The sequence below is a fragment of the Stigmatopora argus genome, chromosome 14 (assembly GCF_051989625.1).
Source record: "Stigmatopora argus isolate UIUO_Sarg chromosome 14, RoL_Sarg_1.0, whole genome shotgun sequence".
NCBI classification, from domain to species: Eukaryota; Metazoa; Chordata; class Actinopteri; order Syngnathiformes; family Syngnathidae; genus Stigmatopora; species Stigmatopora argus.
The window spans coordinates 5,357,290-5,486,827 of record NC_135400.1 but is presented as its reverse complement, the minus strand read 5'-3'; the positions used below and the strand labels follow the sequence as shown (position 1 = coordinate 5,486,827).

The 129,538-nt window shown below is 39.0% G+C and overlaps 9 protein-coding genes across 9 annotated transcripts; 3 read left to right on the top strand and 6 right to left on the bottom strand.

The window, feature by feature from the left end:
* Window positions 1-9,774: 9,774 nt before the first annotated feature.
* Window positions 9,775-14,982, bottom strand: drg2 (developmentally regulated GTP binding protein 2). The gene is made up of 14 exons (XM_077618827.1): window positions 14,793-14,982; window positions 14,571-14,663; window positions 13,559-13,719; window positions 12,932-13,021; window positions 12,789-12,849; window positions 12,615-12,705; window positions 12,453-12,525; window positions 11,843-11,933; window positions 11,669-11,766; window positions 11,519-11,595; window positions 11,364-11,452; window positions 11,206-11,264; window positions 11,060-11,113; window positions 9,775-10,314 (listed from the first exon to the last, which is right to left on the bottom strand). Exons 2-14 carry the CDS (start codon window positions 14,632-14,634, stop codon window positions 10,228-10,230), a joined length of 1,095 nt encoding a protein of 364 aa, XP_077474953.1. The 5' UTR covers window positions 14,635-14,663; window positions 14,793-14,982; the 3' UTR covers window positions 9,775-10,227.
* Window positions 14,983-16,090: 1,108 nt separating this feature from the next.
* On the top strand, window positions 16,091-20,353 carry gfer (growth factor, augmenter of liver regeneration (ERV1 homolog, S. cerevisiae)). Its single transcript, XM_077619083.1, has 3 exons — window positions 16,091-16,464; window positions 17,126-17,325; window positions 19,160-20,353. Exons 1-3 carry the CDS (start codon window positions 16,249-16,251, stop codon window positions 19,320-19,322), a joined length of 579 nt encoding a protein of 192 aa, XP_077475209.1. The 5' UTR covers window positions 16,091-16,248; the 3' UTR covers window positions 19,323-20,353.
* Window positions 20,354-21,304: 951 nt separating this feature from the next.
* syngr3a (synaptogyrin 3a) lies at window positions 21,305-31,226 on the top strand. Its single transcript, XM_077619493.1, has 4 exons — window positions 21,305-21,575; window positions 27,517-27,751; window positions 27,957-28,102; window positions 29,964-31,226. The coding sequence occupies exons 1-4, from the start codon at window positions 21,471-21,473 to the stop codon at window positions 30,174-30,176; spliced, it is 699 nt and encodes a 232-aa protein (XP_077475619.1). The 5' UTR covers window positions 21,305-21,470; the 3' UTR covers window positions 30,177-31,226.
* Window positions 31,227-38,450: 7,224 nt separating this feature from the next.
* znf598 (zinc finger protein 598) lies at window positions 38,451-47,854 on the bottom strand. Its single transcript, XM_077619536.1, has 12 exons — window positions 47,456-47,854; window positions 46,428-46,540; window positions 46,184-46,313; window positions 45,466-45,677; window positions 45,158-45,375; window positions 44,376-44,469; window positions 44,110-44,297; window positions 43,401-43,476; window positions 42,240-43,321; window positions 41,326-41,491; window positions 40,434-40,581; window positions 38,451-39,251 (listed from the first exon to the last, which is right to left on the bottom strand). Exons 1-12 carry the CDS (start codon window positions 47,627-47,629, stop codon window positions 38,871-38,873), a joined length of 2,982 nt encoding a protein of 993 aa, XP_077475662.1. The 5' UTR covers window positions 47,630-47,854; the 3' UTR covers window positions 38,451-38,870.
* A 656-nt stretch (window positions 47,855-48,510) lies between these two features.
* slc25a17 (solute carrier family 25 member 17) lies at window positions 48,511-55,257 on the bottom strand. Its single transcript, XM_077618952.1, has 9 exons — window positions 55,056-55,257; window positions 54,474-54,534; window positions 54,318-54,384; window positions 52,936-53,087; window positions 51,469-51,585; window positions 51,254-51,402; window positions 50,613-50,708; window positions 49,903-49,988; window positions 48,511-48,758 (listed from the first exon to the last, which is right to left on the bottom strand). Exons 1-9 carry the CDS (start codon window positions 55,110-55,112, stop codon window positions 48,620-48,622), a joined length of 924 nt encoding a protein of 307 aa, XP_077475078.1. The 5' UTR covers window positions 55,113-55,257; the 3' UTR covers window positions 48,511-48,619.
* A 160-nt stretch (window positions 55,258-55,417) lies between these two features.
* On the bottom strand, window positions 55,418-59,339 carry rpusd1 (RNA pseudouridine synthase domain containing 1). The gene is made up of 6 exons (XM_077619102.1): window positions 59,156-59,339; window positions 57,689-57,887; window positions 57,455-57,578; window positions 57,275-57,377; window positions 56,271-56,372; window positions 55,418-56,207 (listed from the first exon to the last, which is right to left on the bottom strand). Exons 2-6 carry the CDS (start codon window positions 57,868-57,870, stop codon window positions 55,801-55,803), a joined length of 918 nt encoding a protein of 305 aa, XP_077475228.1. The 5' UTR covers window positions 57,871-57,887; window positions 59,156-59,339; the 3' UTR covers window positions 55,418-55,800.
* Window positions 59,340-62,739: 3,400 nt separating this feature from the next.
* Window positions 62,740-85,700, bottom strand: arhgdig (Rho GDP dissociation inhibitor (GDI) gamma). The gene is made up of 6 exons (XM_077619811.1): window positions 85,375-85,700; window positions 75,471-75,644; window positions 74,743-74,826; window positions 68,292-68,368; window positions 67,419-67,482; window positions 62,740-65,403 (listed from the first exon to the last, which is right to left on the bottom strand). The coding sequence occupies exons 1-6, from the start codon at window positions 85,445-85,447 to the stop codon at window positions 65,210-65,212; spliced, it is 666 nt and encodes a 221-aa protein (XP_077475937.1). The 5' UTR covers window positions 85,448-85,700; the 3' UTR covers window positions 62,740-65,209.
* A 5,974-nt stretch (window positions 85,701-91,674) lies between these two features.
* clcn7 (chloride channel 7) lies at window positions 91,675-115,433 on the bottom strand. The gene is made up of 25 exons (XM_077619645.1): window positions 115,136-115,433; window positions 112,886-112,963; window positions 111,275-111,340; window positions 111,064-111,129; window positions 109,149-109,281; window positions 108,937-109,046; window positions 108,787-108,867; window positions 108,641-108,703; window positions 107,136-107,219; window positions 106,963-107,056; window positions 106,477-106,541; window positions 105,892-106,008; window positions 105,745-105,799; window positions 105,577-105,637; window positions 103,219-103,360; window positions 101,922-102,015; window positions 101,646-101,818; window positions 99,077-99,128; window positions 98,842-98,969; window positions 97,758-97,843; window positions 97,544-97,679; window positions 97,169-97,228; window positions 94,541-94,717; window positions 94,371-94,451; window positions 91,675-92,775 (listed from the first exon to the last, which is right to left on the bottom strand). The coding sequence occupies exons 1-25, from the start codon at window positions 115,247-115,249 to the stop codon at window positions 92,689-92,691; spliced, it is 2,403 nt and encodes an 800-aa protein (XP_077475771.1). The 5' UTR covers window positions 115,250-115,433; the 3' UTR covers window positions 91,675-92,688.
* Window positions 115,434-116,548: 1,115 nt separating this feature from the next.
* On the top strand, window positions 116,549-124,997 carry slc2a6 (solute carrier family 2 member 6). The gene is made up of 8 exons (XM_077619521.1): window positions 116,549-116,709; window positions 118,073-118,344; window positions 119,964-120,060; window positions 120,874-120,973; window positions 121,217-121,410; window positions 122,756-122,931; window positions 123,049-123,149; window positions 124,194-124,997. Exons 1-8 carry the CDS (start codon window positions 116,656-116,658, stop codon window positions 124,499-124,501), a joined length of 1,302 nt encoding a protein of 433 aa, XP_077475647.1. The 5' UTR covers window positions 116,549-116,655; the 3' UTR covers window positions 124,502-124,997.
* The last annotated feature ends 4,541 nt before the right edge of the window (window positions 124,998-129,538 follow it).

The following is a 129,538-nucleotide window of genomic DNA, read 5'->3' as shown; positions in this document are numbered from 1 at the left end:
TTCATGGTGAGAATACTTCCTGGTGGCGCCGGAGGGGAGCTTTTTACAAAGAGCTTTTGCAAGAGGTTTTCGGCACACAAGGAAGATATGTTGGGGAGTTGCGACCGCTGTTTCTTTTTTGGTACAAATATGCTTTTGTACAAGGACATGAGACTATCAAGATGATTTCCAAATTCAATGGCTCTGACCATGTTGTCATCAATCTCCAGGACCAGTTGTTGCAAACTGCATGCCATTTAGAAAATTTCTTGTGATTTCTGAGAGTACTAAGACCACGTTCTTCATCTTTATTGGCGTCATTGTTTTGGGGGAAATTAAACCTCTACTTCGCTCCTCCACACAGTCCAGCCGTCAATTACCCGTCCAGAGAGCTCTATTTTCAGATGAGAGCAATGGCTTCAGCTCGCTGCCCAGACTTAAATGGAAACTCAACCTCCACTTTGCTCCTCCGCGGCGTCCAGCTATCTCAGTCGCCCACAGGACTCTATTTTCAGACAAGGGCGATGGCTTCTGCCGTAACATTGCCCGGAGCTTAGACGTTTAAACATTTCTGGGAAATTCCAACATCAGCTCCGCGACCCCAAGGCTCCCGGCCGTACAGGCCACTGAGCGAGCTCTATTTTCAGTTTAGGGCAACGGTGTCCACCGTAAGGTCACCCAGAGCTCACATTTCTAAAAAAAATATACCCTCAGAGTCTCCCAGCCATCCAGTCCGCTCAGAAAGGTCTATTTCGGGATAAAAATAACGGCCACCGCCTGCTACCCGCCGTTTTACTTTTTCGGTGCCGGTTTCAAGTGTCTTCCGCTTGTGAGTTTCAGCATATATTTTGACATTTTTATGAACTTTTTTTTATACTATTAAAAAAAAACATGGACTGTAGCCGCGAATGTTGAAGCCGCGAAGTGGTGAAAAATGACAGTATTATGCTCTACAACCACCTCAAACCTCTACAACAATTTTAGAATAATTTGATACAATAACATTAACACCTTTCTCTGGACAACAGGTCTTCCATATGTAAATGCTGTGCTTACGCTGTAATAATTTTTTGTTTACATATTGACTTATCAGAATGTGCACAATAAACATAAAAATTTGACTTGGTAACAAAAACAAATGCTTAACCAAAATGTTTTGGTTCTTTTTAACTGCAAGGTTTAATTGAAAAATGCATGATGTCAATTCACTCATGATGGGCTGATATTCAAGGAGGTCATCTCAGTGGCAGGGATGAATTTTTGATGACTGGGAATGTGTTCTATCTACACAGTGTAGATAAAACATTAATCGCAGGCTGCTCTAAATATATCACAAAGCATTACCTACCACCCTGGCACACTCCCCGACTGACATACTATATATGCGGGCATGTGTCAGGGGTTAACTGCCAGATAACACAGAGCAGATGAAGGTTAAATAGTTAGTGGATAAAACCAAAGGGCTATTTTCTGTATGGATGACGGTCAAATAATACATTAATTCATCGTGTATCATGCTAATTCTTCTCAAAGGAAATCAGTAATAATAACAAAGGAAATATTTTGATATTCTTTTACAATAGAGTATTGCCAACAATAGAAGTGGTAGAAATCCGACATTGTATGTGAATCATCACGAGAGACTGGAATATATAACGCAAAATATAAATATCAAGAAATGCCTAGGTGTTCTTATAAAACTGTATAAGGCAAGTTGGGATATTCTGTCTATTAAAACACTTTGGACCAACGATACACACATACACACAGTAAAGGCCACAAGCCAGCCAGGTAAAATAAAGAGATCTAGCTGCTAACAGGTGTATGATCATTTGCTAAGGTTGACCTAACAAGCTAATGACAGACAATGAGCAGCAGGTAAGTTTGATTTAAAGGAAACAGGAAAAAAAGAACCAAAAAACTAACACTGAGATATAAACATTTAGAAAACAAAAACAACAAAACTGGTGTGTTTTTAACCAATGATTAGTATGTTTCTCTCGTTCATTGACCCCAAAGAAATACTATATTAGTTGTATGATGTTTGGATGAAACCCTGTAATACATTTTAAGAAATATTTTATACTGTGAACCTAAACACACACTCAATCAATCAATCAATCAAAAGCCTTTATTGTCATCATACACAGCTGCGTATAACGAAATTGGTGGTGCTACTCCGCAAAGTGCGTTTTCCCAGTAAAAACACAAGTAATATAAAAATATAAAAAGCCACGTCCTACACTCCTTGCAAACACACAACAAAAAGTCAAATTACAATATATTCATTAATTTCATATGCCATAATAATCCTTCATAAACGTATTTTTGTTAAAATCCATTTTGCTGTTCAGATACTGACATTTCTAATCTAATTTCTAATCCTTTAATCTCTTTGGCGGCATGGTGGTGTAGGGGTTAGCATGTCCGCCTCACAGTTTTGTAATCAAGAGTTTCGACCTTCCAGTGTGGATTTTGCATGTTATCCGCGGTACTCCCACACCCAAAAATATGCATAGTTGGCTGATTGGACACCCTAAATTCCCCCTAGGTATGAGTGCGCCTCTTGTGAGGATAAGCGGTTTGGAAAATGGAACAAATTAATTGAATCTACTTCAGTATTTACCCTTACTCACAAAACCAATCGTTGGTCTGTCCAAAAAAGTAAGGAACAAACAAACACACATAAGCACATGCACACCTTCATAAATAATTGCTAAAAAGCAACAGTCTGAGTCATCAATTCGCCCTTGAAACAATCCATTTTTTGCACATTTACAGATAGCACAAGAAAAACTAGTAGTTTAGTTTGAGAATTAATAACTACATTCTGTAGAAGAGGAATAGAGAACATAAACGATGATGTGGGAAAAGAAGGGAAGGGATCTTCACAGACAGAGCAAGGGTGTTTCAGCATGAGGGGATCGGTCTCGGGTTTCTAATAAGCCTTTATACTCCATTCAAGTGTTAAAATTTACTGCCAGTGTATTTTGCTGACGGTCAATAAAGGACACATGGTCCTGTTAATAAGACATGGGCTCTACTGGTATACAGTTGTACTACTAATACCTCAAAATTTTAACATAAAAATCTTGAACTATTTGCCTCAGTTCTTGTTATTATGGTTATATTCTCAATCATACATTTACACTGCCACCTAATGGACTCTGAACTAATCTTGTCAGGACCTTACACAGGCGATTGGAGAAGGATCGGTTTGTGACTCACAAGATGGGGTAACGTCTGGAAATTATACATTTATATATTGTATACAATGTTCCCTCTAATTTTTTGTTTGTCTGGGCAGAAAGACAACCTCCCTGAGCACACTGAGTACCGGTGTGAGCAACATCATCATTGCTCGCTATGGGCACACACCAGTATCACACCTGCCATAAGCAGGTGCATGTCTACTACACATAAATTATTTAGTAATAATAAAATGTAATGATTAATATCTATGAATGGGCGACCCACCCGGTGGATGAGTGGTTCGCGCGTCGGCCTCACATCTAAAAAATAAAATAAAAAAATAAAAATGGGATTTCCTTTTGTGCGCTCCATATGATTTGCTGTGCGCAGAGAAGACGAGAGTAGTGCGCAATTGCGCACGCGCGCAGCTTAGAGGGAACATTGATTGTATATAAGCACAAGGATTTAAAATTGGGGAAAGTGCTAATCTGGGAAATGTTTAAGAAAATGTATACATAATAAAATTAATAATACCGCTTTGTTGTGCCGTAAAGCTAGACAGGACCCCATTTCCAGACGTGGGGACGTCTCGCGTGTGGCAGATGGGTAAAATTGAGGCAATTCAGCCTGCGTTAGCTTTTATCTAGTGAAATGTATTAGCTAATATTTTTTTATTTTGTTCTTCACTAGTATTCAAAGTATTCTACTTTTCTAAGTATGGTATTATTTTTGTTTTAGACATGTTTGAAATAAAGTACCCTTCATAAATATGAAGGAGAAGAGAAACTATTAAGTTTTGTTCTCTAAGATTTTTTCCTTGCATGTTGAATAATGGGAGCTGCCTAAAAGTGTAGGGGTTCACTTGCCTGACTTTGGGGTGAGCAGACGTGTGCTCGATTCCAGCTGCTGGCAGTATGATTGTGAGTGCGAATGGTCGTCTGTCTCTTTGTGTGCCCTCGAGCTGACTGGCGACCAGTCTAGGGCATAGTCTGCCTTTCACTCGAAGTAAGCTGGGATAGGCTACAGCAACCCCCGTAACCCTTATGAGGATGCACAGTACAGAAGATGAATGAAAGAATGTTGAATAATGGATTTAACCTGTAATTTTAAAAGAAATAGCCCATGAATGAAAAAGAATGTGTACATAGTGAAATTACCACTAATTAAACTTAGTTAAAAAATAGATAGTCGACTGATGTGCACATTTAAAGTGAGATTGTATTTATTTTCATTTCACTGGAAATTACAAAAAAAAATTCCATTGTCATTTAGAAGCAAAATGACTTTAATTGCCATTATAGTTTTAGGTCAAGTTTATTTATAAAGCTATATGTCAAAGCAAGGTTCATAAATACTTCACAAACAATAATGTGTAATATTTTCTATTACCAATGAAAATCATCCCAAAATTAGTTGTTTTTTTTCATCCTTCTGCTGTGATTCTAAATGAGTTGATCACTAGTAAATGTTCTATCCATTTGAAGTGGGAGGATGGCAGTACATGAACAACCATTCTCTGCCACTGCCTACTTCAAATGTATTTGGACATATTGTTCCGTCAATGGCAGCCAAAGAGTTAAAAAAAATCTTTACATTCCTTGTCACTTCCTTTTTTCATTTCTGACCAGAACAAAATTTCACCTAATTCACAATTCATTAAATTTAAAAAATATGTTTCCTCTCAAGTCACAATTTTCAAATCAATGTGTTATCAGGTTTTGGGGTCATTGTATGCAGCATACTGATAAACCAAATATGTGACCCATATATGCATTTCTTATTCCTGCATGCAATAATTTTAAATAAAAAGATGAATTTAGAAAAGAAGACTTAAAATATTCTTGACTTACCTTCTCTTGATGCAGAAACACAGTCAATCTGCACCACAACCCGTTGAAGCATTTGATCTGTGCCCACAGTGTCTGTGTTTTTCTGTCCGCCTGGATCCCAGAGATCTTCCGTGGTACATCTGCTCACATTTTATAGCTTACTAAACACATGTACACAAACACACAATGTGTACCCACAGATTAATTTTGAACATTCATAAGAAGTGTCATACAACTCCCATAATACATTCAGTACATTAGTGGTGCAATATTACATTTCTGAGTAAACAAATCTCTCTTATACATGTGTCTCCTGGGTAAACAAATGGACAAACCTATTGTGTGTTGATCAGTGAGATAACACTCACACACAAGCTATTATCCCACATTGGTTGCCAACACCAAAGCCTGAACCCCACCAGCCCACTACCCCCATCAGCAGGTTGTAAGGCGCTTGTGTGTGCACTTATCAGTGCACCACACATACACTTACCACCAAAAGACATCTCTCTCCCAGATGCATGGTCAAAATGTCACAATAAAAGTGTCATGTCAAGTATTGTGTCACACAAACAGAGGAAAGCAATAAACACACTAAAACAACAACAGACTGATGATATAAAGATAAATTGGTCACATAATCTGAGCATCACATTTTATTGGGCACACCATGTGAACATTTACATATAGTAAGGGTGTGACAATACATTGATATGGTTCATTCATTCATCTTTTATACCACCCATCCTTGAAAGAGTTGCAGGGGTTGCTGAAGTCTAACCCAACTGTCTCCGGGTGAAAGGCAGACTACACCCTAGACTGGTCTCCAGTCAGTCATAGGGCACACAAAGAGACAGACAAACCCTCACACTCCCACCGAGTGGGAATGGAACCAAGACTGCCCGAACCAAGGTCAGGCGGAAGAACCACTGCACCATCGGGTGGCCCATTGATATGGTAATATATCAAAATACTTTTTATCCCAATTGGTTATTGATAAGAGAGTAGTTAGCGTGTTGGCCTAACAGTTCTGAGATCGCAGATTCAAACCCTAGCACTCCCCGCGACACTTATGAGTATAAGCAGTACGGAAAATTAATGAATGGTTATCGATATAAGGTAACGTGGGGAGTGGTTAGCATGTCCGCCTCACAGTTATGAGATTGAGGGTTCCATCCTTTCCCATCTATTCCTATCCCCAAAACATGACATAGGCCAGGGGTGGGCAAACTATTCCACAAAGGGCCACAGTGGGTGCAGGTTTTCATTCCAACCCACAAAGAGGCCACCTTTTCACCAATCCGGTGTCCTGCAAGTGCAATCAGAGGATTGCAGTCAGGTGATTCTTGTTTTCTGCAGAAATCTCATTGGTCAAAGCGCCTTTGCTGGATCGGTTGCAACAAAAACCTGCACCCACAGCAGCTCTCGAGGACCGGTTTGCCTACCCCTGACATAGGCAGATTCCAAATTGTCCGTAAGTGTGAGTGTATGCGTGAATGGTCCTTAGTCTATATATGTGCCTTGTTATTGCCTGGTGACCAGTTCAGGGTGTACCCCACCTCCTGCTCGTTGTTAGCTGGGATAGGCTCTAGCACCTCCCCCACCCTCTTGAGGATGAGCAGTTCACAGCATGAATGGATTGTTATCGATAGGATTGCCCAATAATCGATATACCATTCTAAAAAGGTGCTTCATACTGAAAATTTCCATTACAAAAGAATTGAAAAAATAAGTTTGTTTAAAAAAGTACCAATTATATTGTGCTGTATTTATTAAAACTTAGTGTTGTACTGAAGTCTGTGAAAAAACAATTGTTTTTGAAGGATTGTCTACGAGGTGCAAAAAGAGTATTTTTTTCCATTTAGAAATAGCTTGTTTTCCCCTTAAATTCACTGCCACTGACAGTGATAGACATTATAAATCTACTTGAACTGTGATAGCTAGCATTGAATGATTCCTGTTTTTTTACCGACAGAGGACTGGCAGCAATCGAACAATCACATTCAGCCCCTCCAATCAAAATGGATTGGACATATAGCATCATCAATGGCACCCAATGAGTTAATAGTTAATTCATTCATCTATCGAGCTGCTCATCCTTACGAGGGAGTCAGTAATTGCATAGTAAAATAGCGTGGATGGATTTTCTAAGCGATGTATCAATAATTCGTGTACCGCCAAATCCTGCGATAACTATTACCGTGAGGTAGCCCTAATTGACAGTGTCGAATAGGAAAGGTACAGGTACTGCATGTCCATGATGATTACTTTTATAAGATCTAATCTAAATCAGCAGACAGCCAACTAAGAGTGTAGCAATACTTTACCAATATTGAAGATGTTTGGTAAAGATCAGGGGTCTGTAAAAAAAAAGTTGATTTAACAATGGCATGCGCAGACCACATTCAAGCCTTGTTTCTCGATTGCAAACCTATTATAGTTTGTGATGAAAGGTGAGTAAACAAAGACTATTAATGAGTTTATTTAGAGTTCTCGAAATGCCAGCTGAAGCAGAAGCACAACACCACTGTGCCACATTTGCACTATGTCAACAGTTATGTCATAAAAGTGTGCTCTCCTCGCATGTTGCACAAACAATGACTCAATGGCATTGTATGAAACTTTGGAATGTAATTTCTGGAGCACTCAGCATTAAATAGCATCTTTCATCATATGTTTTGTTGTCAACATAATCAAATTTTCAACTGGATATACCATATTTTCTCGCATATACGCCATATTTGTCGCTAAAAAAAATTATGACTGAATCGAGGGTACGGCTTATACGCGCACAAATTAGACTTGACATGCACAAAATTGCAAAGTGACAAGAACGAAACGCCATAACGCAAGACAAATTTATTTTGAGGTCTATGAATGAAATTCAAGAAAAAAATAAAACATATCTTGCATAAAACATTAAAAAAAACTCACTTGTGCCTGCCATTGCTCGCTCAGGGCGCCGCCATCATACCCAGGGATGACAAACCAGACCGCTACGGACACACTTCCTGGTTGTACTGTTCACGTGACTTCCTTTTTGAATTTGTCTACATGCAGGCAACAACCTTTAGGAATGTGCAATCCAGCAATTGATTTATACAGTATCTCAGAAATACCACGTGCGATGATTTTTCTTAAGATTTTCCCTTCAGAGTAATACATTTGTACTCCCTATTAAAACCATGAATATGGAGGTGAAAATTGTGAATCGGGGGCGTCTTATACGAGAGGTTTGTAAAATTAAACGATTTTAAGGCAATTTTAAGGGTACGGCTTATATGCGAGAAAAAATGATATTTTCGATACTATACTAATAAAAAAAATCCAGAAATGTTTTTTTTAATATTAGTATTAGTGCTCAGTGTTTCCCATTATGTATTTAAAAACACTCATCAAATAGCCCCAAAATGTACATCAAATTACCTAAAAATGCCTAAAATCATCAGAAAATTACCCCAAATCAACAGGTCAGCACTCCCCGCGTCCCTTTTGAGGATAAGTGGTACAAAAATTGAATGAAAGAGTAACTAAGACGAAACATGAAAGAAATGTCAACATGCAGATACGAGCAGAAGCCCTAAATATATAAAGGACTGCCCTCTTCTGGCTAAATCTTACTCTTTTTAACTCTGATAAGCTGTTTCCAACAGAATCACGCATGAACCAGAATATAATTCAGAAGACAGCATTAATTAAAGAATGGCATGGGCAGTATGTTGCTCATGTCTCTACTTTGTTTTTTCCTGTACAACAGACTTCATTACTTTAATTGCTTATATAGTAGACTAGAAAAGTCTGAAAACATCAAACGATTGCGTTAGAACATTCCTTGAAATTACATTTTCTGCTCTTAACAGTGGAACAGAACTAAATGTGATTAGATAATCAATGAAAGAGTGCAATAATAGCCTGTGTTCACTGCCACCAGACGGGCGCACAGTGATCAAGAGGCATCAAGTGTCTGCTCTACTCACACAATGCACACTGTCCTCCATAACTGTTTGTCTTCTTGCCCCCGACAGTTAGGCCTCCATCATTCCGCTCTTCCCCGTCGGGTTATTCCAAGGCTTTCAGTCCATGGTTCGGGACCAGAACACATGAAGAGAACATCTTGAAGTAGTAAACATCTTGAAAGAAAACAGAGGGGACTCCAGAAGCCCCCGTCTGTTTGGATAAGTGTATCCCACTTCTCTTCCTCTTCATCCATGACATGCTTCTCAATTTTTAATGCTGCCATTGTGCTTGTGTACACGTGCATTGGCCCGGAGTTAAGAAAAAAGGACAGCCAGTTTAGTGGTCATGGTAGAGGGTGAGGAGATAAGGGAGGAAGCATTTCAAGATGAGAAGCTCTAACTTGATGCTTAGTGAGATGAAATCAAGTAAGTTTGATTCTGCACTACTACTGATTGTAATAAGTGATATTTTTGAATTTTCCCAGGAAACCATTGGCTGTCTTTAAGGGCGTTAAACATCAAATCCATTTTTTCACCATTGGGGTGAATAGTCACTCACCCCTCGCAGTCAAAATTATTTAACGTGTAGTTGTTCAAATGGCAAGCAATGAGTTAATTAGGTCACTTTCTTGTTAATTTTAGAGTGCTTATGGCTCACCTCCTATGGATTTGGGGTATTGATTTTGCACTACTCTTGATAATAATGGATGATATTGTTGCATTTTCCTTCTTAACTCACTTGACTGCGATCGAATCCATTTTAAGTGTGCGTGCGTTTGTGTGTTCAATTCAAATAGATAGGACATCTACAGATTAACTCATTTTATGAGCTTTAATATAGTTTTTTAAGAGCCACTTGATTCAACATATCTCAACATTAATGGCACTGGAAGTGCTCATTAGAAATAAAATAAAAAATCTATGTAATATCAGAATGATATTGCGTTATAGATTATCTTGGGGGGGCAGATTGAGAATGAGTTGCACAATTTAGTATCACAACAACAGTACACAGGGAAAAATTAATAAATGTGTAAATGATAAAAGAAAATGTTTGGTGTTAAAGTTATGTGAACTTTATTCAATGCATGTTTTTGTTGAATAATTAAAATGTAAATGAATTGACTACGGCATAACTCAAATCTGTTTGTAATAATATGAAGAGATTTGTTGGCGCACTTATACTGCAAACATGTCTAAGTATACCTTTGCTGTTCATATTAATGCCAGTGACAGCTCTCGCAGACTGTCCAAAATGAGTGAGAATCATTTTACTTCTTGACGACCTGGATGACGTCCTCGTGTTCCATGATGTGTGTCAGGCCCACCCTCTGAGGACTGTACTTTGTGCTGGTTCCCTGCAAACGAGTACCACAGATTATTCATGCAAACCAGCCTTCCCAGTTGAAAAGGAATAGAGGTCTAGAACTGTCAATAGCAAGTAATGATTTAAGGCAAGCAACAAAATAATCCAGAGGTATAAGAATATTGCAAAAAAATACATATTCTATTTTGTAAAACTGAATATTTAAGTGTAAGTTATTTGCAAATTGATTTTGCAGGGCACAATTAATTTGCAAAAAAAAGATAAAAAACTTACTGCTTTGTTGAAACTAAAGCTGTAATAGTAACCCTTACATAAAATTTGGGGATACTTTTGTTAAAATCGAGCCAAAAAGTTTAACATAGAACATTTATAAGAAAAAATACAAATGAAAATTAGAAAATTCTATTTTAAAAATAGTTTTTAAACAGGAATAGAAGAAAATATCAAAAATGTATTAATAAAAATTTTAAAAAACTGAATAGTAATTTTCATAAAGTATAAAAAATACAAAATGACAGTGACATTTAAAGTATCAACAAAAATACATTAAAAAATCATAGGGAGAATGTATAAGTAAAGGGAAAAAAAATTATCCGAGGTGGATGGTTAACATATGTAGGAATTCAATTAACCAACATGTAGATGGCCTCAATAATTAATTGCAATGGTAGATATACAGAGCCACGGGTGGGACACATCACCAGTAATTAAGAAAATTTTGTCAAAAGCTTGTCCCCAGAGTCTAACACAATAATAAATGTATTACAAGTACATACCCAAACCAGCGCGTACTTGAACTGGCTCGCTAAGGTTCTGTGGATGCTATGGCACTGTAAGAAGACAAACACAACGTAATGTTGACCTACATGCAACCAAAAGTATGATATGGTTCCTTGCAGTAGTTTCGGAAGAGCTGACTGACCACATGTTCTACACTTGCTCCTCTTCTCATGATGATGGCGTCATTGAAGTCTGGGCGCTCTAACGGGACCAGAATTGAAAGATAAATAGGTAAATAAACAAATGTTGACAAAAATGAGAGCAGATAGGATTTGGAAGAGATATGTAATATAACAGTACCCCCTCTTTTCTTCGTAAAAATGCAAATCAAAGACAGGTATTCCCACAACGTCTCTAGAAGATAATCCAGATTGAGCTTCATCCCACAACTAGTAAAATAAGAGCAGTCAGTTATCAGCTAACTTGTCATACAACAGTGGAGTAAGATGGCTGACCTGATGACAACGCTGTTAGGTCTGTGAGCAAGACGATCCACCTCCTCAATTGAGATTTGATCCACCTTGTTGTACACCTGGTTGAAATACATAGGGTCAAATATGTAGATGAGAAGTGTGAACTTTGAAAGGGAACTCAAGACAACTTACATATAGACAGGGCATGTAAACTCTGTTCGCGGCGATGACATCGATGAACTCGTCGGGCGTGCTATCTTCCCTAAAGAGGACTTCAGCGTTAAAGATTTCTGAAGTAGTCGCTCAAAGAAAACAATGACATTGGACAGGCATTTGTTTTACTTCTTTGTTGTTTATGAAGGATACTATACTCATGGAGAATGAGCTGAACAAGCTTTTCCGAGCATTGGGTAAGAGGTACCGTGGAGTTGTAGGAAAGGCCTCCGCCTTTCTTTTGCTGTAAAGGCATGAGGAAAGACAAATGATATGGAATATTCCATTTGTCCATTTTGGAGCAGAAAAGTGGAATATGTTAAGCCACATTTTACTGACCTCTAGTATAGCTCCAATACAGTTTTTTTTTTAGCTCTCGGTACATATCCAAAAATACAGCTGTGTGGTATCGGCCAGGTCGGAGTATTTTTTTGTTTGTTTTTAATAATAAATGACTGCATACTTATACTTTAATGTAAAGTAATTGCTATCATAGCTTGATTAAATCCTGCTTAACTTAATGTTTTCCATTGATGGCTTAAGACATCAATCCATTTGAAGTGGGAGATTTAGCATCAAATAAAAGCACATTCATCGCTGCCACCCTTCCACTTCAAATTGATTGGACATCTATTACCTTTAAATTCACAGCAAAAGATTGATGGTAAGCCACATGATTGGACATCTATCATTATTTTGGTTAACGGACAGTGTTTACTTCACTTGCATCAATATGCTGTAATAAGAGAGCAAAACATCTTACCTTGAAATATATATTGGGTTTTTCACTGTTCAGTCTGATGCCCACCGACTCCAACTCTTTTTCTAAAAGCGTTCTAAAAAGAAAAGATATTAATTGTGATGGCCTTTGTCTGGACGCTTAATGCTGTACAAATACACGCAGGAACGAGAGGGCACCACCCACCTCTGGACATCCCCTTTGGTAGCATCCAGCATCATGATGACAACATCTGCTGTCCTTGCCACAGCGATGACCTGACGACCCCTACCCTTACCTGTCAGAATGTTACAATTACACAGTAGTCATGCATGCTTGTAGGTCTGTGGCACTCTAATAATAGGGATTAGAGTCAAGTACCTTGAGAAGCACCCTCAATGATTCCTGGCAAATCCAGCAACTGGATGTTGGCCCCTTTGTACTAAAAGAAGAAAATGTCACTGTGTGGCTGAATAACAACAATTAATAACATTGAAGATGTGTCACAGTGGAAATTATTGTACCTCAATGACACCTGGTATGCAAGTGAGGGTAGTGAATTCATAGGAAGCGGCTTCACTGGCAGTTGATGTCATCAAGCTGAGGAAAGTGGACTGCAGGAAACAGAAATGTGTCACTTTCCCAAAATATTACTTATAATATAATCTCTTGCTAATTTTATAAGTAAGATCCTTAGCACAAAAAGCTATCAAAAATCGGGCTGCACCAAAATCTATACTTACTATTTCACTTTTGGGAAACACTGAAATCAAGTATACTATTGAAAATGCCATTGATGAAGAACTTTTTCTACATGTTAATTATTGTTTTGTAAATAGTTTTCCACAACTAAATCTTTTTATGAACTTCACACACATTTCACTTCAACATAACACATTTTGGAATGACTAGTTAGTTAGTTGCTCATAATCAACATTTGTAATTGAGTGTGTTTTAAGAGAAAATAAAAATAAGAGAAACATGAAACGAAGCAAAGAGCCGCATTAATTTTGGCCAGGAGCCGCATGTGGCTCGAGAGCTGCGTGTTCACCACCCCTGTTATAGTAGTATGTCAACAAAGCTGTCATTGGTCTTCCCAGAAAATGAATTGTTGGGTACTACAATTTTATCAACTAAATATGAGCACATACCTTACCCACTGAGGGGAAACCAATAAGAGCAACACGCGCATCTCCAGATTTCATAACATCGAAGCCTTCGCCTTTACCACCCGCCGATTTGGAGGGCTCCAGCAGCTGAGACCTGTATTTGGCTAATTTGGCCTTCAGCAAGCCCAAATGGTACTCAGTGGCTGTGGAAGAAAGAAGGAAAATACAGTAATCCCTCAAATATGACAGTTATTTAGACCAGACATGGCCACGATAATTGAAAAATTGGGATATAGGGTCACCTCTATTTTAACTTTATTTTTCAGTGCTGAGTCCTAGTATCAAGAGTAGCTTCCGCTAACGAGTTTCAGTGTGGATTTTCACATTTTTCTCATCTCATCTCATTTTCTGAACCACTTTATCCTCACTAGGGTTGCGAGGGTGCTGGAGCCTATCCCAGCTGACTTCGGGCCAGAGGTGGGGGACAGCCAATCGCAGGGCACAAGGAGACAAATATTTATGCTCACATACATAGCTGGGGTAATTTAGTGTCCAATCAGCCTACCATGCATGTCTTTGGAATGTGGGAGGAAACCGGAATACCCGGAGGAAACCCACACAGAACATGCAAACTCCACACAGGTGGACCGACCAGGATTTGAACCTTGGTCTCCTACTGTGAGGCCGAGCGCTAACCACTCGCTCCACTGGGACGTCACGGATTTTCACAATTTTATGAGAAAAAAAAATACTTCTCAACTTTAAAAAATGAATAACATTTTTTTTAAATAATTAATAGCGGGGAAGTGAAGACGCGATAATCGAGGAATTAATGTACCACAGACCAATGTTATTCTGCAAGTGTCATTCTCCATTGTTGGAATGGAAAATGGCAACACTAAGTGCCAAGGTTATCACTTTAATAAATTAACATTTGTAATTTGGTTGTTCTCCAGGCATGTTATAACTCTGATGACACTGCCATTGGACACAAAGTTATTCCACTGAGCTCATTGCTAGCAATAATCTCGCACCATGCCCACTCCCACATTACCTTTGTTTTTCTGGGTCCGAGAAATTTCTCTCTCTATTTCGGAGATTTTCTCCAAAATCCCCATCGCGTCAATTCAGATGGACTGCAATTAAACTGTAAAATGAAGAAAAAACATACAGAAACGTGTCACTTTAGCTTGGGTTAGCAAAAACGCTAAATAGCTAAACAACTTGATTATGACAGTCAGAAAACCATTTTTAAAAGGACGAGATTCAAACTCACAGTTGTTTAATCTGCATTCAAAGCGTGGGGCGCCTACAAATTTAAACGGCTGCAACAATGCAAGTTTACAATTTAACATAAACTCCTCTATACTCAGCAGTCAGCATGCTCCCGATGCCCAAACCCGAGCAGCCCAGTGCAAGTCGGGGCAAAGCTTCTTCTTCGTTTACATTCACCAACTGAGGATGCAACACTGCCATCTTCTGTAAGGGGTCTTAACAACTGGACAGGAAAAATACTGTAGTAGTATAAATATGCATAGTAGTAAATTGTTAACAGGGATGTTCTCTCTTTTTTCAGAAATATCAAAGGATGCAAGAGCTAAGTTGAAACACTACTGCTTTCATTTATTAAACAGAGGATTAGAAACAGATTTTTTTTAAATGTATTTATTTTTAAGTATTAATGTAGTATTGGGCTGAGGGCGCCCTGGTGGCGCAAGTGGTTAACACGTTGGCCTCACAGCTCTGGGGTCTTGGGTTCAAATCCAGGTCGGTCCACCCATGTGGAGTTTGCATGCTCTCCTCGGGGCTGTGTGGGTTTTCTCCAGGTACTCCGGTTTTCTCCCACATTTCAAAAACATGCATGGTAGGGTAATTGGACACTAGATTGCCCTAGGTATGAGTGTATTCATGATTGTCTGTCTCCTCGTGCACTGCGATCGGGTGTCCCCCCTGCCTCTGGCCCGAAGTCAGCTGGGATGGGCTCCAGCACCCCCCGCGACCCTAATGAGGATGAAGCGGTTTAGAAAATGAATGAATGAATGAATGAATGAACGCATTGGGCTGAGTGAATGGTTGTCAGTCTCCTTGTGCACTGCGATTGACTTGCCATCAATTCATCAATGCCCGTAGTTAGCTGGGATAGACTCCAGCACCCCCTGCGACCCTTGTTCGGAAAATGAATGAACAGCCAGATTTTGGAACTAATGTTTTAAATGTTGTTTGGATTGGATTGGATAACTTTATTCATCCCGTATTCGGGAAATTTCATTGTGACAGTAGCAAGAAAAGGCATAGTTATAAGTTAGACAGTACAGTGGTGATTGTGATAATGATTAGTTTTGCAATTGATGGACAAACAGACGCTGATCTCTCCACCACCTATGCCGTAACACGGTCCACGTTTTGGCGTTTTAATTTTACTGAACGCTCACGACTTGACCCTTAGTGTTCCATTTTTTAACACTAGAGGGTAGTATTTATCGGTTTTTAGCAGGCTCCACCCAGTTTTGTCGTCATACCCGGAAACGCGTACCACTCCTACCCTATCGTTTCCGCCCAAGACACGACGACTTACATGATCACCTGGGTATCATGCCGATAAATCGTGCTCATCTGCTACTAATAATATAGTATTTGTACAATGAGTCGCTTTGTAGATTTATAACCATACGATGAATACGTATTTTTACTAAGCAGGTCCGACATATTTATTAAAAATAAAAAATAAAAATATGTCTGCGTCCTCATCCCAGAAAGACTCACCAACAACCTCCAACTCATCTACTTTGGACTCGTTATTTTTAGCAATGGGCGACCGATCTTCTAATGACATTTCCAGCAGAGAGCAGCAGCCAAATGGGGGCTTGAAAAAGAAACCTTGTCGTGCTTGTACGGACTTTAAATCTTGGATGAAGACACAGAAGCAGCAGACGACAGCTGTAATGCAGGTGACACGAGGTCAATGCATATTGACAGGTCTCGAAAGGTTGAGTGGTCCGTCTATGGCCGTCAATGGCAGACAATGACTATAAAATGTATACATTGAGTTTTCTACTAACTGAACGAGGTGTTCCGAGCTTGTTTCTCCTTTTCAAACTGGTCTTATGTTACCTCGTTTAGTTCAATTGACGATGATGGAGTCCAATGTGTCTCTTTTGGTGTTGTCAAAATCATCATTAGCACATTTATTTATAAATTTGACCACCGAAGCTTTCTGAAAAATGTGTTGACATGAAGTAAATGTGATTTTAATGTTTTGGCATTTTCCTTATTAACTCAATGGCTGCCAGCGGCAACACCACTAATCCAAACAATTGAAGTGGAAAGGATGAACAAATGTTCATTTGCTGTCTGTCATCCTCCCACTTTAAACCAATTTGACCCCTGGGATTGGAAAAACTCATTTCAAGACTTAATTCGCCCCACCCAGTCAAAATGAATTGGATGTTAATTGTTGTCACGGCAGGCAATTAATTTTGGGTTAATTCCTCGTTCATTTTGGGGGACTTACCGCTCACTTTTTTTGTTGATTTGAGGGCATTTTTAGGTCTCTTACTGCTCTATATGAACTTTCAACATGTCAATTAACTTCCATTTCTACCACATCAGGGGTCCCAAGCGGAGCAAGAGCCTGAGTGCCCGCTGGACAGGCAAGAGTTGGGACGAAACACTTGGTCCTTTCTGCACACCATGGCTGCGTATTACCCTGATGAGCCATCTATCGGACAGCAGCAAGAGATGGGCCAGTTTATCAACCTTTTCTCCAAATTCTTCCCTTGCGATGAATGTGCAGAAGATCTCAGATATAGGTCAGACCACAGAACTTTTGATGTTTAATAACAAAGGTTAGCTTTACTTGGTGGCTGTTGAACCCATTCCTGCACATATTAACTGTTTTTAACCTTTACAGGACATCCATTTAACACATTGACTGTCAGACATCCAATCCATTTTGAGTGGTGGGGGCAATTCAACTTTGCCCCTCCAAGTCCAAATGGATTGGAGGTCTCATGGCATCCATGGCAGTAAAATCCTCCCAGTTTAAATGACTTGGGCGCCTATTACCGTCAATGGCATGTGTTAATTCCTATGAAAAAAAATCTAATTTAGTGTTACTTAGGGCCATAACTAGAGTTTATTTGTTTTTGTTCATTTCATTTTTGTTAATTCACCTTTCATTGACACTGTATTCAGTTATATTGAATATAGATTATTTATAAGTATATAAAAAAATAACACAAAAATGCAATAAGCATTTATAATTAAATTACTGTGGTACCTCGACATACGATCGTAATCCGTTCCGAGACTGAGATCATATGTCGAGCTTTTCGTAACTCGAGCGAACGCTTCCCATTGAAATGAACTGAAAACAAATTAATTCGTTTCAACCCTCTGAAAAAACACTAAAAACAGGATATTGGATAGGAAAAAATGTTTTATTTCTTCTAATTCGCCATATATTGACAAAGTAATAAATAATGAGTGGTTTAATAGTAATAAAATGTGTTTAATAGAAGTACAATTAGATGCATTTCGCGGAGGGTAGAGACAGCAGCATACACGGAGGCGGAGGGGGGGTGTTCAGGGGGACTTTATCCACGGCACTCGTAAACGAACAAACAAATTTAAATTAACTTGGATAAATATATACAGATACTCAACGTTTAATGTAACTTCACACAAAACTGAATTCTAATTTTGTTTTAATCTTTTATTACCTTTGTTCTGGCCGGGTTAGTTGTTTGCTACGCCTCCACCCTCACGTTCGCTATCGGTGGGCTGTTTGCTCTTGTATTCCCTTCAAAATATTCCGAAAATGATGCACACAGATGTCCTCACAATAGGATAACACACCACCACTTGCCAACGAGAAGTAGTCTTGAATTAGCGATCGCTCCGCCAACGGGAGCTAACATGCTAAGGGGGGAAAACAGGAAATGCAACCTCCTACCCACATATTGATTGTGGGTAATGAAGTTTTATTCTGAGAAAGGGTGCCATTGGCAATCAGTGTTGTGTGCACGAGTATATTTCATTACCCAGAAAGCCCTCTTTTTGCCCGCGCATGCGCGTTGTGCGTTTCCTGGTCCATGTGTAGGCGAAAGAAACCGTTCAGTGCTCATAGATATCTGTAATACACGAAAGAGATGCAGCAAAAAAAGACAATGCGCTACAATGATAAACAGCCTCTTATGTCATGGCCACCTGGCTTGGTCGCATCTCGAAATTTTGATCGTATCGCGGGCGAATTATACGATCGAAATTTTCGTCGTGCCACGAGCATGTCGTACCATGAGCTGATCATAGGTCGAGGTACCACTGTATAAGGATAGTCACTTGCCATATAAAGGATTAAAGGTCTTAAGTGCCAACGTTTGAATAGGTATCAACTTTGGTTTTGGGGGGTTAATTCAATAATTTACTTGGTTGTAATTTCACACTTTATGGGTAAACAGAGACTATAAATTTTTCCGATCCAATAAAAAAAAAATCGATTATATGTCTCCTTCAAGACCCTAAATTCAAATCTCTTGTCTCAGAAGAAGAAAATGGTAATTGTAATTAAGACAGTTTGAAATGACATCTTTGGTCTTTTTTGTCAGAGGCAGTTGTTCAGATGACATCATTTCCTCCCCACAGATTAAAAACCAATCAGCCAGACACAAGAAGCCGTCACGCTCTTTCCCAGTGGTTCTGTCGACTCCATAACAACATCAATGTGCGTCTGGGCAAGCCTGAGTTCGATTGCTCCCGAGTTGATGAGAGGTGGAAGGATGGATGGAAAGACGGTTCCTGTGACTGAAAGAAACCCTCTTTGAACTTTGAGTGTCGACACTTTGGCTTTCGGAACAACATCATGTGAAAGGAAATTATTGAATATTTGATGGATATTCCTGTTTTGCGTGGGGTATTTAAGCCAAACACTTATGTACATACAGACTGATTTGCCGATTGCAACAATATACAACAATAATTCTATGAATTTTTGGGGAGACACTTCAATGTTGTTCTACACAAGTAATATCCCCAACATTTTTCTAGGGAAATAATTAAGCCTAACCAGATTATATTTTTAAAAAACACTGATCCATTATGTTAGATAATGTGTTTTGTGCAAGGTATAGCATTTATGAGGTAAAATTTTATCTGTGTGTGTGTGTATGCATGTTTGGGTTTTAGTTTATGATTCTGGGATCTAGGGAATTAAAAGTGGGCTACATATAGTGGTGTAGTCCTACCCTTGATTGAAAATTACTTGATTCACAGAGATGTTTCATTTTATTTATATTGGCTTGCTTACATACCGGCCTAAATTGAGACAATAGGCTTTAAGTGCATAGATAATAAATGGGTACATGCACAATGTATTAGGGTTGGGCCAATATATTACATGCATATATACCGGGATACTTTGTATCGCAATTGTGTATTTGCTCCTGCTAAGAATCAATGTATCATTTTAAAAATAAGAACACTATTTAATTTAAAAAAAAACATAAGTTTTCCATTTAGCAGAGTGTTTATGTAAACTCGTTGGTTGACATTGACAATGGTAGACGTCCAGTTCATTTTGACTAGGAAAGGCGAATAAATTAGTCCTCTAGTGCCATTATTGGCACTGAAAGATGAGCATTCACAGTCAGTCTTCCCAGTTTAAATGAATTGGACGTTTATCGTTGTCCATAACAGATAATGGGTTAAGAAAGGCTCATGTGAATGCTTTAATCATAAAGTCTTTATAGAAATGCTGAACTGAATTATTGTGAGGAAGACAAATGTTCTTGACTGTTCCACAGCAGTGCAGAAAATAAACATTATTTTTCCATTTAGAAATATTTTTTTCATTAATAGTCGTATCGTAGAATATGATATAGTTTCATTTCATTTTCTATGCATCAATATAATTGTTGTATGCCACGCTGTGAACTGTTATAGTGAGCCCTGTAATGCAAATTGTAGCAGAGGTACTCAGGTTTTACACCACGATAATGTACATTTTGTCTACTACTTATAATCACAAGGGTCGCTGGGGGTGCTGGAGCCTATCTCAGCCAAATATGGGCACCGTGAATTGGGTGAACCAGTGGCCAGCCAATCGCGGGGCACCAAGAGACAACAATTCACACTCACACTCATACCTAGGGGCAATTTAAAGTATTCAACCAGACTAGTATGTATGCTCTTGGGCAGGGGTGTCAGACTCGGGTTGGTTTGCGGGCCGCTTTAACGTCAACTTGATTTCACGTGGGCCGGACCATTTTAGATATAATATTTAGATTTTTTTAATACATTGATTAAAAGCCCTGAATATTCAGTTTTTTATAGATCTAAAACAATGTTTATTTTAGCTTTTTTTAAATATATTTTTAGATTTTACAAAATATTTTTTGAACTAAAAACACAGAAAAAAATGATTAAAAAATTACAATTATTGATTTAAAAGGGGAAAAATCTGGAAATTTAATATACATCTATACTCTTCATTTTAATTTGATCCTAAAACAGAAAGTCGGCACTCATTATTTACTTTCCCGGGCCACACAAAATGATGCAGCGGGCCAGATTTGGCCCCCGAGCCGCCAGTTTTACACATGTGCTCCTGGGGATGTGGGAGGAACCTGGAGAAAACCCACGCAAGCCCGGGGAGACCATGTATATTTTTCGATCATTTTTCACGAAAAATCTATGTTCAGGTCTCAGTCGGGGCCATGAAGCACCTATTAAAATATTCCACATTCCTAATTTGGCAGTGCAGTATTGATCTCAATGCGCTCTCGGGGAAAGCAGCCCTCGTGCTCGCCGCGCGCGCACGTCGCATGAGGCGTGAGCGCGCACGCAGGAGCGTCCCTGCAGCAGAGACCGACTGACAAACCAGCAGAGCTGGGCAGCGCGTGCCCCGGAGCCGCGAGGAGAGAGCAGCGAGCGTCGAGGAGTGTTCACGGAACCAGCGATGATGGACGGAGTGGGATCTTTCGGGGCGGGCCGCACCGGGACCACTATCGACCCTATTAGTTTCGCCAAACAGCCACAGACGATCCTCAGAGCCTTGGCGTGGGTGAGAAAGATATATTTTTTTAATTATTTTTATTTTATTTATTTATTTTATTGTGAAATGATCATTTACGCTTCTGCTGCTACTGATTTGCGCGTGGGTTATCTCCCTCATCATAGCAGTGTGAGCCTCGTGACGTTTTTTTTTATGTCGTTGTTATTAACGGTTTAAAAAACGCACAGAGGATGAATTAAGGGAATGTGTCTGAAAATAGTGCTACATGTTCTGTTCTGGGAAATATTAATGCAGAGGATGAAACCAAGGCCCGGCTATTCTCTCGTGTTTTCGTTATTACAGGATGTTCAAGGGACGCAAACGCAACATAACCTTTCCATTTTTATTATTGTTTTTTCTGCCGGGGATCTTTGAACTGCGTTGCAACATCCATGTTCACTTAGGCCTTTTTATTTGTGCTCAGTAAACGATTATGTGGCCGTATTCAACACGCTAAGGCATATTGTTCGGGGAAAATTAGCTGGCTTTAACGTCGTCGTTTTTCATCCCAACTCTGATTGGTCCGTGAACGTCACGGCGCACGAACGCACGAACTCGCGTTGGAGCGTCACCTCAGGGTGACACGCAGAAGGTCTTCTCAATCCCACCAGCACGACCGCTGTGGGAATGTCCGTGATATAACAGGGTGAATGTGGTGTAAATATTAGACCCAAAAAATAATTGTTGCGCTATTTTAAAAAAAACATGTCTTTTGAAAAATGGGTGTTTAACAAATAAAAGATTGAGTTTACACACTTAGAGAAGGTGAAGAAATTCAATCACTCGTCTACTAGGATCCGACAGCCATTTCTGGCCACCATAAAAAAATTCAACTCTCTACATAGCACGGTTTGGACAAATGTAGCGAGAGAATCTTAAATACACACACACACATCCATAAATTGCGCTTTATAAGGTTTATAGATGAAAACATACCTGCCAACCTCGGCCAATTTCCTCCCTTAATAATGATTGCAATTCTCCTTATTAAGCGATAATAAACCGTACAAATGCAACCTGGCACACATTAACTCACAAAGGGCGTACTTGAAAGCGTAAAAAAATCCCCAAAGTGGACCTAGTGCCCAATCTGTAGCTGTTCCTGTTTGACGCTGGCAACTTGACAGTCTGGGTACATTGCTTGGTGACGCGCTATATTCATTCAGGGAAAAGGCGGACGGGGGAAATCATGCTTAAATCATGCCAATATTATCAGTCGACGATGACCATTTCGTCTGCTACCAGTGACCGAGACGATCCGGATTAGAGCCGAAATGGGTACAACAAGATCGGTTTGACAAAAACACATATTAAAAAAAAGTCCCATACAAAAGTTGTTATACGACGTACATAATTTGAAATGATCAAAAATTAATAAAATACGGGAAAAACGTAAAAGTTGACAGCTATGTGAAAACATTTGTCTCTGGCAGGAAAATTTGTATTGGTAGTGCCGAAATTCTTCTTAATGAATCAGAATATGAAGTGGGCATTGTCAGATTGTGGCAGGCAATGAGTTAAGTCTTATCTGCCATCAATCCATCCATCCTTCCATCCTTCCATCCTTCCAACCTTCCATCCTTCCATCCTTCCATCTTCCATCTTCCATCTTCCATCTTCCATCCTTCCATCCTTCCATCCATCCATCCATCCATCCATCCATCCATCCATCCATCCATCCATCCATCCATCCATCCATCCATCCATCCATCCATCCTTCCATCCATCCATCCATCCATCCATCCATCCATCCATCCATCCATCCATCCATCCATCCATCCTTCCATCAATTCATTTCTCCATTCATCTTGTTTTCCATTGATCCATTCCTTCATTGAACCATTCGCCCATCCACCCACCCATTCATCCATCCTTTGGAGCTAGTAATGATTCTCTCTGTTCATCCATCCATTCATCCATCCAACCCCCCTGCTTCCCTCATCCATCAATCATCGTTTTGGTCCAACATTCGTGCTATTAGTTAATTATTCAAAATATTTAAGTGGATATCACATTGCATATTCCTGAACATTCATTCATTCATCTTCCATACTGCTTGTCCTCACAATGGTCATGGGAGGTGCTGGAGGCTATCCCAACCAACAACGGGCAGCAGGCGGTAGACACCCTGAATTGTTTGCCAGCCAATCGCAAGACATTTCTGAACATCTTATCTTTCATTTTGTGAACTGCTTTATGCTCATTAGGATCGCGGGGGGTGCTGGAGCCTATCCCAGCTGACTCCAGGCCAGAGGCAGGGGACACCCTGAATCGGTGGCCAGCCGATCGCAGGGCACAAGGAGGCGGACAACCATGCACACTCACACCCATACTAATGGGCAATTTAGAGTGTCCAATTAGCCTACCATGCATGTTTTTGGAATGTGGGAGGAAACCAGAGTACCTGGAGGAAACCCACGCAGGCCCGGGTGAACATGCAAACTCCACACAGGTGGACGTGACCTGGATTTGAACCCAGGACCCCAAAGCTTTGAGGCCGACGTGCTAAACACTCGCTTCACCGGGCCGCATTTCTGAACATGACTGCAAATTATAAGACTATAAATAGCCCTCAAAAGTCTTATTCTAAGATATATGGTAAAGAGCTGAATACATACGTGTATTTTTCATACATAACCAGAATTTTGCAGTACTTTTTTTTTTACAATGACATCAATTCGACTTTTGCAGGTGCATTAGTTTGCTGCATAAGCACCAAGCCACTAGAACCACCTGTGTATCCAAGCAGATTACAAACACACGTGATTGTAGCTCCGACATTCTTCCTTTGTGTCCTTCCACCATCATATGACCCACAACCCCCATGTGGGTGTGCGTGCATGTCACATGGCCCTATTCTGCCATCCACTTTTACTCAACTCATCAGTATGTGAGTGAGTGTGCAAAGAGAAGAAAGATTGATATAAAAAAGAGTGCTGCTTTTAATCATGAGGAAAAATATGATTACAATTATAGCATTTATGTTTGCAACTTGTCATGCTTTTTCAAACGCGTGCCCACACGCATGATCCCTCAGGACCGTTTGATTCTGAAAAGGAAGTAAAGCATCAAGCTCTCGGGTCAGTCATAACAGAAAGGATGAAAATTAGGTTAGTGCGTTTAGTTTGAATGTGCTTGAAAAAATGTACACTTGCAATGATGGCTGGTATGTTTATTAACTCATTGACTGCCATTGACACTGATAGATGTCAAATCCATTTCAACTGGCATGGTTAGTGCGGAATAATCATATGAGAGGCTGGCAGTGATTGTTTAATTGCTGCCAACTCCTACCAAACAAAATGGATCGGACGTCTATCGTCGTCAAAGACTACAAATATTAAAACATAAGATAAATTGAAAGCTGTTTGGCAGTAGGAATATTATTGATGTGTTTCCTAGTTTCTTTGTCTAATGGGTGGTAATTTGAAAAGGTTACGGTGTGGTCAATTTAAAAAAGAAATGAGTTAAGGAGGGCGGCCCGCCGGATGAGTGGTTAGCGCCTCGGCCTCACAGTGGGAGTCCTGGGTTCAAATCCAGGTTGGTCCACCTGTGTGGAGTCGTGTGCGGTCGATTGGTCCACCTGTGTGGAGTCGTCTGCGGTCGATTGGTCGCCGGTCTTTTGGTCGCCGGTCTTTTGGTCGCCGGTCTTTTGGTCGCCGGTCTTTTGGTCGCCGGTCTTTTGGTCGCCGGTCTTTTGGTCGCCGGTCTTTTGGTCGCCCGTCTTTTGGTCGCCGGTCTTTTGGTCGCCCGTCTTTTGGTCGCCCGTCTTTTGGTCGCCCGTCTTTTGGTCGCCCGTCTTTTGGTCGCCCGTCTTTTGGTCGCCCGTCTTTTGGTCGCCCGTCTTTTGGTCGGCCGTCTTTTGGTCGCCCGTCTTTTGGTCGCCCGTCTTTTGGTCGCCCGTCTTTTGGTCGCCCGTCTTTTGGTCGCCCGTCTTTTGGTCGCCCGTCTTTTGGTCGCCCGTCTTTTGGTCACCCGTCTTTTGGTCGCCCGTCTTTTGGTCACCCGTCTTTTGGTCGCCAGTCTTTTGGTCGCCTGTCTTTTGGTCGCCCCGACCGCGACAACGGGCGACCAAAAGACCGACGACAAAACAAGGTAAAACAACACGGTCTACGCATCAATAAAAGCCAACAATGGCCATGAGCAGTTTCACTGAGCCGACATGTGAGTGTATAAGAGTTTGTATGTACATGCGTTGTCCCTTTAAGAATCTACGTCAGTCAGGGTCTTAACAAGTTCTCCAACAAAAAACAATAAAAGTTCAGGAAATTTGGAGCTTTTCTTTAGCCTAATAATTACTAGGGCATTAAGTATGACTAAATAGTAATTCGCAGTTTGTATTTAGGGAATTTGAGCAACTATTTAAATGGTAATTATCACTTACCTTCCGGGCGACCAAAAGACCGGCGACCAATCGACCGTGTACCGCTGGGATAGGCTCCAGCACCACCCGCAACCCTAGCGAGGAAATGAATGAATGAGCAATATGAGAAACATTATTGAGTGTCGAAAAATGTGAAAAAGGTTTTGCTTTTGAAATGGGTTTCACTGTAGTGACATTGTCTATTTAGTTTCTGATTAAGGGGTAAAAACAATGTTGGCTAAATATGTACTTGCAATAATTCGGTCTCAGATCATCAGTTGTTTGTGGGTGCAGTTTTTTGTTCCAACCGATCCAGCACAGACCTTTAGCCAATGAGATTTCTGCAGCAAACAAGAAGCACCTGACTGCAATCCACTGATTGCACTTGTAGGACACCAGATTGGTGAAAAGTTGTCCTCTTGATGGGTTGGAATGAAAACCCGCACCCACTGTGGCCCTTTGTGGAATAGTTTGGGCACCCCTGTTCTAAAGACATGGATGGTAGGCTGATTGAACACTCTAAAATTGCCTCTAGGTGTAAGTGTGGATGTAAATGGTTGTCTGTCTCCTTGTGCCCTGTGATTGGCTGGCCACCAATTCGGGGTTTCCCCCGCCTATGGCCCGATGTCAGCTGGGATAGGCTCCAGCACCCCCCGCGACCCTAATGAGCATAAATCAGTTCAGAAAAAGAAAAAAAGAGTTAAGGAAAGGTGTGTCTTCTAAAAGTAATAAACAAATAATCTGTTTACAAGAAGAATTTTTAGATCAAATGAAATAGTTGGTAGGGTTCAAAATTGGCAAAATCACTCCAATAACAACATTTGCTTATGTAAGTATTAATATATTTACTTAAAAGAAATTTCCAGATAAAAGAATGAGTTCATTCATTCACAACAGTGCTTAACTTGGTCAGGGTCATGGGGTGCTGGACCCCATTCCAGCTGCTTAGGGTGAAAGGCTAACTATACCCTAGAATGGTCACCAGTCAGTCATAGGGCACACACTGAGACAGACAATCACACCGCCACTGAGCAGGGATCCATCACACATTGCCCGCACCGAAGTCAGGCCAATGAACCACTACACCAGGGGTGTCAGATTCGGGTTGGTTCGCGGGCCGCGTTAACGTTAACTCGATTTCATGTGGGCCGGACCATTTTAGATATAATATTTCGATTTTTTTATAAATTGATTAAAACAACTGGATTAAAATCCCTGAATATTCATTTTTTCATAGATCTAAAACAATGTTTATTTTAGCTTTTTTTAAATATATTTTTAGATTTTACAAAATGATTTTTGAACTAAAAACACAGAAAAAAATGATTTAAAAAATTACAATTATTGATTTAAAAGGGGGAAAATCATGAAATTTAATATACATCTATACTCTTCATTTTAATTTGATCCTAAAACAGAAAGTCGGCACTCAGGATTTACTTTCCCCGGCCACACAAAATGATGCGGCGGGCCAGATTAGGCCCCCGGGCCACCACTTTGACACATGTGCACTACACCATCAAGTGGCAGTACAAGTGTTAATTCACTCATAAAGTAAACTTTGAATTTCTACTCCCTGTTCTACAGATTTTCTCGCTGGTGGTTTTTGCATCCATTGTGAACGAGGGCTACGTGAACATAGGCAGCGAGCGTCTCTACTGCATCTTCAACAAAAACGCAGATGCGTGCAACTACGGCGTGTTCGTTGGCCTGGTGGGCTTGTTGGCCTGCTCCTTCTTCATGTTGCTCGATTACAAGTTCTCTTCCATTAGTTCCGTCAAAGACCGCAAAAAGGCCGTCATGCTTGAGATCGGCTTCTCAGGTGAGGACGCCAGTCGTTCCAAGCATCAGGGGTTGGAATACCGTGGGATTCCCCCTTTGAAATGCCCTCAAAACTGTGCTATTTTTATGTATCCGATGAATGAATTTCACACCGCGAGATATAAAAAGAAGTTAAAGCTTTCAAGTTACAACAGTCGACTTTGTGTTTCTCTCATTACAAAGAAGCTGTGTCATTATTCATTCAGGTTTCTGGGCCTTCTTGTACTTTGTAAGTTTCTGCTTCCTGGCCAACCAGTGGTCACGGACAACATCCGATGAGCTGCCCCTCAATCAGGGCGCAGATGCAGCTCGTGCCGCAATCGCCTTCTCTTTCTTCTCCATCATCACCTGGGTAAGAAATAGGATTGTCAAAATGATCCAAAAGCATGCTATTCTTTGTGGTAATGCAGGATATTTTTGAATTTTATTTTTTTACTCTTTGGCTGCCGTTTTCGGTGCTAGACGTCCAATTCATTTTTACTAGATGGGGGAAAACCAAACTACATTAAGTAAATTGGACATCTAGTGCCGAAAAATCTGCCTCCGTACCCTCCCATTTTAAATGCTGTCAATGGAGGCAATAAGTTAGTCATTTTAAGTTGGTGCCTTGTTCATTTTGACAGGTTACGAGTTATTTCTGATACATTTTGGGGTGTTCCGTGGTTCACATCTTGTACATTTTGGATCATTTTCTGTTTATTTCAAGACATTTCCGGGTCCCTTCCTGTTCATTCCTGACTTTGTGTTGATTTTTGGCCAATGCAGTTCACTTTCTGTTGATTTCAGATCACTTTTTGTTGGTTCTGGGGCTATTCCCGGTCACTTTCTGATGATTTGGGGGGTCACCTCTTGTACATTTGGAATTTTTTCATATTGATTTAAAAGCATTCCCGGGTCACTTCCTCTCCATTGTTCAGATCCTGTTGATTTTGAGCCACTTTCTTTTGGTCTTGTGGTATTTACAGGTCACTATCTGATAAATTTGGGGTATTCTGGTCACTCTTTGTACATATTTGGGTACTCCCTATTAATTTTTAGATGCAGCTAAAAGGAACCTATCGAGGGTTGTTTGCTTTTGTATTCCCTTCAAAATATTCCGAAAATTATGCACACAAATGTCCTCGCAATAGGATAACGCGGGACCACTTGCCAACGAGAAGTAGTATACAGACGCTCCCCTACTTACGAACGAGTTACGTTCCGAGAAATTGTTCGTAGGTGAATTTGTTCGTAAGTTGCTTCAGTGCTATATTTTGTATTATAATTTATGTTTAAGGCCTATATAAGTATATTGAAGGTTTATATAGGTGCATTTGTATGTTTAAGGCTTGTATAAGTAACTTGCATTGGTTTGTACTGAAAAAAACATTTAATAAAATGGAGAGAATACGTACAGTACTGTATACATACTACTGACGGTCGAACGATTCAAGTTGTATGCCCGTGCAACGCTCACCATTTTCTCACCCGCATCAAGCTTCTTTATTATTGCCACTTTCGTTTCAAATGAAATGGCTTGCCTCTTCCTTGCACTACCACCCTCACTAGAATCCTTTCGCTTTTCACCAACCATATAGAATAATGGATGCACAAGATATTTAATGATAAAAATGAAAAAAGTTCTTTGCGCACTGGAGATACGTTCACGCACTTACCACTGCAACGAACTGGGTGGGCAGCGGAAGGTGGATGCTGGGTGAGCTCTCACAGCGCCAGGCGTCGGTATTAGCGGCGGAAAGAAGCACTACTCGGAAAAAGGCGCGCAATCCAAAATCTAACTTACAGCATCTCTTTCCGAACATTTTTCGACATATGCCATATGCGCAGACATGTTCGTATGTACCGTTGTTCGTAACTCGAATGTTCGTAAGTAGGGGAGCATCTGTATACGCCATTCGCACTGACTAACGGTAAATAAAAAACATTAAAAAAATGCAACACTCCGCCCAGTTCTCGCAGAGACATTACACGAGGGAGTTGCGACCAGAAAGACAGTGCCCATGATGTTCTTATGAGCAGCCTCTCGGGTCCGCTGTCTGCTCGTATATCAAAATTTGTCTCGTATCTCAAGATAAACATTTGCTCAAAATTTTAGTCGTATCTCAAATTGCTCGTATGTCGGGGCACTCGTATGTCGAGGTACCACTGTACTGTGTGTCAGGTGTTTTGAGTCCACTCCTTCTAAGCGCGTGTCAATCTGACTGTATTTTCAGGCTGGTCTTACAGTGCGTGCAGTGCAGAAGTACCTCCTAGGCACTGACATGACTCTGTTCACCTCAGAGCACCTAGATGGGGCAGCCCCCACCCAGCCCTGCCCCTCCAACTCACCAGGAGGAGGGGGCACCACCGAGTCCACAGAAACGTACCAAAACCCTCCGTTCACAGAGAACAACGCGGCACCTACATATCAAGTTCCTATTTACTAGAGAGGATACTGGGCAAGAGGTGAGGCCAAGGGGGATGCTTAACACAATTGCTCTCTGTCGTGGGCCACTCACAATCAACGTGGGCTGAATTTCAGTAATGTGACAAAGAAATCTGCTGTTTTGTTTCCTCCTCTTGTGGTTTATGTAAACATTCCAGCTTTATCTGCACTTTTCTAGACCCACTTTCATGCAGATTAGGATGTATAATTAAAAAAAATGAAAACAAGAGGAGGAACCATAGAACATAAGACCATTTGTCAGTCAATATACACGCAAAATAGGCTTTTAAATCGTAAGCAGTATGACAAAAAGCACCTTCACTTGAAATGTAAGTGATTCCCTCTCATGCCAAACTTTTCTTTTTTATGGGTTCAATTTTAGTTTGTTTTCTTGCTGCAGTTAAACCGTGCTAATGTGTATTGAATCTGCATGTTTCCAAATGTAGAGATAGCAACTCAAGTGCCATATTTTACTGACAGTGACTTAACTGAGTAGATTTTCACATGCTGAACATCATCCCCACGACAATGTTTTGTGACAAAGTGCAATATCTCACATTCTCATGCAGATTTGTTGTGTACTATAGTACAACACTGTAGCATAAGTAGACTCATTTAGGGTGAATATAGAAAGTGAAACCACAATATCACTAACATTTAAGAAAAAAAATGTTATGTGATGTGTACAAATACAAAAAAATGTGTTCTGTGTGTAGTTTTCCGACCAATTTTAATATATCTATTGTTATTAGTAATATTTTTATTACATTTTATCAAGCACTTATAAAATGTTTACACACCCCTGTTCAAATGCCACATTTTTTATTTCAAAAAATGAACCAAGATACGTCATTTTATCTATCCTGGTGTCATTTGTTTTTCACAAAAAGCTTACATTTGAATAAGGTTTGAATATTTTACAACCACGAAGCGAAGTAAATTATAAGCATAATAATGTATAAGTTCACTCTCTCACTTCAAATGAATTGGATTTGTTGGATAACTTTATTTATCCCGTATTCGGGAATATTTGTTGTCACAGTAGCAAGAGGGTGAGGATGCAGAAATAGGAAAGGCATTTTAGACATAAATAGATAGGTAATAAGTAAGTTAATAAATAAATACATGAATAAATAAATAAATAAATAATAAATAAAGAAATAAATAAAGAAATAAATAAAAAAGTAAATAAATAAAGAATCACAGTTGATTGGACGCTACATCCTCATTAATGGCTCTGAAAAAGTTAAAAATTGAAATTGTAAAATATGCCTTCCAATACTTGTTCTATATTTATTGAGATGATATCTTTGTAAATGTGATGCACTGTTCGTTTGCCACATTATCAAAAATTAATGAATTTTAATGTGTGTGTTCACTTTCTATATATCCACTGTCGACCATTCGTAGGCTCCGTCTCAAATGTCACGCTATTCAACTTTGAATTGTTCTTACAAACCTCAGGCTAGTTTGACTTCTAGAATTTGAATCCAATTCAAGCTTGAATATTAATTTTGGTCATGGAGGTAATGCAAATTATTCCTCCCTGATTGAGGTAAACTCGACTCAATTCTACACGTGCAAAATTCCATACTAGGGAATGTAGGGAGTTTTTTTTTCTATATCAAGTGTTTCCGTTTACTTTTTAGAAGCTGCCAAACTGCCCTATGTTCTTAAGAATCTTTTCTTCCTTTTGAACACATTACCGCGGCTTGTTTACGGGGGACTATGTTTTGGGGTGACATGCCAAACTACAATGCTCATTGGTTGTTTGGGAAGAGGAAGCTGATAGGCTCAGATTTGTGTGTGCTTGAGTGCGTGAATGCGTCAAAATGTTGGGTTACACTTATTTTTAGAACTAACAAAGGACATAGACTAATCTTGTTTGCCGAAATACATTTTTAGTGCTCTATGATATAACAATATATATCGCACAATACAATTTAAAACATTTTATCAACATTTTACATGCCTTTTGTCTTGATCGCCAAAAGGACCACTTTTTGCCATTTAAATTTTAGCCAGCAGATGGCACCCAATTTGCTAACTTGCTACAAGGATAGGATTCCAATAGTCATAATACGTAGTACTACCAACTGGCCTCAAGATGTCCCTATATAGTTAGCAAATTGGCTTCTCCTGCCAACTGTACGTGAGTAATGGATGTAGAACAATTGAAAATAACAACACAAAATCCAATCAAAAAACAATTCGTTCCAAATTCGATATAGAAACGTTTATTGGTTTAATCCATTCTTTAATAATATTATGCTATCTTAATATATGGCAGTCTCATCTCACTTTCTGGACCGCTTTATCCTCATTAGGGTCGCGGGGGGTGCTGGAGCCTATCCCAGCTGACACCCTGGATCAGTGGCCAGCCGATTGCAATATATGGCAGTTTTAAAAGTTAAAACCACTCTCTGGTATTAGGAGAACATTAGATTTTTTTTTTTACATCCGAGCAAAAATTTGTGTTAATGTGTGCTGAATGGTTTTAGGTTGCAGCATTACTTGATGCATTTAACTCTGTGGCAGGTCCAATTCAAAAATAAAGTTAGTTAGAGGAAAAGCAGTAATAATTGTTGCGCATTTTTTCACCAAATAAATAAAATTGTATTGTATTGCAGCATAGTGATATGCTACGAGATTGCAATGCAAATGTACACTAAAAAGTAACTATAATGGGAAGTGCATGATACTATTGTATGAAACTAACATTTTACATTGAAATTCAATCTGATGGAGTTGCCATGGTTTTGCTCATTTTAATAATGTTTACAAGTTAGGATGAGTATGAATGCCCTCCATCCAGAAGCAATGCTAAGAATGACATAAAAAAAAATGCTCAAGAGGGCAGTTATTTAGGTAAGCATTTGTGACAATTTTACCCCAAAAAATCACTGGCTTTTGTTCATCCAATTAACTAAATGTTTTTTTTTCAAACTATATTATAGTTTGAAGTATACAAATTGTTGATTTCTCTTATAGTATAAGAGAAATTAACAATTTATTTCATGTTATTGATTAAAAATGATACTACACCGGTGAGGTTTTCAGAGTATTTTAGACTCATTTCCATCAATATTTTGTAGTGAATGTGAGGGAACAGAGTGAAGGTTTTTCATGTTGAAACTGTGTACAGCGAACATAAACTGCTAACTAAATGATGATGATAATGCATATTTTACTGGAATTTCTCAAATGATGGCTTCATTGTTTCTCAAACTGGATTCAAAACATAAACCCCTTGGTGCCTGAATTCACATTTAAAATCAAAATAATTAATAATATAGATTTTAAAATTTTAAAAATCTGAATTTTTCAAAACAATCTAATATACTCTGTGAACACTACATATATTCACGAGCTGGTGGTGAATGCCTGAACAATTATACCTAAAATACCCATTAGGCAATTATGTAAATATATCACAATAAAAGGAATAAATACAAATTTTAAAAATACATATATCCTAAATTTGAAAATAAATAAATAGAAAAAATATAGAAAATAATTTATAATATAGATTTTAAAATTTTAAAAATCATAATTAAAAAAAATATCTAATATTTACTACTGATGGTGTAGAGCACATGTGTCAAAGTGGCGGCCCGTGGGCCAAATCTGGCCCGCCGCATCATTTTGTGTGGCCCGGGAAAGTAAATCATGAGTGCCGATTTCCTGTTTTAGGATCAAATTAAAATGAAGAGTATAGATGTATATTAAATTTCTTGATTTTCCCCCTTTTAAATCAATAATTATATTTTTTAAATCCATTTTGTCTGTGTTTTTAGTTCAAAAATCATTTTGTAAAATCTAATAATATATATTAAAAAAGCTAAAATAAACATTGTTCCAGATCTATAAAAAACTGAATATTCAGGGCTTTTAATCCAGTTCTTTTAATCAATTTATTAAAAAAATCTAAATATTATATCTAAAATGGCCCGGCCCACGTGAAATCAAGTTGACGTTAAAGCGGCCCGCGAAACAACCGGAGTCTGACACCCCTGGTGTAGAGGTTCACTCGCCTGACTTCGTTGCAGGCTTTGGTTTCAATCTTTTTCTGATTTTTTAATTAATTTTAGGATTTCCTTATTTTTCGCTTTATTTTTCAATGTACTTTTCTATATTGCTTTTTTTTCTAATATGTATAATGTTTTTATGTTGTACTTTTGTATTCCTCCCACACTTCCTTTGTTAAATGTACATTCAGGCAACAAGGGGTTAAAAAATGACTTCCAAACTTTTCTCTGTTTGGCTTTTGTTTTTCTTGAAAATTTGCTGTCAAATTTTTCTGTCAAAATGCCTTCATCCAAATGGATGCCACAGCCACTGTTTATGTAAATTCAGTCAATTGATTTCCTAACGGTTGAAACAGCAACAAATATGAAGTTTTCACTGATAACATATTAACGTGAAAAGGCGTGACACTTAAATTTATTCCTCATATGAGTCTTTGCTGTTTCATTTTGTTCTCACGTAACATAACGGGGGGATCAATTCGGGCGCCAATGTTGAAGTAGTAGAGCAAAGTGTGACTGGGTGTGACTCATTGTGAGGTCAGATTGTATTGATGTTCTTTCTCAGTCAGTTGTTGTGGTAGATTTAAAAAAATTCAATGAAATAAATACTAAATCCAACATTCTCTGTGATTTGTGCTCTGGCCCATGTACACTGCTCTAGTGTTGGTTGATTGTACAATTCAATATGTTATTTAAGTAAATGGAACATGTATGTAATGATGTCCAGAGTCTGGTTTGTCCTGTACTCCTTTTGAAGGAAAAAAAAATCTATATATACGTATATGAAAAATGATTATGAACTAGAATGCACTCTTACTCGGAAATATTTTCAGCACTCTTTAAAGGGCCATGGACACAAAAATGACTAGTCTGTGATCATACTGTACTTTTGTTGGATTGAGATATAATAAAAGTTATATGTAGTAATGCTGGTGCTGTTAATTGTGAGGGTTCCAGTATACTTCTTTGCATGGATGTTCAATTTTTCCAGAAATTGATGATAAAAATCAAATGTCCAACTAATAAGTGAGTTTTCATTTTAGCGTGCTGCCCTTCCTTTTAATGGTTCTTCCCCTTTTTGACAGTGTTTGACATCTGTGTAAAAAAGAGAAAAAGAAAATTGCTGTGTACAGCATATTGTCTGTTACCTGAATGTCTCTGGACTCAAGTCTCAGCATCACTCCCAATAAAAATAAGATAAGAAAAGACATGGGTTTGGATTGATTTATTCTTTTTCGGAGTTAAATTGGGTGGGTGAATACCCTACATAGTATGAGAATTGATTGACCAAGCATGAGATTGAAAAAATGAGAAAAAAACGTAACTTCCTTAAAGAGTTTGTTCAGATTTTGAATTGAATTGAATGCTTTTATTGTCATTATACAAGTATAATGAGATTTAAAGTTCCATCTGAAGTCCAGGATGAGTTCCATGGTTTTGGAGACATTCAGCACCAAGTTGTTGAGAGCGCACCACTTGCTGAGGCTATGGACTCAACAACAAACAAACAAATAATCAATATATTGTAATGATAAATACTCAATAAATAGGTTCAATCATACGAGGTAATTGCTTCTTATGACAGTATCATAAGATTTAATCATATGACACATATAGAACACAAATAAGTCATTAAGTTGAGATATAATAAATATAATATAAATATAATATATAAATATAACCTAAAGGTCCCCACCTTGTGGACTTCCTGTGTGTGGCTCCAGTTTGTTACCTAGGTCTACAATGCCTTGTGTCTGTCTTGCTACTGCAACCAAGAAATTTCCCGAATACGGGATGAAATAAAGTTCTAACCTAAGTACTACCATTTAGTTAATGATGTCACTTATGATACAAACGGGATGGTGTTTCAAAATATTTGGGTTAGGACCAATGTTCCCTCTAATTTTTAGTTTGTCTGGGCAGAAAGACAACCTCCCTGAGCACACTGAGTACCGGTGTGTGCAACATCATCATTGCTCGCTATGGGCACACACCAGTATCACACCTGCCATAAGCAAGTGTATGTCTACTACACATACCGTAATTACTCGAATATAACACGCAGGTTTTTGCAAAATAATTAATTCCAATAGTTGGGGGTGCGTGTTATAATCAAAAACTAATTATTATTATTTTTTTTTTTTTTTTTTAATTTTTTTTTTTTTTTTTGTGTCTTGTTACATGGCCCTTAGCCTGGTGCTTTTTCTTGCCAAATAAATTGAATTGAAATTGAATTGAATAAAATAAATTACAAATTTTCGATCGAAAAAAGCATTGTCAAACTCACTTTGACGCACGGATTTTACGTCATCTCGTAAAGCCAATCGGATGATGTGTTGTGGGAGGAAGAGGAAGTGGATGAAGGAAGCGTGGACGTTGATAGGATTCTCAACGAAGAGATGTATGAGAGGACAGACAAAGAGAGAGAGGAACTTTTCATTTGAAGGATTCTAATGAATAAATTTGTTTGAACAAAACAATCGTGAAACGAAGAAAAAAAGGTAAGATTTCTGATTTTCGTCAGCGGGAAATTTTAGGTGCGCACTATATTCGAGTACTGCGTTTTTCCAGATTTTTTTGACCCAAAGTTATACCTGCGTGTTATTTTCGAGTGCGCGTTATATTCGAGTAATTACGGTAAATGATTTAGTAATAATAAAATGTAATGATTAATATCTATGAATGGGTGGCCCGGCGGATGAGTGGTTCGCGCGTCGGCCTCACAGTTAAAAAAAAAAAAAGGGATTTTATTTTGTGCGCTCCATATGATTCGCGTTGCGCAGAAAAGACGAGAGTAGTGCGCAATTACGCACGCGCGCAGCTTAGAGGGAACATTGGTTAGGACACTTAATGACGCATGCCATAAAAATTCATTTATGTGGATGACAAAGCAACACTGTCATAAAAAGAATTCAAATAATTGTTGTGTTTAAGCAGGCGGTTAGCGAGTCCGCCTCACTGGGTTCAAATCCAGGTCTGTCCACCTGGCCTCCACGGGCCTGCGAGGGTTTTCCCCGGGTACTCCGGTTTCCTGCCACACTCCAAAAACATGCATGGTAGGCTGACACTCTAAATTGCCCTTAAGTATGGGTGTGAGTGGGTCTCCCACCTCTGGCCTGGAGTCAGCTGGAATAGGCTCCAGCACCCCCTGCAACCCTAATGAGGATATAGCAGTCCAGAAAATGAATGTGTTTATGTGCGAATATGTTTAAAAAGGAAAGGGGCTCATCTCTAAATGTTTGAACTAAATTAATCTTAATCTTAATTCATATTAACAGAACTTTTGAATTGAGGTGTACAAACTTTTTCAAGCTACTCAAGCAGCATGAACAAAATGGCAATCAAATGTAGTCGAAAGAATAAATGAACTCAACTTCATAAGTCTAGGTTGACACTGGTTCTGAACAAATACAGAGGGAGAGACTGTAAATGAGAGTAGGGGCTTTATTGGAGCCAGACAGAAAATAGAAAGAGCAGTAGCTGTATGATGTACAGACTACATAGTTTAGTCATTACGTTATTCAATTTAACACATAGCTCTGCAAGCTGAAGGTCCTGAGAAGGGAAGAACACACAGCCCACCAGCACAGTGCTAAGGTGGGAGTGTGTGTCATGACCCCAAGTGCCAGTCAAGTATCAAGTACACAAGACTATTCATTTAAAGATAGGTGGAAAGAAAAATATGCTCGTTAGCCAGGGTGAGATGTATTAAATATAAATAATCAGAACTGTGTATTAACTTAATGGCCGCCATTGACAATAACAAACATCCAATTCAGTTAAACTGCGAGGATTGGCTGTGATTGTTCATTTAATGCCATTTATGGTGCTAGAAGTCAAATCCATTTTCAATGAGGGTGAGCAGCAATAATTCAAATGCTGTGAGCATGGCAGTCGAATTGAGACATGAAAGCGCAGTCAATGGCAGTGGAGGAGTAAATAAAAAAAGGAGAGTAGTTAATTTGAAATTAAATATTACACATTTGGTCCAATCTGAACCAATTTTGTCTCCAGGAGAGGTGAAAGCCGAGTTTGCTCCTACAATAAAGCATGTCCCCCTGAATTAAATTGGCACAATACGACAATTGATTGGGACCAACCAAAGATCACATCTTTTTTTCCTCTCCGTGTTTTGTTGTATACCAAATTAGAGGGGCAAAACGGGGCCAAATAAGTTTGATTTTATTTTTTTTGCATGTCCCATTTTCTCGTCATGATGAATGTTCCATCAAATGTGAAAAAGTATATGAAGAGAATTCAAGAATATTTAATTTGTTCTAATTAATTCTGCATAGTCACTACACAAGGCAGCTCAACGGCCCGTATTACTGGTGGTGAGCTGAATCATTACCACTGAAAGATGTTAAACAACATTTGCTTTCAATTTCACACGGGCGTAAAGTTAATCAACTTTTTGTGATAATACATTTTTTTCCCATCCTTAACAAAACTGATTCAAGTATTTCATCAGGTTATGTCTCCCCCTCCCACTGAAATCAAGCATTAGTCGTGGTTGCACAACCAGCTTGGAACGCGAGTTGACACTACATCATTGAACGTAACGTCCATCAGGATGCACGTTGTCCCTCCACCATTGCTGTCGTCGCCCACGCCGGCCGGCGATGACCGACTGAGTCGTCAAGATAGCCATTAATGGCTCCATTGGGCTAGCTGATAATTCGGCTAATAGACTGCAAGGAAGGGAACTCGTCATTCTCTGTCATGTGCAGCGTCTTGTGGGAGTTGAAATCCTTGGGGGCGACCACCTGTCTGCACGTGGGGCACACTTGGCAGTCCAAGTCGGCGGCAGCATTGGCGTTACCCGGCATGCTGGCCACCTGCCAGGCGTTTTTCTTGTTCTTGCTCTTCTTCCCTCCTCCACCCCCAGACTGCTTCTCCTTAGCCTTGCAGTCGCCGTGCGCCGTCAGGAGTTCCTGCTGCTTGACTGTGTCCGGCAGCAACACCAGCAGCTCGTTGAAGATGCGGTTGAAGTCGTCGCCTAGCAAGTCCTTACAGCTGTGGTGATACTGGGCAGCAGAGAGAAGGCCCTGGAACGACATGTCAATTCTCAGTGGATGCAGAGGTGTGAAAATACATTATTAGAAAATTGCGAGGTGAATTAAACATGAGTTCCCAGAAGAGGGCCCTGAAGGTCAAATGGTTAGCGTGTTGGCCTCACAATTCTGAGATGGCAAATTTGAGCCCAAGAGTCCCCTGTGTGGAGTATGGATCAATGTTTCCTCTAATTTTTTGTTTGTCTGGGCAGAAAGACAACCTTCCTGAGCACACTGAGTACCGGTGTGAGCAACATCATCATTGCTCGCTATGGGCACACACCAGTATCACACCTGCCATAAGCAGGTGCATGTCTACTAAACATAAATGATTTAGTAATAATAAAATGTAATGATTAGTATCTATGAATGGGCGGCCCGGCGGATGAGTGGTTCGCGCGTCGGCCTCACAGCAAAAAAAAAAAAAAAAAAAGAGATTTTATTTTGTGCGCTCCATATGATTTGCTGTGCGCAGAGAAGACGAGAGTAGTGCGCAATTGCGCACGCGCGCAGCTTAGAGGGAACATTGGTATGGATGTTCTCCCCGGGCTTGCGTGGGTTTACTCCAGGTACTCGAGTTTCCTCCACACCCCAAAAATATGCATGGTAGGCTGGTTGAACACTCTAAATTGCCACTAGGTATGAGTGTGTATGGTTGTCCTTTCTCACTTTTGTGCCCTGCCATTGGCTGCCCACCAATTTAGGGTCCCCCCGCCTGGTCCCCATTAGTGGGCAGCAACTGGGACAAAATTACAGGAACTACGCTAATATACGGACTGCAGACTGCACCATATTATAAAACGAAATGCTTAAATTTCACAACATTTAAGAATCAATCCCATATTTTATCAACTGAAGGCGTCCTTGACTGTTAAGACAACAATGGTAATTGTGATAAATGAGAAAAATTAAACCCTCAACATTAACTTGTTTCATTGTTCAGAGGCAAAGTCAGTTGGCAATTATAAAAATCCAAAATTTTAACAATACACACAAAAATAGGTTAGAGGACATGCATCATTTTGCTGCTTTCACTCAGGTGCTAGTTTTGTGGACAACTTGACTTATTTTCCTGGATAATTGTGGGCCAATTCAAATAGTTTGACCAACATAAGTTTTTTCAAAGTAAACATTTCACTTAATAAGGTTAAATAGACACACATTAATTTGAAGTACCTGTCTAAATTGTGCAGAGTAGTTCTTGAACTGATTGAACTTGGACTCATCATCATTGAGGTACTTCCTAATGGATTGAATTAGTTCTAGGTTCCTTTGGTTGAAGTCGTCTGGAACCAGGTAACCGCAGTCCGACGTTTTAGGAAGGCTGTATTCAAGTAAAGGACAATATTGGAAAGCAGACAAAAAAGATTTCACAAAGTAGTGCTGTACAATATGAAAAAAAATCTTCAATAATCGGGCAAAAATGGATGGATCGAATTACGACTGCCTCCCCCCGGTCTATTTTTTGAAATGACCTTAAACAGACCTCCAACAAATGTTAAATGTTAAACAAATACAATCCAATGTAAACTGAAGCAGCACAGTAGCATAATGTGTGAGCTGTGAGCTTACACTTTTGTTAAAATGTAAAGAGATCTAATTAACCAATAATTCTTGTGACTTTTAAGATTGCTGTAGAGTTAGCATAATATCACAAATAATATATTAATATTGAATTCCAGAATGACTCGTGTTTCAATTGTCTTGCATGCTTTACCCACTTACGGTTGGCAGGAGCCAATTTGCTAACTGCGAACATCTTGAGGCTGTTTAAACAGCCTCATGTCTTGGCCACCTGGCTTTCATGCATCTCGAAATTTTTCTCGTATCTAGAGATGATTATTTGCTCGGAATTTTCCTCGTATCTCGAAATGCTCGTATGTAGAGGTACCACTGTAGCAAGTCAGTGTAAATTGGGCACCATACGCAGGCCTAAATGTGTATTGCAGCAACAGGCTTACTAATGGGGATGACGATTCACATGTAAAATATCATTAGATAGATTTATATCGCTTTGGCGATGCATATCGTACAGCACTATCTAAAATGGAGAAGAAGATTGACTTACAGGTTTACTGCCAGAGGAGGGGTCTCCACCACATTACTGTTGAGGGGAATGCCTGTGAAGCCTGGAGGGGGCTTAGTGGCCAAGAGTCCCAGGCCAGGTGGGGGTGGCGGCATAGGGGAGGATGGAGCAGGAGTTGACGACTTTAATGGGAAGGAGGACTTGAACCCTGCAAAAGACATTTTGTTAATAAAGGCTCTCAGATATTGCAAACAAACCATTCACCTTTCCTAATGTTCGGTCGTCCAACCCTAAAACAGCCACTAAGGCAAATCCATAACTCCATTTGATTTAAGAGAGAATCAGAGAATTTTCAATTAAGTCCTGGTGTTGGCTTCTGATGGTTGAAGGCCATATTTTTCTTCATAAAAATACTAGGACTTTAGCTCAATTATTGCGTACAATGAACTATTGTGAATTATTGTGTACGATAAACTATTGTGAATAATTGTGTACGATAAACTATTGTGAATAATTGTGTATGATAAACTATTGTGAATAATTGTGTATGATAAACTACAGTAATCCCTCGAATATCGCGGTTAATGTAGACCAGACATGGCCACGATAATCAAAAAATCGCGAAGTAGATTATAACTTTTTTTTCTTCAGTGCTAAGTCCTAGTAGCAAGAGTGGCTTCCGCTTCCGAGTTTCTGCGTGGATTTTCACATTTTTATGAAGCTTAAAAAAAATACAACAACATTTTTTTTGGTAATAATTAGGGGGGGGGGGGGAATAGCGAACAAAAACATTCACTCTAATATCTCATCTCTGTCCAATTGTACATTTTAAGGAAATTCTCAATGGGAATGAGCTGGATTATTTGATTCTGTTAAAGCACATTGCACAGCTATACTGCTGCTTAAGCAAACATTGAACCTCACTTCATCAATTAGAAATCATGCATATATCATACCTGGGGGTGGCTTCTTAGTCTTAAGGGCCGGGAAATCCTCTTCCGGTTCTACAAGGGCATCTGTGTTGGACTGCGGCTGTGCTATAACTGCCTCTTTACTGATGACTGCGTTCTCATTGAAGCCATTAACCAATCGGCTCGGTGCCATCACCTGCGCAGAACTCAAGGGGTTATTCCTTGTTTTTTCAGGGACGTTCTCCTTTTGAGCCACCGTTTCTACTGAAAGCATCTTTGCAAAAGGAGGTGTCGATGAAGTTGAGGAGTTCGAAGGAGCGATCATGTTCTTTTGTTTTTTCTTTTTGCAGGCTTTAGTTTCATTTAGTGTAGCACTTGGGGTCGCCGTTGGAGGTTTGCTGGCTGCCGTTGAAGGTTTGCTAGCCGCCGTTGGAGGTTTGCTGGCCGCCGTTGGAGGTTTGCTAGCCGCCGTTGGAGGTTTGCTAGCCGCCGTTGGAGGTTTGCTGGCCACCGTTGGAGGTTTGCTGGCCGCCGTTGGAGGTTTGCTGGCCGCCGTTGGAGATTTGCTAGCCGCCGTTGGAGGTTTGCTAGCCGCCGTTGGAGGTTTGCTGGCCGCCATTGAGGTTTTGCTATCTCTTCCTTTAACCGTGAGCAGAGATGAGATGTCGAGCATGGTGGGCACTGAGCGAAACTCCTGCTGCGTCACTCCATTGCTCTCGTCGTCGTCGGAGGAAGTAGGCAAGCGTGGGGGAGTTTTTTTTCTGCTTTCCCCTACCTCCTTTTTTCTCCTTGATAACAAGGATGTTGAAGATGTCAGAATTTGGGGGCCTGAGAATTCTGCAGACTGTGGAGGTGGCGGTCTGCTGGAAGGAGGGGGTTGAGACTTAGACTGGGCTGGAGCAGTGTGAGTGGTCCATGCCGAGTTGTTGCCCGTTGCAGATTTGAGGGGCCTGATTTTGGACACAAGAGCAGGGAAATCCTCCTCTTGAAAAGAAGACGACTTCTTGGGTTGAACTGGGTAAGACGGTGTCATAGGTGTTGCGACTTTGACTACTGAGAGACTAGGAAAGTCATCTTCCTTCAGAGACCCGGGATCCGGGGGAACCACCGGTGGACACGACTTGATGCTGTGAACAGAACAATAAAAACATTTAACCCGATATCAGTTCATGAGGGTTTAGTTTGTGCTGAGTTGTGTTATATTACATGGCAGGTGGTGCAGCAGCTCCCAATGCTGGAAAGTCGTTGTCCTCAGTTGGATTTAAAGTCCGCATTGTTCTTACTGCAAAAATGTGATAAAATAATTACAGCTTCTGCTGGTGAAGATCTGTCCAAGTAGTTCTAGCTGCCCCATGCTAGCCTAGGCACTCATCATAAATTATAATGCAAAAACGGTTTAATGGTGCAGTCAGCTAAATTATGTTGTAATTGTTTGCTTTGTATTAGAGGTAGAATTCAGAGGAGTGATATGTTTGTAAGGCACTTTTAGTTTGTCACTTCTTCACTGTGAATTTCTGTTTGGGAACAATTTTACGGCTGCACAATGGCCAGACAGAGGTTTTGCAATTCATTTTTGTTCAAAATTTCTAGTTCACTTTTAACAAATGTATCGCCTACATTTATGGTTTGGTAAGATACCCCGAGGCCCTAAAAAACACTTCTTTTAAATGTCATACTATTTAACTCTTTACCCGCCACTGACGAGGATATACCTATGTCCAATTCTTTGAAACTGGGAGAACTGAATGTGAATATTCGTGTTTAAATGCCATTGACCGGCCAATGAATAGCCTAGAAGGATTAAAATGTTTTGAACCCTGCTTCTTTTGTCTTTTTAGAAACAAAACAATGTGTAAATAAAATTTAAATTTTGGGTGAAAAGCAGAAATAAGAAAATTGTTTTTTTTATTTTTACCTGGAGGTTTAATTGTTGGTTTGATTGGTCCGGCCCTGGGACTTTGCTCATCTAAATCTGTTCTGGCAGTCCTGTCTTCTCTATAGTGTTTAGGAGGGTTCCTCTCCAGCATTGCCATTCGGTCCTCTTGTCGACGCATCATCATTGAAGCCCGCATTGCAGCGGCTACCTCTCTGTCCTCATCGTCACTGCACAAAGCATACCAAAATGATAAATCCTCAAATGAATGGAATTCATCACACATGTAACGCCTAGTGAAGGCTTACCGAGAGTAGCGCCAGCTCTTCTGTCCTGCCTGAGGTCTTCCTCTTAGGCCTCGTTGATGACGAGCTTCTTCATAATCTTCCCCTGTCACCGTGCCTGATGGAAAACAAAGACTCGTTTTGACTTTGCACTATCGACAACATCTACCAGAACATGGGGCCTATTAAACCATGATATTGATATGCCACAATATAGTACATGTATTGTCATTGACTATTCACAACAATTGCAAAAGCTACTTTATTTTTTAACTGAAATCAAACTGGGTGGCCACAGATGTTAAATGTACCAAGCAGTTCTGCAATCTAAAGCGAGTGTAATGTGTTGCTATTTTCAATCGTCTACCACAAATTCCTCACATAGGGTTGGTAGGGGGAGCCAATTTGATAACTATTGAATGGCGACACAAACATCTCAGAACCGATTGATAGTACTCGTACGGAGTTCCAAAATGTATCAAATATCCAAATGTATCCAAATGTATCATTTATCACTTATTTGGGTCTTTTGCCGAGAAAACGCACCTTATGGAGAAGCACTACCAATTTCGTCATACGCAGTTCTGGGTATGATGACAATTAGGCTTGTGTTGTTGATGATGACGACAAAGCCCATGTCCGATTATTATTATCAAGTCAGCACAATTTGTTTGCCATTTGCTGGCCAAAATGTGCAGTAGTAATAACGGGAATAAACATGTAAAACGTCAATAGAAAGTTTCATCTCATTTTGATGATATGTATAGTCAAGAGATCTGTTGCATCACAATAATGCCGAGTCATGCCTTCATTTCTTCTCTGCTGTCTCGGAGCCAAGCTGAACTGTAGGTCTATGTGGCGGTTTTGTCGTGCCTCTGCCCGGCTCTTGCTGTGCTCGGATGCCTTGTGTGCCTTGTAGTCGATCTCAGTGCGGAATGCATGAGTGAACTGCTCGTTGGCGCAGAGGCCCTCTTCGCACAAATAGTGACTTTCTCGGAAGTGCTCACTCAAGTACTGGTAATCACTGTTGACACATGTTTGAAGAAACTAAGACAACAGTCGTCAGGATTTCAGACATGAAAAATACAATTGACAAAAAATTTGGAAAGGTCACCTGTAATATTCCTGGGAACCGTCAGCATCACAGAAGTGACAGAAGTAGTGATCTTTTCTCAAGTGTTTGAGCAGCTCATCGTTGTCGAGGTAACGGTCGTCACAGAATTTGCAGAGCGGGTGTCCTCGGTGACTAGTGTCGTCTGGGTCACCGTGTGCTCGGTGGCGCGCAAGTTCTTTGCGGTTGTACCATTTACGCTCGTGGGAGAAAATCTGATTGAGGGAAAAAAAGTTTAGGATTAGGACTGGGTGAAAATTGTGCTTTCTTGATTTACATGTAAATTGAGTCTGCATAAATATTGTTGTTTTTTGTTATTGTTATTTAATAGCTAGTGCGTATGTGTGGTCTTAAGCGCTATTCCTGATAAACAAAAGTTGAACATCTAATTAGAAATGTAAAAATTTCCATGTTTCTAACTGAATTAGTAGATTGTGTATTGTGCCTAAGGGTTTTGTGAAAAAAATACACACTAAAAACCCCTAAGTTGTAAAACAAAAAGTTGGTTTCTGCTTTTTTGTTTATGTGGAATATGGAATGTTGCGACGGTCGTGGAAAGCAGCCTGCCCTCACCACTCCGAGAAGGCCGACGGAGTCTAAAACTATTACATGCTTGGTGCCTCCTCTGCTTGAAGAGGCAGATTATTTTGATGTTTTGCGATTTAGCCCTCAGTTTATTTTAACAAAAGCTACTAGTATAAGATAGCATGAATCACAATACCTTCAAGTGCTTTGTGCAGAGCTTGCAACAAAAGAGTTCATGCTGCTTCCTCATGTGCTGCTCCAGCTCGACAAACTTGGAGAAGACCTTAGCTTCAGAACAGCAAGGGCATTGCGCCAACAGTAGATGTCTGAGGAAAAAAAACGATCATGAAAAAAAAAAGTGATATCTGAAGTGATATCTAACGAAAGGAAGGACACCAGATAGGCCATTGTAATTAGTATGACAAAGCAACACATCTGACCTGTACTGAGCATAGATCTTCTCATCACCAAAATAGATGTCATGTATCTTCTCACAGGGGAACTGATGATGTGGTAGAGAAGAAAAAGCCTGGGCGGACTTTACAAAGACCACCTGAGAACAACATTATTGCAATAAGAACCCTTTACATTTACCAGTTATGTGAAAGAAACGCAACAAGTTGAGGGATCCGTTCATTACAAACTCCGTTGCTTATGGTGCTTTCACCTTTATTCACTTTGATTGATGATAATAATAGTTCAATCTAGTATAATTGTGAGGGCTGGTTTGGGGGCACATTTTAATGGCGTTGTCCAGGCAACGACTGGATCTTGACCAGCAGTTCAAATCCTTAACGGATTGATGGTTATTGTACCAAATTAGGCACATATCCGATCAATGACAGAACAGATTTGTACTTCTTTTTTTTAATTATAGCACCAAGGGTTTAATATTGGCTGAGGAGTAATAACGCTTTTATATAATAGCCTTCGCGCGTAATGTGTGGATTTAAAATCATCGTAAAGTTGAATTTTAAACCAGTCTTGATAGCACTTTCTCTTGTAAATATAAAAGGCCATTTGGAATTGAATTGTCCAACTCAGCTGACACGCAAGCTTAAGAGTCTATTGAATTGATTGAATAACTGGAAAGGGACGAACCATTTCACATGTTAGACAAATTCGGCCGTCAGGTATATTTGTTTAGAGAGAAAACACCATTTATGTACATAAGAGATAAATATACACAAGCAGAGATTAGATTGTCATTTCCAGCCACGCTATAAGAAAAGCAGCTAGTTTGTCTGGTTGCTTCCTTCACTACACCACACCGAGTAGATTAGCGAGCAGACTAATAACATATGTACTGTCTTTTCTACCTACGCAAGTGATATGTTACTGTTCTGTCAGTGTGTGTTTTTAAATCGATTTTTCAGCAGACACCTTGAAATAGTCACTATTAGGATACCGGGGCCTAGCTAGCGTGGCAACGCGGCATCCGCGAACCACCGTAGTTTTGAAACCCCACCTTGTCAAGCTCCTCCCGGCAGACGGCGCAGTACTTCTGCTCGCATAACACCCTCATTTTGGTGGAGCAGCGATAACACACGGGGTGGTCGCATTTTCCGAAAGCAAAAATGTCGATATCTTGGCAGCATAGAACGCAGTGCTTTTCGGTTTCCTTGATATTTGTTGAATCCATGATCAGAGGAAAAAAGAAACAATTGCCTAATGGGCCCTGGTCCGAACGCTGACTCTGTAGTGGTTACGTAATTATGAAAGTCTACTATACTGACGTGCCACGCAACTCAGAGTATGATCTGTATGTTAAGTGGATGAACATTTAACAGCTCACCCTGGCGGTGCGCTTCAACACATTATTTGTGAGTCTGCGCACGCTAGTCCACGTGGGACGTCACATGCTGGATGCACTTTCATCCGGGTTACGGAAGTATGCTTTTTTACACCTGTCAAAAATGTGACGTCACAACTGTAAATTGGTCTAAGGTTACGTCGATAATTTATATGTCAAGCAAAAAACAATGAAACAAAAATCTAAAGCTGAAATTAAAAAAAAGAACTTATATAAAATATTTTATAACACAAATAATTTAATGTGGGCGGACCAGTGAAGGGAGTGGTTAGCGGTGCGTCGGCCTCACAGCTCTGCAGTCCTGGGTTCAAGTCCAGGTCGGTGCACCTGTGTGGAGTTTGCATGTTCTCCCCGGGCCTACGTGGGTTACCTCCGGGTACCCCGGTTTCCTCCCACTATCCAAAATCATGCATGGTAGGCTAATTGGACACTTTAAATTGCCCCTAGGTATGGGTGAGTGTGCATGGTTGTCCATTTCCTTGTGCCCTGCAATCGGCTGGCCACCGATTCAGTGTCCCCCGCTTCTGCCCCGGAGACAGCTGGGATAGGCTCCAGCACCCCCCACAACCCTCATGAGGATAAAGCGGTCCAGAAAATGAGATGAAATGGACTAAACTAAGAAGTCTACAATGGAAGCCATATGTTGTTCAAACATAAAACGTGTCTACTTTAATGCTGACTGAGGTTTCATAAATAAGAAAAAGATAATATTTACTGGGAGAGTACCTTTATTCATTTGATTTTGAATTTCAGTAGGCTAAAGCTCTCCATGCGATTTATAACATGGGTTTACAATAGTATAACACTGAACAAGTACAGTTAAGTGGGTGTCAGTCCCATGACTCTGAAGGTACAGCTGGCAATCTTCTCATAGAGAAGGAACATGAGGGCCGCAGTCATGACCGTCTGAAGTAACTTGGCCTCCAGTCCTTTAAACAGACCTAATATACCAAACTTCCTATGGGAGGGAATAGTAATTCAATGTAAAATATCGTACTGTATGACCCCTGTAAAAGCACAGGGAGATAAATGAAGTGTATGCATACAAAAATAATGAGCTATCATTAAAATAGAGCAATATTTTTATCTAGTTATTGTAGGCCTGGGCAATATGACAAAAATTGGTGTCACAATATAAAAGAAAAATCAGTCAATATCAATTTTTTCTTTCGAATTTGAAACTTCTGTGAAAAAGTAAATAAATTACTCTCCTCATTGACTTATGAAAGTAAGTGTTACCTTAATTTAACAGAAAAGACCATATAAAATGTGATGATTTTAAAAAGTAATTTTGCTGTTGTGCAATAAAGCTAAAACAACTCCCTCATTACACTATGAAAAGTAATAACTTTAAAAAAGTAAAAACTTTAACAAATTTTGATAGGCGTCTTTATTCTTATAAATTTGCCTTCAAACCTTCAAAAGTTGCTGTGCAATATCAAATAAATAAAACAATCAACTGAAGACATCACCATTTGCAAACACTTACAAAAAGAAACAATGTAAATTTACCTCATGTAGCCATTTAAAAAATGTATTTCAAAAATTTGGATGAACTTAACCCATTTTAATCCAATTTAACAAGTTTAAGATTTTTGCAACGTTTTCATAATAATAACATAAAATTTGTAAACTCCTTGATGAAGTAAGAAAAGAATGTTCTCAAATGAGTAGAGTAGGTTAAAATGGGTTAAAGAACCTTTCAACAAGGCTCCCTTTTGTGCACATGTATGTAAGAGGCATTAAAAATAAATAAATAGATAAATAAATAAAAACGACAGGGAGATTTCACTTGGATCTTTTAGTGGGTCGGCTCACTGTTGTCCTGCATTATTAGCTGCTCTATTGCTAACCATGCTAAAAAAAATTCCTAACCATATTCTTCAACTAAATGTTGTTCTGGAAATCGCATCAACGCCCCGTTCTTTCCGGTGTTCGAGTGGTCTAATTACAGGTTAAATTCATCGAGTTTTTATTATTATTGTGGACAAAAATTATTTGACAGTAATTATCGTGATCTTTTTATCGCCCAGGTCTAAGTTATTGTCACAAAAACCTTCTTATTATAAAACATAGGAAAGTAAAGTCAGTAATGCACCCACCTCACTCTGTTGACTAGCAGACACTTGACTGCCATGAAACTGGACAACATTTTTGACTTGTTTGCTGACTTGTTGAACTGACCGAACTGAGGAAATTAAAAAGAAGAATCAAGAGCACCGCCCTCCTCCAACAATATTGGTCACATTAATTATATTCTAACTTGAACCTAGGCTCATACAAATCAATCCTAAATGTGATCAAATCCTAATACACAAATTGGATTAAACTTGATTTGATATACTTGGTTGGACCAAGCATCGACACTCCAAACGATATTCAAATTCCGAGGTAAAAAAGACAGACATGGTAAAAAATATTTATGTATTTTGTTCATTTACTATGTATTGGTTATAGAGGCCAGCTAGGACTGAAAATTTGTAAAACGTCAATTTAAAACATCAATTTAAACCTCAAAAAGGGAGATATGTACCGTATTTCCCGCACTATAAAGGTACATCAGATTATAAGGAGGACCTTCAATAGATAGCTTATTTTAAAAAAGTTTTCATATATAGGGCACGTTGTATTATAAGGCACATAAGACGTAGTAGTAGTAGTTGCGTTATGTAACCGCTAGATTGGAATGTCATACCATAATTAACCGATATTGATACATACTATATAAGGCGCATCAGATTTTAAGGCTCACAGTTGGAGTTTAAAGCCAAATATCTTTTGGGTGTGTCGTAAAATACGGTAGAAAACCTACCCTAAGAATCGACTGTATGGTTTGCAGTGGATAAGTCACAGTAGTGGCAACGGCTTTGGACACTGCACCAATCATGAAAACTTCAACAGATGCGAGCTGAGGAGAGACAGAAAGAAATATAGTCAATATATAGTACATAGATTGGATGTAATAAACCTCTTTTGTACACTTGTCAGGGCTGCCAAATTGAACAAATAAACTTTATTATGGCCTATCCAAAGCACAATGAATGTTGCCAGGTGTGAAGACTTCCAGATAACATGAAACTGGCTTTAGAACATGTGTGTAGATTTCTTCAATATCCACAATCTATGTTAGGATGACAGTAAAGCATGGGGTTGGTTATAAAGATTAGTTCTTAGTTTGTTTAAGAGTCACTAGACCAAAAGAGATTTCCACTCTAGTTTTGATCAGAATTACTCCTGACACCCCCTTTGACATCTGCCTAATTCTGGAAAGAGTCGTTGGGCGAAATTATCAAGGCTGATTTGATGCACACCCATAAAGTCTCTTTTTACGTACACATATTTCACAGAAATGCTTCAATGCAGGATTAGTAATGAAGAAAATCACATACAGAAGCAAGCATTTTTCAAAATGGCCACCATAGGAAAGTGTGTTGGGGGCATATTGTTCCTTACCTCCCTGGGAACCCCTTTCCTCAGTTGCCTCTTTAGACCTTCGTAAATCATGAATTGGATGGCAGGGTTGAGGACCAGCAGCAGTGAGGGAAAGGTGCCATTCCAAAGAGCCCCCACACCCTCATTGCCAATGATCTGCACAAATGCATCTGTCAAAACAATAGGAAAAATTAATTCCAAGCAAAAAATATTTATCAGAACGGGATGTATTTTACCAATAATGCCTTGGTAGTTGGTGGGATGAATATCTGTATTGTGAAACTTGGAGCCTTGAAGTTTCAGACGGGTGTTGACCACCCACAAAGGAGTGGTAACTAGAACATTTATAACACCTGAAGGGTACAAATATAGAATTGAATAGTGGCTAAATTAGTCAAGTTTACAAGGCCTTTATTTGGACAGAAATATCAATTGAAAGATGTTAAAATAATGTATTTTACAATACAAGTCTTTTGGTCGCCGATCTTTTGGTCGCCGGTCTTTTGGTTGCCCGGAAGGTAAGTGATAATTACCATTTAAATCGTTGCTCAAATTCCCTAAATACAAACTGAGAATTACTATTTAGTCATACTTTATGCCCTAGTAATTATTAGGCGAAAGAAAAGCTCCAAATTTCCCGGACTTTCATTGTTTTTTGTTGGACAACTTGTTAAGACCCTGACTGACGTAGCTTCTTAAAAGGGACAACGCATGTACATACAAACTCTTATACATTCACACGTCGCCTCAGTGAAACTGCTATTGGCCATTGTTGGCTTTTATTGATGCGTAGACCGTGTTGTTTTACCTTGTTTTGTCGCCGGTCTTTTGGTCGTCGGTCTTTTGGTCGGCCGTTGTTGCGGTCGGGGCGACCAAAAGACCGCCACCAAAAGCCCGGCGACCAAAAGACGGCGACCAAAAGACCGGCGACCAATCGACCGCACACGAGCATCGTAGATCAGTTTGTTCCCTGCCCATAGGTATGACTATTAATGTGTAATTAACTAATTATTTAATAGTTGTTTATATGAACCTGAATATGTATGAAAATAGTCATAGTTGACTTGAGAGTCAACACTTTTGTAAGAATTTGAATTAGCACTTATGATGTCAATAGAGACAGGACTGAGGCCACATTCTTAGTAGGGTTGAAAACTTCCGTAAGAATGATTATCTGATAATAAGACAGGTATTGCTGCACTGGTCGGCAAATCAGTTTGAGCTATTCAATGGTGCAATTAAAGAGAAAAACAAGCTGTTTTGAAATGGGAAAACAACAAGGTGGACAGTATAGTCTTCTTCACAGACTGTGAAAACATTCTATATTATTGCAACATTGACGCATAGCATGCTATTAACAACGATAGACATCCAAATCCTTTAAACTGGTCTGGTATTGAATGATTATTTGAGAGCCATTCATTCAATTGTTCCTCCCAGTCAAAATGAATTGGACGCCTACCGCCCTCAACGGCAGCTAAATAATTCTCGTGGAAATTTTTGGAAGCAAGCAGTTGGTTTCTTTATTTAAAAAGTGACACAATCATAGATTTTTAGTGGGACCATATCAATACCCTTTTGGGAAACAAGGTATGGCGATATATCACCATATCAATACGTTGTTACACCCCTAATGCTGAGTGATCTATAACAAGTCGTACCTTAACGATGACAATACACCCTTTAAAAATAAGCCTTCTCACCTGCAATGATGCCAAGCTGCAAGTCAGTGTTAGGTGCTGACCTTTGTCCCTTTAGCCAGCTGGATTTCAGGCTGTGGAAGCAGTAGAAGTACACAAAGTTGGAGCAGCACAGGCTGCAGATGACTGGGAACCAGCCTCTGTATGGTGCTAGTCTACAGAGAGGGGCACAAAATTGACTCTTCATTTGGTATGTGGAGACTGAAAATTTCTCAAGAGATAGAACAACAATGCTCATATTACTACCACATTTTTCGCACCATAAGGCAAACCTTCAATGAATATAAAGCTGATTATAAAACACAGTAGTAGTGGTTTTGGTGGTACTACTAGTAGTAGAGGATTGTCTTATACATCCACTAGATGGAGTTGAAGTAGTAATATGTAGTACTAGTGGTTAGGACAGGTCGGAAATGTTCTTGAACAGGGGTGGGCAAACCGGTCCTCGAGGGCCGCAGGTTTTTGTTCCAAGGATAGGACAGACAGTTTAACCAATGACATTTCTGCAGAAAACAAGAAGCACCTGACTGCAATCCACTGATTGCAATTGTAGGACACCAGATTGGTGACAGAGCGAGCCATAAACAATTCATATTTTTACATGTTATTCCTTTAGAGCCATACTCAAAATTGGGGTGCTGGAGCCTGTCCCAGCTAACGACGGGAACCAGGTGGCGGAAACCCTGAATCGGTGGCCAGCTAATCGCAGGGCACAATGAGACGGACAACAATTCACGCTCACACTCATACCAGCGCCGGCCCGGTGGGGCGAGTGGTTAGCGCAGCAGCTTCACAGCTCTGGGGTACTAGGTTCAAATCCAGGTCACATCCAGGTCAGTTTGCATTTTCTTCCCGGGCCTGTGTGGGTTTCCTCCGGGTACCCCGGTTTCCTCCCACATTCCAAAAACATGCATGGTAGGCGGATTGGACTCTCTAAATTGTCCATAGGTATGGGTGTGAGTGTGCATGGTTGTCCGTCTCCTGCATGGGTGTCCCCCACCTCTAGCCCGGAGACAGCTGGGATTGGCTCCAGCACCCCGCGCGACCCTAATGAGGATAAAGCAGTTCAGAAAATGAGATCAGATGAGATATAATGGTGCACTGTCATACAATGATTAAACCATATTGATTCATAGATAAAGGTGCACTGTCATACAATGATTAAACAATATTGATTCATATATAAAGGCGCACTGCTGGCTTTTCAGAAAATTGAAAGCTTTTAATTGTGTTTTATAGGGTGGAAAACACAGTATATTACTTATTAGCCACAACAGTTGAGGCACCTGCACAATCATATGCAAGAGTTCTCGTAAAATTTTAGGACAGGCACTCCATAAAATGAATTGATAAATGGATTGTTGTCCTTCCATTGTGGTACTTACAATCCTTCCTCCTTGATTATTTCTGCTAGAATGGCTGGAGTTGAAGCCACCCTTCTCTTCTCGTCCACTTTAAAACAAACATAGAATATAGAAATCAGCATACAAACAGATTACAATGCACACACAAGACATTGATTAAATGATACTTGTTGTTACCTTGAAGCCTTAATCTGGCAGTATCCAGAGGGAAGAATACTGTCATGGCTGTTACACTTCCCTAAAAAAAAATACTGTAAAATATCATCTTGCTCCTGTTGGGACATTTTTTTGCTATACAGATTTAAAAATTTCCACATCAGAAGAAATTCTGTAGAAATTCTATGGGTGAGCAATGGCACAACACTTGCGCAATACGATGATTGAACTTGCGTATGAATGTGAAATTACTTAATAAAAATCCAAATTATGAATGTGAAATTACTTAGTAAAAATCCAAATTATATTAAGTAAATAAATGTTAATAAATATAACCTTCCCAGCATATAATTAAAACTATTAAACATTTGCAATCAAGTAATACTAAGAGACATTTTCAATATTATTTTTTCTTCTGAAAATGCGGAGCACAAAACCTCCCTAAAAAATACTGTAAAATATCATCTTGCTCCAGTTGGGACATTTTTTTGCTATACAGTTTGAAAAATTTCCACATCAGTAGAAATTCTGTAGAAATTCTACGGGTGAGCAAAAGCACAACACTTGCGAAATACGACGGCAAGTGTGTTCAAGCTAACTTACCATAGCTCCGGATACAGCGTGCACCAAACCTTCATATGACAAAACCTGAAAACTCATGTTGACCGAAATATTAAGTTTTTTTTAACCCCACAAAAATAAGAAATTTGCCTGACGTCCAGTGGGATATTAGTTTATATTCATTGCAGCCCAACATTAAATTCACTTCACTTCACTTCCTGTGGCTTGTCGGTTGTCCCGCCTCTCTCCCGAATTTTGGCAAGGCATTGTGGGTAATGTAGTGAACAGGAGAAACGTCGCAAGAAAATGGAGTGACGGCGATAGACGTCGATCCATCCAGTTCAAAAGAACTGGACGTCTATCAATGTCAATGACACTCAATAAGTAAATTATACGTTGAAATAAACGTTTACAATGGGTCTGACTTTTATTCCAAATTCAAAAAAATTCATGACATTTAGATTATCCATATATGATGATAAACTAACCATACTATCATTACATTTAAACCGAGACATGAGTTAGGTTTAAAAAAAACGTTCAAAAAGTTTATTCATATTGTTAACTTACAGAAATCACGGAAAATGAGGAATATTTGGTTATTTGAATGGGTGGATTTAAAATGCACAATAATATATGGAGGAGAAAATAGCTCTAAACCAGCCCAACTGTTAAATATTTCATTACGTCTTGCAGGTAAGTGTTCCCAGATTTCCTGTAATTTGTTTTTAGAATTGCATATATATATTTCTTCTTTTTTTATATGAATATCAAATAATAAACAACACTAAGGGTCACCAGCCCATTCTGTTAGCCAGTCCTCACACTGCCTCTTCATCTCTTCACTGTCAACTTTCCTGCATTTCTTCCTCCTTTTCTCCTCCTCCTGTCTTTCTCGGTCTCTCGCCATCTCCTTCGCTCGTCTCTGCTCGTGCACTCTTTGCTCAAGCATAGCGTCCACAGTGGATTTTAGGGGCCGTAAGGTGCGCTGTGGGAGCCACTTCAGGTCCACCGATGGCAGAAAGGGATCTCCCGCGTACACGAGTATGGGCTCAGGGTCAAGGGGGATGTGGAGGAGATGAGAATGCAGCATCATGCGGAAGGGTCCATTGTCAGCTCCTGAGCTGTAGGTGACGTCCCCGACGATGGGATGGCCCACTGCGCTGCAGTGGACCCTTAATTGGTGGGTTCTCCCTGTTGCGCAGGTATATTGATACATTACGTGTCATCAGGCGAACAAGGAGCCTTGTGTTTTACCTGTGAGAGGCTGCAGCATCACCTTGGTGACAGGGTCGCCATCATACAAGCCATACTCCAACACTGTCAGCAAAGTCTGGCATGGTTTGGGGTTTTCACAACCTGACAAGAAAAAAATGTGTCAAGCCCAATTCCTCTATATTTGATTGCACTTCTCTAAGACCTACCGAGAGGAAGTAGTGACATCTAATGGAGAAGACAAAGTGGTAGTAATAAAATGTGCTTCTCAATTAGATCGTTACCGTATTTTATTGCATATAAGCCGCATTTGCAACCCAAAAAATGATGATTGAATCAAGGGTACGGCTTGTATGCGCATAAGACTAACAACGTTGCTAAACTCTTTTTCACCATTATTTTCTGTTTTGCAGTAGGAAAACATCAATTACTGGATGAATTACTAACTTCCTTATGATATTGACCCTAATAATGTACTTTTGATTCATATAGTATCTCAGAAATACCACATGCAATGATTTTTCTTAAGATTTTCCCTTCAAAGTAACACATTTGTACACCCTTTTAAAACCATGAATATGTAGGTGAAAATTGTGAATCAGGGGGCGGCTTATACGCGAGAAATTGTAAAATTCAACGGTGTTAAGGCAATTTTAAGGGTGCGGCTTATATGCGAGAAAATGCGGTACTTGTACTTGTCCTGAGTATACAAGCCCACACACTATATGGTATATATTATGTATGTATACCAAGGGTGCCCATGCCTTTTGCTTTTCGATTTCTTTTTCAACCCATCTCATCTCATTTTTGCCGTAGGGAAGATGAATGAATTAGTATATTAATAGGGAGTAACCTAAAAATGGCTGAAACCCTGGACATGCCCCAAAATCCATAGGAAATCACTGAAAATCGACCTGAAGTGATCCATGGGAGATAATACAATTTTCATGCAATTTTTTCCAGAAATTGCATTTTTTTGTTTTAAGATATATGAATAATATAAATTGACACATTTTTATAAACTTTTATGTAGCTCACAAACATACCGTTTGTTCCGTCAATACACATCATATGTGTTTTTCCCTCTGAAGTGTTCTTTCCAATTGACAAGTCGAGTGTTTGTATCTCTTCTTCCACCAATCCACGAAGCTGGAAAAATCCAAACATATTTACAGACATGCATAAAATAAAGTGTGGGGTGCAAGTGTGTTTCACTGCATACCTACCAGAGCAAGGTAGGCCTTGGTGACTGTGCGCTCCTTAAAACAACGATATGCCTGTCCAGCAGCAGCCTTATTGAGAGCTACGCATAAAGCTCCGCTAGTTGAGAAATCCAACTGATGACAGAACCTTTTATATAAAGGACATGAGTAGTAATCATTAATCAACCATGTTTGTTGCAGTTTGATTGCAGACCTTTTACGTTACAATGATACTAGTATTTTAGGATTATACTTTACCTGAATCCATAGTATGTGCTTGGGTCTGCAAGTTGAGGGAAGCGGTGGCGAAGTTGGGCCTGCACAGTGTTATTTTCATACCACATCTTGCTATCAATACGGATGTCCCAGTGCTTGTCCACCACGATGTAATCATCACTCTGAAAGAGCACACGAAGACTCTCCACGCTGGCCGGCTCCATGGGGCCTCACAAAACACCTTAAAAACAATCCCTCATGTTATAAATGTGTATAAACTGTATTTGTTTTTGGATTCTTGCTATAATTTTTCATTAGAATGTCAGCAAGAGCTGGGGCTCCTCTATATGAAATTTGCATGTTCTCACCAAGCTTGTATGTTTTTTCAGGGTACTCGAACATCCACCCACATTCCATAAGCATGCATTGAGGAGTAAATAATGGCTAAATCGCCCACGAGTACTATTCCACGACATTGGCTATGTATACCATATAAACCCTTGCCATACCCTCAACAGAAGTATAATGACAATAAAAGAATTCAATTTAATTTCAATCACAATAGGCTGTCCATATGCTCCAGATATATCCTATATATATCTGATTTGGTGATTCTTAATGATCCCATTTATACTTTGATTTGCTTTGTACTTTGTGCTTTTGCTTTGTTGTTCTGTCTAATCACCCTCCTATTGTCACAATGAAATTTCCCGAATACAGGATGAAAAGTTATCCAATCCAATATATCATTTTAAAAGGCATGACACTGTTTAATAAAGGAACCAAAAGTTTGATACCATTTTTTCCATTAAAACAACATTTCCACTAGAATAGCATCTGTTATATTTGTTATATAAGAGCATAGCTGCACTCCTCCAGTTGTATTTGTTATTTAATTCAGACCAATTATCTTTTTTCCTGAGTGTAGGCTCCAGCACCCCCACAGCCTTTGTGAGGGTAAGCAGTACGGAAAATGAATGAATGAATTAACTCTTTGGCTGCCATTGACAGGTGATAAATGAATTCCCCCACTCTCTATCAAAAAGAATTAGACGTCTAGCACTGTCAATGCCACTCATAAGCATTTAAAGCAAGTTCTCCCACGTCAAATGGATTTGGATATATATCGTTGTCAATTAGATAATAAAAAATACCCTAATTTCTTGAAAATAATATGGTATGTATGTACAAAATCTTTTCACAGATTGCCCAAGACAGTGCAAAAAATAAACAGTTTATTTTTTACATTTAGAAATATCTTATTTTTAATATTAATGGTGTTATCGTTCAATATCTGGGCTTTATTTCCTGACCCATTTATTATGTACGTATTATAAAATGAGAGGTGAGAGATGAGAATTAAATATAGGTAGAAAAGGTAAGGTAATTCCTTTTCCTAAAATAACACTGGGTATGTTATCTAGTCATACGTCAATATGCATATGATCTCATATGCACAAGCGCGACTATTTATATCGGCTACATAGTGAATCATATTAGTAAACATACCAAACTTCAAATGCTCATGTCATGCTGTTGGCAGTGGAGACGGTCTTACTTCCGTTTCATGGCTCCCGTGAACGTAAATGAGAACTAGACTGCCATCTACCGTACTGGAGTGTAAATACTAATTTACTAAACGGAGCATATAAGAGATTTGAGTAGACCAGAGGTGGCCAATCCGGTCCCCGAGAACCCCTATCCAGTCTGTTTTTCATATCTCACTCCTCTACCACACCTGAATCAAATGATCAACTCATCAGCAAGCTGTCCAGAAGCTTCTTACTGATCCCAATTATTTGATTCAGGTGTGTTGGTTGAGGGAGATGTGGAAAACAGACTGGATAGGGGCTCTCGAGGACTGGACTTGGCCACCCCTGAACGACTATCAAAAATTCCACTTTTCATTGATATTGTCATCATCCATGGATATATATTTATTGTAATTTTATTAATATTTTGTTTAACATATCTAATACATATATGTTGGGTCAATGGCAAAATTAAAATGCATGGCCGCTAAGTGAGTGTTAAAATTTCACTTTCAGGTTTTTTTTCATTCATTTTATGAACCACTTTATCCTCACTAGGTTCAGAGGCAGGGACATCCTGAGTTCCACACAGATGGACTGATCTAGATTTGAACCCAGGTCTCCCACTGTGAGGCCGAAGCGCTAACCACTCCCTCACCGGGCCACCCCAGTGTTGAGGTTCAGAATTTAAATCTCAGCCATTCTGTAGTTGCCAATTGAACTTTTATGGATGTCAGATCCATTGGTGACTAATAAATTGCTTAAAAATGTGAAAATGATTTCACTACTACTACTACTAGTACTACTACTACTACTACTAGTACTACTACTACTACTACTAGTACTATTACTACTACTAGTAGTAGTAGTAGTAGTACTACTACTACTACCACTACCACCACTACTACTACTTCTACTTCTACTACTACTACTACTACTACCACTACTACTACTACTACTACCACTACCACCACTACTACTACTACTACCACTACTACTACTACTCCTACTCCTACTACTACTACTACTACTACTACTACTACTACTACTACTACTACTACTACTACTACTACTACTACTACTACTGCTACTATTAATACTGCTGCTGCTACTACTACTACTCTACTGTATGTGCCCAATGTCAGGTGGGGACCAGTCCAGGTGTACCACACGTTTTGGCAAAAGTTAACTGGGTTAGGCGCTATCTCAAACTTCATCTGAGTAAGGAATCTAAGTAAGGAATCTTTGATAAAAATAATTAGAAGCTCTTATCATATTACTTCAGCGAGGATGACAAATTGAGGCTTTAGGTTCTATGCATTCAAATAATGTGCATGACTCATAGTTAATCGTCTCCACTGAAATGATTGAAAATGTCCCAACTGTTTCAAACACTCTGGTGAACATGAAACACTGACATATTTCAAGGGCATGGTTTATATTGAATTTTTAATCCATCTCTGTTATGTCAGTAGGAAGTGTTTGTTGCCTGGGCCCAATTGATTAAGACGGCCATAATCCCACACCTATAAATTATTTTCCAAAAGGAAAAAGTGGGCATTAATTTTAATATTAGTGGGTGGGTTTCAGTTAAAATGGAATTTCTCTACAGCCACGTAGTATGTTAATTAACTTGATTTAGCACTTAGGCCTTGAGAATACTGGCAGGATCTTTCAGGCCAGATTTGAAATACATCATACCTTCTTGGACAGCCAGGGCTTAAGAGGGAAGGAATTATGGGGTTTTTGAAAAATGTGGAATGTGCAACACATACAAGACTTGAGTAATAATACAAAACAAAATACATGATTAGTGTGAATAATGTCAAAAGGGTTATAGTCTGGTGAGGATAAATTTCTACCACATGACAGAAGTGATAAAAAATCCACAGAAAATGACCCATGGGAGAGAGCCGAAACCATCCACATGCAATTTCTCTTGAAATTGCATCTTGTAGTCTGGAACATATTGTTCATCCCAGAGATAATCTCTTTATGCTGTTAAAACGGTGCTGATCAAAAACTATTATACAACCTCTGGCACATAAACAATGGCATACGTGACGCATGCAGGACGGCACAAATCTGCCAATGAGGTGGCGCTGAGGAGCTCTTCAGTACTAATATTTGACACTACCCTTTCATATACAGTTTTCTGCTTTCAGGGATATTGTAAAAACTTTTGTCCTTTTTCACGCTGGACTTCACTGACTTCCATTCGACTCGTATTGTGTTAGATTTGGGACTTTCATTTTATCTTGGATTTCAAGAGGAATCAAGACCCCCGGACCCAAAATCGTTTCCATGCTTGACCAAGGACTAGTAAACGCAGGTTTCTGTGGCCTTACCAGTACACCCTAAAACTTTCGCCGCTTTGGTCACCGTTGTACCATGCATAGTAACAAGTCATTCCTGCAGGCTCGCTGTGAAGAGCCCATCATGACTTCAGACTGGGGTCTCGTGCTCCTGCTGGCTCTGCTGCTGCTAGCCTTGGTCTATGCTTTTCTTTATCTGCCCGCCGTTGCCCAGCGCGCCCTTTTGGAACAAGCCATCCGCAGCAACAACACGACCACACTCACGCAGCCTGAAAAGAAAGACTGGCTCTCTGAAGAGTAGGATTTCAAGTCCCATGTTTTTTCTCAAGTATGGTAAAATGATGCAATGACCAATACTCATTCAAGGATTATACTGTCATGCAAGTAGTAGTAAACTATATGTGACTGTCCTTTTAATACAGTAAATTCAACTAGTGGTGTTATTAATGTGGAACGGGTGGTAGGACCACAATCCCTTTTATGGGCTTTGACAACAGGAAAGCTTCCATACTTACCATATTTTCTCGCATATAAGCCGTATTTGTGATTCTACCAATTTCGTCATACGCAGCTGGGTATGATGACAATTAGGCTTTTCTCAAGTCAATGATGATGACAAGCCTATGTCTGATTTTTTTTTTTGTACCTAAAAAATGATGACTGAATAAAGGGTACGGCTTATATGCGCATAACATTTACAGCGTTGCTATACTCTTTTCCACCAGCATATGTCGGCAAATTAACATTTACTATTTTTTGGTTATTTTCTGTTTTGCAGTAAGAAAACAACCATTACTAGATGAATTAGTATAAAACTGTTTTTTTCTGTATGTATTCATGTTTGTTTTTTGCCTATATAATTTTTCTGAAAATCCACATGTGAATGAATACATTGCTTTTCCATGTCCCCCCTCTGATAATGACGTCCTTTTTTCATTCGTCCACATGCAGGCGACACCCTTTCGGAATGTGCAATCCAGCAGACGATCCTTTGGATTCATACAGTATCTCAGAAATGCCACGTGTGATGATTTTTCTAAATATTTTCCCCTTAAAGTAACACATTTGTACTCCCTATTAAATCCATGAATATGGAGGTGAGAATTGTGAATCGGGGGGCGGCTTATACACGAGAAATTGTAAAATTCAACGATTTTAAGGCAATTTCAAGGATGCGGCTTATACGCGGAGGCGGCTTATATGGGAGAAAATACGGTATGTAAAAAAGTAAACTGTAATACATGTGTTCCTTTCATTAGCCTTTATTAAAAGATACAGCATACAAGATTTGACACCAATATTGAACATTTCAGTGATCGAAACACAATAAGTTGACCGCTGCTGTTCACCTTGCCCTGCTTTAAAGAAGAGTCATTTGAACACTTCACCACCTGTAGTCAACCTTTATGGATATGCCACAGTGTTTTTTTTCTTGTTAAATCACCCACATTTTTACAGTTAAGTTGTATAAAAACAATGAGACACTCTCTTATTAAACCATGCAACACTCGACAAGCCAACATTTACAATTAATCATAGGTTACGATAAATTGAATGAATTCCTCGGTGATGTTCATCAATCATGACAATATTCCTTCTAACGCATGAGTCATTTTTCACTACTGTGGATGAATACATCACACCTAAAAGTATGTCTCCTATATACACTACATATTTTCAAAATTATCTCCATACTCACCAACAAAGGTACACTAGCAGAATCAAATTCGATTGAATAGCCTTGCACTATGTCATGTAGTTCTTGCATTATAAACTAAACCACAACCTAAGAAATACTTTATAGTTCACTTACGACCTCCATAAGAAATCAACTGTGAGCTGAATTTCTTTCAGAATGGATTTTTGATACAGCTCTTTAATCAGATATTATTTTTGATTATGCAAGTGTACATTTACAGCAAACATTGCAGTCAAATTTTGTGTCTTACTATAACATTATTTGTCTTACTCTAATGTGTGTGATTCGTATCAAATCCTAAAACATGCATTTCTTTCTACAATATAGAAATTCCAACTATTCTATTTTAGCCTTTCAATGGTCCAAAAAGCTTCACAAAGACCTGAAAGAACTGCTGCTTTACAAGCAAAACACGTTTCAAAAAGTGTACATTGTGAGGTCAGAGCATCCTGAAGATCATCATTAGCGTTGCACCGATACTATTGGTAACGGGACCGATTAGATTAGATTAGATAACTTTATTCATCCCATATTTGGGTAATTTCACTGTCACAGTAGCAAGAAGGTGAGAATACAGACACAGGAAAAGATATTTCAGACAAATAAATAGATAGTAAATGAGTTAATAAATACATAAATAAATAACCATGTTGCTGAAATATATATATATATATATATATATATATATATATATATATATATATATATATATATATATATATATATATATATACATAAACAGATACGCATAGATGCACATGTATACATACGGTTGGTCTTAACTTGAAAGTAAAGTCGTAAAACTTTAAAGTATGGAGTATAAAAAATGAGGTAAAGTAGCAAGTAAAGTATTAAAAAACAATAAAATGTAAAAGCAAAAGATAAAAAAGCTGTAAAAACACAGAATACGGGTGAGGACTTAGGGAGCTACTGCCACTGGCTGCCGCTTGAACGGCGCCATAAAATGACATTATCGGTATCAGGGAGTAGACAGAAATAAATGAGCAATATATACTTTTCGATAATTCATTTCCAAACCCTAGTGACCGACCAAAGATGGTTGCGAGTAGCAAAAAACGCTACAAATAAAAAAGTAGCGCTTGTCACCCTCCCAAGACGATGATAGACGTCCAATCGTGTGGTGTCCATTCATCCTCTGCTGTGAACTTCAAACTAATTGGACTTCAGCATCGTCAATGGTCGCTAATTAGTTAAGCAGTGTCTGATCAAGCTATGTTATCAGTGATATTTAAGAGAGTATGTTGTAATAGAGTATTAAAATAAAACTTTTGATTTTATTTTTTTCAAAAACGTGGTATCAGTACAATATTGACAACAGTCAATACCACACACCTGTTTATCAGACTATATAACTGGACCAAAAAATGGTATCGATGCAACACTAATGATTTTTTACATTTTTTTTAACATGTGCTAGTTCCATTTTTGTGATCTATCTGATTCCAAAGAATTATGACTTGTAATTACGTACTGCAATAATTACAAAACAATTTGCCATTTCAATATGACGTTGAGACAGTTTATTGTGCATGTCTCTACATTTTCTTTTTCTTCTCTTTCGGATGCTTGTTTATGTTTGTGACGTATTTTGTGCTGCACTCCAATACCGCCAAGCCTGCATATCACAATTTGTAAACCCATAATGTGCAGACCGCATAGGCCACTGGAAATAAGCACAGTAATAGCATCTATTCATTTTTCACAGACATTTTTTTTTGCTTGCAGTTTCATAATATCCACTGTTGCTATGCAATATACGGCAGGTTGAGGAGAATGGCGTCTCGAAACCTTATGATATGGCTATTTCACAATGATTTTAATGTAAAGGGAGACAAGAGGGGATACACTTCTCTAAATGGCCCTTTGTGTTTCAAGAATGCCGCGCACATTGACGCGGATAAGAAAACATGAGGACTATCATGTCTTCAAAAGATGCTGTATACGTAACAAGAAGAACGGGAATGGCGTATTGAAAATATGAAGACGAGAAGAACCTCTAACCGTCCTTCTGGATCTCGAGGTTCCATTCCCAAGCCGAGTAGATGTTCTTGTCATCGTCAGTAAAGTGGGACTCCATCTGATAAAGGCCGCGTGACAACAAGCCTTGAGGTGTCTCATCAGCGGGGAACACAAACTCGTGTTCATTCTCACAAGGAGAGAAACTGCCCATCATATAGGAGACCTTGACCACTGTGAGTGCATGAAAAGTGGCTATTTAGAAAGTGGCTTTATGTGACAAATGAGTGTATACTGCCTTTTTGTTTACCATTAATGCACACAACGATGACTAGCGTTCGGGTGGGTATATACGTCTTAGTTGTGTGCTACACATATGACTAGTAATAATATAAAATTGCACCAGTTAACCCAAAATGCTAAAATAAAGACAAAAAAATCTAAAAATCTTTGACTTGTGTTTTTACTTTGAAGTAGATGGTAAATCAAATTGATAAAGTTAATTAACTCAATCACTGTCATTGACGGTAATTGATCCATATCATGTTGCTGACAGATAAACTGGGTTGGACATCAGTGAGTTGAAATACATAAAGTGGGGCAAATAAGTATTTAGTCAACCACCAATTGTGGAAGTTCTCCTACTTGAAAAGATTAAAGAGGCCTGTAATTGTCAACATGGGTAGACCTCAACCACGACAGACAGAATGTGAAAAAAAAACAGAAAATCACATTGTTTGAATTTTAATGAATTTATTTCCAAATTAGAGTGGAGAATAAGTATTTGGTCACCTACAAACAAGCAAGATTTCTGGCTGTCAAAGAGTTCTAACTTCTAACGAGGTCTAACGAGGTCTCCACTCGTTACCTGTATTAATAGCATCTGTTTTAACTCATTATCGGTCTAAAATACACCTGTCCACAATCTCAATCTCTCAGACTCCAAACTCCACTATGGCCAAGACCAAAGAGGTGTCGAAGGAATCCAGAGACAAAAAGGTAGACCTGCACCAGGCTGGGAAGACTGAATCTGCAATAGGTAAAACGCTTGGTGCTGTCAGGAGGAGCTCGTTTGTCCCTCCTGGCTTGCCGTTAGGCTAGAGCAGCTGCGATTGATTCTTGATTACTTCCTGATGTGGGTATTTAAGCACCACGGAAGTGGTAGTAATTGTCGGATCGTCCTGCGTGACACTGCATACATCACTGCAGAGGTATTGTTTCTCCATGCTCCGGTTTTGTTTCGTTTTGGGATGTACAAGTCGTTGTTATTTTGTAAAGCTTTTTGAGTCATTAAAGTTACTGTCATGAGCACAGTTCGTCCCGCCCCCTCCTGCTTCCCCGCTACTGGGTCCAAATCCCTCCGATCGCGCCACGACGCCTCGGCGCGATCATAACAGGTGTAAAGAAATCAACTGTGGGAGCAATTATTAAAAAATGGAAGACATACAAGACCATTGATAATCTCCCTCGATCTGGGGCTCCATGCAAGATCTCACCCTGTGGCGTCAAAATTATAACAAGAATGGTGAGCAAAAATCCCAGAACAACACGGGGGGGACCTAGTGAAGGACCTACAGAGACCATGGGACCACAGTAAGAAAGGCATCAATAACACAATGCGCCACCAGGGACTCAAATCCTGCACTGCCAGACGTGTCCCCCTGCTGATGCCAGTACACATCCAGGACCGTCCGCGGTTCGCCAGAGAGCATTTGGATGATCCAGAAGAGGACTGGGAGAATGTGTTATGGTCAGATAAAACCCAAATAGAACTTTTTGGTAGAAACAAAGGTTCTCGTGTTTGGAGGAGAAAGAATTCTGAATTGCATCCGAAGAACACAATACCCACTGTGAAGCATGGGGGTGTAAACATCATGCTTTGGGGCTGTTTAAAAATCAAACAATGTGATTTTCTGTTTTTTTTTCTCCACATTCTGTCTCTCATGGTTGAGATTTACCCATGTTGACAATTACAGGCCTCTCTAATCTTTTCAAGTAGGATAACTTGCATATTTGCCCCACTATAAATACATCATGATGAATAATAATAATAATTAGGTAAAAAAGCAGTGAGGCTGCATTGGTCTGGAATATCACTAATTCGTGACTGTAGATTGTTATTGTTATTATTATGATCTGTCAATACACTAATCAGTTAAAACAACAATCAGACCAAGAGGTTCTATTAAATATAACTTCCTAAAGGAAACCTTTGGTTCAAAGGCAAAATGAAGACAAAAGGAACTTACTTTTTACTCCTTTTCTGAAACCCACATGATGGTACTTCAAGCCAGCGACGATCTCTTTGTTCACCTGTACATGCACAGACATCATAAATACGGATTTTTTGTTACTTCACTTTTAAGAAATTCAAACAAACAAGAAACAGTCTTATCATCAAAGCTTTAGAAATTGCTTTGGTGTTTATTACGTACGCAATGGATAAAAAGCTTACTTTTCAAAATTCAGCGATCTAACTGGAGATTTGCACTAAATATTGAGTAGATTCGATTCGATTCAATTAGATAACTTTATTCATCCCGTATTCGGGAAATTTCACTGTCATGGTAGCAAGAAGGTGAGAATACAGACACAGGAAAAGACATTTTAGACATAAATAAATAGGTAATAAATAAATAAGCGTGTTATATATACACACACATTTTCGAGGGGCACAAAAACTATGAGATATTGACTCACTGTGTTCAATAGTTGGCATTGTATTGCTATATTTTACGCTCCAACAGTGAGAAAAAAACAGTGACTCCAACATCTGTTATGTTTCAAAATGATTTGATGGAACAATATTTCATTCTATCTCATGAAGTTGTTTTATTGCTTTTGCCACTGGCATGTACTCCAGAATATTGGGATGAAATTAAGCCTCTATGACGGAGAACTCCTGTCAATCTTGTGAGAACATAATCTTCTTAGATCTTCTTCTAGGGAAATATTAATAATACATACTAACAATGTAAAGCGGCCGCAAGACATTAAAGTCTAGCAGGTGTCGTGACAGCTGTGCCGCCTGATGCTTGAGTTAATAACCACAACATTAAAAACGCTTCGAGCTATATCATAAATTGGGCAAGGCCAGCTTCATACGCTCGGTTTCCACTTACTTTAAAGTGTATTTTGAGTCTGTATTTCACTCCTTCCTGTAAGGTGAAGGTCTTCTCCTTCAGGCTATTTACATCTCCTGGAAGAAAAACAATGCATGACCTCAGCTGTGAAATGGTCTGACTGTAGTCTGACTTCATATGATGACAACATGCTGCATGATCTAAGGAAGGAATAGCGAACAAGTTAGAGACACAAAGAGCTAAAATTTTAAACTGAAAGAGGCAAAGAGCCACACCCGAGGCGATGATTGCCCGTCCCTTACGTTAGAAGCAGCATGAAAAAAATATTTTTTAAATAGAAATTTTAGTTTTTAATGGGCCCTGATAAATGTGAGTGTGTTTTAAGAGAGAATTTAAATAAGAGAAAAATGAAACAAGGCAAAGAGCCACAGTATATGCAAAATATGATAACAAGCAAAGAGCCGCATTCATTTTGTCCGGGAGCCGCATGCGGCTAGAGAGCCACGTGTTCGCCCCTGATCAAAGGCCTCGTTAATTCTTTCATATAGGACAGGGGTGTCAGACTCGGGTTGGTTCGCGGGCCGCGTTAACATCAACTCGATTTCATGTGGGCCGGACCATTTTAGATAAACTTAGATAGACTTTTTATAAATGGATTAAAAGAACCGGATTAAAAGCCCTGAATATTCTGTTTTTTTATAGATCTAAAACAATGTTTATTTTAGCTTTTTTAAATATATTTTTAGATTTTACAAAATGATTTTTGAACTAAAAACACAGAAAAAAATGATTAAAAAATTACAATTATTGATTTAACAGGGGGAAAATCAGGAAATTTAATATACATCTATACTCTTCATTTTAATTTGATCCTAAAACAGAAAGTCGGCACTCATGATTTACTTTCCCGGGCCACACAAAATAATGACACATGTGATATAGGACAACACATCTAGGATGAATTGAGTTCCAGGACATAATAATATAAACATTTACATGAAGAAAAACACACCGCAACTGTAAATCTAATTGAACTGCCACATAGGAAATACTACAAAATGAAGCGATTACAGTCAAGTAGAAGAAATTTGGGAATTTATAGTGCCCCAATAAATATACAATATAAATTCAAAGTTTAAATTCTGGTCTATTTACAGTACTCATACAATTGATTAGTTATTTACTACCTACCAGAATTCTTCTTTTCATTTTTATCTAAATATTGATCTGTTTCTCGCACCGAAAATGTATGATTTTTCCTAACATTGCTGTTTTTTAAATTCACCAAATATTTAGAAGCATCAAATATGAAATGCTTTTGCTAATAATTTCCCATTTTGCCCTTTGTTGTACTGTTTTTCCCATTTATTGTCGTGTTTTTGTAATACATCTTAAATCTATGATTTATCTACAATTATTGAATTTGCGGCAGCCCGGTGTAACAGTGGTTAGCAGGTCGGCCTCACATTTCTGGGGTCAAGGGTTTGATCCCAGGTAGGTTTGCCAGTGAGGTATACAGCCTATTTAATATACTATTTGGAAAAAATGTAATCATTCAATGCCAGACATACACGTTCAAATGGATTTGACGTTGCTGGCTGTCAATGGCAGTAAATGAGTTAACTTTGTTTGGCTTTGGGCTTGAATGGCTTTGCACTGAAGGGGAAAAGGAACTTTTAAAAGCAATCAGAAATGGATCCACTGCTTAATCCTTTTATATCTCAATTTAAATCGGAGCATTGGTCCTGAGTGCTTCCTAATGGACAGTGAAACAGGAAGTACGATAGGGGAATGAGGCTCATAAAAACAGTGAGGATGTGTTGATAACACACGCAGACACATGCACACCCTCACGTCCATGTTAAAAATTGATGTTCAACTGACACATTTAGACAATTAAGTAATATAATACATACATTATTTTAAAATTTTAATGGTAAATCTGTACTTTCACTTTATCGCATATGTTCTCATTCCAAAGTGTTAAATTATTCGACCGTGAGAAGATTTGTGGCACATTTACTCTACCCCCCCTTCTCAACCCCTCAATTCCCTCTCTCCATACATTTTTCCTGTCTCGGGAGGCACGGAGAAGAAAGAAGATGCTGAAACTAGGTCATGCTGTCTCGCTATCTACTCAGACATGCTGTACATATAACATATGCACACACATGCATACTGCTTATCTGATTTTTGAGAAATAATTTCAGGCAGTGGGATGATATGGTGTCATTTACTACATCGCTTACTGTTTTTACCTCCTTTAGTTTTATGGGCAGCAAGCAGTGGACACCCTGAATTGATTGACAGCCAATCGCAAGCCACGAGGAGACAGACAACATTTCACGCTCCCACTTGGGGCAATTTAGAGTGCTCAACCAGCCTACCCTGAATATTTTTGGGATGTAGGAGGAAACCAGAGTACCCAGAGAAAACCTACGTAAGCACACTACACACAAGAAGGTCAGAACGCATCGGGGATTGACCCCTCGATTTAGGAACTGAGAGGCGGACGTGATCACCACTCATCCACCGGACCGCCCGTTGCCAATGATAGGCATCCAATTATATGTCTATTTTGATTCTTCTTCCTTCTGGAGCCTATTCAAACCCAGGAACCCAAAACTGTAAGGCCGACGCGGTAACCACTCATCCGCCGGGTCGGCCATTCTTCTTCTGTAAATTGAAATTAATTTATCACCAGGAGACGTCCAATCCATTTTAACTGGGAACAATGTTCCCTCTAATTTTTCGTTGGTCTGAGCAGAAAGTCAACCTCCCTGAGCGCACTGAGTACCAGTGTGAGCGACATCATCGGTACTCGGATGATTCGCCTAAAGACGTTTCGCCGACGGACGTTTGACAGACGGGCAGGTCGCCGAATGGACGTTCCGCCGAACGTTCATTCGGCCGAACGGAGGTTTCGCCGAAACGGGATTCGCGCGCTCGCCCCGCCCCCGGATCGTGTGTGTACAAGTTTTTCAACCTCGGCCCGCGGGCCATATACGGCCCATTAGGATTTTTAATCCGGCCCGCCGCCGGTGTTGGTAAAATGTCGCGATGATGTCGCGATGGAGGCAAAAAAATGTCCATATACGTCCATTTGCCAAACGGCTCAAAATGCTCTCAAATTCGGTCAAATCCAGCTGAAAACAGCGTTTAATGATTAAATACAAATACTAGTATTTGTATTTAATCATTAAACTAACAAATACTAGTATTTGTATTTAATCATTAAACACTGTTTGAACGAAAGTTCATTCGGCGACCTGTCCGTCTGTTAAACGTCCGTCGGCGAAACGTCTTTAGGCGAATCATCCGGTCACGACATCATCATTGCTCGCTATGGGCACACCAGTATCACACCTGCCACAAGCAGGTGCATGTCAATGTTCCCTCTAATTTTTCATGTAAAACATGCTGTAAAACACGAAAAACATAAGTGGACAGAGCTACTGCCACTGGCTGCCGCTTAAACGGCGCCATCATGGGGAAAGGGGTAAAAAAAAAAAACATCAGATTTTTTTTTTTACTGCGTGCCATATGATTGCTGCTGCGCAGAGAAGACGAGAGTAGTGCGCAATTGCGCACGCGCGCAGCTTAGAGGGAACATTGACTGGGAAAGTGTCTGGTGAATTCATTATTAGTTGACGTCCAATCCAACAGTAGACATTCGTTCATTCAGTTCCACCACTCCCGCTTCAAAAGGTGTCTATTGTCATCAAAGGCAGTCAATTAATGAATTTATTATTTGGGGTTTTGTATTCAGAATTTATTTTTAAATCACAATGACTGTAATTATGACAGTCCTGCTCCCCAAATGTGAAGACGACCACAAAAAATGAATATCCACACCACTGTATTTACATTTAAGTCGCCCTGCAATTGTTGGACCACTGATTCAAGTTGTCCCCGGTCTGGTGGCCATATTTAGCCCCTCGGACCCTTGTGAGGAAAAGCGATTCAGATAATGAATGAATGCTGTAATATATAAAAACTGGGCAGTGATCCAAGGCCACTGTATTTAATTTTTTACTAGACACACATTTCTGCAGATGCAAAAAGTTTTTATTATTACCAGGGACACAAAGTATATTCCACTATCAACCATCACATATTGAGAGCAGTATCCATGTATCATTTCCATCTGAAGGTAATCAGTCCAAGATTGTGCAATTCAGCAAACATCACATTGCACATAAAAAGATGCCTGTTTGGTAGTAGTGGACCATCAGGGCTTGCAAGGCCTTCTCTGCTGGCCTAAAAAAATATCTGAATCATAGACTGATGTTAATTATGTTTTGTCCATGAATACTTATTAAATACTTCCAAATTGTCTGTCAGGTTCCTTTTATTGCTTTTCCCTTGGTTGCGCTGCTTCCAGATGTGTTTTCATATTTAAGCTTCTAACCAATCACATTTCAGCCATTATTTGTTGCCAGGGTCAAAAATCTGCCTTGAGGCCTTCACAATCAGTTCTGCAGGCTCTGCTGCATAAAACAAGCATCGATAAAACTGTTGCTTTAACCAATCCGATTTCCAGTTGGCGACACCAAGGCATTCTCGCAGGCATAGGGATACGTCATCGCTTTCACCAACTATGACTGGCTAGTGATAGAGTGGACTAGCCAGAGCTACCAAACTGTATCTGGAGCGAGCTGCACAAGCAAATATATTGTTGTTTTGATTTAATAGCGGTTTTGTCAACCCGCAATGGCTGAAGGAGAAAAAGAAATGGATTTGTTTGCAGATTTACTTTCCAAGCCATTTTCAAGACGGACTTTTCAAGAAAAAAGAGCTGGACATCATTAAGAAAGGTCGGACAACGCCGAAGCAAGCAAGCCTGTCACAGCTGGGAACGAACATTTTCAGCACTAAATCGAATAAAAACTTATGGCAGAAATATGACAGGACAGGCTCGACTTTCAGCATTAGCTTCGCTGGCGATAGAAAAGAAGGAGGATGGATTTTGTGTACAGATAAAAAGCATTTTTGGTGACTAAAATTTGGCTATATTCTTAAATGATATTTCAATTGTATGAGGTTATTATTGATGCTTTTTTATATGTGTTGCAGTTGTAGCTGCAGTAAAGGTTTTATAGCCATAAAATAGTTTTATAAGGTTGGATTGATTCAGACATATCACTGAAGGCGTCGGTTTGACATTCACGGCCCGCCACTGCTGTTTGGATATGTCCATTTGCAAGACAGGAAATAGTTTCAGTTGGTTTTGCTTAGCAAATGTAACCAAGGAAATGTGTGAAATGTGAAACTCATCTTGTAAGCAAATACCTGTACAGTGCATGAATACATGCATAAATGCAGGCCAAACATACCTCACGATAACCTCCCTAGCTGCTGCCTCCGCTCGTGCCCGCAGGAAAATGTCAATAATGCCCACTAAGCAAACATTTAGCTCTCTCGCTACCACTCTCTGTCTCTCTCTGGACACACCCAATGCAGACATTGTGTTAGTGAATGCAGCACAACCTGGTGAGATGCCTTGCTTTAGGGCAGCCCTGTAATTTATGCATCTAGCAGCGTGGAGAAATAACAAGTAGTGTTGCAGGATCAACACCGATATGGTACTAAATTGATATAATTTATCTGGGGGAGTCCTGAGATATAATATGCCATTATTTGAAATGTAGTTTTTGTGACCAGTTCTCTTTATTGGCTCAAGAAAAGGCGAGATTCTCGTTATTCTGACTCCATTTTTAAAGCCTTCATTGCCTCCACCCAAAGTGGGCGTTAACCTTAACATTTGTTGAGGTAAAAGATTCTCATATATCACCTTTCTTTCAACTAAAGGAAAATGATGTCTAGACAGGCCTAGAATGATCAAATTAGTAAAAACGTCACAATTGCCAGAACATAGCTAAATTGTTTATACAACAAACACCCAGAGTTACCAGCTGTTTTTCACACATTGTTGTGAAGAGTTTGCCTAAACAAAATGATCAAATTAGTGGCTATCACTTTGGTACACAAACCATTAAGTTAATACTTTTGATAGAAAATAATTTATAACATTCACAACTGGTGAACGCTCTACCAAAGATGCAGGCCACTGTATTTTTTTTTTTTTAAAGTGCACTTGTCACCCTCAACAAGATAATGATACAAATTTAATCCAATGGTGTCCAATCTAGCGTCTGCTGTGAATGGAAATAAATTCATCACTAGTGCACGCCCAATACATTTGAAGCGGGACGGTTCGTGCATTCGATGAAATTGGACGAAATGGACTCAAGCACTGTCAATAGGTGACAATGAATGAGGTACTGTGTACTGACCAAGCCTTGACAGGGAGTACTGTATGATCAAGTTGGAATGCAGTATAAATTGGGTTAGACGTGTGAGTCCTGTTTCAACATTGGATGATACCACACAGACAGGAAATCGATACCGGGGGCTCAAAATGGGTTTGGTGCCACATTAGTAACAACTAACAAGTAAGAAATAGAAAGAAGTACTCCATGCTGTCTACCTGTTGGGTTGATGGTGACTGGTCCAGGGGCCCCATCAAATAACAAGGTTAGTTTGGTCACCTGGACATTTGGGCCTGAGAAGTCTGCACAATATCACAAATATTAAATCCACATTTAAATTTGCTTAAGGGTTATAATCCATTGAACATTAGGATATATACCAGGGGTGCTCAAACTTTTTTACCCCAAGATCTATATATTTCACAGAGTCAACCTCCTGCAATTTACCTTTTTTCTGAGCCCCCGACAAAGTTTAGTTATGCATGTTGTCAAATCACCTTACTTTAGTTCCAATGCGAGTTAGTATATCAACATGTATGGAAGTAGGAGGGAACAGGAGTGAAAATCCACTCCCCATTCATGCTCCAGCTTACTGCAAACATGTCAAATTTATAATCATCGACCTTTGGAAAGCAACAGACTGACTCGAATCTTGTTGCCGTGCGATCTACCAATTGTAACTAGGCGAGCTACTGGTAGATTGCAATCGATGTATTGAGCACCCCTGATATATACATTTTGTAGTAGTGGTTGTTTCTTCTAGTCTGTGTTTTCTCCTGATATCAGTTGTCAGCCTGACTGAGCAATATGAAGTATGTGTGTGCATGGAATCAGAACTTAATGACTTCAACTGCAGTTGTTGTATTGATTGAATTAGAGCTGCAGAGAAACGGCCAGAGGGATGATTCGTAACACCACACGCATACAATATGTACAGTGTACACACCAGTCATTATTGGTCGGCTCCCCAGCAACGTCTGCTTATATTTCACCAGACTCTCATCGTCTTTGTCCAGATCCCGAATCTCCTGCAGAGTTTTCTGAGCTGGAGGATTGTAGTTGAGGTTCCTGTCATCTTCTTCCTCCTCCAAGGCGCATTCCCTCTTTTCCATCAGGAATCCTTGCACAAGAGAGGATGGAAATTCAGACAAAGATTAACCAGCTAATTTAGTGTATTTTCTCGGATATTGAGCCGTACCCTTAAAATTCCCTTAAAATTGTTGAATTTTACAATTTCTCTCCTATAAGACGCCCCCCATGATTCAGAATTTTCACCTCCATATTAGTGGCTTTAATAGGGAGTACAAATGTGTTACTTTGAAGGGAAAATCTTGAGAAAAATCATCGCACGTGGTATTTCAGAGATACTGTATGAATCGAAAGGATTGTCTGCTAGATTGCGCATTACGAAAGGGTGTTTCCTGCACGTGGAGGAATTAAAAAAGGAAGTCACGCTAGTAGTTCAATCAGGAAGTGTGTCCAAGTCTCTGCATGCAATAAGATGAGATACAAATTACTGTTAGGTTTGAGTTGGTATTGTTATTTCATTGTTTTCTCCTTGTGTTCATATGTTCACTTTCCTACTCTTGTTTGTCCCTGCTGACTTGCCGTTCCGCTCGCACAGCTGCGTGTCATTGATAATTAATTCCTGTTTTGTCTATTTAAACCCCACAAATTATTTTGTCATTTGCCGGATTGTCTGATGATTACCATGCCATGTTTCCCCATGCCTCGTTCCTCATTTTTCCGAGTGTCTCTCCTCTTCAGGTTAGTTTTGTTATTTCGACGCCAAGTCTTTTGTTCCTTTCTATTGCTTCCAGTTTAAGTTATTAAAGTTTCGTTTGAGTACTACTTCCCTCTCCTTGCCTGCTTCCCTGCAGTTGGGTTCATGGCTCATATTTTAATGATCGACCGCAAGACCTTCGATTAACCTTAACAACTATTGGGAGTGTTGACATGGTAAACACTACAAACACATGTCTCAAGGCTATTCACGTCTAGGCAGTCAGAGCACGTTTAACTTCCGGTAAAAGGCAAGATGGCGGTGCCCTGAGCGAGCAATGGCAGGCACAAGTCAGTGGGATTTTTCACATTTTATGCGAGATACGGTTTATGTTTTTCTTGAATTTCATTCATAGACGTCAAAATATATTTTTTAGTGTTTTATCTGTTTATCTTTTCTGTATTTTAAAATAAATGATCGTATCAGCCGCACTGTCTTGCGTTATGCCCTTTCGTCTTTGTCACCTTCAAGTCTAATTTGTACCCTTGATTTAGTCATCATTTTTTGGAGTTACAAATATGGCTTATATGCGAGAAAACTTGATAATACCCTTTCAATCATTAGTTAGACATAATCTTCTATTATATCTCTTACAGACAATTACTTCACCAAATGTTACCTTTTATTCATATGATATGCACAGATAATCTCTCATCTTATTTTCTGAAACGCTTTATCCTCATTAGGGTCGCGGAGGGTGCTGGAGCCAATGCCAGCTGTCCCTGCGGCCTCACAGCTCTGGGTTGAAATCCAGGTCACGTCGACCTGTGTGGAGTTTTCATGTTCTCCCCGGGCCTGTGTGGGTTTTCTCCAGGTACTCTGGTTTCCTCCCACATTCCAAAAACATGCATGGTAGCCTGATTGGACACTCTAAATTGCGTCTAGGTATGGGTGTGATTGTGCATGGTTGTCCTTTGTCACCTTGTGTGCTCTGCGATCGGCTGGCCAGAGATTCAGGGTGTCCCCTACCACTGGCCCACAGTCAACTGTGATAGGCTCCAGCACCCCCTGTGACCCTAATGAGGATAAAGTGGTTCATAAAATGGGATGAGATGAGATGGTGTTTTACTGCTTCTACACGACAGTCTTTTTTCATTGCAATAAGAGAAAAATGGTTATCAGTGTCATACTCGCATTTTAATATGAGCCTAATGAGAAAGTTACAGTGACATAGTTTTCTTTCAATATGTTTGTTCGCACACCACAGCTGTAGCATGAGCACATCTTTAGTGTTTCCTTATCTTTTGCTCTGTGAACCAATTTACTCTTTGTGTGATTATTTCAAGCAACAAAAACAGGTATAAATTTACACATTGCATACACTAGAACTGAGACTACTACTCACTGTTTACACTTGTATCTCAGTTGTAATGAGACCATCATCACACATCCTCTCAGCATGTTGGAGGTAATTGGATGACAGGAAGTAGACAAACACTCATATGGTGTGAAAAAATGTGCATAGTCACTCTGTCTTATAGAGTCAGCCTACTTATTAGTTTAATGTGTTCTGTCTCAAACACACAGACAGACAGACAGACACACACACACACACACACATACACACACACGTAGCCCTGCACCGTTTGCTTACAGCAGCACCACACCCATTCTGTGCCAAACATGGTTGCCTTTGTCCATCGCCATAGCAACCGTTTCAACTCCCTTTGCGATGACATCACTCCTTTCACTCGCAGCCTCTTTGAATGCGACTGAACGTACACATTGGCCACATCAATTATTACTTGAGATAATATGGCATCCATCTAAACGTATAGCGAGTGTCATGCGCAGGGTTGCTAGAAGATCGAGGCCGAGTGTTGGGGCAGATTACCTGTCAATCAAATGGCTGACATGTACAGACCCGACCGGATTGACATTTCTTGGTCATACTGTCTGGAAAACTGACTCAATTCCAGATTTCTATTAAATGCTACATGTTTTAAATCAACAAGGTTTATATCAGCGAGATGATGAAATGTATATTTTCATCATAATGTAACACTTATTTCACAGGTTAGTTGTTATCCGACAGAATTAGACATAACAATAAAAAAGCTTGTGTTTCTCTGTAGGAAAAACTGCTAAAATCACGACACTTTAAGAATAAGAGGTGGGCAAACCTCGAGGGCCACTTTAGGTGCAGGTATTTATTCCAACCGATCCATCACAGATAGTTTAACCGATGAGGTTTGAAGCATCTGACTGCAATCCACTGATTGCACTTCCAAGATACCAAATTCGTGCATGTTCAGTATTTTACCGTAAATAAAACGGAGTGTTTTTTCCTGTGCGCGTGAACTGAAATGACAGTTCCATACTTCAGCAACAATGTTCATTCGCAACTCTTCTTGCCAAATCAAACTGTGCTCGCCAAAAAGGAGACCTGCTTGGTTGCATGACAAATTAAGAGACTGAGTGAGTGTTGCTGCTGGCATTTTTTCGTTAAATCAACATGTGCAAAGTCAACATGCATTTTGGCAAGCAACAGATGGCTTTAGGGTTTGGAGCCAGAGAGCGAGAGAAAGGATATTTATATGAGAAAGCAGAAGAATGGAACACTGATAACAATGACATACTTTAAGTAGTCTTGAATAAACATGCTGTATAAATCACCAGCTAAAATAATGGCTGTTTGACATTATTAAATGGATTCTGAACCCACTAATAATTTTTATTAGACAATGCTGTTTTAACAGATACATTTTAAGTCACCATGACATCCACTTAGTAAGATTTGGTACTATAATTAATTGCTTTGCTAATATTGGAATGAGTTGAGAAATGTCCTTTCCCAGCCACCTCTCATCCGCCCACACACTTAGCACCGACTTGCCCCGAGGCTGTGTGCTGAGTCCACTACTCTTCTCGGTCTACACACAGAACTGGAAACCCATGCACCCTAAAAACATCACTGTGAAATTTGCAGATGATTCAACAGTAGTGGGGATGGTCACAGAGGGGAATGAGACGGTACTCGGACGTTTCGTCGAAAGACGTTTGGTCCCCGGACGTTTGGTTGACCGGACGTTTGGTCGACCGGACGTTTGGTCAACCGGACGTTTGGTCGACCGGACGTTTGGTAGAACGGACGTTTGGTCGCCGGGTTGTTTCTCTTGAAACCAGCTTTCAAAATTATAATCATGAGAGAGAGAGAGTGAGTTTAATATCTAAATATATAATATCAAAATATCAACAGTAAACTCTCTGCCATAATTTGACAGCGAGCGAACCCGGCGACCAAACGTCCGTTCTACCAAACATCTCTTCTACCAAACGTCCGTTCTACCAAATGTCCGGTCGACCAAACGTCCGGGGACCAAACGCCTTTCGACGAAACAGCCGGTCACGGAATGAGACGGCCTCCAGAGATGACGTCCTTAGACTCAGTGAGTGGTGTGCTCTCAACAACTTGGCGCTGAACGTTTCCAAAACCAGAGTACTCATCCTGAACCTCTTACGGAACAAAGCCTCTCCTGACCCCCTGTATATTACGGCGACTGTGTGGAGCGAGTAGAGACTTTCAAATTCCTATCTCTGCTGACCTCACTTGGGCAGGAACACCACAGAAGTCACAGCAGAGGCTCCATTTCCTGAGAGTACTCAGGAAGGAGCAACTAACCAACACCAACCTGCACAGGGTGACAAACACAGCCAGAAAGATCATCAACTGCTCCCTACCTCCCTTGTCCGCCATCTACAAATCCTGGTGCCTAAAAAGGGCAAAGAGCAACATCCACCTCTTCAACATGCTGCCATCTGGCAGGCGCTACAGGACCATAACAGCCAAAACAAACAGACTCAAAGACAGTTTCTTCCCAAGACCATACTCAACTCGAGTTCTGCACCTAGGAGGACCTACCGTATTCATTCGAGTATAACGCGCAAAATTTTGTAACATAGAACTGAAGCAAAGTTCGTGTACGCGTCATACAATGCTCTCCGCCTGTGACGTAAAGCCTGTCTTTATCTACCAGATTGGGCGCGAGAGCCCGTTCTATTGGCCGGTGCTCACACTTAGAAAAAAGAACTCAGGAAGAATGGAATCAATTGTTTGGTGAATCTGATGACGATGAATCCGACTTGAATCTGACTATTTATTCATTTGACCATTTATTCATGTTGACTACTTATCTTTGTTGACTACACAATATATTGATTAATTATGTACTAATCTGTTGGTTATTTATTAATTATTTGTGAACTTCATGGTGAAGCTTTAAATCTCATTATACTTGAATAATGACAATAAAGGCTTTCAATTCAATTCAAGAAAATAATTATATTTTAAGGGTTATTATCAAGCTATTTTTTGACATTGGATTTACACATCAGTTGTGGTGTCAAACTGAAAAAACGAAGCAGTAGAACATTTTTAATAAGGAACAAATCTCTAACTGAATGAAACAGGACTAGTTCTTTCAGTGCCATTGTTCATAATAGAGGTCACATTTCATTCTTCTGCTTTGAATTTCATAAGTTTAGTATTGCTAGTAAAGAGGTGTAGTGGGAGGGGTGGCAGAGAATAAACGTGTCCCTCTTCAAATTGATTTGACGGCTAAATGAGTTAAGATGAGAGTTAGAAATGGCTGCTCCTTATTTTTTAGCAGGGAATATATTTCCTAAATTGTGATATTTCTTTGATCTATATACTCCTCCAGGCCAAGTTCCTCTGCTTTAAACTAAATCCCTAACAAGATACGTGGGATGAAGTAGTCCCAGCTTGTACAAATCCAAAAGACACAAAAGAGAACAAAATAAAATTCCAAAGCAATGAATTCATAAAGGAATGTAGTCCTATGCGATCTCTCCCGCTCTCTCTCTTACAAAATAAAGTGAATGGTGAGGCTGTCATAATTGTTGTGCCATGAATTAATTAATTTAAAAAAATCATGGCATATTTTATTATATATATATATATATATATATATATATATATATATATATATATATATATATATATATATACGTATATGCGGCCCAGTGGCACGGCTCCAGCACCCCCCGCGACCCTAATGAGGTTCAGAATATGAGATGAGATAATATATATAGAGATTCATCTTCTATACCGCCTATCCTCGAAAGGATTGTGGTTGAATCGCCCACCGAGTGGGAATCGAACCCAGACTGCCTGCTCCAATATATAAAAGTATGTAATCCTATCGCATATATGCATATGCATATATATATATATATATATATATATATATATATATATATATATATATATATATATATATATATATATATATATATATATATATTCAATTCAATCAATCCCAGCTGATTCAACCACAATCTTTTCGAGGATAGGCGATATATATATATATATATATATATATATATATATATATATATATATATATATATATATATACATATATGTATATATATGTATATATATATAAATATATATAATACATTATTAATTGATTAGTGAAACATTATTAGAACAATTATGCCAGCCTCATCATTCACTTTATTTTGTAATTGACGTTAGATGTATGGAGTGCTGCTACCTAAAACTATCCAGTGTAAGCAGATGCAGTACTGTAGTATATACATATTTTTCCTCAAATGTGACCATATCTAATAGTCTACAAATACTTCTGACCAGCGCTTTTCACTTTTAAAGCTGTTGTATATTTGATTATCAGAATATCAATGCAGCACTACATGCAAGAGAGTCGTATTTCACCATTGTGCGGCTTTCACTAAAACAACATGACAACAAGACCACCATCGATCAGCTCAGTTTCTAGATGCATCGTCAGCCCTCTAACCGGCCCGTCGCCTCACATCTTCGGCGCTGAGTCACACACGACACACATGACATGAATGACATACAGTACTCCAACCTCTCTTTATTACACAAACCTCCAACACAACCATGTGGTTCAATAAGGTTTTATTATTATGGCGCACTTGTCGATACTGTTTACGACCGGGGGAGGAAATGCAGCTAGTTCTCACTTGGTATTTAAATTAGATTTTAGCAGCAACACATAAAGGCACGTATGAGACAAAATGAAGCCCTAGGGGCTGTGTAGTTGAAATTTTGAATTACGATTCAACCACTCCTTTAGGGTCTTTTGGACTGGAACAGTTTATGAATTTAACATCAAAACTAAGAGTTGCTTTTGGGTTCCACCAAATATGCGTGTGTGAGCCACAGTGTGAAAGAAGGATTAATGAGTAAAATATGGCAGGTGATAGTAAAGACACAATAAGGAAGTAGATGAGAACATTATTTTAAATAATTAAAAAGTAGTGGTGGATGGGAAAGAAAACGCTTGGTGGACATTTTCTCTATTAATATCGTGTAAAATGATTGACAGAGGCAGTAGCGAGGAAATTAAGGGTGGGGCTCAGTGTGAGGAAAGATGGGTTAAAATGAAGGAGGAATAGAATCACCTTCACAGAGTTTGGCTGTGGAAAACTACCTTTTTTATTGCTTTTTTGCTGCATCATGATCGTTATAACAACCGTATGAAATGAAATGTGCTTAGCTCTCAAAAGTGCTGTCTTCAAAGCATGTCTGTGGTTTTTATTGCAAGCTAATGTCTTTTGTTGTGGCGAGCAGCCGAACGAAGTGCTTTAAATGCAAACATTATTATGCAAAAATGCTCACAATAAGTCAGCAAATATGATGATGGAACAAAAGATTCACATCCTGAAACAGAACTGTGATGCAATATATGTATATATGTATATAATAAGTACATTAAAATAGCAATCATAAAAAAACACAAACTTTAGTACTAAATTGAAGTATGAATTGGAAAAATCCTAAATTAAAAAACACATTAACAGCTGTGGTGTGCAAAGAAAACTATGTCACTGTAACTTTCTCATTAGGCACATATTAAAATGTGAGTATAATACTGATAACCATTTTTCTCTTATTATTGCAATAAAAATAGACTGTCGTTTAGAAGGATTAATACACCATCTCATCTCATCTCATTTTCTGAACCGCTTTATCCTCATTAGGGTCGTGGGGGGTGCTGGAGCCAATCCCAGCTGTCTCCGGGCCAGAAGCAAGGAACACCCTGAATCGGCGGACAGCCAATCGCAGGGCACAAGGAGACAATGGACAACCATGCACACTCACACCCATACCTAGGGGCAATTTAAAGTGTCCAATCAGCCTACCATGCTTGTTTTTGGAATGTGGGAGGAAACCGGAGCACCCGGGGGAAACCCACGCAGGTCCGGGGAGAACATGCAACTCCACACAGGTGGACGTGACCTGGATTTGATTTAAAGAAAATACCAATAGAAGCAAATTTTAAAAATTCATTCTTTCATTTTCTGCTTATCCTCACAATGGTCGTGAGGGAGCCTATCCCCAGCTGATTTTGGGACACCCTGATTTGGTGGCCAGCCAATCGTGGGGCAATTGTAAAAATTAAAGATGAAAATGAAATAATAATGAATATATTTTTGGGAAAAAGACAAGGATAAATCTACTACTACATTTTTCTTTTGTTAAATTAATATATTTCTGAAAGAAATTAATTTTCATTTTTTAAAATATTGATTTGTTTTTAACTACTTTCCTACATATAACTTTATTTCTTATACTTGATGTTTCTGATTTTCTATTCAAGAATTTTTTGCTGTATTTTGTCCAATTGATTTTTCTATATATAGCATTTTTCTTAACATTCTTTTTATGTACTGAAGTGTTCCTCCAAAGCTTTATTTTTTATTTGTCAATGCAGGCATCACCTAAATTGAATCTGGATGACTAGCTGTGAAAGCCCAACTTTTACCTCCATTGACAGCACTAGATGTCAACATGAACAAGCATGAACTTAATTCACCCCTCCCAATTAAAACAACTAATGACTAACTAATCAATATAAGTATATCTAATCAGTATAACTAATCAAATGCAGTCTGAGCTAAACAACATGAAGTTCCATGTATAAGCTTTTGAGATCCTTTTTCTTTAGAATCATCGTCAGCTTCAATTAATGTGTTTTTTTAAATACCAATGTCACTAAAGCAAACATGAATGGATACTAAAAGAAATACCAGTGGTTAAACTATATGTGCGGTCAAAATTTCCAGGTCAGAGGTCCAAAACCTGGTTCCAGCCTTCCTGTGTGGACCAAATACTATATACAATATATGCAAGGTTAATTAAAGTCTCCTAAATAGACTCCAGTGGGTTGGATGAATGAAATTACATTTCAGGTTGACACAAAAGACCAGTAAAAAAACTGCTTGTTAAAATAGCAAAAATACCAATTGGACTCCATAAATTAAATCCCAGAGTTCCACATAGCTAAAACTAACACGGGAAGGACCATATTCATTGAACTTTTGATTGCTTGGCTTAGCTTTTTCTCTGTTGTGTCTTATTCTCATAACATCCAGGTGATTACATCAATGTCATCTTTCTTCCACCCCACAGTCCTCTGCACTCACTTGTATAGGGGGAAACCCCGAAACCATCTGTCACTGTTCAACCCTGCTGCAGAGAGGCCGTGAAACACAGGCAGCCACACAAACACTCACAAAGCGGTTTCAGAAGTTGGTGACATCATTTGTGGGGTGGATACAGTACCATCTCATTGGTACACACCTAAAAAAAATACTTGCACGTGAAACAAAATCTCTTTGGACATAGGAACACAACTCTGAACACATACATCCTACATATAGATAGATATATGCAATACAATTTGTATGTAGTTGTATGAGCCGAACCACAATGATGCAAGGAGACAAACACACTCACACACATGTGATCAATAGCTATTGATTTGCTATCTTTGACTTGTCTTGGCAACATTTCACGTCGGACATAAAAATGTCCACACCCTCCACAATTGAGACATACGGTATCGGCGTTGGTGCACGCACACGTTTAGAGCATAGATGGACGTCCTTCAGACTACTCATAACTTAAACATCAAATTAAACGGAATTATGAAGCTGTCTTTGAGACATTGCGGATGATATTGAATGGGTGAAGTTTTAAAGTACAAGTTACAGAAGCCTACACGCACACACACACGCGCACGTGCACGCAAATCCATTTCTATGACCTCACCTCTGTAGCACATAGTTAGCCACAGCAGCTCCAGCACTTGCCCCCCAAACTCACAGGCATCCACTCCCAGCATCCTGCCTCTCTGTGGGGCTGCGGTCAACGTGACAACTGGGTAGGGAAGAACCGGTGAAGCAGGGAACCTCCACAGGTAGCAAGAAGGGGGGGAAAAAAGTAGAGCATCCACTAAAGTGTTGAAAGGAAAATGACGAGGTCAGACGTGCATGTTCCTCCTGGCAGTTAAATACAAGAAAATGTAGGTTTTTTTTTTTCAGAAAAATGAATGAATGTGGAGGTCTGAGGCAGAGGCACGGAGGTTATCCTTGGGTGTGGATGTGATGGGGATGAGTGGGAGAGGGAGCCAGAGAGAAAGAGAGAGAGTGTATGTGTGTGAGAGGAGAAAGGGGGGAGGGGGGGAGGCAGCTTTCTACACTTCTTCCCACTGCTTTCTTTCCTTGTATGGTCAGTGACTAAAATGAAAGAACTACACCCAAAATGATAAGTGGAAGATGCTTTTCAGTATGTACTCTATGCAGCGCCGGTGTCTGCGGTAGCATGTGTTGGGTGATACTGAGACGCCGGCTATCGATTCGTAGCTGTGCATCCTCCCTCTGCACGCCTCCAAACCCCCATCGTTCATAGTACCTCTGCCATGAGCCCAGAGACTGCAATGAGCTCATCCTTTAACCCTCCCTTCCCGCACCTCCCTCCCTTCCCTCACCTCTTTACACCTCATTCCCTCTCACGCACTCTTCCATTCTTTGACTTCGCGCTCTATATTTTACTGTCACGCGAGGTGTCTTCTCCTTGTGTCTGACCATTTGTCACCACGTCATCGTAGTCTCTTTTCATCTCGTGTCTTCTTTATCATTTCCTGGCTGACCACACCCTGGTGCACCCACAAGTTTGAGTCTTTACACATCCTCCAAAATGAGTTGGGGTGTGTTACATGTGCTACTTGACAATGAAGCATCATTCTCTTGTCTCCGATTGGAGACGAGATTGTTTATATATATATATATATATATATATATATATATATATATATATATATATATATATATATATATATAAAACACGACATAAGGCTTTTTTTCTTTAAAAAATGACCATGTATAGTAAGGCGTTTTTCCTTCAAAAATAAACCACGTATAGCGTATAGTAAGGTTTTTTCCTTAAAAAATGATATGTGTAGTAAGGCTTTACTACACAATATTTGTATATATGTATATATATATAGTATATATATATACATACATACATATATATATAGACAGAGAGAGATACATGTCTATATATATATATATATATATATACATACATACATACATACATACATACATACATACATACATACATACATACATACATACATACATATATAGACAGAGAGAGATACATGTGTATATATATATACATACATACATATATATATAGACAGAGAGAGATACATGTGTATATATATATACATACATACATATATATATAGACAGAGAGAGATACATGTGTATATATATATATATATACAGTTGTGGTCAAAAGTTTACATACACTGTCACAAAAAACATTCATGAAGTTTGGTTCTTTTATGACTTTATTATGGGTGAACAGAAAAAAGTGATCAAATCTGCTGGGTCAAAAATATACATACAGCAGCGCTAATATTTGGTAACATGTCCCTTGGCCATTTTCACTTCATTTAGGCGCTTTTGGTAGCCATCCACAAGCTTCTGGTTGAATCTTTGAGCACACCCTGAATTGGTGGCCAGCCAATCGATTTGGTTTGGTTTGAGCACCACCTCCCTTGTTCTTGCCTGCTTCCCTGCATTTGGGTCCTAATTCCTCATTACCTCACCACGACGTCTTGCCAAAGAAGTAACACCCTCCTATTGTTCAAATTTAACATTTAACATTAAACATTTTTGGTTAATTAACGCATTGGCTACACTCTAAATTGACCCTAAGTATAAGTGAATCAGAGTGAATGGTTATCTGTTTCCTTGTGCCCTGCGATTGGTTGGCGACCGGTTCAGCATGTCCCCATCCTTGAGCCCTTGGTATAGGCTCCAGCACCCCACGACCGTGACCAGAATAAGTGCTGTTGAAAATCAATGCTTGAATCTCCCATCGTGATATGAGACATTTATACACCACAATATCGATTGTAATATTGTTTATTATCTGGTGAAAAATTATACAACAATTATAACAGCTTCCCCCTCACTCGCTTTTGAATTGCCACAAATGTAAAATGTATCAATATATAATTATCTCCTCATATTTAGGACTAATGATTTTGACTTTTAAGACTACTGTATATTAAGTGAGCATTATATCCTCGTAAATTAATGTATATTTATAATGGGTTTTCAGTTAGTGCTGGATCAGATTTCAATTATATTGCATGCATTACTCACGTACGGTTTAGCCAATTGGCCAACTATTGAGGGGAGATAGGGATATTTTGAGGTCAATTGTCGTAATACCTCAATTTATGGAATTCCATCATTGATCAATGTAGCAAGATTGAACGAATTGAGCATCAGCTGCTGGCCAAATATCCATTTCAAGAACTGGGTCTAGGCGAGGAAGGCAAGGCAAATTTATTTGCATAGCACAATTTAACACGTGGTGGCGCGAGTGGTTAGTGTGTTGGCCTCACAGCACTGGGGTTCTGGGTTCAAATCCAGGTCTTGTCCACCTGTGTGGAGTTTGCATGTTCTCCTTGGCCCTGTGTGGGTTTCCTCTGGGTACTCTGGTTTCCTCCCACTTCCAGAAAACATGCAGGGTAGGCTGATACACAATAAATTCTGTGCCCTGCAATTGGCTGGCCACCGATTAAGGGTATCCCCTGCCTCTGGCCCACAGTCAGCTGGGATAGACTCCAGCACCCCCATGACCCTAATGAGGATAAAAGCGGTACAGAAAATGAAAAAATTAAATAATTCGAAGTGTTTTACATTATACATAAAATTCAGCAACACACCATTGAGACACAAAAACAGATAACACAACACATAAAAGTCACCTAGAAAGTTACAAAAAATATGAAATACAAATGAATATTTTTGATTGGTTTATATTGTTTTGACAATACAAAGACATTATGAATTAAGTGGCAGTTAACTAAGTTAAAATTGATCTAGTTATCACAGCACGTTTTTTCCCAAATCTATATTAATATAAGACTTGGATGACATATCAGGCCATGAAAAATCTTCCAATTTGGCCCACCCAGCATTTCTCCACCAAATTCTGTTCAAATTCATCTTGCAGTAGTCAGGTGATCCTGCTGGTGCTTGATCGGTTTGGCGCACTCCTCTAAAAAACAAGGATGTTGAAAACCTTCTTAGTGTTGAAAATAAAATTGCAAAGCTATATGAATCTAGTCTGAGTCTGAAAACCACAGCAGATTCCACCAATGCAATCCTTCTCCTTAAAACATCTGCGTGCTAAACCCAGTGGTGTGCCGTAAGGGCCTTCGAGGCGTTCTCTGCTGGCCTAAGAAATATCTGAATCATATATTATATTTTGTCCATCAATACTTATGAAATAATTCAAAATTGTCTGTTAGCTTCCTTTTATTGCTTTTCCCCCTGGTTGCACTGCTTCCAGATGTGTTTTCATATTGAAGCATTTAACCAATCACATTTCAGCCATTATTTGTTTCCAGGGTCAGAAATCTGACTCAAGGCCTTCACAACCAGTTCTGCAGGCTCTGCTGCATTAAACAAGCGTCGATAAGACTGTTGCTTTAACCAATCAGAATTCGATTTTGTGACACAAAGGCCTTCTCGCAGGCATAGGGATACGTCATTGCCTTCTTGCAGGCGTATATATTTGTATTCAAGACTTTCCAATAATGACAAAGTAAAGTGTTGCCACTTCATGGCGTAGATGTTTGTTCACCTGACTGCCATGTGGGCAGCTGGGGTTCGAATCCTGGTCGGGAAACATTTTCCCTTAGTTGTTTCTATATATTTGTAGTCAAGACCTTCCAATTAGATTGATTCCGACAGCTGAAGGCTTCGCTAGGAAATTCACGGACCACCACTGGCTAAACCACTATCTTATAATGCATAAAACAAAAAACAATTGCGGTACAACAGCTTCAATTTTTTATGCCTGTCAATAGCAGCAATGAAGTGAGTCCCTCTCCTGCCTGTCTTAAAGCAAGCAGAGCATAAAACTATTACATTCCTATTGCTTTATGGTAATATAAATCAAAGGTAGCAGTAGTCCCACGTGGGGGGCCAATCTATAAAAATGTGTGCCTGGATGGTGTCATAAAGAGTGTATCAGTGTAAAGGACCCTGGGGCTTAACTGTGCATTATCGGAATTTTCTTCGTCAAACTGGACAAAAATGTTAAAAGTACCAAAACCTGTCTTTACTTGAAACTTCAAAATGGAATTTAAACAGACAAATGCTACTCCAGAGTACGACAGTAACAACCTTTTGGCACAATAACACATTACCAGTGATGGACCGTCAGGGCCTGCAAGGCGTAAAAAATTATCTGAATCACTGACTGATGTTAATTATATTTTGTCCATGAATATTTATCAAATAATTCCAAATTGTCTGTCAGCTTCCTTTTATTGCTTTTCACCTGGCTGTGCTGCTTCCAGGTGTGTGTTTTTATATTTAAGCATTTAACCAATAACATTTCAGCCATCATTTGTTGCCAAGGTCAGTAATCTACCTGGAGTCTTTCACAATCGGTTCTGCAAGCCTTGAGCATAAAATAAGCATCAATAAAACTGTTGCTTTAACCAATAAGATTTTGAATTGGCGACACCAACGCCCTCTCGCAGGCATAGGGATACGTCATCACTTTCACAAACTACGATTGGCTAGTGATAAAGTGCACTAATCGGTGCTACCAAACTATCTGTAGTGAGATGCACCAGCAAATATACGCATCCTAAATAATATTTCAATGGTTGAGGTTATTATTGATGATTTTTATATGTGCCGCAGCTGTAGCTGCAGTTATTGAGGGTTGGATTGATTCAGACGTAGCAATACTGAAGGCGTACATGTTAAATGCACACAAAAATGGATACAAAAAATACTGCATTGTTTTCATAATTACGTGTATTAGTCTAATGTATTTTTGTGTGTCTATTTTTAATAGGCATGACCGAGGTCAGAGTTCAAATCGCCGCCCCCAATCTTTAAAATGGCAGATGAGCCTGTATGGCAGTGGACTGCAGAGCAGCTCAGAAGTGACGATTTACCGAAGAAATACCTGATAAACTTCTTCCAGGACAATGGAGTGCATTCGGTACGTTGTCATTTGGGGATTTCGAAGTCCCAGTTCTCATTTTAAGAGTGCTTTTTGACGGGAGCATTTTTCGTTGGTGTGATGTAGACCACGTGGTTGGAGACAGACAAATGTTTGCAAACAAATTGGCTACATTGCGTTACCTCTAGCTCTTTGTGTTTAAAAAGAATCATTCCATTGTGTTTTTCAGTTCCTCAACGAGCACAGACTGCTGGGTAACACCATTACATCTCATCTTTCCCATTCATCATTTTCTGAACCGCTTTATCCTCATTAGGGTCGCGGGGGGTGCTGGAGCCAATCCCAGCTGACTACAGCCAGAGGCGGGGGACACCCTGAATTAGTGGCCAGCCAATCGCAGGGCACAAGGAGACAAACAACCATTCACGCTCACAGTCATACCTAGGGACAATTTAGAGTGTCCAATCAGCCTACCATACATGTCTTTGGAATGTGGGAGGAAACCAGAGCACCCGGAGAAAACCCACGCAGGCTTCGTGAGAACATGCAAACTCCACACAGCTGGATTTGAACCCAGGTCCCCCACTGTCAGGCCGACGCGCAAACCACTCAGTCGCCAGGCCGCCCAGGTTATTATTGATGCTTTTTTTTAATGTGTCGCAGCTGTAGCTGCAGTAAAGGTTGTATAGCCATAAAATAGTTATTGAGGGTTGGATTGAATCAGACGTAGCACTACTGAAGGCTTAGGTGTGAAATCCATGGCCATTTAGGTTGAGTTTACTTAGCTAATTGTACACGTTTCAATCAGGTAACTATAAAAACAAATCGTGAGGAGCCCAATATGTTTGCTGACATTCAGTACACAAGTTGAAAATGTATAGAGTCCATTTTTATTTTTTGATGAGCATCGATAACACAATAGTTGTGTTTTTAAAAAAAAAAAGGTGTTTAAATGCCTTGAAAATAAAAATGCACCCACAGCAGCCTAAAGTGATACACAAAGGCCTGGATACTTTTTGCTTATGTTTATAGTAGTACTGCACACAAAGCAGATCATGTATAATATATAATTTATTTTTTTCACAAAGCCTAATACAGTGGTTATAAAATAGAACATCGACTTTATTTTGAACAAGGAGAACTGTACAACACAAAGGGATCACACAGCATAAACAAAGAAGAGAACAATGTGAAATTAGACAATATTCACTGAATAGGTGAAAAATTAGAACATTTACTTTCGTCATTATATCAATGGACATAGTTCATAATACCAAGCTTTACATTCAAATCTGGCTTCCTGTGTCACACATTTTCAGTAGTAACCAGAATGTAAATATCTGGTGGTGATAAAATGATATAATCAACAGTATGGGGGTGCGGCTAGAGAAGCAAACAGGTCAAGGAAAAGGGGCGTACCTGATTTTTAGCAAAAACTGCCTCACAGAGCAGCTAGAACAGGGCAAATTAAGTCGCTTTATTTTCCTTCATAGATTTTTTTTCTAAATTTCTCTGTCTCTCGTGCATATTCTGTGAAAAATAAAACAAGGAATAAATAACAGCAATCTATCAGTGCAAAACAACAGAACATACGGTGGAAAACAGCACGAGCCGAACTACTCTATTCTTTCAGTACCATTTTAGTATTCAATATAGAGGTCAAAAATAAACGTAGGGCACAAAAGCAGTGTTATAACTATTTCAACTGTGTTATTTAATTTGCATTGAAGACGCTTCATTACGATCTCGCTTTTGTGAATACTTTATGAGGATTTACTTGAAAAGAATCATCCGACTATGTAGGTGAAAACCTCAGACCACTTGAATATCAAGCTAGCAAGGTAGTGTGAAACTGTTTAGGTCAAATGATAGCAACAAATATTTTTTGTAGATGATTTTGACTAAGCGTAGAAAGACTTGAGTTTTTGGTAATTAGACTCCTAGTCGTCGATCTGTTTTGGTTGACATGTTTATCCCATTTCACCGTCACATTAGGCACTTGTCATAATTGGGTTGTGGGAATACTTTATGGCACTGCATTGAAATAAATGTGTGTGTTTGTCTATACTATGTCTGAGCCAGCTGAAGTTCCTCTAGTCCGTGTTTGCCCAGGTGATATCTGGCCAAATCTTTTCTGGTGACGAGTCCAACCACCTGCATAAGAAAGAAAAACCAAAATCAACATCCAGAATATAAACACTGACAATGAAATCAAGGTGATGTTTAAACCTCTAAGTAGGGTTGTGATAATATATATCTGTATGGCAATATAATCGCAATGCATTGTATCCCAATAGGTTATCAATATGCTACCAAAAAAAAAGATTTTTCATTTTAAAAAGATGGCAGTGTTTAACAAAGGACCCAAAAGTTGCGATAAAAAATTTCTACTAGAATAATGCCCGTTCACTTGTTGGCTACCATTGACGGCAATTAAGGTCCAATTCATTTTGACTGGGAAGGGGTAAACAAACATTCAGCCTTGACAGTCAAGTCCTCCCAGTTTAAAAGAATTGAACTTCCAATGTTGGCAGGGAATCAGTTTAGAAAGATAAATACCGTATTTATTCGAGTGTAACACGCAAAACTTTGCACCAAAGAAACTGAAGCAAAGTTCGGGTCCACATAATATACAAGTTCTTCACTTTTATGACCAAATAACTGCCGACTGCCAGTGAAAAAGTCCCCTTGGAGACGTAAAACATGTCTTTGTCCGCCAGATGGGGCGCAAGGGCCCGTTCTATTAGCTGGTGCGAACACTTGAAAAAAGAACTCAAGAAGAATGGAATGAATCTGATGTTGATGAATTAGCGTTTGAAAATTTTTAAATATTATGATAATGAATTAGACTTAAAAGGATTAACATTTTAAATATTATGATGATGAATTAGACTTAAAAGGGTTTAAAATTTTAAATTCCATTTGAGAATTGTGTTCATACTGGTAGTTCGTTTTACCAAGTTTCCGTACCATATGTTATGAATAAATGTTTTGTCATGGCGACATGTGTTCAGCATTTGCCAGTTACAAGTATACCGGTGCAATCCTTGGTGTGAGCAGAGAAAAAGTGGAGGAAAAAAATTTATACCAATTTTTAGTCAAAAATTATGGGTGCGGGTTATACTCGAATAAATACGGGACTCTATTTTTACAGGGATGTTTTAGTAATATATTCTTGCTGTATGTACAGAAATGAGATGAAATATTGTCTGCGAAGACAAAGGTTTATGATAGATTTCCCAAAAGAATGTTTTTATTTTAAACCTTGAATCGCAAATACAGTAATCCCTCGAATATCACGGCTTCAACTATCGCGGTTTCACTACATCGCGGTTTTTTCTGGGGTAATTTTTTTTTGTTAATTAATATATTTTTTAAGTTTATAAAAATGTTAAACAAATCCACGCTGAAACTCGCAAGCAGAAGCCACTCCCCTGTCCCCCGCTTGCTACCAGAACTCAGCACTGAAGTAAAAAAATAAAAATAAATACATTTTTTAACGTTCATAAAAATGTGAAAATCCATGCTAAAATTCGCAAGCGGAAGCCACTCCCCTGTGTCCTCCACTTGTTACTAGGAATCAGCATTGAAGTAAAAAAATAACAATAATTTATATCCCATATAACCGGGACCTGGTCCAGGTTCGGGCTCAAGATCTCACCTCTAGTGGGAGCATATCGATAACCATTGGGATACCACCTATCGCAAAATATCACCATATCAATGCATTTCAGATAGCTAACGCTTACCCTGTTTTCATCATCCACCACAACCAGGTGCCTGAGACCGAGTGCTCTGACCAGTTTAAACACACGAGGAAGAGAAGTATCCTGTAAACATATCACATCTCTTTGAAATTACACTGCATTTATTTCTACAGTGTGACAGACAATAAAAAGACATGACACACATGTATTACCTGTGGAACAGTGTAAGGTGTCGCGTTCATAAACTCAGAGAGGTCCATCATACACTCTCGTTCATCTTGGGAGACATGGATGCTTTGGATTGGGGGGAAGCGGGGGTAGGCGTCCCTGAAGTCCTTCAGCTGGAGCTTCCTCTGGGTGAGCCGCGAGCGTGCCAGTTCTACAAACGCCTGGCAAAACAACAGGCGTTTACAATATGGTCGTATGAAAAAGTTTGGGCATTCCTGACCCTTTTCAAGATTTTGCTTTAGAAATTGGTTGTTTGGGTAACCAATTTCAATTAAAAATATATAGCAGACTAACACGGTGATATTTGAGAAGTGAAATGAAGTTTGAGTGAGTTTGATTTATTTAATAAAGGGACAGCACATATTAATGAATATATTTATATTCATGTTAATAAACATACTACATATACACATACAGTGGTACCTCGTCATACGACCGTTCGTCATACAATATTCTCGTCTTACGACGGAAATTTCGTTCGAATAATTCGCCCGTGATGCGGTCAAAATTTTGTGATGCGACCAAGCCAGGTGGCCATGGCACTGTCTTTTTTGCATCTCTTTCGTGTATAACAATATCTACGAGCACCGAATAGTTCTTCAGACGAGTTGCGACCAGGAAACGCACAACGCGCATGCGCGGGAAAAAGAGGGCTTTCTGGGTAATGAAGTATACTCGTGCACACAACGCCGATAGGCAATGGCACTCTTTCTCAGAATAACACTTCATTACCCACAATCAATATGTGGGTAAGCTCAGCTGTTGCATTTCCTGTTATTCTTATCTAATACGAGGAGTTTTATATTACTTCTCGTTCGCTGCTCATAACATCCAGCGGCACCGGCCCGCAATTCCCTCCTCGCAATATTTCCGGTCGCAACTCTCTCTCTCTCATAGGCGCTGTTCAAAGCGGTTGCGACCAGAGCCATTACAACGAGGGAGTTGCGAGTCGGTGCCCCCGATGTCCCCACGAGCAGCGGAGCGATCGCTAAAATGTACTACAAGACTATTTCTCGTTGGCAAGTGGTCGTGGGTTATCCTATTGTGAGGACATTTGTGTGAATCATTTTCGGAATATTTTGAAGGGAATACGTAGTACAACAGCAAACAGCCCATCGATAGCGAACGTGAGGGTGGAGGCGTGGCAAACCGCCAACCCGGAAAACGAAGGTAACAAAAGATTACAACAAAATTAGAATTCAGTTTTGTGTAAAGTTACATTAAACGTATGTTTGAGTGTCTGTATATATTAATCCAAGTTCATTTAAATTTGCTTGTTCCGTTTACGATTGCGTTGTGAAAAAAAAAAACGAAACCCCCCCGCCCCCTCTGTGCGTCTCTGTCTCCGGTCGGCGAAATCCGCCCAATTTTAGTTAGATTAAACACATTTTATTACTATTAAACCACTACTTATGTGTTATTTTGTTAATAGATGGCGAATTAGAAGAAATAAAACATTTTTTCCAATCCAATATCCTGTTTTTGGTGTTTTTTCAGAGGGTTGGAACGAATTAATTTGTTTTCCATTCATTTCAATGGGAAACGTCCGCTCGAGTTACGAGAATCTCGTCATATGATCTGTCTAGGAACGGATTACGATCGTATGTCGAGGTACCACTGTACATATATACATATACACATATAGTGGTACCTCGAGATACGAGCTTAATTCGTTCCGCGACTGAACTCGCATGGCGATTTTCTCATAACTTTCCTATAGAAATGAACTAAAAACAAATTAATTTTTTCCAACCCTCTGAAAAAACACCCAAAACAGGATATTGGATTGGAAAAACATTTTTATTTGTTCTAATTTGCTATCTATTAACAAAGTAACAAATAACTAGTGGTTTAATAGTGCTAAAATGCGTTTAATAGTACTAAAATTAGACGGATTTCGCGGAGGGTAGAGAGAGAGAGAGACAGAGAGGGGGGAGACTTTTTGCACGGCAATGCGCTCGTAACATAACATAAACAAACTTAAATTAACTTGGATTACGATGCAGACACTCAAAAATAAATGTAATCTAACCTTACACTAAACTTAATTGTAATTTTGATACCTTTCTTCTCCCGGCCGAGTTGGCTCTATTTGCACCGCCTCCACCCTGACTTTCAAATGCAACCTATGGAGGGGCTGTTTGCTTTTGTATTCCCTTAAAAATATTCCAAAAATGATGCACACAAATCTCCTCACAATAGGATAACGCACGACCACTTGCCAACGAGAAGTAGTATATACGCCATTCGCACTGACTAACGGGGGAAAAAAAACACTGAAAAAATGCAACGCTCCGCCCAGTGCTCGCAGAGACATTACACGAGGGAGTTGCGACCAGAGACATTAAACGAGGGAGTTGTGTGGAGAGAGAATGTGTCCATGATGTTCTTATGAGCAGCCTGTCACGTAAGCTGTCTGCTCGTATATCAAAATTTGTCTCGTACCTCAAGATAAATATTTGCCAGAAATTTTACTCATATCTCAAATTGCTCGTATGTCGAGGTACTACTGTATCCATATATACATATACACATACACACACACAATTCTGCATAATGTTGATGCTTGTGAAAATTTCACCTGGGTAAAGAACAGGCCATATGCCACTCACCTTGTGCTTAAGAAGAACAATGAGCTGTGAGCGAAGGATGAGTCCACAAAGTTTTGCTGGCTGCAAAAGAATGACCAAATCAAAAGAATTCATATTGAGTGCTAAAAGGGACATTAGAAATGTCAGGATTATTTAGAGGTAAATGCAGGGATTAGCAAAGAAATAGCAACTGCCTCAAAACATAGCAGTTATAATAGACACTAAAAAAAACACCACAAAGTCCAAAGTTTGTTTCATCTTTGATTGCTTAATCTTTCTAATAAACTCAACACATAAAATACACATTACGGAAATAGAATTAATCAGTTTCAGATGTGGATTGCTGTTTGTTAATTACACTCAATCCAAAATAATATAGTTAGGAAATACTCGTACCTCTTCACCAGAATCATCTTGAGCTACCACCACAGGAAAACCATTGTGATTGGTCGATGTGCTGCTCAGGATGTCAACAATGGTTCCTACCTTCTCTATCTTGTTCAAACAGGTGACTGGACTACTCATCACTTCTCTAAAATGATATTAGGCAGATTATCTCATTCATCTGCTAAAGTGTAAATGTAGCACAGTATTGGAGTTAAGATATTACCTAGCTGTTAGCCAGTGTGAAGTTGCAGGAGCCTCCCAATGGAGGAAGGGAATGCTCTGCAGTTTAATGTGGATATCGTATAGACCCTGAAGAAAAAAGAAAATATATTTTTAGTGTACCAACACTGACACTAGAATTGATACCGATACAGCAAAAATATACTAAGAAATAATGTGCCGATGCTGTGCAATATGTGCTGTTTGAGATGCAGTTTTCAACCCCGTCACCCTGCCTTACACTGCTGTAAAGAAAGGAATGCCTGTCGCTCCTCCCAAGATAATGATAGCTCAATCATTAATGATAGAACAATAATGATAGACGCTATTTGTTTCTATTCATCAAATTGTTGTGAATTTATAAATTTGTTTCACTCGTAGACACGTCCAATCCCGTAAAGTGAAGTGGGGTGGTAAAGTACACCGAAATTTAGTATTAAGAGAATATATATACATATATAAATATAATTTTTCTATACTTAGTATCCATGCCGTATCATCTAATAACACACAGCCAAATGGGAATTGGTATCAGTAGATTAAAAAAAAAAAAAAATGGGATAAAACAATAAATTTTAGTATGAATGAGTATTAATACGTTTTGTCTTTAAAAAAAAATACATTCATTTTAATAAAAACATCTAACAATATTTATACAACCACACATCACGATAACTTGGAAACTGCATAACACAAAATAATTAAAAAGGGAAAGGACAAGAAGGGGCCTTAGTGAAGGTTTGTAATTAATTAATATGTAAAACGGCGGTCCGGCGGCTGATTGGTTAGGGCATCGGCCTCACAGTGGGGGAACCTGGCTTCAAATCCAGGTCGGTCCACCTGTGTGGAGTTTGCATGTTCTGCCTGCGTGGGTTTTCTCCGGGTACTCCGGTTTCCTCCGACATTCCAAAGACATGCATGGTAGACTGATTGCCCCTAGGTATGAGTGTGAGCGTGAATGGTTGTTTGTCTCCTTGTGCACCGCGATTGGCTGGTCACCAATTCAGGGTGTCCCCCACTTATATCCCAACAAAGCGGTTCAGAAAACGAGATGAGATGAGGATGCTAGGAAACTGCATTTCACAAACCTCAACAAAGTAGTCTCCTACGATCTTGGCCGTCATTAGGACGAGCATAATAGGAAGGCCGTACGTGACATTGCCCGTGGCCTCCACCATGATGACTGTCAAACTGAGAGTCATCCTCACAATGCCACCTGCACAAACAGGACTGGTGAAGATTCTACACAAGTCCACTATCTTCCATCAAGTGGAAAGTTTGAGTGCTATTAAATGTTATCCAAGGGAAGTTAATGTTACTTACCCAACTGGGCTGCTGCTCCAATCAAGGCATATTTACCAGGATCTGCCCAGATCTAAATGAACACAGAGTTGCACAGTTTATAGTTGTTGTTTTTTACAATAACAATTTAAAATGGGGGGTGGAGGTACAGATTTACTTCTAAATAAAGATAGGAACCTCTGAGTGGCTCAAGTTATGATTTGAGCTGTAACTAACGATAATGTGCTTCATCAACTAATCCTTTGATTTCTGCACTATAAGGCGCAACTAAAAGACCAGTTTTTCCAAGAGTGTGCACTATAATCCCTTGCGCCGTATATAATGGTCAATATTGGTTAATCATCAGCTCCATCTAGTTGATGTATAACAAAACTCCGAACCACTACTATTATTACCATTACTACACATAATACAGCTCCATCTAGTGGCTCTAGAACACCTAACCTGGTCCTGGGCGATAAAACGCTAACATTAATTATCGACCAATAATTTTTTGTCAACAATCATAAAATTGTTTGCTAAACGTCGCTTAATTCAAGATGCATAATTACACCACTCAAATACCAAAAAGAATGTGAGCGTTGAAGTGATATGAATGCTAGTTCTCGACCAACATTCAGGATACAAATAAGATGGTGAGGAACAGATAGTCCTAACCCACGAAACCGAAAGGATGAAAACACAGCTAAAATGAACAATTATGAGATGCAAGGCAACCCCGAGCCTACCTACTAAAAGAGCCACGTCTCCCTGTCGGGTACTTTATCTGTACTTATGAATGCATGTCAGGCTCACTAAGAGGAAACACGATTGACTGAACCTCGGCAGCACTCTGCATCATATCCTCCCAAACCATCAAGCCTGCAGGTACACGTTCAAGACATGACTCAATTATCTCTCTAACCTGAATACAGCAAGTCCCAGAGGAGGGTATTCATTGGATGACATAGAGAAAGATGTCAAGGGAAGCCAATAAGAGAAATTCTGACATTTGAGGACAGTCTAAAAATTATTTTCTTGCTTGATATAAAGGAGTTACCCCATTTAATGCAAATGTTCTGAAAACGTTACAAAAAACGTTGTTTTGTAAAAATGAAGCTAAATAATTTTAAAATTATTATTATTATTATAATTATTGTTGTTGTTATTATTATTGTTGTTGTTATTATTAGTATTATCATTGTTATTATCATTGTTGTTGTTATTATTATTGCTGTTATTATTATTGTTATTATTATTGTTATTATTGTTGTTGTTGTTGTTGTTGTTATTATTATTATCATTACAGACACTCCTCAACTTACGAACGCAATTGGTTCCGAGCGATTGTTCATAAGTTGAATTTGTTTGTAAGTTGATTTAGTGCTATATTTTGTATTATAATTTATGTTTAAGGCCTATATAAGTATATTGAAGGTTTATATAAGTGCATTTGTATGTTTAAGGCTTGTATAAGTAACACGCATTGGTTTGTACTGAAAAAAAAATTTTTTTAATAAAATGGAGAGAATATGTACAGTACTGTAGAGAGAGAGATAGATTTATGTATTAGAAACTGGCCAAAAGAAGCGACCTAATGACGATTGCACAGTTTTCTTCTTTTTTTCATCATAAATGATGCAGTAGCACTGTATGGCATCATTCAATTGATTTGCAAACTTTGTGCAACGTTCAATATTTGGGTCCTGCTGCTCGATCTTTCTGTTTAGAAATGGTACTGAATGTGCAACGCTCACCACTTTCTGACGCGCATCAAGCTTCGTTATTATTGCCACTCGTTTCAAATGAAATGGCTTGCCTCTTCCTTGCAACTCCCTCAATAGAAGCCTTTAGCTTTTTACCAACCATATTCAATATTGGATGCATGAGATATTTAATGATACAAATGAAAAAGGTTCTTTGCACACTGGAGATACATTCACGCACTTCCGCATTGCAACGAAGAAGGTAGATGCTGGGTGAGCTGAGCTCTCACAGCGCCAGGCGTCGGTATTAGCGGCGGAAAGAAGTACTACTCCGAAAAAGACGCGAAATACAAAATTGGACTTGCGAACATTTTTGGACTTAAACGCAATTTGCAGACATGTTCGTATGTACCGTTGTTCGTAAGTTGAATGTTCGTAAGTAGGGGAGCGTCTGTACTGTTATTATTATTATTATTATTACTGTTATTGTTATTATTATTATTATTATTACTGTTATTGTTATTATTATTATTATTATTATTACTGTTATTGTTATTATTATTATTATTATTATTATTATTGTTGAAACTTCCTGTTCATGGGTTTTAAAAATAGGTAACTCACCATTTTATTCTCATAATTTCATCTCTTTTTCTCCCAAGATTACTCCTATCTCTTAACATTACACAAAAAGCAGTTTCATGATGAGATAGCCTTTCCAATAGGGACTTGTTGTTGGTCATACTTCAATTTTAATATCGCAATATTACAATGTTTCTCTCGGTATATTACAATGCGTGACTCATTGGCGGGTAATTTCCTGCTGCACCCCTGACCATCGCTCACGGCATACCAGTGCACTGTGGCACAGTGGTTGGGAAACGTTGTTCTTGACACACACATACCGATCCAGAGGCAGAGATGGCAGACAGCAGAATTCCGCATAGTCTTCCCCAGGCTGCACCGATAAGCAGCGACGGGATGAAGACCCCAGCAGACACGGTGAGGCCGTACGTCCAACAGGCCAGAAAGAAGTACGTCAGTGTGAATAAGCCCAGCGTCAGAGGATTGTAGGATCCTTTAAAAAAGAGACATTTTTTTTGTCACATCATATTAGGAAAGCTCTTGGCTGTAAGCCTTTTGGGAAATGTGCCGTAGTAACAGGCATTACAACGGTATACCTGGCGGGTTGTGGAAAAGGCTACGGACACTTCTCTCTGGAGTATTGAAGAAGGCTGTGGCCATGGAGTTATACTCCCCATCAGCACAGAATAGCTGCATGCAAATGCAAGAAAAATGAAGTCACTTTGACAAAATGTGTGATACAGTAATCCCTCTTTTATCACGGTTAATAGGTTCCAAGAAATGCTGCAATAGGTGAATAACCTCAATGTAGGAACAGTGTTTTCAACGTGGCTATTTAAATTTATTTAGCCATTTACAAACTTCTCTGTACTATTACAGTGGTACCTCGACATACGAGTGCCCCAACATACGAGCAATTGGAGATACGAGTAAATTTTCGGGCAAATATTTATCTTGAGATACGAGACAAATTTTGATATACGAGCATACAGCGGACGCGAGAGGCTGCTCATAAGAACATCAGGGGCACTGTCTTTCTGGTCGCAACTCCCTCGTGTAATGTCTCTACGAGCACTGGGCGGAGCGATGCATTTTTTTCAGTGTTTTTTTCCCCCCGTTAGACAGTGCGAATGGCGGCGCGATCGCTAACACGAGAGGAGTATATACTACTTCTCGTTGGCAAGTGGTCGTGTGTTATCCTATTGAGGACATTTGTGTGCATCATTTTCGGAATATTTTGAAGGGAATACAAAAGCAAACCCTTGATAGTCAGGGTGGAGGCGGGGCAAATAGAGCCAACACGGCTGGGAGAAAAAAGGTATCAAAATTTAAAACAAAATTCGAATTAGGTGGGGTTAGATTATGTAAGGTTAGATTAAATTTATTTTTGAGTGTGTCTGCATCGTAATCCAAGTTCATTCAAATTTATTTACGTTATGTTACAAGTGCAAAGTCACCCCCCCCGTATCTGTCCCTCTCTCTACCCTCCGCGAAATCCATCTAATTTTAGTACTATTAAACACATTTTAGTACCATTAAACACATTTTAGTACTATTAAACACATTTTAGTACTATTAAACCACTAGTTATTTGTTACTTTGTTAATAGATGGTGAAGTAGAACAAATAAAAAATGTTTTTCCAATCCAATATCCTGTTTTGGGTGTTTTTTCAGAGGGTTGGAACAAATTAATTTGTTTTTAGTTCATTTTACGAGAACATTGACATACGAGCTCAGTCCCGGAACGAATTAAGCTCGTATCTCGAGGTACCACTTTATATTGGGTAGATCCAAGCCACATGAATCTACGATAGTCAATCCATTGTGAGGTATTATTGTAAATTTCTTCATATTCACAAGCCTATTAAAAACAACCGCTTGCTCCCATTTACCTGCAGGGGGTACTCCTCGGAGTGGTCGGGGTCAAGAGGCTGACAGTCGTTGGAGAAGTAAATCATGGTGAATGACACTGTCGCCGTCACCGCGGCGACCAACATAGCTTCCATCACTTGCAAACAAGGACGATGGACATACCTGATTGAGGCAAGCGCACACAGAACCATTCAGATGTCTTACACATTAACAGCAATGCTCATCTGATACTACCAGAAAATATTGACATGACGTAATTTTACAGAAAAATAAGAATTCTTAGATAAATAAAAGATAATGAATGAATCATGGCAGCAGGGATGTTGTTCATTTTCTAATATCTACTGTTTTGGTCAAACAAATCTTGAAAAATCTAGAATTATCACCAAAAATCAAAGCCTTGACGTTGTTGGAGTACAAGACAATTTAGACGTGTTGGAATATTGTTACGGACTCAGAAAGGAAAAAAAACTAGCAGCATTCAGATAGCAGAACTCCACCTAAGCAGAATCGTCATATTGCTGACCTTGTGATCTTTAAACCTTTCCTCATCATATCACCTACTCGTCAAAGCTGAGTTAGCCAAATCCGATATCAAGAAAAACGTTTATATTTCTGGCGTAGCACTAATAATAGGCCCGAAAAAAAATCTAAATCTTAGTCAGTTAGTATCCTTGGTTTTTCGCAGGTAGAGGATATTGTTACGTATCACAGCAAAGAACGCAGGGAGGTTAATAAACTTGCTTTTGCAAACATACGTTGTCTCCGATACCGGCCCAGCGGATGAGTAATTAGCGCGTTGGCCTCACCGCTCTGGGTTCCAGGGTTGGAATCCAGGGCTATCCACCTGTGTGGAGTTTGCACGTTCTCCCCGGGCCTGCGTGGGTTTTCTCCAGGTACTCTGGTTTCCCCCCACATTCCAAAAACATGCATGGTAGGCTGATTGGACACTCTAAATTGCCCCAAGGTATGAGTGTGAGTGTGAATGGTTGTCCATCACCGATTCAGGGTGTCCCCCGCCTCTGGCCTGAGGTCAGCTGGGATAGGCTCCAGCACCCCTCGCGACTGATGAGGATAAAGCGGTTCAGAAAATGAATGGGGGGAAAAAAGTCTCCAAAACCGAACGCCATGTTGAGAATGGTGCCACCCAGACCAGGACAACCTAATATAGTCTAAGGACCGCCAGAAATAATCATGCCCTTGATTCTACGTTTGATTTATGCACCAAACCTCAAGGCACCTTCTCCTTTGTACTATATACATCTCAAACCATCTGAGGTAAAGTACTGGTATTTAGCTGTAACTGGACTCTGTACTGTACTGGTCAGAGCAAAGCAATATCACCTGGGAAACTGTAGTTTGTCTTTTTCAATTTCTCTGAAATCTGATATACTCAGGGAAAAGTTGCAACCTGTGTTTGAGTTATTGTTCAATACATGATGAACTTTCTATCATGGTGACTATTGAACACGCTAAGGTTACAATTAACATGGGTTCCTGGGCAACATTTTGGGTCTTTATGACTTCCACGAGGACATTAATTTCCAACATCGAGCATTTCCAATTCTGACCTCTCTGACCTTTTAATTTTAAATTTATTTGCCTCTTCTGATTCGTATTACAAAAGATATCTTCCAAGTTTAATAATAACCCCTTTATTTATTTTTGAGTTAAAATATAAAACCAAATACATAACCTCTGCCTTCAGCAGCTTTCACCTAGTACTTGCGGAGGTGTAAATATTAGGAACTACAACAACAACTGAACTTGAATTGGGTTAAGACGTATTTTAAATAGTGGATTATGATTTTTTATTTAAATATAGCAAAAAAGGTGATGATACTGATAACGTTTGACAAATTGATTGCTACAATTAGCATGTTTTATGAACGCTGGTTAGATATTTATGCATAAAATATATGTATCACCTCATGTATCTGTCTGCTCTCAATAAAATTGCTTTAAAACTACATTAAGCTACAACTTAAAACACCTCTTCAATGTTATGGTAATGGTGTCCTTTTGTCCGCCATATTACCACTTCAACCGGGCGTGTCTGTAATGACGCAAATTTGACAGAAACTGTGGCGTGCTGCCCAGGACAAAACTTCCTGCACGTCATATTTTATGTGAGAGCGCACAAAAATAGAGCTGCATGCGTTTTTGGAGAAGTCCTCTCCCATCCATTGTGATTATACCTGTTCTTACTCAATGACTAATTTCACCTTTGTCAACGCAAAGAACAAATTACCCTGTGCGGGCACATTTTTTCATGTTGCTACCGGACCCAAAACAATAACACATGCGTCATGTGACCCTTTGACGTTGACTTATCTAAAGCCATTATGCTATTGTCTGTTTGGATTTGTCTGCCTTACCTTATTCTGAAGATGGTCAGCCAGTAGTTGAGAACATTGAACAGAGCTCCCAGAAGTCCACCTACAAGGAAAATGTAAGCATAAATTTGAGACTTAGCATTGAGTTGAAGTCTATGTTGTACTTCACAGTGCAATCAAATAGATTCTTGACAAGGCAAAGAGTTTTACCTATAGCACCCATGGCAATGAATAAGGGAATTTCATAGAGGTAATAGGCCACGCTCTGAGAAGAGACAATAAATAAATTTGGTGGTCATTTATACCCTTACTCAAACAAAAAGTCTTGTTATGTCATTTTGATAATTGTATGCTTACGTCATTCTCAAATCGTCCAAAGTTGATGAGACCAGGGTTGGAAAGGTCACCCGGGTTGTTGTGGTAGATACTGAGAAAGAAGTTCAAGGTGAAGGTGGAGATCATTGATGCAAAGAACTGTGGATGAAAAGGAAAGATAATGAAAAAGAACAGGATATTATTGCTACAATTACTCCCACTAATGTTAAATGTGCTGCAGCATAAAACTATGCATTGTCAATAGAAGCAGCACAGCAGTGGACATATTTTTGCATAAAGTGGTGGTTTTGAATTTGAAGGATAATGTATAGTAGTAGAATATAATCAATAAATAACACTGAATTAAAATTAACTTTGGAACAAATGATGTTGTTTGTATATTGCATAAATTATGTGTTGCTATTTTCAATTGTCATGCTTGCATTACTCACATACAGTGAGAGACAAGAACAATGACATGGAAACATTTGTACAGTTTAATTTACAGCAAAATATTCATGTAAGGTTGCTTAGTGACTGATTTGTATATTTAAAAAATAGTTTTCCATTTCATCTTTGTTTTTTGTTTTGTAACATGTATGAAATCTTGATCTTATTGTGACTTACTATTCTCCATGTGAGCATTTGGTTCCAGAAAGACGCTCCTTCTTCGAGAGAGAAAAGAACCCCACCTGTTGCCAAGAAATAAAATTTCAATATAATGGAAAACTCTGCATATATTGCCAACTACAGCTTTTACAATTCTCGCATCAATGGCAAGTTGTTTCTTAATTCTTTCATTGCCATTGATGATAAAAGACAACCAATCAAGCGGATCTTTTCATCCTTCTGCTGGGAATTTATACAAGTTCATTACTGGTAGAAGTCCAATCCATCTGAAATGGGACGGAGGTCGCAAATGAACGCTAACCCTCCCACTTCTCCCACTATTGATTGTCTACAGCTGCCAATGAGTTCATGGGCACACACTTTCCTCGGAACCTTCCACCATGTTTGGTCAACTACGACTCTTTTGGTTTTTACTAGAAGTTGCTGATATCTGATGTTACTGAGTTCCCCAACTGTATTTTTGATTCTACTTGTTGACATTACCAACTGGTGCTCCAAATGCCGCCGAGACTCCGGCAGCAGCTCCAGCAGAAACAAAGTCTCTTTTCTCCGTGTCTCTCCGGAAGTATTCAAAGATCTGCAAAAACACACAATCATTTAACTCAAAACATTTCAGAGATGATGACCACATCCAGGCTTTCACGACCTACGCATACCTTGAAGTCTCTTTTCAAAGAGGTACTCCTGCCCTGGGAGACTCCCGCAGCGACAACTGCACCAGAGTGGATCATGGGGCCTTCCTAAAAGATTGGTAAAATGGTGAAAAAAGGGAAATGGAGAGTACTTATACGGCGCATTTAGTTTTTGCGGTAAAAAGGGAGACATTGCATCACTATGCAGTTGATGTGTATGTATCCAAACTTCTATTGAGCCAAGGCTTATATTTTAGGTTACAAAAAAACTCACTGCACACAAGCCAACTGAAGTAGAATTATTTAAAGACCCCATTTTAATGTTTATCACGCTACTTAACCTAAATAAATGGCATTTCTGACGAAGTAGAAGCCTTAGGATCAAAAAATCCCCAAAATAATTGGTCAGTAATTTTGTTATTTGACCCTTTCTCTCCTAACATGATACACAATAAACACAACAACAGAGAGTTTAAACCTCTTTTGAGCCAAAGCTTAATTTGGATGTTAGAAAAATGTTACTGCACAATACCAAACTGAAATAAAATTATATTAAATAGACCGTGTCAGGGTAATTCACCCTCTATAATCTAAATATGGCACTGTCTATCGTGCAATTGGTTGTTCCAGCGCGCCAATCTTTACCCTTGTGGATTGGACGACCCAATTTGTCCCATATATATGTCAATTATTCTCCTGGAAGATAGGCTTAGAAAATGAGCCATCTGTTTCATATTTTAATTTTAATTTTATATCTACTGTTTTGTGGGGCGGGTCGGCCTCACAGTGGGGGACCTGGGTTCAAATCCAGTCAGATCCAGGTCGGTCCACCTGTGTGGAGTTTGCATGTTCTCCCCGGGCCTGTGTGGGTTTTCTCTGGGTACTCCGGTTTCCTCCCACATTCCAAAGAATGCATGGTTGGCTGATTGGACACTCTAAATTGCCCCTAGGTACGAGTGTGAGCATGAATGTTTGTTTGTCTCCTTCCGATTCAGGGTGTCCCCCGCCTCTGGCCCGAAGTCATCTGGGATAAGCTCCAGCACCTCCCGCGACCCTAGTGAGTCTAAAGCGGTTCCGAAAATGAGATGAGATCTACTGTTTTGGGAACATACTCCTTTACAGATTGTGACTTTAGATGATGAAACACTTATTTCAACTTAAAATTATATAATGTGTGGCCTTTATCACTGGCATAACTGCAATTGGCAATGGTAGACGCGCAATCATGTGGCTCTTTTCATACTTCTGCTGAGATTTTAAATGGGTTTATCACTAGTAGGCCTTCAATCCATTCGAACTTGGAGGTTTATTAGGTTAGGTTAGAACAGGTTAGGTTACTACTTTATTTCATCCCGTATTCGGGAAATTTCTTGGTTGCAGTAGCAAGACAGACGCAAGACACACAAGACATTGTAGACCTAGGTAAAAAACTGGAGCCACACACAGGAAGTCCACAAGGGGGGGACCTTCTGCAGACTGAGACTGAGGTCTAAATGACCATGTATTTACCCATTATGAATGCTTCTTACCTTTCCAACAGCCAATCCACCAACGACTGAGCAAATAACTCCACACACTTTCACTACCAGAGTCTGACAAAAAACACAGAAATAAACGGCAAAGTTTGCTTGCATTTCCTTTTCCAACGAGTCATTTCAGGCGAACGTGGGTTTACCTTAAGTCGAACCACTCTCGGAACCTTGACTCCATTCAGGTAACATTTTATTTGAGGAATACCGCTCCCTGCTGCGATAGGCTAAATAAAGTGGAATGAAAATGCAATTAGCTAAGTATAATTTCCTATCTCATCTATAATGTCACTTACCTCAAAAAAGGCAACTATGATTGCTCCCATCATAACAAAAACGGAATTCAAGACAGCCCACAGGATGAGTGAGAGAGATAGTCCGCCAACTTCTGTAAACCTATCGATATCTGTGAAGGTTAATGGTCAAGGAAAAACATGTGCCTGGGCTGATATCCAACTCTTAACCCCCAAGTTTATCAAAGTCCATCTTTGAGGAAGTATCAAGATACTTTCTTTAACAACTTGGTATTTGATTCCAGCCAGCTGCTCCACCACAATGTCTATGAAACAGGCAATGAGGCCTGTGAGAAAGCCGATCAGACCACAGACCACCCAGCGACTGATTTCCAAACAGCGAAAACCCTAAAATGAGAAAGGAGAATAAATTGAAACTGGTTCGAAACAAAGAGTGGGAACCTTTGTGGTCCCTCATGACAAGATAACGGTTTAAGATACAAGGCACGCGGTTATCTCAAGATACGGTGATACAACAAATAGCTACGCTAGTCTACGATACAACTACCGCGCGCGGTTACATAAAGATACGGTGATACAACAAATATCTACGCTAGTCTACAATACAACTACCGTATTTACACGACTATAAGGCGCACTTAAGTCTTAAATTTTCTCCAAAATAGACAGGGCGCCTTATAATCCAGTGCGCTTTATATATGGACCAATATTAAAATTGTTATAACGATAAAATAAAATAAATCAGTCGATAGGGTACACCATCCTCTACAGCTCTCACAACTACGGCAAGCAGCCCCCGACTCTACTATTTTCCCCGTAGAAAAAGTACTGCGCAGTGACTGCTGGGATATATAGTTCTTTTGTCAATACACCCAATGGATTGTGGCCTGGACATCGACATCAACACAGCTTTACGAAGCATGGAAGGGAGCGTTGGAATAGTTACGCTAGTTACTAGCTAGCTACTATTTGCGAATGGATTGTGGCCTGGACATCAACACAGCTTTACGAAACATGGAAGACAGCGTTGGAATAGTTACGCTAGCTACTATTTGCGAATGGATTGTGGCCGCCTGGACGAACGTATAAAACTCAGCGTTTTCGATGACTCATTTGGACAATTGTTCAATTCGGCCACAGAAAATCAGGACTTTGACGGATTTGTGGGTGATGATGACGTGAGTACATTGTAAAATGGCTAAATAAAATACAACCGAACTCAGTTTTGCTTCTGTTGCCTTTTTAAAAACGTGTTTTTAGCGTGTGGGTGTAGCGTGTATGTTTAAGCTGGTGTATGTTTTGCCATGCCTGGCTGCGTCTATAAAAACGGTGCGTCCTTTGTGTGTGTAAAATACAGAAATAGCACTCGTTACTGACACTGCGGCTAAAAATACGATGCGTCGTATAGTCGTGAAAATACGGTAATTAAAAGAAAAACTTGCTTACAAAAAAATAAAAAAAGTTTATTCTTTGCACTTTTGTGTGAGGTTATGACAAAACCTGTTTTCCTGAAAGACAATGAGAATATTTTACTGCAACATTTCAGTAAATAAATACAGCAACACTATAATGTTGCAATATTTGTTGTGAACAAATGAGTGTCTTAACTCATAGGCAGCTCTTGACAATAGCCATTTATTTTATTCAAACTAGGGGGGACTGGCAGTGAACGCTCATCTTTCCGTCCGATTGACGGCGCTAGACGTCCAATCGATCAGTTCATTCACCCTGCTCAGTCAAAACGGAATGGACGTCACTCCTATCAATGGTCAGCAATGTCTCTAAATGGTATTGATCATTAAAAGACAGGAAAATTCACTTAATAATTGATCTAGGTTACCTGCCCTTCGTCAGGTGGCATCCAATAAGACATAAACAATTGTTTTGGAAAATTTTCTGTGGCAAACTAAGCAGTGACACCTTTTTAAACGATAAGCTGATTCTTGGCAGGAGCATATCGATAGCCCATTGGGAAACGTGGTAACAAGTTTTATCACCGTATCGATTTACTGTCACACTCCTATTGGATATGTCTTTAGGAATATGGAGATGTACATACAAACTCGGTCTTCAAAAATACAGAGTCAGATTTAGAAGCCATTATATTCAAATATTTCTATTGTTGCATGTGTGACCAATGAAGTGACTCAAGGCTTTGAACCAACTCACCAGGTAACTCATACGCCTTTCCTCTTCCAGAAAGAGCTGGTTCTCGATGTTATCATAGTCAAGACTCTAAAAAAAAAAAAATCAACTTTTCAATGTCCCAATAACAATCAAGTCATAAAATCTATTATGATAAAGTTAACATGCAAAAACTATGATAAACGTGCATATTCGGTGAAGGTAAATTAGATGACTACATAAGGAAGTCTTCTACCTCGTATTTGAGTGACAGCAGCTTCTCATTATGAGGGATTTCTTTGGGACGTCCCCGTTGGGTCTCCTGCAAGGGAAGGGGGGATGGACAATTTCATTGACGTGATGGTCAACCCCAAAGCTTTACAATAATACCTCTGCTTGCATTAGCATTAGCATGACACACAATCCCTTCTGTGCAATAACTTCGGGGTGTACAATAACAATGTGCAATATCTTAGATCAGGGATGTCAGACTCGGGTTGGTTCGAGTGGGCCGGACCATTTTAGATATAATATTTAGATTTATTTTTTTATAAATGGATTAAAAGAACTGGATTAAAAACCCTGAATATTCAGTTTTTTTATAGATCTAAAACAATGTTTATTTTAGCTTTTTTATAAATATTTTTAGATTTTACAAAATGATTTTTGAACTAAAAAAAACAACAGAAAAAATTGATTAAAAAAACTACAATTATTGATTTAAAAGGGAGAAAATCAGGAAATTTAATATACATCTTTACTCTTCATTTTAATTTGATCCTAAAACAGAAAGTCGGCATTCATGATTTACTTTCCCGGGCCACACAAAATGATGCAGCGGGCCAGATTTGGCCCCCAGGCCGCCACTTTGACACGTGTCTTAGATTGTGCAATATTTTAGAATTTACCTTGCCCGGACGTGACTTTTAATATTACTTATTTATGTTTTTACTGAGAAATACGCACTTTGTGGAGTAGCACCACTAATTTCGTTATACGCAGCTGTTGTATAATGACAATAAATGCTTTTGATTTGATCAAAAACAAAATGTTCCGGTTATGAAAAACTTTGATATGCAAATGCCCACTCCAATATGCAAAAACAAGTTCCAAGTTACGCAGAAATAAGCATTAAACGACGGGATTGAGAGACTGTTCCTCCCTTGGAGTTCAACCTAATTCTAAGCTGTATTGAATTCATAATATGACCTTGTTTAGTTATGTATTTATGTGAATGTGTTCGTGTGATAACATTAGCTTCCTCCTTTTAATGAATAGAAAATAGTTTTGCATACCTGTTATTCATTTTAATACAGTGATAAGTCATTTTCTCTCATTGTTGTGTTTCTCACATCTTTCATACAAATTTGGGACACAATCAGTTTTAAAGGGTTTACTACAGTTGGTAGTTTTTTTTAAGGGGGGACTGAGATGGGCATTGCAGAAAGTTGTACAGTAATCCCTCGAATATTGCGGATATTCAAATATCATGGCCCCATGGCCCCAAGAAGACAAAGGACTTGGACTAAAACTCCCTTTTACCTGTTTTTGGGGGGATTTATATAGAATGGAGAGGAACTATTTTCTCTGTGAGTGCAGTATTTAAAGTAGTTACATTTTTAAATATATACAGTATATTTAGATACTAATACATTACAGTCTTTTGACATGGGTGTAATAGGTGTAATATTTATAAATATACACTATTGTACTTGTGTACTTGTCTTTCTGTATAGGCTCGAAAACATGTATTGTGGTACTTATAATGGGGCACTTATAATGTTGATTGTTCTCAACCGGTCATCAAAATAAATACTTAACATAGCGTGAGACAAAAATCAAGAGAGACAGTTTATAAATATTTTACCTCATCTGACGTAACTTCCTCTTCCAAATCCACATTGCTCAGTCTCCCTATTTGAAATACAGTGCCTCCCCCAGGGGTCTACAAAGCACACACAATACTGTTATTTAATGGTTTGTGAACATGATGAAAACAACAAATTTTCATTCATTAGGTTTCAACACCGCTTATCCTTGTTAGGGTTCGAACCACAGCCTAGACTAGTTGTTGCATAAAAAGAGAAATGAAACAAATACTAAACAATTTCTAAACACTCTTACACCATGCAAAACAAATTATATCTAAATATTTTGTTTTATATAAACGAACAAGTAAAATAAAAAGTTGGTCATCAAAAATGATGAATTGAGTTTACTTTGGTCAGGATTTTCTTTAAGTTTTTGCTGGACAATTTATCTTTGTTCTCCAAAGTTTGCTTCAATAGTGCATACACATTGTATAAAACAGACTAAATATACCAGAGATGTGCCTGGTATAATCAATTGATAAGAAATCCATCGCGATTACATCAATTTCCCTGGAAAAATCTGTTTTTTTTTTTAAATCTGATTTTTAAAATGCATTTATTTACATTACAAACAAAATAAATATGTACAAGGATTTCATCAAAAAAACAAATATAAATGATTTGACACTACCTGTAGGAGTATGCTATTCTATCTAATGCAATATGATTGGGACAACCCTAGTATATAGCTTTTACATTATTCTGATATCTGAGTATTATTTTGTTGTTTGTAGCACGCAACTCATTCTCTGCCATTGAAAGTAACATAAATGAAATCATTTTCAACGGCGAAGGGAGGCATTGTGTAATGATTTCACTGTTATTGATGGTGATAGACATCCAATCTCATTTGCCTGGAGCACTTTCTAAATGACTGAAGGGGAAAAAAAAGTTTGAAAAAAAGGTTTTTATTGAAATTACATTGAATTCATTGTGATTCCCCTTTCGTGAGGACAATGAGTGACATGAATAGCTGTGGTGGAAGTGTGTCTCATTTTTCCAGTGTTGCTACATAAGTGGAACAACTGACAACAATGAATGAGGCAGATGAGCCATGAAAAAGAATTAATTGTCAAGAATTAGCTAACAACTAAAATAAAAAATTAAATGAAGGCTATCCTACAACAAAGGTTTTGGTAAAAGACTATACAGTACGTAATAAAACGCAAGGTTTGACATTTTGTAAATCTATTAACATTTTGGTTGATTCTGACGGTAAATGTGATTGGTAGAAAGCACTAGTACTTACCGTATTTTCTCGCATATACGCCGTATTTGTCGCTCAAAAAATGATGACTGAATCAAGGGTACGGCTTATATGTGCACAAATTAGACTTGACATGCACGAAACTGCATATATATCTATATAAATATAATATATTATATATATATATATATATATATATATAAATATAATATATATATATATATATATATATATATATATATATAAATATAATATATATATAATATATATATATATACATATAAAAATATAATATATATGTTGGAGTAATCATTATTATAAATGTGTTTGCAATGAATATAAAGCCTTATAATATACATGCTTACTATATTAATCAATATATTTGCTTATTAGGAATATACAATTGGATGAACCTAACAATATATATAATATATAATATTTTATATATAATATATATACATACATACATATACACATACATATGTATGTATATACACACAACAAATGTCATGCTATTTTGTTTTGTTTTTTTAATGATCTTTTGTTAATTGTGGGCCATGTCATAGCCAAATATGGTAAAGAAGGGATTTGGTGACGTTAAAACAAATATAAATTTGATTAGAGAAGGAAAAATGAAAATGTGGTACATATTTGGAGCCAAAAATAGGCAACTAAAAAGAGAACAGATAAAAAGTGATGTGATTATCCCGATCTGTCATCCTCAATCTCCATGAGTTTTACACATGGACAGTGTAGTGTCCTACCAACTTGAGGGGCAAAAATCAAATATTTCATCGTAAAATACTAAATCTTCCAAGCTACATTCTTGGTGCCACCTTGATGGCATATAAATTGCCTCAGCCAACAAGGCAATCTTTTAAGGAACATGCGGTCAGGAAATCATACATGTTGGCTACAATATTGCTGCAAACGAACGTCGCCAAGTGTAGCAATTTTACGATAATCCGTTGGGATATTACAATTTGTTTGCAACTCCAGTCATGTTTTTCTTAGCATCATAGTTGGACTGTGTACGGACCTCTCTGGTGTGTTGACGCTTCTCAGAGCCGTTTAGAAGCGGCGTAGCTTCACCGGCGGGACCGGATTCGTCAGCTCGGCTTGACCACGACACTTTCTTCGTGATGTTAGCCATGGCAGGCCCACGGCACTTTTGTCGATTTCTTGCGTTACTTCATGAATTGTAATATATGATAAAGCAGAGCCATTTTTCCTAATTCCCCATGATCGTCATCCTCGTGACTCGTGACGCTTTCAGTAAGGGTCCCGTGCCGGAACAAAAATGTCCCACTCAAAACACGATTGTAGATATCACGTATATATGGATAGATGACTGAAGGTGGAGATGGCGGCATAAGTAACTGGCGGTCATCTGTGGTCGGAAATGGGAGGCATTGTAGCATAGCATAGTAACGTGACTATGATTCAGGATGAAAAATATTCAGTATAATTTTAATTTAATATCTATCTATCTATATAAATTATATATATAATATATATTATATATATATATATATATATATATGTATATATAATTTAGATATATATATATATAATATATATATATATATATATATATATATATATATATATATATATATATATATATATATGTATGTATATATATATATATAAAATTTATGTAGATAGATATATAGTAAATTGATTAAAAATGTATTATTGCTGTCCTACAAATCGGTTTGCGGGGTGGATCTTGAGCTTTACCCATACAATCTCTTGCCTACCCATTGGCTCCCGACAAAAATGTCCTTTGGCTGTCATTATTTGTGTCCAAAAATTCTCAATTTATTTCTAATAACACCTCAAATTACAAGGTTTAATTTAAAAATATCAATTTAAATGGTGATTGGCGTTACTTTTAATAATTCCCCTGGTATTTTAGCACTCCCCTTTGCTTTTATTCCCTCAACTTTCAGTGTGTAATCTTTTTAACTGAGGTCTTAACACTGTTATGATGGTCTCCTAATGCTCGCAAATACTCATCTTTCATTGCCATTGCCTGTGCCACCCGTCCAATTTTGACCGGCAGGGCTCACATCAATCTTATGATCGTTCCCAGGCAAAAAAAATGGATTGGACATCACCAGTAATGGCAGCCAATGAGTTAAAAATAACACATGACATACATCTTGCCTTTAGTCACAATTGTCTGAACCTTTTGAGTTGTTTCTTCTCATCTAAAATGCAAATAATATTTATTTTGTGTTTTGGGTGGATTAAAACAACACGGACAACAATGTATCTTTCTTTTTTAATCAATAAAAAGATTTCAACTGAGGAAAGAGTTGGTGGGGGAGATTCCACTAGGTTGTAATTTCCAAAAGTGCAGTGGTAACGTACTTCCCACTTTCACTTCCATTTTTCCCATTTAGAACCAACAGAGATCATTTCTGGTCAATAATGAATTACTGCATTACACCCCTTGTTCATTGTAAATAAGACTTATATGACACAAACATACACTTTGTTGGCTACTTGATCATATTTAGGACTTTGTAAGAAGGCTACTCTTTTGCTGCCATGGATGAAGACAGTCCTTTGCTTTACAGAAAAGCCTCATCACGGGAACCCAAGGTAAGAGTCACAAAACTAATGCTTATTCTGTTCAAAAGTACATTAAAAAACTGTTAAAGCAAAAATACATTTGGTCATTAACGTCATACGGAAAGAATTTCATAAGGCATGTTGCAGGATTTATTGCAAGCTTGTTTGGTGTTGATGCTTGATAATGATAGTTAGATAGATAATAATATTGAAGCCCAAGGACGCTCTCAGCTCATATTTTCTCATTTTCTGAACCGCTTATCCTCACTAGGGTCGTACCCACGCGGGGGCACCCTCAATTGGTGGCCAGCCAATCGCAGGACACAAGGAGACAGGCGATCATTTACACTCACACTCATACCTAGGGGCAATTTAGAGTGTCCAATCAGCCTACCATGTATGTGTTTGGAATGTGGGAGGAAACCAGAGTACCCGGAGAAAACCCACACAGGCTCGGGATGAACATGCAAACTCCACACTGGTTGATCGACATGGATTTGAACCCAGGTCCGCCACTGTGAGGCCGACGCACTAACCAATCAGCCGCCCCATCTAATATTAGGGTTGCGTAAATGCTAGTATATACCAATACAGTACTAAATATATGTCATTGGTATCGACAAATACTAGGAAATAACGTCCTGATGTTGTGTTATATATATATATATATATATATATATATATATATATATATATATATATATATGTATATATATATATATATATATATATATATATATATATATATATATATATATATATATGTATATATATATATATATGTGTGTGTGTGTGTGTGTGTGTGTGTACTTTTAACGGTCTAGTTTAAAAACACTATTTGTTCTACTCAAGACAGCTATTTAATCCACCATTTAAAAAAAACATTTTGTATTTGTCACCCTTCCCTAGATGATGATTGATGTCCAATTGTATGGCGTCCAATCATCCTTCTGCTCTAAATTTTTAGGGTTTATCACTAGTCGACATCCAATCCTTTGGAAGTGGGAGGTCTTGCAGCAAATGAGCACATCCACTTTAAATGGATTAGACTTCTGTCAAGGGCAGTCAATGAAGTAAAAAAAAGTTATTCTTCTGGCCAAAATACACCCTCACACTAATTAGTTTACGACTAGTAGTCCAAATCCATGTAAGTGGCAGCGTGACAACAAATGAACATTCCTTTTGCTTAGTGAACACACACACACTTCAATTGGATTTTTCTTTAAAAAAAAAGTCCTACCGATGTTGGCCGATACCACACATTTGGGTGTTGAAATCAGGGACTAGAAAAGACGGTAGCTAAACCTGTATAGTCTCCTATTGGTAAAACAAGAACTTGTTTGTGAAACTAAACGAGTCACCGTTTAAACTCATCCACTTTTCTCGATTGCAGTTCAACAAATTCAAACTGTTCCTGGCTGTTTTTGTTGCCGTCTTGGGGAACTTCAATTTCGGCTATTCCCTGGTCTATCCATCCCCCGTCCTGCCCGTGCTCCAGAGTCCTGATGCAGATCCACATCTGAGGATGGACACCTCACAGGCCGCACTATTTGGCTCAGTTTACATGCTGGGCGCGGCCGCCGGCGGATTCCTGGCCATGCTGCTTAATGACCTGATTGGTAGAAAACTGAGCATCATGGTGTCAGCTGTGCCTTCCAGTTTTGGGTCAGATTTTGTCCTGTTCTTTTGAAAGAATAGTAGAGTGTAATCTTTTATTTTCAATGCGCAATTGACTCTAACCTTTTCTGGGGACAGTGAGTGAGAGGAACCCTTTTGATTTTTTTTCAAACAGCTAAACATTTCCATTTCATTTTAATCGGCCAATGACTAAAACAAGTATTCTGTAAAAATCCTAATTTGTGGATCGAAGGACTAGAGCGTGGAATTGTTAAATTTGCAGATGCCACCTTATTTTACAAAATTTTCCATCACAAAGCTCCTCCTCCACTACAAGATTTTGTACAAAATAATTCCAACAAGGGCTGGCTCTAGAGATGACTGTGTAGTTCCCTTCAAAAAGAGTGCATTCAGCCAAAGCACCTTCTCTGGAACTCTATACCAAATTAACATATGTCAACTCCCGTCTCTGAATCTCTTCGCCACTCATCTTAAAGCCTCGCTGTTAGATGAACAAAATTGCGATCACAATGCTTTTTAAAACTGTGCATGCATTTAGTTTGCGTCATTGTTTATCTTCGACCTACACAACGAACTAAAGATGGAAATTAGCCATCGGCTACAACAGTGGTACCTCGAGATACGAGCTTAATTTGTTCCGGGACTGAGCTCGTATGTCGATATTCTCGTAACTCGACCGAATGTTTCCCATTGAAATGAACTAAAAACAAATTAATTCGTTCCAACCCTCTGAAAAAACACCCAAAACAGGAAATTGGATTGGATTTTTTTTAATTTCTTCTAATCACCATCTATTAACAAAGTAACACATAACTAGTGGTTTAATATAACTAAAATGTGTTTAATAAAACGAAAATTAGACGTATTTCACGGAGGGTAGAGAGAGGGACATAGAGGGAGACTTTTTGCACCGGTGAATCGTAATATAACATAAACAAATTTAAATGAACTTGGATTACGATGCAGACACACTCAAAAATAAATTTAATCTAACCTTACACTAAACTTAATTCTAATTTTGTTTTATATTTTTATACCTTCTCCTGGCTGTTTGCCACGCCTCCAACCTCACGTTCGCTATCGAAGGGCTGTTTGCTGTTGTATTCCCTTCAAAATATTCCGAAAATGATGCACACAAATGTCCTCACAATAAGATAACGCACGGCCACTTGCCAACGAGAAGTAGTCTTGAATTAGCGATCGCTCCACTAACGGAAGCTAACAGGCTAAGGGGGGGAAAAACTGAAAAAATGCAACGCTCCGCCCAGTGCTCGTAGATATCTGTTATACATGAAAGAGATGCGGCAAAAAAGACAGTGCGCTACAATGATAAACAGCCTCTCATGTCTTGGCCACCTGGCTTTCTCGTATCTGGAGATAATTATTTGCTCGAAATTTTACTCGTATCTCGAAATGCTCGTATATCGAGGTGCTCGTATGTCGAGGTAACACTGTATTTACATATATATCTTCATTAACATGAATATGTTCATTAATATGTGTTGTCCCTTATTAAATATATCAAACTCAAACCCAAACATACATACATACATACACTCATATTCATGTCACACTCTTAATCGATATAATACTGTGAAGTAAGTAGACAGGGTATTTGTCATTATTACATGATTTGTGTCTTTCAGTTACCTGTTGATAGGAGGGGCTGTGGAAATATGGATGCTCCACCTGGGTCGTTTACTCACAGGTGTCGCCGGAGGGCTGACAGCGGCATCCATACCTGTAGGTTCCCATGATTACTTTGTTTTCTTTTTTTTTTAAATGAAATCTCATACACATATTTGCCATGGGGCCAATGAAATATAGTATCTTGTGGTCATACACGCAGAAAAAAAATATTTACGGTAAAATACTGGGGCTGTGATTGCCAAAATTATACGCATAAAAAATAAGAAAACTGTCAAAGTGCATTGTCAAATTTCTAACAAATTACCATAGAAAAACTATATTGTGGTACCTCTACTTACAAGGTTGATTTGTTCCAGAAGTAGTTTCTTAACTTGGATTTTTCGTAAGTAGACATTTTAATCGGTTGAGCATAATTTGTTCTATGATCTTTAATACGGCCAACTAAACCCTTTAAAAATTATGTAAAATTATTAAACATGGAGGGTTTTTGTGGATGTTTGCATGCTAAATTTAACCACGCATTTTGTAAATTTTGTAAAGACTAACCAAATTCAGACACCCTGAATCGGTGGCCAGCCAATCGCAGGGCACAAGGAGACAGACAACCATTCATGCTTTCACTCTGACCTAGGGGCAATTTAGAGTGTCCAATCAGCCTACCATGTATGTTTTTGGAATGTGGGAGGAAACCGGAGTACCCGGAAGAAACCCACGCAGGCCCGGGGAGAAACAATAGTTCACAGTTAATGAGCAAGGTGTTTAAAAATGCTTTTGTTCATCATCCACATACTTTTTCCATCATGCCGTGACAAGACTCATACATAATTGTTTTATCGCAGGTGTCTGTACTTTCCCGTGAATTTCCATCACAGTGAGCTGGAAATTCTGCATGCTTTTCCATTTCAGGTCTACATATCAGAGATATCCCATAAATCTTTGAGAGGAGCATTGGGAACGTTCCCTCAGATTACTGCTGTGTGTGGAGCGCTGTCACTCTACGCTTTGGGTAAAAGATTGCATCAAATATATACTACACATTACACAACATTCCATTTTGCCCAACCAAGTACTATGTCCAAAATGGAAAAAAATTGGACACCATAAATGTATTATAATAACTTCCCACAGTGTGTGGCTGCTAATATTGCTTACGTTCTGTACAAACACCAGAATAAATTTGATATGATTCGTCCCCACTTTAATTTCCTGGTGACTTATACTTTGATTCTTCTGCTACTTAATTCTACAGGACTGGTGTTACCGTGGCGGTGGCTTGCTATTGCAGGAGCCGTGCCATCATTGATGCTGGTAATACTTCTAGTCTTCATGCCTTACTCTCCCAGGAGATTGCTCTCTCTGGGTAGAGAGAAGGAGGCCGAGTGCACTCTCCTCTGGCTGAGGGGGCCTGACTTTGACATACAGAGCGAAGTAAACGCCATTAAGGTGAGAAATAGAAGAATTCACAAGCACTAACTGGTATTAGGCGGCCTGATGGGCAAGTGTTTAGCAGGTTGGTTGGCAGACCACATTAACGTCAACTCGATTTCATGTGGGCTGGACCATTTTAGATATAATATTTAGATATATTTTATTAAAAATCTGATTAAAAGAAATTGATTGAAAGCCCTAAATATTCCGTTTTTTTATAGATCTAAAACAATGTTTATTTGAGGGTTTTTTCTTAGTAAGGGAAATCGTCTTTTAATCATTGGTTTTTCATTTCAAAAGGAAACCATTTTTTAAAAAGTATTTAGTAGATTTTACAAAATGCTTTTTAAACTCATCTCATTTTCTGAACCGCTTTATCCTCATTAGGGTCGAGGGGGGGTGCTGGAGCCTATCCCAGCTGACTCCGGGCCAGAGGCGGGGGACACTGAATCAGTAGCCAGCCGATCGCAGGGCCCAGGGAGATGGACAATCATGCCTTCTCACACCCATACCTAGGGGCAATTTAGAGTGTCCAATCAGCCTTCCATGCATGTTTTTGGAATGTGGGAGGAAACCAGAGTACCCGGAGGAAACCCACGCAGGCCCGGGGATAACATGCAAACTCCACACAGATGGACATGATCTGGATTTGAACCCGGGACCCTAGAGCTGTGAGGCTGCCCAGTTTCGGACCTTTCTTTGTGAAGTTTGCATGTTCTTGAGTTTGAGTGGGTTTTCTCTGGGTAAACTGGTTTCCTCCCACATTCCAAAAAAACATGCATGGCAGGCTGATTGAACACTCTAACCTAACATAACCTAACCTAACCGGTACTTGGACGTTTGGTCGCCGGACGTTTGGTCGCCGGACGTTTGGTCACCGAATGTTTGGTCGCTGGGAGTTATTGATAATTACCATTTAAAATTGTTGCTCAAATTCCCTAAATACAAACTGCGAATTATTATTTTGTCATACTTAATGCCCTATTAATTATTAGGCTAAAGAAAAGCTCCAAATTTCCCATACTTTTATGTGACCTATATTGTGTTTTGTTGGAGAACTTGTTAAGACCCTGACTGACGTCCCTTCCTAAGGGGACAACTCATGTACATACATACTTTTATACACTCACACGTCCGCTCAGTGAAACTGCTCAGGGCCATTGTTGGCTTTGATTGATGCGTAGACCGTGTTGTTTCACCTTGTTTGGTACTCGGACGTTTGGTCGCCGGACGTTTGGTCGCTGGGAGTTTGGTCACCGGACGCGACCAAACGTCTGGCGACCAAACGTCCGGTCACGAACCTAACCGAACCTAACCTAACCTAACCTAATCTAATCTATTAATGCATATTTCAATGCAGCACAGCATCAGTCTTCAGAGCCGTGCCCCGTGGTCTCAGCTGACCAAACCCATGTACTACAAACCAATCCTCATCTCTGTGGCTATGCGATTTCTGCAACAGTTGTCTGGCATCACCCCCATTCTTGTCTACTTGGAACCCATCTTTTCTAAGAGCAATGTTTCCCTGGAGCCCAGGTGTGAAATGTCACCTGACTTGTTCACTCTACATAGGACATATCATTATCTTTAATGAATGACTATTTTTTACCGAGTGTAATTAGTGACTACCTGTTCCTTTTGTGAATGTGCCAGGTATGATGCTGCGGTTGTTGGATTGGTTCGCCTCGCTTCCGTCAGCTTTTCGGCATTTTTGATGGACAAGGCAGGGCGCAAAGCTCTGCTGTACACCTCCAGCTTTCTTATGTTCTTGTCCACTCTGACCCTGACTGTGATTTCCCGCACCACACCTCATCCACCAGAATCCACTCCTCCTCACTTTAGCGCAAGTACAGAAAGCAACTTTAGCTATGAAATGGCTTTGATTGCTCACAACCAAACACCCGCTGGCTCCATTCCAATTATCAGCATTGTGGTGTTTATTTTTGGTGAGTAATAAAATTAGAATCCCATTATCTATCCATAGCAGCATTTTGTATAGCATGCATTCATAAAATACTTAAACCCTCTATTGTAGGGGTAGGGAACCTATGGCTCGGGAGCCATATTTGGCTCTTTTGATAGGTGCATATAGCTCTCCGTTAAACTGTTAGGTAAAATATGGGAACCCCTGTTAAGAGAGTTCAGTCCTGAATGCATCAATAGGAGCATTACATGATCATTGTGGCGCCAACATTTTTTTCCCCCATTAGATTCTTCTGCATGCGTACTCCCATTGATTATCATTGATTAGGAACAACGCGACAATGTGGTCAAAAAGTATTAGAGAACATTTGTACTTTAAAAGTGGTGACTTTACGACAAAGAGCACACATTTTAGTGTATTTTTACTTTTAAATTTGGAGAATAGCTTCAAGGAATAACATTTGAAAATATGAATAGTTTATGGCTCTCTCATATATATGTATATATGTGTATATATGTATGTATGTGTGTGCATATATATATACATATATATATATATATATATATATATATATGCATATATGTGTATGTAAATGTATGTGTATATATGTATGTGTATATGTGTATGTGTATATATGTATGTGTATATGTGTATGTGTATATATGTATGTGTATATGTATATGTGTATATGTATATATGTTTATATGTATATATGTATATGTTTATATGTATATATGTGTATATATATATACATATATACATATATACATATATACATATATATATCATAAAAGGGCGATAGACCTACCAAAGATTCCTGTAAATTATATTTTGCTTCAGTGCATTCACACAAACATTTTTCTCTGTCTCCTAGGTTACGCCATGGGATGGGGGCCAATCACATGGCTGCTCATGTCAGAGGTTTTGCCTCTGGCTGTCAGAGGCGTGGCCTCAGGCCTCTGCGTGGCCACCAGCTGGTTGACAGGCTTCATACTCACGGTTTCCTTTACTCACCTGGTAGACAGCTACGGCCTCTACGTGCCGTATTTTTTTTTCACTGTAGTGAGTGTCGTGTGTTTGCTGTTTACTGCTTTGTGTGTCCCGGAGACCCGGGGTCGATCCCTGGAGGAAATTGAGAATTATTTCAGGACACGCAGGTTTACTATTAACAATGAGTATTGAACTGCACACAGAACACCCCCACAATTATTTTGTTTTGTTTTAATAATATCCTGTTACATGTCACATAGCTAAACTTTTTTGTATGTCTATTGCCATCAATGGGTGTTTTGAATATTCATTCATTTTCTGAACTGTTTATCCTCACAAGGGTTGCAGGGTGTGCTGGAGCCAATCCCAGCTGACTTCGGGCACAAGGTAGGGGACACCCTGAATTGGTGGCCAGCCAATCGCAGGGCACAAGGAGACAGTGAACCATTCACGCTCACACGCATACCTCGGGGCAATTTAGAGTGTTCAACCAGACTATCATGCATGTTCTTGGAATGTGGGAGGAAAACCAATGTATTTATTTTTAATTTTTTTACAAACTACCAAAACAAATACTCTCTGACCCGGGCTGGTAGGGAACTAAGCTAATGATACCTTTTGAAAAGATGTCCCTTGAAGTGACCGCTCTCCCTGAAAGGCTTAATTGTAAGAATAAAAAAAGACCAAAATAGTCATCTGCTCTATAAAAACTAAAAAGGTCTTAAGCATTGACTTTTAAATACCTGTCCTCTGTAGTGACCACTGTTGCTGAAAGGGTTAAAAAAAATGTTCAATTAACCCGCTTGAATAAGAACACTTTATTAAAGAAATAAATAAAATAAAATAAATCTTTCTCAAAGACATTCCGGTATTTCATTGTGTGTCTGTCATAGCATCTCTTGTCCAAATATGTCTTCGGAAGCATGTGTCCCAGTTCAACTACATTTTTCAAGCATTAGTCAATGGATCACAGAGTGCTATTAACATTTCTTTAAATTTGGGGCCCACAGCAGAATACAGCAAATTTTTGGTTTGATTAATATGTATAACTAAAAATATGATCCATTTGAACGTTATTTATATTATAGAAATTTTCCAACACTTGAGAGAGAAAAAATGAGTTATTAGCTGCGGTATTTTTGTACTGTAGATAAAGGTGTGAGGGAGGGTGTTGCCCATGCGTGATGTCAAAAGGGTGAGGTGACGGTATGCGCCTCTGTTTCTATGGGCTTGAGGAACAACATTCTTAACAATAACATTCTCACAATGCTGTAGACTATACTGCAACAGTAGTATTGTTGAGCGTCCACTTTTTTTGCACAATGACAAAAAGCCGATGTTAGCCATAGTATTGGGAAATACTGTGGCTTCTATGAGGAAGAAACCAATAAATGTAAAAGTAGCATAATTTACCATCATTTATGGCAGTGGTCTCCAAGCTATTCCACAAAGGGCCACAGTGGGTGCGGGTTTTCATTCCAACCCAGAAAGGGGACACCTTTTTTCACCAATCTGGTGTCCAACAAGTGGAATCAGTGGATTGAAGTCAGGTGCTTCTTGTTTTCTGCAGAAATCTCATTGGTCAAAATGTCTGTGCTGGATCGGTTGGAACCGGTTTGGGGACCCCTGATTTCTGGGGTAGAGGAGGGGGGGTACTTTGACATGAACAGTGGTGTCTAAAATATTTGAAATCAAATATGGGCACTATAATGAGTAAAAAAACAGGATTGAAATTAAACTTTGGGTTTAGATAAATTTACAGCAAATAGTCCAATCAAATTATTTTGCTTCTAGTGATTAAAACTGTTTCCACCAAATGTGCGGAATTGTTTATATGCAAAATAATGCAAACATTGCAATGATAAAAAATATATGCAAAAAATACATAGGTAATTGCCAGCTACTTAAAAGTGCTACTTAATAAGAGAAGTGTAGAAAAATGTTGTCAACAACTGCAATTTCAAAATGGGACTTACAAAATCTGACTATTGAGTTAACAAATATATCATCCAGTAACTTGCAACAGATATTGAAAAAACATTTTTTCAATACAAACACATGGCAAAAAGGCTAATTCCGCATTTAGCAGAGATGAAAATTATGATCACATGCAAGGTGGGAGGAGTTATGAATATAAAAATAGATCATGACTCGGCAAGTATATAATCATTGAATTGCACTGTTTTTATCTTCTATTCTTTGTTCGTATGAACTTCAGTTCTTTCACTTTGAATTAATATCTAATCAATATGGTTCTCTAATTAACCTATGCCATCATTTAAACATGACATGATAAAATTTGACAAAATACATAAACAACCGAGTCAAATTTCAACTAAAACGTGTATAAAATCAGTCTTTAAAATCTTGAATCAGGCTTTTGTCTCTACTTATTTAGGTTGATTTTTTTCCCTGTTCCTCTTTTATAGTAAAAACACAAGTACAAAATGTTTACAATCAGTTTTGTTTCACATATTTTGATGACTTGTTTAACAAGCTATATCTTGACTCCATTTCTAATGTAATTTTTCGGTCGGTAATTTTCATTGTATTTCAAAAAAATCATTTTTAACAGTAAAGGAGTTTGTAAAGGCCTTGTTTTTTGTATAAGGATCTGAATTGTCTTTTATATCTCTATGTACTTTCCTAACCCAAAATAATTTCAAGGCAAAGAAAACCGACGGGAGTTTATTAGATACTTTATGTATGTAGTTTTACAGGCTTTAAATGTCTTGAGTGATGTAAGACTGGTGGAAGATTAGTCATCTTTAACTTTGGACATTCCTTGTACTATTGCTGCAGGGCATTGCAAAGAAATGTTTTAAAAGTTAACACCTTTCCACATTAATACACTCCTGAGAATGTACTGTTTTTGTCGATCAATTGACGTCAATTGCAGACCATTATGGTCTTTTTTAAGTCCTCGACTTTGACTTGCTGTAATTATCAAAGACAAGAGAGTCAGTTACATGAAGGAACCCGTAGAATCATTCCATTCCATTACTGGGAATAGCCAGATCCCTTTGTTTTTATTAGATTTTATCGAAGAACATCTTCACACAACCAAATAAATGAACATCAAGCTATTCTTTGATTTTTTTTAGATAGGGATTTGGTGGAAAAGATTCCTTTTAATGCCTGTAAAAAGTACAATGTAGAAATCAGTGATAAAATATTGTGAACTTAAATGGCACGCTATTGGTCCAAATACAAAACCTTGTGGAGCAAGTTGGAACCAAAATTTAAATTCTTTTAAGATGATCATTTTTTTTGTTACCTTTTCGTTAAAGTTAATTAAAATCATACCACGTTGGCCTCACAGTATTGAGATACCATGTCCGGACCTTACTGTGTGAAATTTGCATGTTCTCCCCAGGCTTCTGTGGGTTTTCTCTGGGTGCTCCGGTTTAATTCGACATTCCGGGTAGGCTTGTTAAACATTCAATTCATTCAAATTTTCTACAGCATGCGTCTGAAGATATTGATATGATTATTTCAAGCGTTTTCTATTACTTATTTAAATCTTTTCAAGGAACATTGAATTTGCATTGAACTCATTCGGTCCCATTGGCATTGCTAGAGATCCAATCATTCTTTTGCTGTGAACTGGAGTGAATCACCTGTAGGTGCTTAATCTATTAGAAAAGGGAGGGATAGCAGCAAATGAACATATTCTCTGTTCCTGTCTCTTTTATTCCAATCGCTGAGACATAATCGTTTTATCCCTCCCAGGCATGTTCTTTCTTTGAGTCAAATGAAAATGTCCTGTTGACTCATTGTTTTGCTTTTCGATCCACCAAACAAAACTACTTCAATTTGTCCTTACCTGGCAACTTGACCCTGATAGGGCTCTATTCAAAAGTTGAGACTAAGCTAAGACTTCACCATTAGCAATTTGTCATTATATTATTCGGTTAGCTGCCTCACAACTCTGGGGTCCTGAGTTCAAATCCAGGTCATGTCCATCTGTGTGTAGTTTGCATGTTCTTTCCGGGCCTGTGTGGGTTTCCTCCGGGTACTCCGGTTTCCTCGGACATGGAGGTTTTGTCGAAAGACGTTTGGTCGACCGGACGTTTGGTCGACCGGACGTTTGGTCGACCGGACGTTTGGTCGACCAGACGTTTGGTCGCCGGGTTGTTACTGTTGAAGCTCTCAAAATTATAATCATGAGAGAGAGAGTGAGTTTAATATCTAAATATCTAATATCAAAATATCAACAGTAAACTCTCTGTTATAATTTGACAGGGGGCGAACCCGGCGACCAAACGTCCATTCTACCAAAGGTCCGTTCTACCAAACGTCCGTTCGACCAAACGTCCGGTCGACCAAACGTCCGGTCGACCAAACGTCCGGTCGACCAAATGTCCGGGGACCAACTTCGAACCCAGGTCATTGTGTGGAGTTTGCATGTTCTGACTAGGCTTGTCTAGGTTTTCTCTGTGTACTCCGGTTTCCTCCCACATTCGAAAGAATGCATGGTAGGCGGATTGGACCCTCTAAATTGACCCCAGTTATGGGTGTGAGTGTGCATGGTTGTCCGTCTCCTTGTGCCCTGCGATCGGCTAGCCACCGATTCAGGGTAACCCCCGCCTCTGGCCCGGAGTCATCTGGGATAGGCTCCAGCACCCCCCGCGACCCTAATGAGGATAAAGCGGTTCAGATTCAATGAGATGAGATGTTATTTGGGTCCGTAACCTTGCTACCTTATATTTTATTAACATTGTATTAATTTATAAATATATTTTAAATAAAGCGGTTCAGAAAATGAGATGAGGTGAGATTATGTTATACTTAACTACCAATCATTATTTTTTTAAGATTATATCATTTTAGATCAATGTATATAGCGATGCAATGTTAATAATAATAAATTAATTAAATAAAAATGAAGAAAAATAGGTGGCCCGGTGGACTATGTGGTTAGTGCGTTGGCCTCACATTGGGGGACCTGGGTTCAAATCCAGGAGCTGAAGACAACAGTAGCAGAGTAGAGCCCCTCGACTCCGTTGCTGGTAAATGCCGACAGCTCTTCCATCTTATCCCATGATGGAATGGTTGGTCAGAAGCGTTGCCTCTTCTCCCGGCATTAAAGTACAAAGTAAAGTAAAAAGGAATGTATTAAGAAATATTAAAATGTAATTAAAAAAAGATAGAAGGGCTGTAAAACACGAAAAACAAATAAGATTCGACAGAGCTACTGCCACTGGCTTTCGCGTGACGGCGCCATCT

Excerpts from the sequence above, each read along its gene's own strand:
- znf598 (XM_077619536.1), bottom strand. The coding sequence starts at position 47,629 with ATGGATTCAACAAATATCAAGGAAACCGAAAAGCACTGCGTTCTATGC. Across the intron at positions 44,298-44,375 it reads AAGAGCTGGCGCTACTCTCG|TGACGATGAGGACAGAGAGG; the intron begins GTAAGCCTTCAC and ends TGCTTTGTGCAG. Across the intron at positions 39,252-40,433 it reads ACTCTGCACAATTTAGACAG|GGCCTTCTCTCTGCTGCCCA; the intron begins GTACTTCAAATT and ends ATGTCGTTCCAG.
- syngr3a (XM_077619493.1), top strand. The coding sequence starts at position 21,471 with ATGATGGACGGAGTGGGATCTTTCGGGGCGGGCCGCACCGGGACCACT. Across the intron at positions 21,576-27,516 it reads TCCTCAGAGCCTTGGCGTGG|ATTTTCTCGCTGGTGGTTTT; the intron begins GTGAGAAAGATA and ends CCTGTTCTACAG. Across the intron at positions 27,752-27,956 it reads GCTTGAGATCGGCTTCTCAG|GTTTCTGGGCCTTCTTGTAC; the intron begins GTGAGGACGCCA and ends TTATTCATTCAG.
- drg2 (XM_077618827.1), bottom strand. The coding sequence starts at position 14,634 with ATGGGGATTTTGGAGAAAATCTCCGAAATAGAGAGAGAAATTTCTCGG. Across the intron at positions 13,720-14,570 it reads TCGGACCCAGAAAAACAAAG|CCACTGAGTACCATTTGGGC; the intron begins GTAATGTGGGAG and ends TTTCTTCCACAG. Across the intron at positions 12,850-12,931 it reads GCATACCAGGTGTCATTGAG|TACAAAGGGGCCAACATCCA; the intron begins GTACAATAATTT and ends TTCTTCTTTTAG.
- gfer (XM_077619083.1), top strand. The coding sequence starts at position 16,249 with ATGTCTGCGTCCTCATCCCAGAAAGACTCACCAACAACCTCCAACTCA. Across the intron at positions 16,465-17,125 it reads AGACGACAGCTGTAATGCAG|GGGTCCCAAGCGGAGCAAGA; the intron begins GTGACACGAGGT and ends CTACCACATCAG. Across the intron at positions 17,326-19,159 it reads GCAGAAGATCTCAGATATAG|ATTAAAAACCAATCAGCCAG; the intron begins GTCAGACCACAG and ends TCCTCCCCACAG.
- slc25a17 (XM_077618952.1), bottom strand. The coding sequence starts at position 55,112 with ATGAGTTTTCAGGTTTTGTCATATGAAGGTTTGGTGCACGCTGTATCC. Across the intron at positions 50,709-51,253 it reads GGAAAGGGGTTCCCAGGGAG|CTCGCATCTGTTGAAGTTTT; the intron begins GTAAGGAACAAT and ends GTCTCTCCTCAG. Across the intron at positions 49,989-50,612 it reads CCATACAGTCGATTCTTAGG|TTCGGTCAGTTCAACAAGTC; the intron begins GTAGGTTTTCTA and ends TAATTTCCTCAG.
- rpusd1 (XM_077619102.1), bottom strand. The coding sequence starts at position 57,870 with ATGGAGCCGGCCAGCGTGGAGAGTCTTCGTGTGCTCTTTCAGAGTGAT. Across the intron at positions 57,378-57,454 it reads CCAAGGCCTACCTTGCTCTG|CTTCGTGGATTGGTGGAAGA; the intron begins GTAGGTATGCAG and ends GGATTTTTCCAG. Across the intron at positions 56,208-56,270 it reads GATGCTGCAGCCTCTCACAG|GGAGAACCCACCAATTAAGG; the intron begins GTAAAACACAAG and ends CCTGCGCAACAG.
- clcn7 (XM_077619645.1), bottom strand. The coding sequence starts at position 115,249 with ATGGCTAACATCACGAAGAAAGTGTCGTGGTCAAGCCGAGCTGACGAA. Across the intron at positions 108,704-108,786 it reads CGAGAGTGGTTCGACTTAAG|ACTCTGGTAGTGAAAGTGTG; the intron begins GTAAACCCACGT and ends GTTTTTTGTCAG. Across the intron at positions 101,819-101,921 it reads CCTTTTCCACAACCCGCCAG|GATCCTACAATCCTCTGACG; the intron begins GTATACCGTTGT and ends TCTTTTTTAAAG.
- arhgdig (XM_077619811.1), bottom strand. The coding sequence starts at position 85,447 with ATGCTGGGAGTGGATGCCTGTGAGTTTGGGGGGCAAGTGCTGGAGCTG. Across the intron at positions 74,827-75,470 it reads GAGCCGACCAATAATGACTG|ACTTCTCAGGCCCAAATGTC; the intron begins GTGTGTACACTG and ends GATATTGTGCAG. Across the intron at positions 68,369-74,742 it reads AGTCACCATCAACCCAACAG|GAGATGTAAATAGCCTGAAG; the intron begins GTAGACAGCATG and ends TTTTTCTTCCAG.
- slc2a6 (XM_077619521.1), top strand. The coding sequence starts at position 116,656 with ATGGATGAAGACAGTCCTTTGCTTTACAGAAAAGCCTCATCACGGGAA. Across the intron at positions 120,061-120,873 it reads TGACAGCGGCATCCATACCT|GTCTACATATCAGAGATATC; the intron begins GTAGGTTCCCAT and ends TTTCCATTTCAG. Across the intron at positions 120,974-121,216 it reads GCTGTCACTCTACGCTTTGG|GACTGGTGTTACCGTGGCGG; the intron begins GTAAAAGATTGC and ends TTAATTCTACAG.